Source organism: Rattus norvegicus, chromosome 1, assembly GCF_021556685.1.
Source record: "Rattus norvegicus strain SHRSP/BbbUtx chromosome 1, alternate assembly SHRSP_T2T, whole genome shotgun sequence".
Lineage (NCBI taxonomy): Eukaryota > Metazoa > Chordata > Mammalia > Rodentia > Muridae > Rattus > Rattus norvegicus.
In genome coordinates this window covers 20,556,627-20,700,805 of record NC_141534.1, presented here as the reverse complement: position 1 = coordinate 20,700,805, position 144,179 = coordinate 20,556,627, and the positions used below count along the sequence as shown (strand labels likewise).

The 144,179-nt window shown below is 42.2% G+C and overlaps 1 protein-coding gene, 1 non-coding gene and 1 pseudogene across 9 annotated transcripts; 1 reads left to right on the top strand and 2 right to left on the bottom strand.

Moving 5' to 3' along the window:
• Nucleotides 50,614-51,713, top strand: Hmgb2-ps6 (high mobility group box 2, pseudogene 6; annotated as a pseudogene).
• Tmem200a (transmembrane protein 200A) lies at nt 55,957-136,882 on the bottom strand. Of its 8 annotated transcripts, none has more exons than NM_001443797.1 (4): nt 135,957-136,859; nt 102,277-102,390; nt 98,405-98,473; nt 55,957-59,127 (listed from the first exon to the last, which is right to left on the bottom strand). In NM_001443797.1, exons 3-4 carry the CDS (start codon nt 98,407-98,409, stop codon nt 57,654-57,656), a joined length of 1,479 nt encoding a protein of 492 aa, NP_001430726.1. In that variant the 5' UTR covers nt 98,410-98,473; nt 102,277-102,390; nt 135,957-136,859; the 3' UTR covers nt 55,957-57,653.
• Nucleotides 79,298-79,431, bottom strand: Rnu11-3 (RNA, U11 small nuclear 3). Its single transcript, XR_015655901.1, has one exon. It is a non-coding gene; the product is annotated as a U11 spliceosomal RNA (small nuclear RNA).
• Nucleotides 136,883-144,179: the final 7,297 nt, after the last annotated feature.

Genomic DNA, 144,179 nt, shown 5'->3' with positions numbered 1-144,179 from the left:
AAGAATGAGCATAGAGCTCGAGATGAAAAAGTTATGCATTTAATCACTAGTAATGCCAAGGTTTTATAGACATCAAAAGGCTCTTGAAATATGAATGTGTTGAAGAAACTGATTGGAGAATGCATATTGGTTATTTCAAACACAGTATCAATGAAATTCTAGTCATTAAGAAGGTTTAGGTGGCAATCTCAGCGTGTTTCTAGACCCACCACAGAGAGCCATCATCTGAAGAGAATAGCTTTTGCTGTCTTTGCTGAATATTGGACTGTCTCTCTGTTTCTTAGCTTCCTGTCTGAGGGTATCACTGACTGACAGTGATTGATTGATAACATGGGTAAAGAGACTACGAATCTAGTTAATATCTCATGATAAGTATTATTTCAGCATAGAACAAAAAAATAAGACTCATACAGACTGGGTCTGCTTAGACAAATAAGCAAATTTTGTCTATCACGATGATTAAAGGAACTGGAGGTTGAAAAACATTTCAACATCTTGAAACAGAATTACAAACTCAGTGACTGGTTCTCAGTAGGCGTGGCCTTGATTCACTTCCATAGAGGATATTCTGCAGCCTGTAGAATCCTTCAATAATTAGTTTTATGTGCATGTATGTTTGTGTGTGTATGGGTGGGAGTTCTCATGTGTGCAGCTGCACATGTGTTGTTGCACTTATATTGGAGTGGAGGCCTCAGTGCTCCTCAGGGCCCACCCATTTTATTTTTGAGACTGAGCCACTCTGGAACCTAGAACTCGCCAATCTGGTGTGGCTGGATGGCTAGCAAGCCTGAAGGTCTTCCTGTCTCTGCTTCCGCAGTGTTAGAAAAGAACCAGCCTCACTCCATTTTGTTTCTGGATGCCATTTTGAGTCTGTAGTCAAGCTAAATTTTTGTTTACTATTAATACTTGAGCTTCTGTTTCTCAGAACTAGGCTGTGTCCTACCCAAGTAACCACAGAATGGCTATACTTTAACGTCCCTTTCCCAGACCTATCTATCCTCAGAAATGTTCTAATACCCATTGTTCAATGACCCACGTTCCTTCACTGCATGTTCTCACTTTTGTGACCATGTTTATGTGCAACCCCCCCCCCCCCCACTTATGGGTTTTGCCTATTAAAAAAAGTCTTGAGAAATTGGCTGGGGCTGATCTCATGAACCCCGCTTTAGGGATTACAAGTGTGCTAGTGTTCTTTTTGATTATCTTTGTGTGTGTGTGTGTGTGTGTGTGTGTGTGTGTGTGTGTGTGTGCGTGCATGTGTCTGTGTGTCTGTGTATCACTCCTGTGAGGTAGAGGCTCTTCCCTTGTGTTTTGGTGTGCAGGCTAACTAGGTAAAAATAAATGACAAAGTATAATAATAAAACCAAGATTGCCTGCATATCACAAAGGACCAAATATAATTTGGCCATTATGTAGTTAATGTGATTAACAGGGATAACAAGCAAGATGCTTCAGGGCCCCCGTGGAACATTCGTCCTGAATTATCTGGGCTGACTGTCCACTCTTGTTATGGAAATGGAAAGAGAGCCAACTATCTCCAAGCTACACAACCATGAGCTGCACTGTGCAATCCATCAGAGTAAGAAGGAAAGATAATCACTAAGGATGGTATTGTTCCCAGCTCAGAATACAGTTTCAAATAAGGAAAATAAAAAGGCATCATGGCAGAATGCTCTATCTGTCACTTCATGGGTGTGTAGAGAGTGATGTCTTGCAACCCAGGCAGATAATTTCCTCCTGTGCGATTCCAGCACAATTCCTCTTTGTAATGGGGTGGGGTGAAAGTGGTGTGGAGTTGTTGGAGCAATGACTTTCCCTGCTGCAGCCTGACAGCCTGTACTGCTTGTTTACATGAACAGGGTGGGCTAGTTTCTATTAATGCCTTCCCTTTGGATGTTTATTGTCATTCAGTAACCCTAATTCACAACTTTACTGTGGGGAGGAAAAATGGAATCCTTTGTAAGCAGATAGTTATGAGTACTTTGGCGAGGTAGGGTACATTAATCACATGGCTACTTTATACCTTATTACACATTTTACATGTTTTTAAAAAGGGGATATTCTTTAAAATATCTTTGTTAGAACACAGTTATAGAGGAATCTTTAATGCACATAAAATTAGTTTTACGTTGCATATTTACTTATTACTAGAAAGTTTTTTATAATTAACTGAAATATTAAAACTAAAGATTTGATACAATGTTCTTAGCACATTATAAAATGAATTGTACCCTCTTTCACTTATTTATTGCCTACTTATCTGTTTAATCAGATCAATTCATAGTAATATCACTTCACGTAGACTGTTCCCATGGTTGTGCTTTAGGGGAAGAAACCAGCTGAGTTTCTACATTTAGCTTCTGTTTCAAGGTCATAGCATTGGCAGATAAGACAGAAAATAAGATAGTTAAAATTACAACCAGATCCACAAACTTAGAGGATCATCTTTGCCACTCAGAGACAAACATATCAAATGGGGTTGGAGCAATTTGGCTTCTGGTGTCTGATTCCAGAGGTGAGTGGGGCCTGAGAGTTGTATTTCTGCCAGATAAAATGGGCCAGAGTTTGTTATAAACATAAGTAGGTATTGAAATGTATACACTTTTACATTTAGACAGATGATATTTATATAGAAAGTATACAAATGGGAATTGGAAGGAGACTCTGGCTTTATGAACCACAGACATAGAAGGTTGTGTCTGGTAACAGACCCATACAATAAGAAAAGTTATTTAAGAGGGAAGAAAATGATCCAGATAGAAATCTGCTCTGGAAAAAGCAGTCCTTTAAAGTGGTGTGATAAGGGCAATGTCAGAGAAAGACATTGGTTCGCTTAGGAACGTTCTTCCAAAAATAATAATAATAATAACGGGGAGTGGGGAACTAAAAGTAATGTCAACTTACTGTGTGGCTTAGGCCATATGCGACAGTAAGATGGGAAAGGGTGACTAATGTGGGATAATATCAGGAGACTTAGGTGTTGAGCCTCTGGTGTCCTATGCCTCCCCCTCTTTTCATTTTTAAGACTATAAAAACCTGAAAGCTCTCATTAGTTCCCAGGCTTTGCAAAAATAGGACATTGACAGACTTAACAGAAAAATCAACAATACATTTCAAGATTGATTAAATAATATGAATCTAGTTATTATAGATAAATAACTTCATATATCTATATATTATATATTTATATAAAAATGTATACAGAAATAAAAGACTAAGATAGTTAAAATTATATCCAGATCCACAAACTTAGAGAAGCATCTTTACCACCTAGAGTCAAAGATATAATATACAGTATATATATTATATAATGTAACATATCTGTAAATATAAAATATTGATATTTATTTCTATATATTTAATTAAGGATTAGGGCAGTTTATCCTTATACCTAGATAAGATAAAGGTGTTATAACAAGAGAAAACTGCAGATCAAAATTACTTGTTAACCTTGTTCAAAACCCATAACAAATTGCTTAACAAATTGAGTTAGAAAGCTTTGAAGACAATACAATAGGACAAAGTGGGCTTTCAAGGCCTGAGATATGAGGTTAGTTTAGCACTGTAATCAATCATTGTCAACTTATTGGCAAAATGGAAGAAAACATGCTGTATTGTATTCTCAAAAGCACTTGACAAAATTCAACACCCATTTAAGATAAGTTTCTCTTGTCATCTGGGAACAAAAGGGAATTTTTCTGGTTTAATAGTTACTTTGAAAAACCTACAACTAACATCATACTTCACAGTGAAAAACTCAATGCTTTTTCTGTGATATCGGGATTAAGACTCAATCTTACCAACCATCTTTGATATTATAATCCCAGTGACTTTGTTATGGCAAAGAAGAGAATCCAAGACATGTGAGCCCCAGACCTCATGATCACATTACAGAAAATCTTCATGAATGCATGAAACTGAAACCCAGAAATGAATCCAAGCAATCACGGGACATGTTGTAGAAATTGACTGTAATCATATGTACAAGCAATAAGCAAAACTTGGTATTCTAAAAAATTTTTTGCGACAGATTCTCATGTAGCCCAGATTAGCCATGAGTTCCTTCTGCCTCTACCTCTGAGCTCTCAGATGGCAGGCCTGTGATACCTCACCTAGCATCTAATGATGCTGGGAATTAAACTGTGCTTCCGTGCCTACAAACACCCTTCTGACTGACAGACGGCTTCAGCCCCTACAGTATTCCTTTAATAGCATTCAGCTATAAAATTATTAGAAATAAAACTTAATGAAGCACATCAAATGTGAAATCCAAACAACGAAATGTTGCAGAGAAAATCCTCATCGGATGCAGATTGGCTGAGATACACACAGTGTCTGTGGATTCAATGACTCCATATTTAAGTTGTCAGTTGTCTTCAACTGATGTCTTTAATATAAACATTATATTAATATAAATATAAAAATTTATAACCGGACTTTAAAAATTTTTTGTAGAAACTAGTGAGTGATTTTGAAATTTGCACAGAAAAGCAAAAAGCCTACATTAGCTAAGATAAATTTTTAAATGAGGAACAAAGTTGCAGGGCCCGTGTTATCCGATTTCAAATAATATCAAGTGCTAACATAACTCCGAAGGGAAAATAGTTTTTCAACCAATGATGCCATTACAACTGGATATCCACATGAAAGTAAATTATTCACTATATGCAAAATTACTTTAAATGTAATGCTGAGTTAAACATTAAAAAACAAAGCAAAACAAAAAGCAATTAAACAAAACCCCTGAACTATAAAACCTCCAGAGGAAAACTAGAGAAAATGTTTACAGCCTTGAGCTAGACAGATCTTTCTAAAATGGGACAGACACGTGCACAAAATCACAATGTAAAATAACAAAAGTAATAAATCAGACCTTTACCCAAATGAAAACCACTCCTCTGCTAAAAGCAACATTGAGAAAATATATAGATATTCCACAGACTTTGGGGAGAACACCACAATACCTATTTCTTGATAGGTAAATAAATCTCTCAGGAAAGGACATGCAGTATCACTATTGGTCAGGAAAACTATCACAAGATAGTCCCAAGCCCTCAAAAGAGTGTCTGAAGTCGAGCTTTGCCAGTGATCTCGTGGAGTTAGAAACACCAGATACTTGAAGAAGTACTCAGAGGCATAAATGAACACTTTAAAAAACAAGATTGTAGATGCAATACGTATGCATTCACTGTGTGACCACATACTTCAAGCTATTTACCCCAAAGGAATAAAATATACACGAGCATGAAGATCAATATTTGTGCATGAGCAGTGGTCCAGCAGGGCAAAGGTAGAATCTTGATATATACATGCAATGGAACATGGTGCCACTCAACAAGAAAAGACATCGTAACCAACACCACCACACGTAAATGAACAATATGCACTAAGGCATTATGCCGTGTGATTTACAAAAAGCCAAGCACCAAAAGGTACACATTACATGATTTCATTTGTAGCAAAATTGAGAAAAGACAGATGTAACATGTGGTCATAGAAGTGGAAGGTCTGGCTCTCTGGGGTACATTGGTGAACAGGCCCAGCAAGGTGGCTCAGAGGTTGTAGGGGTCTACCACTAAGCCTGATGATTTCTATCCCCGGAATGGGCATGACAGAAGGATAAAATTGATCCCCACAACTTGTTCACTGACCTGCACCATGGCGTGCATGGACCCACACAAGAATGCAGGCTAAATAAATAAGTAAAAGAATAGTGCGAAAAGGTAGAGTGTGGGAAGTTTCACATCATAGACATCATTAGAGCAACAGGCAGTGGAGAGAGCAGAACTGTGCGTTAGGATCATGGGATTGGGCTCACAATTTGCACGCTGTAAGTGTCAACACTGTATACTTAAAATACATGCATCATATTTGATGGGGTCTTCGTCTCAAATAACTTGATTTTACAAAGTCTGGTCTTGGTAACTGACAAATACTTTAGGATTTGGTTGATTGAGCTGATTGGATCAGAAACAAACTCGCTTTTTAACTCTATGCCACTTAAAAAGTATTTATCTTTTGGGTGCAGGTTATTTATTATTGTTTTTGGTAAAGGTTTTGTCCATGTGAGTAACTATAGTTGTGTTCAACCGGGTTTAGAGAAAGTATAGAGTTGTGTCTGATATCAGCACAACAAATGTAGGCCTAAAATGTTATAACGTAAAGTTTGCTTTGACTGGAATTATGATTGACAACATGTACTTTTTGCTTAAGGTTGCTAAATCATACTAATTAAATTGTTTTTAAAAACATATATTTAGTGTGTGTTTAAGGGCTCTAATGTTACAGGATATTTGATCACACCGTGAACCCTGAGATTATGTTATTTACTGGGAAAACCTGTTTCTAGTTATGGTGAGTCTCAGCCCCCAGCACACACCTTTAATCCGAGACTTTTCTGTTTATGGCAAACAAGATTAAATACAGTCAAACATAGGTTGAGACAGAGTGAACGGCCAGTTAACAGGGAGTGAACATAGAGAGTAAGAGGAAGTCAGGAGGAAGAAGAGAGATACACACAGGAAGTGAGAGGGGGAACACTCAGTTTGAAGAGTTTTTAAGACAGCATGGAGAAGAGCTTCCTCCTGGGGCATCAGCTGAGTGGGTGCTCTCTCTGCCTCTCTGAACCAGCAGGCTTTCACCCCAATCTTTATCGGTAAAATCAAACATTAGAGGTTTTGTTAAAAACAACACTCTAATGTTCTAAATAGTTTATAACGTGTTGCTTGTCATACAATTATCTAATAATGTGGGGCTTAAAATGTATTCCTCACGTTTGAGTCGTCCTGTGCATACATACCAATCCATTTTCCTCTGCTACTGAAATAAATCTCAGAATCTCAGGGTGGTCTAACACGAATGATATGACTTTTCTGGCCACTGGATGTATCAAAAAGTAAACTGAATTGTGTCTGTCCACATATAGATGACATAACTCTTGTGGCACCAACTTTAATATATCTAGGATCTCCAGTCAGAGAAAAGGCAGGAAATAAAAAAGGATGTTACGGTTGGGGACAGGTGCTAGAGTTCCCACAGCTGGGCAACACCCCGAAGTCCACAATCATCTGAGGGCAAAGAGACTGCCACAGTCCCTGTGTGGGGGAAGAAAACCAACGGGCAGAAGGCAGGCAACTTGGCTGCAGGCTGAAGGAGGCTCCTGATATCCTAATAGGGTCAAGCTCGGGCTGAAACCCAAAGCGTACAGACTGCTGTAACACCAACTCATCCCAACTTGAGATCTATAGAACAGTATTTTCTGTGGGAATACTGGAGGGGTTGTCGGCCAGCATGTGGACCTGAAGCAGCTCCAATCTCCATACTGCTCACATTTTCATGACAGGAAACCAAGAAACTGACTCAGGGGGAAAAAAATGTCACCTGCTTAAGCTCACACATTGTCATTTAGAGTTAAGGAATAAACATACCTCTGTCTTCCCATGAAACTGTCCTTCCCACATCTTTGTAGAACCAGAAGGTCATTTTTGTCAGTGCATCAAGAATTGGAAAGACCTTTACAGACAGGTTCACTCTAAAACTCACAGGAGGTTGACTCACTGAGTTCTAATTTATAATACAGAATGAGAAGTCAAATTGACAAGGGAGACGATAGAGCAGTGAAGCTGCATTTTCTCACTGAGTACAAGGAGCACTTAGAAAGCAAATGATGTTTATAATAGCCCTTAGTGGGTATAAACCAGGAACAAAGGGCCAGAATGCCCTTATATGATAAGGCCCTGCCAAAGGCCATTCAGATCGTCTTTGTCACTGTGGATGGGCGGCAATGATTGCTGTAGTATCTCTTAACATAGAGGCCACCAAATTCCTGGAAGAGGACTGCTTAAAATTAAGTGTGATCATAAGAATTTATCCTAGGGCTGAGGATGTAGCTTAGTGACAGAGCACATGCCTTTTCTGGGTAGTGCTTTCAGTGTGACTCTTTTGCTATATATACGTTCACACACCACACACACACACACACACACACACTCACACAGTCACACATACTCATATATTCACCTCTACGCACACATTCACACACCACACACACTCCCAACCGCACACACTCACACACACTCACACACTTCCATATACACACTCACATATTCACTCATACACACACATTCATATGACACACACACACACACCACACTCACGTCTCACATTCACACACGCACACTCACACTGACACCACACAAACTCACACACTCACACAAACTCACACATACATGTACTCATACACTCGCACACACTCACATACACATACACACTCATATATCCACTCATACATACACATTCACATGCCACACACACACACACACACACACCACACAAACTCACACACATACCACACAAACTCACACACTCACACATACACACTCACACACACACACTCATACACATATATTCACACACTCACACATACACACTCACACACACACTCATACACATATATTCACACACTCACACATACACACTCACATACACTCATACACATATATTCACATACTCATACACACACTCACACATTCACACACTCACATCTCACATTAACACATGCATGCACACTCAACACTCATATGCTCATACCACACACATGCACACAAATCCACACTCACACACACAAGCACACTCTTATATTCATACACTCATACACACACTCATGCCCCCACACATTTACATCTCATACACACACACATACACACACACACACACACACACACACACACACATGCACGCACCTCATGTCCTATGACGATCCAGTCCCCACTAAAATCCTATTTTAAAGCTTTTCTTACAAAGGAAGTCCCCTGCTGGTAGTGGTTAAATGACTTTCAGAGAAATGCAATCTGACTGAAAGCAGATTTTATTCCAAGCTGATTGCTGTGTGTGGTTTCTGTGCATGCTCATCAATGTTTCAGACTTCTAGAGAGGACGAGTCTGATCTTGGCTCTTCTGTTAATGATTTAAGGCTAAACCATGACTCTAGGCAGAGGAGCAGAGGGCAAGATGTAGTTTTGAGGAAGATGGGAGCTGTAAGCCAACCATGGCTCTTCCTAGATGAGTGACCGCGTACTGCCCTTGTGTTTCATATTCTTTATTCTATAAACAGAGGATAATTGAAGCACATTTATTACAGTGTGTATATGAGGGTAAAGACTGGTTGTGTATAAAGTTCCAGACAGTGCCCCACTTCCAACACACATTACTTTACTCCTCAGTGGAGGCCTGCAGGTTCCCAGTCTCCTGACTTCTACTCCCCAACACAGCCTTGCTGTCCTTCTATGGCGCTCCCTGGCAGTCATACAGCATGAACTGTTGCGTGAGGCTTGCATTCTCAATGTCACAGATTTCTGAGATTCATTAGCCTTGTAGGTATTTTTTTAAATATAGGTATTTTTTTTTCCGGAGCTGGGGACCGAACCCAGGGCCTTGTGCTTCCTAGGCAAGCACTCTACCACTGAGCTAAATCCCCAACCCCCATTCGTTAGCCTTGTAAAAGCCAACTATTTGGCACAAACGTAACATGCTCATAGCTGGAATATCTAAGTCTTTATTGTTACTGCTTTTGTTTATTTGTTTGGTTTGGTTTGATTGATTTGGGTGTTTGATTTTATTTTTTGAGACAGGGTCTCATTCTGAAGCTTAGACTGGCCCGGAAGTAATTATGCAACACAGTGGTCTCAGCTCTTCTCCTGCCTCAGCCTAGGAAGTGCTGGGATTTCTGGCATAAGCTAACTATGCTTGACTAAACATAAGGGTTCTGGGTTTTATTTTTTAAGCCTCATTTTAATGATATCCATGACCTTGGCTCTAAATATTTTCAGACTTTTCTTTTCTTTTGAGTAAGTGGAAATAAAATGTTCTTCTGTGAGAAGGGCCTTTGTTCGATGAATGATTTCAAGGGGGCGGGGACAAACCTAATGACTCATACCTTTATTTGAAGAACCTGGAGACAGAAGTGGGTGGACCTCTGTGTGTTTTAGGTCAGTCTGGTCTGTGAAGCTCAGGTCAGCCAGGGCTGTCCAGTGAGACCCTGCCTCAAAACAAACAAAGAACACAGTTATTGCAAGGCCTGATTGGTTGTTTTCATGAAGACAGTGTGTAACTCTAGGATTGTGCCAATGACAGGGATACACCGTTTTCGTCCGTCTTCCATTCGAGTCACTGGGAAGCTCTGTTCCTCTCCTCTGAGGAGTGAGGGCTGGGGCCAACTTTGGACCTGAGATTCTTCCTTGCTAGAGGAATCAGCCTGGGCAGCTTTGAGACTCCTGACCTCCTGAACTGTGAAGTGAGTTCTTCCTCTTGGTTCCTAGATGCCCATCACTAAGCTATTCTTCTGGGCCCCCTAAAGGCTCAGGTCTGGCTTGACCATATTCTCCCCTCTTCCCTGCCCCTGTCTCTGTCCCACCTGTGATGAGACAGGCATAAAAATAAATAAGGGCATTTGATATCTGCTCTACGAATTCAGCTGACTTCACCTCCAGGCCCCATTAGTCTTAGCTAAGATATACACATACTCTGCGGGACAGAGAAGGAAGATCCTTAGTCTCAGCTGCACAGCCATGATGATTTAGTGAAGGGAGGTTTGAAAGCCAGGGTGGTGAGCAACAAACAAAGCAGACAGCATTCGAGCCTGTTCTGTGCTCACTAGAAACAGGATCTTGAGGTGTGGATGGATGCCCCTTAAACAGGCTCCCCTTTTAACCACTCACTGAAAAAAATGCTCTTCACAAAGAAAAAAAAAATCCAAAGGGTCACTTTACAAACACATTCTGTTCAACAATAAAACAAGGGGGAGAGTCCCTCGGGAGAGCCAGATGTAAAAACTTTGAACAAGAAACAGATCCAATCTGCATTGAACCATATTTCCTGGGAAAGCCATCTGGTCACGGTCCAGTTTGTACCTCTCTGCTCTGTTCAGAATGCAGCGCACTCTGTTTAGCAGTCTTTACCACAGGCTGTAGGCGTTGGCTTATTTAACGTGGGTTTTTGCTGCCAGCAACAATGGTTCTAAAATAAGCAAGACACTTGTATACCTCACGAATGTCTGCAGCACAGCAAGATATTTGAAGCACAACAGACAGGATGGATAGGGCCGGGCATATCACTGCTGCCTCAAGCTCACAGAGACAGGTGTCACTTCTCTGCAGCTGGTTTCAGACTTGGAATCTAGGGGGTGGTTCGCAATGCACGTTGCAGACATTTCTTGAAATGTAAACTGCATGTACCCTGAGATTTGTTTCAAGATGTCCTTTCAGCTTAGCTGAGAACAGTATTTCCATAATCCTCTGTTGGATTCACACTAAGATGGGCCATGAGAGTTGTTTAAAATCTCTTCTTTCCTCCCTCCCTCTGTTCCTCTCCCTCTGCCTTGTCTCCCTCTCTCCCTCCCTCTTCCCATGTTTCCCCTCCCGCCTCTTCTCCTCCTGTCTCCTGTCCTCTTCCCCTCCTTCCCTCTTTCCCTCTCCCTCCTCTATCCCCCTTTCCTCCCTTCCTTTTTCCATCCTTCCCTCTCCTCCTTTTTCTCCCCTCCCCTCCCTTTCCCCCTCCCTTTCCTCCTACCTTCTTTCCCTCCCTCCTTCTCTCTCTGTCCCACCCCCATTTCCCTCTTTCCCTCCTGCCCTCTTCCTCTTCTACTCTCCTTCCTTTCCTTCTGTCTCCTTCTATCCCTCCCTCCCTCCTTCCATTCCTCTCTTCCTCTTCCCCATCCCTCTCTCTTTCCCATCTTCTTCTCTCCCTACCTCTCCCCCTCCCCTTTCCCTATCTTTTTCTCCTTCTCCCCCTCTATCTCCCAGTCTCCTCCCCCCACCCCCATTCCCTCTGCCTCTGTGTGTATATTGAAGACGTGAATGAGCTCAGGCATGCACATACCATAATGGGTGTGTGGCTACCAGAGGACAGCCATGGGCATCACTCTTCATCTTCTACTTTGCTTGAAAAAAAGTTTTGGGTTCACTGTTCTATGCCAGGCTTCCAGGGAATCTTTGTTCCTTGACTCTCTCTTTTGACTATGGAGCCCAACAGCATACCCAGGATGCTAGAGTGTAATGCACAAGGTGGAGACCATAGAGGGTCCCTAGAACTCACACACATATGCAGGAGAGCCTTTCCTTCGGTCATCAAACGGCTTTCATAAGGAGTTCAGGTGTGTATATTAGTTGCATTTCTGAAAAAGAGAAAAAAGAGTGAAATGTTTTCATAAGCCAAGAATAAAATGAGCGTGAACCATGAAAACAAACACCAGAAAATAGTAAAAAAAAAATCATACAGTCCAGCAACATCTAGATTATAAAAGTAGGGTGGATTCTGAGGCTGGAGTCTGTGGAAAAAGAAAGAGAGTGTTTCTAGACAATTCCAAAGCTTCTACTGCTGGACAAAAACTAAGAACATGGTGCTGGACCTGAGGTGGGATGCAGACTGACACACAGAATGGAATGAGGCTTCCATTCTGAAGACAGGTCTTACTGTCCACTTAGTTTATGATGGGGGGGGCGTAGAAAGAGAGAGACAGGCTCACACACACACAGAGGCAGACACACAGAAAGACAGACAGACAGAGAGACAGATACATAGAGAGTGAGAGTGACTATAATAATCACTGCTCAGGTGGCTGATGCAGGGCTCACAAGAAAGTTTTCAGTGTCAATAGTTGATCCCCACAAAGCGTGAAGTTTTTTAATGCATTTTGAGGGTTTAGAATGGGAAGTGAGTATAAGTTAATTAAAGCACAATTATAATGAATTGGTTGTGCTGGTGAGTCCTGCTGTCGTGGGCGTCATCAGAAACTTTGGGTTTCTTCCTCTGTGCACTTTGCTACCTCAAAGGCAATTATAACATGTCAACAGAGGGGCCATCTTGCCAGGATTGTCACCTCTTACATATGGTTTTCTTTTGAAAGTTAAATATAGCTCAGCTCTCTGGTCTCTATGCCACACATATGTGCCACTTAAAAGCCTCTTGTAGCCGCAGCATTCATTTGAACTTGGACTTCACACACTTGGTCCAATCTCCTAATCCTCAGTGAAATAAATTAAAATCCTCTCTGTGATTTTTTTCTTCAAAGTCAAATTCCTATTAGATTGTTCTGAAGAAAACTACCCTGACTTCCTTCACAAGGAAGCAAGGAAGAGAAGTGTTTCCCTAGACTGAAAGCTGGGGGAGAGGAGGAGGACAAGATGAGTTAAACAGGTACTTGGAGATATTTCCACAGCTTTCCAGAACTCTCCATACTGTATATCTGACAACTGAAGGGTTGATAATGTGACCCAAGACTAGGCTCTTCGGCGTGGGTATCTTATTCTCTCCAAGCTTCTGGTTGCCAAGGCTACCACCTCGCTCTAGCCCTCATCCTAATAACCTACCTAACTGCTTTTATTCATAGCACTTTCATGTATCTGGGCCTTCCAAAGCCTCTGCAAGTTCCCATTCCTTAGCGTTTAACCTGCTAAGCCTCAGAAGCTCAACTGCTCACGTTCTCCATCGAGGCACTTCTCAGCTGTTCCATGTGCTGCTCTGAAAACCTGGGTCTACACCTTCAGAGACCTTCTATTCCTCCTTCACCTCTCCTCCATATCACCAGCCTGTCCCCCATGTGGGTCCCACACTTCTTCTCGTCCTCTATGTGTGCTGTTGCCTCCACTGCAAGAAGCCTCCTTCCATGGTCTCTTCCTAAGATTGTTTTCCCCTAACCACCACCCTGTCCTTCTCAAGTCAGCTGAGACCTGTGGCATGTACCTTATTAGTCCTTGTATTACAGCTATGTGTGTACTTGTGGGTTTCCCCCTCTCAGGATGCTGCTTTTTCAATTCCTTTAAAAAATGCTTTTGGGGGGGAGAATCCATACATATTCCTGAATATTTATGTCCTTATCATGACTAATAAAAAAAAAGTCAGGGTAATGATGATATTAATTGTCATTTTAAAAGCTGTAATGGTTCAAAAGAATCTTCCCTCTCACTGATAATTACCACCATGGTAGACTGCATTCAAAAATAAGTATGATGATTGTGCTAAAGCACAGCGCCTGCTACAGGAAGTGATCACTAAATGTTAGCTCTTCGTAATTACGATAGCTTTCTGTAGCAGAACGGTCCACCACTGGTTACAATACTCACAACTGGTTGGGCCAGTCAATAGCACAGTTTTACCTCAAGGCAAGTTTACAACAGCGTCTTCTCCATAATGATAACCCACAGTAACATTACACGTCACTGTTTCAGTAACAGTTTATAAGCTTAATGTAGGACAGAGGCCGAGAGAAATAGTGCAAGGCAGTAAGCACTGGGTGGTAGGACAGTTAGCAGCCCAACAGGAGGAAGGAATTCAGTGCTATGAATGTGCCCTGGGCATCAGAAAAGATGAATAACAATTAATTCAATGAGGACAGATCCAGTGATGCTCTGCCTCCCAGGGAAGGAAGTGAGGGGTTCGTGGGTGAACTGGAGCTCGTAATGAGATTTATCAGAAATTGGATAGTTCCAAAGGACAAGCAATGGTGTCTAAGTGGCTTTCTTAGTAAACACATTGGCATAGATGTAGGGAAGCCTGCGTTCAGGCCATGGGAAGGCAGGAGGCTGGGCTGCCTGCACAGGGAGTCTCTAGAGCTGGCCTTCAGAAGGAAGTACCAACAAGGTTTCTCTCTCCTGCAGGTTACTTCTTCCTGGGAATCTAAGGTGGTTCTTCCGGGTGTCAAGAGGAGCTTTAGGGCAACTGCTTTTCTTTCTTTCCATTTGCAATGCTGGATGGGCCTCTCAGTCCTCCTAGCTGCTTCCTACATACTCTGCCATGGAGCGGCACCCCAGAGAGCCTCTTCCTGAACCTGAGTAGGACGAAGAAAACTGAGATTAGAAATGACGTGGCTCTGAGGCAGTTTCTAAGTTCTTTTTGTTCCTTTTAATGCAATAATATGGAACAAACCTCACCCCTGGACCCAAAAATTACAATTTTGGGGTATCGTCTATTTTAGCCCTAGCAGCAGGTAACCAAGGATTGACTCAGCTAACCCTGGGCGTTTCTGGACAACGTGGTCTTAATTGTCCCACTGAAGGAGACAGACATGACCCTTTAGTACCTGTTCAATAAATCAGATAAATAGCCATGTCATCATTCGAAGCTGCTTCGCCACAATCACCAATGGGTCACCCCATGCCTACATGAACAAGCTCATGGTTCAAGAAACCCACTGAACACACACAAGAGAGCACAGACCCATGGTTCTAAAGCAGTCGCTCTTACAAGGCGGTTACTGGTGGTGCCAAACGTGTACTTTACGATCCTAAAGTTACCCCCAAACAAGACTTTCCTGAAGTCTTCATTCCTAATTATTAATCAGGCTTAGAAACTGGGGCACTATAAAAATGTAAAGGTGGATACTGCACTGAATTCCCTATGGTTTAGAAACAGCGATGAACATTTCCTTGCGGTGTGGCTTAAGGGGTGTAAAGACAGAGCTCATCCCTAAAGGTCAATGGGACACTATCAGACTTCCAGAAAAGGTTACAGTGTCCTTCAAAATTAGCTTAGTTGTTGTTGTCGTTTGTTTTGTTTTGTTGTGTTTTAAGTTAAAAATTACCTTCTACATGAAATGAGGGAAACCATCCACAGATAGGGTGAAAGTACACGGACTTGGCCTGGATAGGGTTCGGGTAATGAACTTAAGGGTTGTGTTGGCAATTTACCAATAGAGCACTTGGCTAGCATGCATTAAGTCCCATTCAATCCTAACTAGCAAAATTTAAATTAAAGAAATAAATGAAAAAGAACTTGAAGTTCAATTAAACCCATCAACATTGTGGTACATTGAATCTTGTAAAGATAATAATAAAAAAAAAGCTGAACACTTGACTGTGCGTAATGACACGTGTATGTCTGGGCCACACGGGGGTTGGGGGGAGAGAGAGAGAGGGAGAGAGAGAGAGATAGAGAGAGAGAATGAATTCTATATTAAATAATTTTACTCCTAAATTATTGTAGTGTTTGATAAAGCTTGAATGTGTGATAAACTGCTTCTGTCCTTGGTTGTGCTGGGAGAGAAGACAGTTGGGAATATTTTGCCTGATGTCTGTGGGGTTGAGGAGGGCTTCATGGGTGTGTGCCTATGTGTGCGTGTGCATGGGTGAGTATGTGTGTTTCCTGTGAGCTGGCAGCCAAGTGGTAAGAGACACTGTAGTAATGTGTGATGAGGAATGTGGACTCTGACCGGTAGAAGAAGGGATACGGGGACCTGAATGGAGGATGGCTTGGAGATTAGAGAGTGGCAAAGATTGTTTCATGATATAATTGTAGTCAGGCTTTTGGTGAAGCATCACACTGGGGCCCCTTGTCTTGTTGACCTGCCTGGCCTTGTCTTAGCAAGCGTCCTTCTAAGTCTCTTTTGAAAGAATCCCTACCTTTGGTACCCCACCACCCTGCCCTGCCATGAGCAAGAACCCCTGTCCTTAGTGCCTGTTTCTAGTACTTCCAATCCATTGGCCCTCACTTTGCTTCTAGGCTCTAAGTCCTCATTGTCCTCAAAGTATTTAGAATGGAGTTCCACCACCCCCTGCTGTGGTAGTTCCACATCCAGTACAAGAACCTTGAATACAGTGTCTGTTGCTCTAACAAGAGCAGAGACAGGAAGAAGACAGTAGGAGCAGGAAGCAGAGGAGGAGGCCAGGAGACAGATGGGGCCAACTCAGGCAGAGACTCCCACATTGCATCAAAGATTTGGGCCTCTGCTAAAAGAGAACGGGAAGGCATTGAAGTGTTTAAGCTACACGATGGTCTGATCGGATTTGCATCTTTGAGAGATCATTCTGTCTTTTACAAGGAGCAAAACTGTCTTTAAAATTATATAAAGGGACATGAAAGAAAATTGATCTCAGTTAAACACATGCTAAGGAGGCTGAAGATCTGAGCAGAAATTTGGAAATGGAGTCCAGCAGCAGTTAGCCTGTGAGTGCTCCTATAGTCTAAGGTCTTCCTCAATGACCCTACAGCACAAGGTGTGTTGTGACCACCTCAGCCACAGAGGCCACCTGTAATTGTGGGAGGAGAATGGGTAAGGGTATGGGTGGGGTATGCGAAATCATTTCAATAATCTCACCTGAGACCACTGTTTATAGAGCAGCTGTGTCTGTTTACCAAGAAACCTATACCCACAGAACCAACTAACCTGGGCCCATAGGGGCTCACGGAGACTAAACAGACAGCCAAGGAGCATGCATGGGACTGACCTAGGCCTTCTGTCCATATGTTACAGTTGATAAACTTGTCTTCCTGTGGGACTCCTAACAGTGGGAGCAGGGGCTGTCTCTGACTCTGTTGCTTGCTTTTGGGACCCTTTTCCTTCTATTGGATTGCCCCATTTACCTTTGCTAGGAGAGGAGGTTCCATAGCTGGTTGATATCCATGGAAAGCCTGCCCCTTTCTAAAGAGAAAAGGAGGAGTAGATGAAGGGTAGGGTAGGAAGAGGAGAGACAGGGAAGGAGGTACTGGGAGGAGAGGAAGGAAGGGAACCGTATATATATATATATATATATATATATATATATATATATATATATATACATATGTTGTATGTATACGTATATATGTGTGCATGTGTATTGCATATGTATGCATGTATATGTGTGTGTATTTATGTATTTATGTACATATGTGTTGTTTTGATAAATAAATAAAATGTGATCTATATAGACAATGCAGCTTTATTCAGTCACAGGGCTAAATCATGTCTGTTGCATGTAGTTTTAAAAGCATGCTACTGCCTTGCTACCAGCCTCTCCTTGCTCCCTTTTGTTCTGCCTGGCTTAGCTGGATCAGCACTGCTGCACTGATTCGGCTTCTCTTTCCTACCCGCCATCGCCATCGGCGTTACCCAACCACTTCCGGGGTCTTTGAATCTGCTGATAAAGGGCATACACTTGGCTTGTCACTTTATAGATTACCTTTTGTGGCATAATTGCTGGGCACAGATATCTCCCGCCTGGAAATGTGTGCCTTTACCAAATCGCCTTCTCCGTTTCTCCTTCCACCCCAAACTCAGTGGCTGTTCCAATCAGCCCTGCCAAACATCTCTGGCAACCTACTCAGAGGAGCCAGAGGCCCTGGCTGCCCTGAAATCTTACATGATTGCTGTGTGCCTCTCGTTCCAAAGCATGGCAGAAAAAGCCCCTCTCCCCTTTCCCGCATCTCCCTTTCCTCATGTACCTTTCGCCCCGCAAATGGCTCAATTCAAGAACCAATTAAGCAACCAGACCTTAGTATTGGTACCTCCTGTATGCAGGTCCTTTGTAGGAAAGGAGGCAGAACCAAAGATCACTGTGCTAAGCGAAATAAGCCAGACTCAGAAAGTCAAAACTCATATTTTCCTTTCATATTTGTAATCTAGACTTTAAAAAAATGGGAGTAGAAGTGGGGCTATTGGGGAAGAGTAGCAGAATTATAAGACTGTTTAGCTATAAGAAGGAAACACACAGGACAGGTAGGTAAGGATTAGAGAGGGTAATGGGGTTAGTCATGTTATACAATGTATGAAAATATTATAATTAAACCTCTTATTCTGCAAATCAATATATGCCAAAGACACAGGATATTATCTCAAAAAATCTCCTTTTCAACATCACGGAGGGTCATGCAAGCAGAGTAAGGGGGTGAATGCTGGAGTCATGGGGACTTACAGGTTGTGATGATAGAGATGAGGGTGGGGAAAGCGGGGTGAGGGTTACAGTAATGGGGCAGAGTCTTGTCATGGGAATGGGAGTTTTATCATGGGGTAAATGATGTGGTCATGAGAATGAGTTGAGATCAAGGGGGTCAGGGTTGAGGAGTCACAGAATGACAGCAGAGTAACCATACGTGCATCAGATGTAACAGGCTCAGGTCAGGGTGTAAGAGCATCAGCCGAGAGGAGTGAAATGGACCTGCGCCTTAGGTAAGGAAGTCCTGAGTGATCTGTGAGGTCACGAACAAGGACTAGGACCTCAGAGGCGTTAAGTGTGAGCAGCTTTCCCGTGAACCCAAGCAAGGACAGGAAAACAGGGTCCCAAGAGAATCAGTCTGCTTCCTGCTGTGTCGAAAGCCTGGTGTTCCACAGTTAGTGACTTCTCAGCCCAAACCAGTGATGCTCATGATTTCGAAAAGCTTCTGAAGCCATTCCCTACGCACCAAACATTGCTCCTTCTGCTCTTGTCTGAAGAGTCCCCCACCCTCATCTACCCAGCTTCCCCTCTGGCCTCAAACACTCTCTTCTGATGTTTGGAACCTGTCTTGGAAAACAAATATCCCAGCTCGTGACTAAATTTGTCCTTGCAACTTTTGGTTCACCGATTTAACAAAACAAACAAACAAACCCAAAACCATAGTTATTTTATTTTGTGCTACAAGATTGCCATTACCTGTCTGGAGTTTGGGGGTTTGCTTCTAAATTCACGGGCAACTAAGAGGCAGAAAAGACAGGAAGACTCCTATCTTTTAGACAAGCACACAGTCAGATCAGCATCTGAAAGGAACATTTGCCCTGTGATTTGGCTGTGCATTCCTTTGAGATCATTTTCTCCTTCTCATTTGGTCTATGGTATGTTATCTTTCTCCATCACTGTTTAAAAGCAGGACTGAACATTTGACAGGTGGGGATAGACTTGTGCCTGATAACGCTGTTCCAATGAGTAACAGAGCATTTTAAGAAACTGAGAAGGCCTCGTGCTTCTGTATTCCATGACTAACCATGATAGTAAAGACAACAAACAGGACTGGCTGTCCTGTAGGCACAGGCCAATACAGTATTGTCATATCTGAAAGACAAGGCTTTCCAATCTATTACAGACAAGCAAGCAGCAATCAAGACTGAGTGGTCTGCGCATCTTTTGGCAGGGGCACTTAAAAGCCAGGAACCCACAGTGCTGCATTTTTGTCCTCCCACCCATTTGCCGTGGGTGGCAATCAGCCGTGGATATGATGGGGCAATTGACCTTTATAGAAACGAATGAGCATTTCAGGTGAACATGGATTGGAACAGTTCAGCTTTCATTAAGCAGTAGGAACTGTGGCTTGCTATTTGGGTCAGAATAGCTTGATGCCATTAGAGTTTTAATTGGAAACACGCAAGCCTTAATTACCTGTTCGTCATTCTTGTTTGCTGTCAGTGAGAACAGTCCTATTTTTAATTTTCTTAGGCCTAAATTCAGCTCCATACCTACCCCCCCCCATTGCCAATTAAATTGCTTAGACTAAATTTAGGGCATTTGGTATTTGAAAACCATCTTAATCTTGGGAGGAGTGTCACAGATTAGGAGCATAGATAATTATAACATGGACTTCAGAAATCTATTTCCTTCTGTGGCCAGTGGCTGATTCCAAGCATCTGAAATAGATTCTCCTGCTTGCACACTAGGTAGAAGATAAGGTTGATTTGGTACAAAACAGAGCCAATTGGGCACTTACTCTCTAGTTCCCCAGGTAAAAGAATTTGTTCTCAGGAGTCTTATTACAGCTTGAGCTGTCTGCCCACAACCACTCCGGTGAATGTTCAACTTCACTCCAGGTGCTACCTGTTAGGTGAATACCTAACAGGCTGACTCTGAAGGAAGGGCAGAGATGGTCTGTGATGCAGAAGCCTTTCCTCATTCATGTGTTGTCACCTACCCCTGACATCACCTCCCCATATCATACCCGTATCCCCATATCATACCCGTATACTCACGTCTCTCTTTCTCTCTCTCTCTCTCTCTCTCTCTCTCTCTCTCTCTCTCTCTCTCTCTCTCTCTCACACACACACACACACACACACACACACACACAAGTCTTCTCTCATCATCCTCTGAATGTAGACACATCACCTGCCCACTGCCTTCCCCTGCCCAATGGCTGCTTTGTGATATGATGGGTCAAAGAATGTCTTTCTCACCCTATTGTTCCCTGAACTAATACATGTTAAAGTGAAAGTCTCTGGCGGGTGTGTGTGTGTGCGCGCGCGCGCTCCAGATGACTGGATGATGTAGCATCCAGGAAATAGCTATCTGAAGTCATCCCTATATTTAAAACGAGGAAACTAAGTTGGTTTGCATAAGGCCAGTACAGGATAGTAAGTAGCTGAGTCCTTCCTGGCAGTCCAGTTCCAAATCCTGCATCCCTGACCATTTCTTTTTATTGACAAGGTCATTTACAAACTGGAGTGTACAAGGAGCAGCCCATACTTCATAGGAAATAGGACAGAGCCGGTTATCAGCAGTGGGACAGTGAGAGGTCTGGGCATGAATGACTGACAGAATGGGTGGGGGTATGAATTGGTGGTGCTCTGGGGCACCTGGTCCTAAATGCCTTGTGAGGGTGAAGAGAAGGATGCTGTGGAGCCTGCCTGGCTCGACCTTTGAAGTGGCTCTATCCCCGAGGTATCCCTCAACAGAGCTGCTTGTTACCATCCTGTCATGGTCTCCATCTTGCCTTCTGTAGCATCCCACTTAAGTCTGCAAGGGATCATATTCCCTAATTCTGAGGATTAAGCTGTGGGCATCTCTAGGGGCCATTATTCAACCCACAGTAATGAAATCGGCAGTGAAAACTGGACACTGTGCTGTTCGGAATGTGGTGAAATGAGAATTGTCTGTGTCACTAATGAGTAGACACAGTAGAGAGGATGCAGAGCATGTAGGGGATTAAGAGAGAACATATCATCCCCAGTGAGGTAGCTCAGTTACAAAAGAACACACATGGTATGCGCTCACTGATAAGTGGATATCAGGAAAAAAGCTGGGAATACCCATGATATAACTTACGGACCATATGAAGCTCAAGAGGAAGAGAGACCAAAGTATGGATGCTTCAGTCCTACTTAGAAAGAGGAACAAAATAATCACTGGAGGTAGAAGGTGGGAGGGACTTAGGAGGAAGAGAGAAGGGGGAGGAGAATAAAGGAGGGAAGGATCCAGTATGGAAGGAAACAGGGGAGATGTACAGAGGGTCAGGAAATTGAGCAGAGGTGTGTTCAATGGGGGATGGGGAACTAGGAATAGTCAACAGAAAGTCCCAGACACCAGGAAAGCAAGACACTCCCAGGACCCAATGGAGATGACATTAGTTGAAATACCCAACAAACAGGAGGGAGAACCTGTAGAAACCATTTGGAGAGGTTAGGCGTGGCCTCCGGGTTGAGGGATAGGGCCACACACCCTTCTCAAAATTTTAACCCAGAATTATTCTAAATACAGGAATATTTAGGAATATATTCCTAAAGGAAATACAGGGACAAAGAGAGGAGCAGAGGAAGGCCATCCAGAGACTGCCCGACCTGAGGATCCATCCCATATATAGACACCAAACCCCAGACACTATTGCTGATGCCAAGAAGTGCTTGCTGAGAGGAACCTGATATGGATGTCTCCTGAGAGGCTCTGGCAGAGCCTTACTGATACAGATGCAGATGCTTGCAGCCAACCATTGGACTGAGCACAGGGACTGCAATGGAGGAGTTAGAGAAAGGACTGAAGGAGCTGAAGGAGTTTGCAACCCCATAGGAAGAACAACAATATGAACCAACCAGACCTCCCACAGCTCCCAGGGACTAAACCACCAACCAAAGAGTACACGTGGAGGGACCCATGGCTCCAGCTGCATATGTAGCAGAGAATGACATTATCTGGCATCACTGAAAGGGGAAGCCCTTGGTCCAGTGAAAGCTTGATGCCCCAGCTTAGGGGAATGCTAGGACAGTGAGACAAGAGTGGGTGGGTAGGTGTGGGGAGCACCCTCATAGAAGCAGGGGTAAGGGGGTGGGATAGGGGCTTTTCGGAGGGGAAACCATGATGGAGGATAACATTTCCCTATAGCTGGAGTTAAAGGCCCTACATGCGTGCTAGGAATGAAGGAATGAACTCAGATCCCTTGCAAGAACAGTCTGAGATCTTAACCACTGAGCCATCTCTCCAAGCCCTTGTATTTATTTTAGCCAGCTATTTACACACCACACACCCTCTCGTTGCCCTGCATTGCCAGTACAGTCCCCACAGAAGGGAAGTGGGTGTCTAACTTCACTGTTTCCCCACCTTCTTCTCTCTCTGGATTTGGACATTGCTTCCCAAGGAAGCAATGCCATTCTTCTACCGTGCTTGCTGCATATACACAAGCATCCTTACACCGAGGCATAGGAAATAACTTTATTTGTCCCCATTCCTACTTTAAGCCACACAAGTAAGGTCTCTATTTTAACACTGCTCACAGCATCCATATGTATGAGTTTAGACTGAGTTTGGCTAACGACACTAGAAGCTGAAAAGCTTAAACCAGTGTTTTTCCTTCTCTATAGCAGCTAAGTCATGTTTAACTGGACAAGGAATTGGAGATGCTATCAGGGCCCAGAGTCTCCCAATTTCTCCCTGTCCTTGGTGTATTTTCCTGTCCTTCTGGTGTCAGGGGTACCAGTGTAGGGCTCCCAGGGTTATGAGTTATGACTCATACGGAGGGCAGAGGAGCCAAAGACAGAGGGGATCTCAACTTTTGTGCTGCCCTTTCGACGAGCTTCCAAAGCTTCTCTCTATGAAAATGGGTTGTGATTCACTCTGGATATCTTGGCCATGATGCCTGTTCCATTGTGCTCCAGGATGAGTATTCAGGGACCTCCTGCACATGAGCTGATCAAATTCTGAAGAGCCAAAAGATTCCCTCAAGGTGAGTCGTACCTACACCGTAGGCTCATTCAAAGTGAAGTTTGCCCAAGGTTGCCACAGTAGCTAGAAAATGTTGAGGAATATAACCTACTGATCTGGAGAGTATAGAGCTGTGTGTCCTAGTGAGATATCTTTATCAGAATTTCACTTATACCATTCTTGCTTGTTTGTTTGTTTCTTTCAAGAGAAGGACATAGGGGCTTGAGATATGACTCAGCTGTTAGGAGCAGTGACTGTTCAGCCAGAGGATTCCCAGTACCTACAAAGAGGTTAGCTACTGTCTATAACTCCAGTTCAGGGGATCCAATGCCCTCTTCGGGCCTTTATGGATAGGTACCAAAGAGTTCTTACAGAGGACCTGCCTAGCCCCACAATTGCTTTTAACTTCAGATCCAAGGGGATCCAACACCTTCTTCTGACCTCTGTGGGCACTGAATATATACACAGGCATACATTCATACATACAGAGGAAACACTCGCATAAAATAAAAACAAATGAATCACAAAAAAAATAAGACAAGGAGATGTAGCCCAGGCTATTGTCAAACTTGGGATCCCTCAGCCTTAGTCTCTCAAGTATTGTGCTTAAAGGCTTGCTTGTTTTGCATTATAGTGTTAGAAAAACGAGTGGGATTTAAGAACAGACCTATGTTTCAGATTCCCAGATTTGTTCTTGCAGATGATGGAATGAACCTGAGGAGGAGATACACAGTTTACTCAGGATTGCAGTAAGGAATGGCAGAGTAGGTATCCACACCACGAGCCACCCTGGGCCAGTCCCAAGGACTGGTATCAAGCTCGCTGGGTCCTCTGCTCAGGAGCTATGTGTACAGGACTCTGCATAATCTCAGGTCTTCCTTTTCTTTCACACCCAGAAAATAATTTCAGGCAATGGCTGCTGTTTAGATCAACACAGATTCTATTTATATTTTTATAAATGCAAATTTGATTTAAGAAGGAAGCTTTTCTAAGCTAGAAGTGAGGAAATTCCAGTGTTTGCCTGCCTGTCTTAATGACAACTGTAATATACTCTATCATCTGCATATCTCCTTGTTAGAAATATAAATAGGAACATCTTCAAACTAGTGTTTATTTTTAAATATCAAAGATGCTGGTATTTTCAGTGAACCACATGATTAACAACACAGCATTGGTAGTAATATTACCATAGCAACTTCAGATCCAGAATTGACTTTGAGTCCCTTTAATGCTTTGAGAATTTTTAATTTGAATTACTTTCACTATTTTTTAACAAAGTAAAATTAAGAACCTACTTGATATCACACCTCACTTTATGTCAGACGTTAGGCAAAATAATCATAACAGTTCTCGATCTTTTAAGACTAGCTGCAAGCAAGGTCAAAGTACTAATTACGGCTTTGACATATTTTATTAGCTCAATGATTTATAGTAAGGCTGTAGCCATTGTTAAATGAAACACTGAAGATCATGCAAGTCAGTAAGTTGGATCCTGTCCCCAGGCCTGCTAGCATTACTGAGTGACCTTAGGACAGCCAACCCACAGTGTCCGAATCAAGTGCTCTGATGCTAACTGTAGGGGACCACCCTTCAGTTTCATCATCTGTACAATATGGTGAGCAGAGTTATCTGTAAGGGGCTTACAGTGGATGCTTCAAAGACAAGGACTTCCTGAAATTGTCTCGTTGCTCCTGAACACTGAGATCACCCCCCTTAGCTCAGAATGCTGAGCCACTGAGATCTTGACTAGATGGATATCTTATAGGAGTTGACCCTCTCTCTCACAGTGGTGGAGAGGACAAAGGCGTTGTCAAATGACAGAGGGAGGAAGGGAATTCATGACCAGTCAACTAGAGAATCCGAACACTTTCAGCCACTGAAGTGAGTGACTGAGGCTGGCAGTGAACTCTGTGCATTCATGACCAATGAGCTCAGGATGCGTTTGAAGCACTTGTTGTACAGCCGGATGTGAAAGTTGGAAAAACTCAGACAAGAAGCAGAAGTTAGAGCAGGCAGTCAGTTCAGTCAGTGAAGTGGCAGACCCTTTTAAAGAATGGGTTTGAAAAACAGTTGAGGCTTTAAAAACCATGTAGACAATCTTAAAGTGAAAGTGGGGTCTAGAATGAACCCGATTGCCTGCTCATGCCAGCGTCTCCCTCCACACAGATGCCCAGGCTGTAGGAGGGAGAAGTGGGCAGCTTTATAGAAATGGGACACTGAGCCAGAAGGGAAAGGGAGGCAGTGGGAGGAAAGTGGCAGGTGGGAGAGAATGAGAGAGAGAGAGAGAGAGAGAGAGAGAGAGAGAGAGAGAGAGAGAGAGAGAGTGAATAAGAAGAAAAATATGGAATAGCCAGAAGAATACTGAAGGGAACCAATTCCTTCAACCTGCCTGAGCATGGGAACTACCTGGGGGAATTTCCCATTTCTTCCTGTTTGTTTTCTTTTTATCTATCTATCTATCTATCTATCTATCTATCTATCTATCTATCTATCTATCTATCTATTACTTATCATCTATCTATCTACCTATCATCTATCTATCACCTCTATCTATCTATCTATCTATCTATCTATCTATCTATCTATCTATCTATCATCTATCTATCACCTCTATCTATCTATCTATCTATCTATCTATCTATCATCTATCTATCACCTCTATCTATCTATCTATCTATCTATCTATCTATCTATCTATCTATCTATCTATCTATCCATCCATCCATTCAGTTAGTTTATGGTAGTTTCATTTTGTTTGAAAAGAGTCCTTGCTATGTAACCTTGGCTGCCCTTGAACTTTTTCCAATCCCATCCTTGCCTTCTAATGGTGCTTCCTTCTCCCTTCCCTATTCACTCTCCATTTTTTTTCTGAAACATTTTATACAGTGCACAGATTGTGGGTAGCCCATACTTAAAGGTTAATGAATCATAATACATCAAACACCCATAGGGTCACCATACAATTTTAAAATTTGACATTGTCCACTTTTAAAGCTTCCTGGATGCTCTTCTCTTCACTGTGTTTAATATTGTTGATCTTACCCTCAATTTAGAACCAATAGATGAGGTTATTTGTAAAGACAATGTAAGGAGAAAAAATGGTAAGAGCAATAATGGTGTGAATGAAAGGCAGGTGATTTGGTTTTATTGAACAATTTATTTTCATGAAAACCTTTCTAAAGTTTCTATAAAGTTTTAGCCTAATCCAGTGTCTCCCAGCAGCAGAGGCCACTTGGGTGGTCTCTGCCTATAGGCAGTAACTCCTGCAGAGTGGGCCAGAAGGCGTGGCTGTTCTTTCTGAGGTGATTTTATTTTTTTGTCTTGCAATTTTAATAAATGAGTTGTGTGTTCATGCCCAAACTACCAGAGTAAACTCGTCTGTCACTGGGCACATTCTGTAAAATTAGAGTCATTAAGAGTCATTAACGGGGACAATTCTTGCAGTAATCCGCGGCCCTGGAGAAGTCACTTGGTTACTTTATTACCCTGTTACTTTGTTAATGATAAGTTACCAGAATCTCCCATAAAGAAGACATTGCTCTGCTGAATTCAATGGAGCTCTTAAATAGGCCTCTGGGTCTTTTTAGACCTGCAGGTTTTAAGCAGCAAGTCACTAGAAGTAATTCAGAAGGAAGGACATAGGGGTGGGGTGGGGATGGGCAGGCAGCAGGCAGCAGGCAGCAGGCAGCAGGCAGCAGGCAGCAGGCAGCAGGCAGCAGGCAGCAGGCAGCAGGCAGCAGGCAGCAGGCAGCAGGCAGCAGGCAGCAGGCAGCAGGCAGCAGGCAGCAGGCAGCAGGCAGCAGGCAGCAGGCAGCAGGCAGCAGGCAGCAGGCAGCAGGCAGCAGGCAGCAGGCAGCAGGGAACGGGAGAGCTGGTTTGCCTCCTTGAGAACTGGATTGTCCAGTTTCAAATTCTGGACTGTTTTGACCAATGTCAATTCATTCCCATCACCTTCTTCTCCATCTGGCACAGAACTGCTTGTTGAGAGTGGAAGTCAGACAGACATAACTGGTCAGCAAGGCCTCCAGAGCTTTCCAGATTATCTATGATTTCTTCTCAGCTATGATTCCAACTCCACTATTTCAGGACAACTAGCAGAATCTGACCTTGTTCAGAGACACCTCTTCAACTTCCATTTGTTTGACAGAAGAGAGGCAGCTAAGGCATACCCCTCCCCCTCCTAGTTATTCACTCACAAGGCCCAGAAATGAGACAAGACGTTTCAGCCTAAATCTCTGAACCAAGATTTGCTCTGTAACAACTCCTGGCTAACCAAGAGGAGTTGGTAAGTGGTCAATAGGTACCATCCTCAGGCCTACATGATGGAGAACCGACAGACCAAAGTCAAAATGTGTTAAGTTAAGGGACTGTGTCTGACTGGGACAGTGTGGCCATCTGAGCCTTTCTCCACCTCTGCACTAGCCACATTTGGATTAGCTGTGTTGTCGGAAATTGGCCTTCTTATTAGCTGCCAGCTGCAGCCCCTCTGTCTCCTTAACTCAGGACAAGGAAAAATATCTGCATACATAGACTGATTCCCCTTGTGGCAGGTTCATCCTTAACTGAGAGAGTCTCCTTGTGACAGGTTCATCCTTAACTGAGAGAGTCTCCTTGTGGGAGGTTCATCCTTAACTGAAAGTTACAGAGAAGTAGCTGCTATAGAGAGTGTGTTTATAGTGGGTTTTCTCAAATATTCACAAACTATCTGAAAAAAACTCTGCTGAATCCTGAGGGCCAGCTCAAAATTATTGAGCTCCCATCACTTACATTTTAATGAGTACAGTAGAATAATTTTCTCAGTTCTGGGCTCCACACATTGTAGGGGGAGGAGCTGATACTGAAATCTGGTTCAGTATCTGGAACTAATACTGAAAGCTGATACTGAAATCGACTGTTTCTTGATTAGGTCAATAAAGACAGCAGTAGCCGATGGCTGGGCATAGGTAAAGAGATGGGAATTCCAAGACCCAGGAGAAAGAGGAGGGAAAAGAACAGGCCTTTTCAGCCAGGCTTTGGAGAGAGGAACAGGGAACCATGTAAGGTCTGGGGTCAACTAGAACCGGTAGTGTCTTCTGCCACTGGCAGAATTCTAACATAGATGATGAGTTTAGCACCAGAGATTCTTCCCCCAGCAGTTGTGTTATTTGGCTGGTTTTAAAATATTAAGTCTGGTATTTTCCATCCACGGTGACTCAGGTAGGCATGAGAAAGGCCACTGACTTGAGGCAGTCTTTTGAGGTTTGGTGGAGCTAGCCTGAGGGGCTGGAGCAGCAGCTCCCTGGGTGCAGAGAACAAGCTAGCTGTTGGCAGAGCTATGTCAGGAGTGGAACCAGTGGCAGCTTGTTTTTGGAGCCGAGCTGAGAGCATGGCCCCCAAAAAGGTGATAGCATGGCTTTTTAAAACTACATGCTACAACATGTGTCAGACATATATTCTGCCATTCAGCTATAACCTTATCCACATAAGAAATTCATATTTGAAGTCCATGGTCTTCCCTAGTAGTTGGGTCAGAGAACTTTGGGTTTGATAATGTGATAATGTTGTTAAGTGGTCAACATGTCAGTGGTGGTAGAAAGACCAGTTTTCCTGCTCTGATCAATGTTCCCTCCACCCTTTATGGACAGCCCAACCTGCTGGTCCTACCAGTGTCATTCCTTAGGTTGACATTCAAGGAAAGTCATCGTTATTGTGCAATACCTTACCTGGTAGAGGAATCTGATACAACTCAGTACCTCGAATTCAAGTGCAGTGCATGATAGAAGGATGCTAAGTAGAAATTTCAATTTGGAAGAAGGATGAAATGAATTTTGAGTCTCCAATACAGCACACGTTTATTTTCATTTGCCTGTCTTAGCTAGACAGCTCCTTAAGATGCTTCTGTGAATGGATTCTGGTGCTATCAGAGTGCTGGGTAGTAGTGGCTGCAGGGAGTGGATATATGTGGACCTTTGGGGCTTGGAGGGTGGGAAGCACTCCATGGAGAAGTGAAAAACTGGAAGAACAAAAGGACGCTAAGATTTAACAGAGTCAGCCTTAATTTTTATCTTAAGGTTGCTTCTGCCAATAGCAATAGTTTGTGTTTATGATATCTTTACTCTATGTTCACCTTATCTTCTCAGTACATTAGAAGGAAGGTGTCCTTATGGCTGTTGGTGTTGTGTCTCAAATGTCTTATTGAGGTCCTCATTAACATATCAAAGGGGACACTGAACACCAAGTTTTCCCTGCATCCCTCAGTCCCTCCTTGTTACAGGGTCCAGTTGGCATGCCCCCCCACAAACCATAAACTTCTCCAGCACAGGCACTTCCCTCCCCACAGCTCCAGTGGTTCTTATATAATTCAACCATTTTGGCTCTGCTAGTCTCTTGTCCAAGGCTGCCTGTCCTTCCTCCCATCCCCACCCCCACACCGCCAGGTCAGTGGCTCCTCTCCCTTCCCCCCACCCCCCTTGTCACATGTCACACAGCTTGACTCAGTATCATGCTCACTCTGGACTCTCTCAGATGTCTCTGCCTCTGACTATGCCCTCCTTGAATCTACAATAAACTTTCTCCTCCAACATACCTAGGGGCAGCCATGTCCTTTCCTTTTTTATTTATTTATTTTATTTATTTTTTCCATTCAGTTGGGAAGACTGAAGTTGCCAGAGAGACAAAATGTAGTTCTTTTACCTCAGACCCTGGCTTTTATTAAGAGCATTATGGGAGGCAGTTCTACTTCCCAAACACCATGGCCTTGCTCACATACCCAAGGAAAAGCCCTGGGTGAGCAGAAGTGGGACAAAGCTTCCAGCAGACTTTTGTAGAAAGGGCAGTCAGTCTAGTCTGAGAAAATAGATTGTGATTCAGTTCATCATTCAGGCTTCTCCATATCAGCACCCTGTCCCACTGCCATGATTTAGCAGGGTGGTCCTGAGTTGAATCTCTACCACCCCAACCCCTACCAGAAGTCCAGCAGGAGAACTTGGGTCTGAACCCCCAGGGTCTAGACAATCACACAGAGAGCTTAACTGCTAAAAGAGACTGGAGCTTTTAAACAGTTCCTGGCCACCTTGATTTCTTTCTGCATGCTGCCTTTTGCATGCAAATTACTTTTTCTGCCTTCTTTTTCTCCTCCAAGACATCTGCTTGCATTTGAATTCATTCATATAAAAATAAAGGGGAACATGAAGACCATTCAGAAAGATTGTTCTTGTTCTGGGATCCTTCAGAGAAGGCCTGAGTTCTGGGGTCCTGGAGCCCCCTGGGGAGTTTGTCACCAAAGGGAGATGGTTGGGCTGAAAGGGAGGTAGTGCTGAGGGTCTGAAGCAAAGGTGACTCTGTTTAAAACTAAATAAGAAAACAGAGAAGAAGGGAGGGAGGGAAGAACAAAAGGAGAGAAGTCCAGCAAAGAAAGAACACAAGGTACTCTGATTGGACCACGTGATTTTAATGCCCAAGAATTTTATTAAATTAGAATTGTCTCGCATAATTTACTCTGTTGTCTTTGATCGCTGTCCCCCCACCCCCTTTGTTTCTGTTTCCCTGGCTCACTTAGGCAGGAGAATACAGCTTTGAGGGAGGCAGGCAAGATCTAAGAGCCAACTCTCCAACTGTCTCACTGGGCACCCTGCTTACTTTCAGGTCTCTTAAAGGTTAAGTTCTATAATTGACACAGAAAATTTTTGTCAGAACCTAGAATTACGCTTGTAGCTAGTTTTCAAAGTGTGTGATAGCCTTTACGTTCCCCAGAGAGCCAAACTAGAACTTTATGCTGACTACAGCCCAGAAATTCAGAACACAGTGCTCACAGGGGGCCCTTCCTTGTGTGGAGCTGAACAAGGTCATACCTAACACACTGCAAAGACCTTGGGGAGAGGCCTTCTTGTGTTTGCCTCAGCATCTCTTGCTTTTCAGGTTGAAGCACTCACAGGCATCCTGGGGTACAATTTGGGTCCCTAAGTGAGTCACTTAACACTGGTGCAAGTGTGCAGGGGTTCAGGGGGCTGGGTCAGTCAGTTCAGTGAGAAGAATTTCATGCAGCTCAAGGCCACTTCACATACTTTGAAAGCACTCCCCTCTAACAATGGTTAAGTGTCTTTGTGGTAGCTGCCTGTGTTTGCAAAGGAGATATCTACTATACATACAAAACCCAACCAAACCCAAAAAAAAAAAAAAGAAAGAGAGAAAGAGAGAGAGAGAGAGAGAGAGAGAGAGAGAGAGAGAGAGAGAGAAAGGAAGAAAGAAAGAAAGAAAAAACCCCAAACACCTCCAAGTTGAAAGGAAAGCCACCAGCCAAAGAGAGCAGCCCTTTGTTTGCCCCAAGGGGACTCCCTCACATTTCCTGGAAAGAGAAAGAAAACCCTGACAGAACTGAAATGAAGGAAACCTTGATAACAGCCACTGGGAAGAACTCCACTGCTTCCTTCCACAGAATAATTTGGTCTTAAAACATCACATCCTTCCTGTCTATTTTAAAGGCTTCCCTGCGGGCTTGTCTACTCTCTGAACTGCCACCTTCAAGACAAAGCACCCCCTTTGAGAGAATGCAGCTAATTACATTCATGTCTTATTCAGGTGATCCCTTTTATCACCATGACAGCGGACTTTGAAATCAGCTTGAGATTTTACAATGAGGCTCTGGGAATTTTCCTAGATAGGAACCTGAGACCAAGGCAGTGAAGCTAATCTTATCCCAAGGCCAAGTGCTGCCCCTTCCCTCTCTTGATATTAGAAGCATTGAGAAGACAAAGAAAAACAGAATAACTTCACTGGGGCTTTCTGAATGTTGCTGGAAGTAGCAGAGAACTGTCCTGTGCACTGGCCAGCAGCACAGACAGATATGCTTGTGCTTTTCCAATAACTTCCTAAGGTTTGCTTGGTTCAATAACAACAATTTGTCATAAAAATCTTCATTTCTTGTTCGCTCGGAGGTGAGTGTAGTTCTTTATGACTCAATTGCAAATATTCTCTTTTATACAGAGCACACAATAAATAATTCTATATCTCTATCTATCATCTCTCTCTCTGTCTCTCTGTCTCTCTGTCTCTCTCTCTGTCTCTCTCTCTCTCTCTCTCTTCTCTCTCTGTGTGTGTGTGTGTGTGTGTGTGGTATGTGTGTGTGTTACAGAAGGAATACAAGTTAGAGACACTGCAGCAGAGTTCAATAGGTTTCATAAATGGTGGGTTGTAGGTTCAAAGTTTTCAAAACCTACTTTTAGTTAAGAATTCTCAAACACTTTGACCCTCCTTCTTGTCCATTGTCCAAAGGTAGAGAGAAAAAATGGTAAATAAGACAAGGGGATATGGATCTGTTTAGAAGTAGTTCTTTGGAACAATTACAATTACAATCTTTTCGTCAGGATACCAGATACCTGTCAGCAGCGGTGTCATGATCCAGCAGAAACTGCCAGGCCTTTAAGGAATCAGTGCAAGTCGGCAGGAGCAACTCAACCAATTGGAATGCCAGGAGTTCTCTGCCCAAGCCTCTCTTAACAAAGTGAAGACCAGTGATGCCCAGAGACCATCGAAGAGTTGCACAGCTAGCTATGCCAACACTTTGTCACTGTCCATTGTGTCCTATTTATACTCTCTCCAAGCATCACATGTTCTCCCACAGGACTTGCTTCAGGAAAACACCATATGAGCTTGCATCACACGGCACAACCAGTAACTTCTTTTCAGTGGATCAGGTCTAGGCCCAGATAGCAGAACAGGGAGACGGCAGGTAGGGGACAGGCAGTAAACTCGGTTATATCAATAACAGGAAATTCAGCCAAGCTGGGGAGTCCTTGGTACTACATGCACACACAGACACACACACATACACACACACACACACACACACACACACACACACACACACACACATCAGGTGATAGGTTGTTGTGGGTCCGTGTCATTGCAATGCTAGGTCTCCATCACTTTCTTGGGACCAGATAAGGAAGATGTACTCTTTACTAGATCTGCTATACCCATTTAGTTCTTAGGCCTGATTTTTTTTTTTTTTGAAAAGACTGTAATATACCAGCATGCCCTCAAAGTTCTCTCACTTATCTACAATAAACTGGTGAGGTAGCTCACTTTCCACCCTCGGCAATCAGTCTGTGGTAACTGATAAATGGTGCAGAGTCTAGGCATGCTCAGGGGGATACAGTCACCCTTCTTCCTCAAAATAGAATCATAGGTTGCTTCTCAAATGGAGTCTCCTAGAGCCATCTGTGGCCTGGAAAACCAAACGTATAGATAAGTAGGACATACTTTGACCTCAACATGAAACATCCTATTGAGTAATATTTTCACATATCATGAAAATTTCACATTGCTTCTGAATGAAGGGATATGGTAAAAATTTCAAATTTGTGATGTGTGAAATGCAAGCAAGTGCTCTGTTTTAAACATCATGCCCTTGTTGGAAATAGGGAAATGTAGTTTTTATTTCTCTCCTCCCATCTTCTTATAGTGTGTACTTCCTATAGTGTAACCATCCTCTAGGACCCAGAGAGGTGTCTTAGTGGTTATGATTATATACTATTCTCATAGAGGACTCAAGTTTGGGTCCAAGAATCTACATAGTGGCTCATAACTGCCTATAATTTACATAATATCCAAAACTTATGACCCTACAAAGTGACTAATCCGGCATTGGTGACTTCACCTGCTTGTCCCCTAATCACCTCCCGCCCCCAACCACCACTCTCTCTGCTTACTACTAAAGGGCTGTTCTATAATATAATTCCAATTGTTGGCTGGGGGCAGGGGATGTACATAGGCAAATCAAAAGATGCTTACATGGCATGGTTGTTTAAAACCTGCAGAGAAATAGCATTTAATAATTCCATCAGCCAAAATTTAGGCATCACTGCTGGTGCCAAGCTAAATTTTGACTGCCCATTCTCAATAAGCAAACTAAAAGTAGTTCCCCAAATTAGTAGTAGAAAGCAGGGAATAGCGATTTATTCTATTTTGCCATGTGAGAGAAAAGAGGTCCAATGACCCCTTCCCCAACTCCATTCTCAGGATCCTGGGGTGAGATTTAAATTTAAGTAGAGGGCAGAGGATATAACATCTAAACATCTGGTCCAGGTATGATTTCACTTACCCCCGACCCATCATTACCTCAGCCTCATCCAGTAAGATGCTCACAGAAGTTTTTACAGCTGTGTGCAAATCTCTTTCTTGGCTGGTGCTAGTTCTGTTTCCCAGCCTAAGATTCCAGTAGTTGATAGACTGAGACAAGACTGTCTTTTTAGAATATTTTCATTTCTGCTACCTAATGACATCACTGTTGTTGTTTTTGTTGTTGACTTAATTAAATGGCCTAAGTAGTTTAGGATGAAAAGGATTTGAAGAAACATAATTGAATAGAAACAAGGTAACCTAAATGCCTTTAGCTTCTCCAGCCACTATGGTATGAGTCCAGGTGCCCTCCATCATTCTAGAGATTGTCTAGGAACATTTTTTTATACTCACTGAGACACTTATTACTTCCAATGAAGACAGGAAAGTTGAGAGATGTTTTCTCATTTGCAATTCACTCTCGAATTTTATTAATTTTAATGATGTCAATAGCACTTGACTGATATGGTTTAAAGAATGTATGATTTTCACTTAGTATTTATTTCTTCTTCTTGGAGAAGTTATACCTTGATTTCCTCTGGCCATTTCCATGTAAACACAACAGTGGTGCATTTTGCTTAAAGTTTAAAGTTAGGAAAACTTACATAAAACACCAGGAGTTTCTTTAGCAGGGGAAAGTCTGTTGGAATTTAAGGCATGATTTCTTGAAATCAGAGAGGAGTGTTGGCTGAGAACACCTTGTAATCTGAACATCAGAATGTGTGTTGGTTGTCACGCTTAGAACTGATTAAATGCGATTCTAAAATCAGTGATAGGGGAAATTTATGCCTGCACCTTAACATTGTAGGCTGGCTTTCCCGTCTTAACTATCAGAGAGCAGGCCAGTGCTGTCTCACAAAATAAACATTACAGTTGCCAAGGAAACAGAAATCACCTTGGAGATGATTAACGCCACTAAGACTAACCATGAAGGCTGCAATCAATCATGAGCAAACAAAGAGCCGCAAACATTTTTATAAGGCATAAAAGACAAGTTTTTTTTTTTTTCGGGAGACCATTTAGAATCATAACAATGGTTCTTTGTGAATGTGGGACTTGGCTAGTAAATGGTTACATTTCTAACCACTCACTGATCAGTGTTTTGCTAGATCCGTTGTTTGGGTTCCTTTTAGGTATGGTAGAAAAGGTCCTGATAAAGCAAACCTTGGCAGTCTGTAAGCACCGCTGGTCATGATCTGTTATTTTCCCGCTATGGTGAGTCTTTGTAATTGAGACTCTTTTGACTCTGAATTATCATATTTGAAATTTTAAATGTCTGTGGAGTTTAGAAAAATGGTGTTGTCTAAAAGAACTTTGCTATAATGCTAACACTATAATGCTAAAACTGTATTATAACACTATAATGCTAACAAGAAACTTTGTTACTGGGCAAAAAAACAGAATTCAACTTAAAAGATTTCATTGCTGAATTTAGGAAGGATAACTTTTTTTTGTAGCTGTTGTTACATGGCATGCGTTATGAAGTTTAGACTGTTCTGTCCTCGAAGGACAAAAAAATCATTATCAACGAAGAGGCTGTCCCAATAATACACTTATGTCAAATTTTAATTTTAGAGGAGATAAAAACAGAAGTATATATGCTTTTTCATGTAAAGAAAGCTGCATATGAAAATGCTATTCATGTTGAATAATGTTCAATGTTGTTTCAATGTTTTTGCTTTTTAATACTTGTTCATGCCCAGTAGCTTAGCAGATCAAATGACCGCATTCAGGACATAGGGAAGAAGAGGGCATGTTCAGCAGGGGATGCAACCATTTATATGCAAAATGTGAAAATCGATACTAGACAAATGACACAGTTCCTCCAACAATGAAATCAAAGAGGACACAGAAGGAAAAGGAAGACCCGAAGAGATGCAGAGGAGACAGTAACCAGCTGTCAAACGAGACCCTTACTTGGACTTTGATACAGGGAAGTCAACAGAAATAAGAGGAATTGTTACCGGGAGCCAAGCACACTCAGTCTCAGGAATTCTTCTCAGGAATGTTCTGCTCATTGTATGGCCCCTATCTCCAGGAAAATTAAGCCAGTTACAGCCTCCAGCCTTGGGACACCTAGCCAGTTGTCTGTTCTTATCAGTGTATACCTGCGATTTATGGTTTAGGGCTATAAGAAGGGTGGTGGCAGTGATGGATTGTCCTGGGTAACCTTCCTACCTGCTTGTCTTTATAAGCCGCTGTTTTTTGAAATAAACTTTGAGAGCTTGATCAGAACACAGACTTACTTTCCTTCTTTGTGCCTCCTGTTCCCTATTCTTTCGCCCCCTCCCAGGTCCACTCTGAACCCCCGCTGGCCGGGGCAAATTATGAGACAACTGCAAACACACTGAGTAATACTTGATAATAGTAAAGAGTCGATACTAAGTTTGTGGTGAGAAAAGTACCCAAATAAATAAGTAATAGAAGGAGCCTATGAGATGGCTCGTTGAGTAAAAGTATTGCTGACAAGCCTAAGGACCCAAGTTCAATACCTGAGACCAGAGTTAGGTATAAGGAAAGAACTCAAAGTGGTCATCTGATCCCCTCATATATCGTAGCCTGAGTTCTCCGAATAAATAGATGTAATTAAAAGATATTTTTTATGAATAAAAAATAATGAAAGGAGACTTCTCAAAGGATAAATGCTGAGTTTATCTACCAATGAAGACAATGTGTACAGTCACGGTGAAGGAAATTCCTTGGCTTTGTAAAATCAACAGAAGAGACCTTGTCAATTATAAAGGATGACATTGGAAGTAATATTCAATATTTACAATTAAAAAGTTAATTTTTTTTTTCTAAAAGTGAGCTGGACATGAGAGAAATATGTGCTGGTGAAACCCTGGCATTTAGGAGAAATAGATCCTCCAGACTCTTGTGGCTCTAAGTCTCCATTTGCATGAGCAGGCCTGTGTGTGCAAGAGCCCCTTTGATTTTATCTTTTACATGGGGAACAGTACCTGGGGTTTTATTCTGAACTCTCTACACTTAGATATATTGGCCTAGAGGATCCTGGTGCCCTTGGTTCATATGCAAATAACCTAACAGAATCCTGACAGCATATTAGTCACTCTCCAAGAATAAGCCAGAGGTGTCAGGGCTGGACAGGGAGGAGGCTACATTCATTTTCCTCACGATACTATGGCTATTATGGTCCTCTGCTGCCTTGAGGAAACAGAGGGGTTTCCAGAAGCCATTCCACTGACTGCTGGAGGTCAGTGGCTTGGAAAATTATTTTGTGCTCCCCCAACCCCCATTTAAGTTCTCGATTTTATTTTCTAATACATTATATGCCTGTAGACAGAAAACATAAACTTATATCTTTTTAGTCTTTAGTACATTTAGTAAGAATATATAATGTTCCTGGGACTAATAACTTGGAAACTCTTATTGTTTTTGTTGTCGTGTTGGCTTTGAGTGGCACTGCTATGCAAAATATTACAGGAGCACACGAATTTTAGAAAATTTGGATTTTATTGAGCATACACAGCAAAGGGCTTAATTTACTTATTTCCAGCTTGTCTAATGCTAATAACATGTCCACATTGCTATAAGGTTCTAAAGCAAAAACCTTGGCTTCATTATATACGGTCTACATAATACCAGAAGACCAAATTTAAATAAGCCAGCTTTTTATCTGAGACACTTGTGAGTAAAGGCAACATCTCATATGAAGCTTAGAAAGTTCTTTCATAAGAGTGGGGAGGGTGTTTTTGCAGGCAAAAGGCCAAAGAAATCAGAACAGATAATAAAGGCGGATTGGTCATTTTGACATAGGGTTAAAATGGAGAGATTGCCTGAATTGTACTATCCCTGGCCCCTAGAGGACTTAGCTCTCTCTGTTCTCTTATTTCTCAGAAAGCCAAACAACTCAGCTCCAGTTTGCTGGTATGGAACCTGTCATGACTTGTATATGCTTGGCCTAGGGAGTTATACTACTTGAAGGTGTGGCCCTGTTGGAGGAGGTGTGTTACCGTGGGTATGGGCTTTAAGACCCTCAAAGTAGCTGCCTGAAAGCCAGTCTTCTCCTGTTTGCCTTCATATAAAGAGGTAGAACTCTCAGCTCCTCCTGCACCATGCCTGCCTAGATTCTGCCCTGCTCCCACCTTGATGATAATGGACTGAACCTCTGAACCTGTAAGCCAGCTCCAGTGAAATGTTGTCCTTCTAAGAGTTGCCTTGGTTATGGTGTCCATTCAGAGCAGTAAAACCCTAACTAAGATAGAAGTTGGTACCAGGGACTGGAGTATTGCTGTGATAGGCCTGACCATGCTTTTGTTTGGAATAATGTGGATTTGGGGACTTTGGATTTGGAAAGCTATTGAATGTTTTAAGTGGGGCTTAATGTGATATCCTAGTAGGAATATGGAAGACATTGTTGTTGTGAGTGGTTTGAACTGTGTAGACCTGGCCCAAGAGCATGCAGTGGAAAAGAACTTCAGTATGTGGCCCAGAGACTGTTTTTGTAGTATTTTGGTGAAGAATGTGGCTGCTTTTTGCCCTTGCCCAAAGAGTCTGCCTGAAGCTAAGGTGAAGAAACTCAGATTAATTGCATTGACAAAGGAAGTCTCAGAAATGCCCATCATAGACTTTGTTCTCTGGTTCAGTTCCAGGAAGAATGTTTTGAATAAGCATAGCAAGCTTAGAAAGGGAAAATATAAAATACATGATTTTAGTATTAAAGGGGCACCAGGAAGTGAAATGGAGTTGAATCCTGTGTTCAAGGATATTAAATTGAATTAAGGGAGTGGTAACTTTGGGGTAAGATCCCACCTAGCTAAATTTAGGTGCAGGCCTGGTGCTATACACCTTTGATCCCAAGAGACAAAGTAGATCTCTGAGTCCAAGGCCAGCCTGGGACAGAGCAAGTTCTAGGTAAAGAAATGTTTAAATTCAGGCCTGGTGGTACATACCTTTAATCACAGAAGATAGAGCCATGCAGCTCTCTGAGAGCAAGTTCCAGGATAACCAAACTTAGTCAGTGAGGGAGCTAGAAAACCGAAAGCTGGTAAAAGAATAAGGGGCGGGTGTGTGTGTTCCAACTTCAGCAAGCAGCAGCACGTGGCAGTTTTGGCCAAGTGGCTCTGGATTTTAGAGTCCAGAATAGAAGGGACTACTGGGACAATTGGCGCTGGTTAGCTGGAGCTAAGAAATTAGTGGTGATAAAAAAGAGACCAGCATCACTGAGGTGAAATCTTCTGGAAAGTGTTTTCTGAGAGCACAAAGAAGCTGTGTTCCAGAGATAGCCAAGATTGCACCTTGTGCTGTAGCTATACTTGGTAATGTGTGGGAGTCACCCAAATGGTACTGGGTTTGAGGACATGAAGGGGTCACGAAGAGCAGCTGTGGTTTGGCACTGTGAGAGGCCATGGAAGACCACTGGTGAAGGTGCAGCCTCAGTTGCAGTTTGCAGGCCAGGACTGAAGGGGTCATGCAAAGGAGCTGAGACTTGGCACCATGAAAAGAGCCTACGAGAGACAATTGGTGAAACCTAGGTACAGCAGAAGACCCCAGCGTATTGCAGATGCCAGTACCCTGAGAAGATCATCAAGAACAGCAGCCGTGGAGTGGATCAACCTGAGCTTAGATTGCTATAGAGGGCAGAACTGGAGATATGGCCCAAGCCATTTGGAGTAACCTAGAAGATCACGTGTGGATCCCAGACACTGAAACAAGAAGCTGTAACATTGAAGTTGCCTTGGAGACCCCAAGATGTTTGAGATGCCAGAGAAGTGGTCTGTACCCTGTTGGCCCTGCTTCCCCTCAGGGCCCTACTTTCTTCAAACTAGAAAGTAGGTTTCCCATGGACAGCAGCCAAAGAACTGTTTTTAGGAACTGTTGGAAATGGGAGCCCAAGATTCAGACCACTTCTGTTCTCTGCAAACCAGTTCACTTTCCTTGGATTCCACTATCTCTTCTGGGCCCTTGGCTCTTGGCCTCAGTTGCCTTCTAGCTCTCCTGAGCACAGGAGCACAGGCTTACGGTTTCCATTATTGGCATAAACTGAGTTAAGCTTACCTGTTCTTGTATACCAATGGAGTTATTCATTGGTTGATTCAAACACTAATAGTTACAGGCAGAGCAGGTGTAATTAGCTTGTGTCTTGTTACTAGGTAATGTTAACTTAAATGTATAAAACAAAATGTACAGGAGGCTGTTGGTTCAGCCTGAGCTCTGTACCAGGGCTCAATAAACCCAAGCAAAGCACGGTCACCTGGGCTAAGGTTCTGTCTTAGGATTTTACAGTTGTGAACAGACACTATGAGAAGGCAACTTTTATAAGATGATATTTAATTGGGGCTGGCTTACAGGTTCAGAGGTTCAGTCCATTATCATCAAGGAATTTTGGGGGTTACTTAAATATTCTATCATATCATCTGAAATAGTGATATTTTGACTTCTTCTTTTCCAATGTGTATCCTTTGACCTCTTCTTGTTGTCTAATTGCTGTGGCTAGGACTTCAAATACTATATTGATTAGGTAGGGAGAAAGTGGACATTCTAGTCTAGTCCCTGATTTTAGTGGGATTGCTTCAAGTTTCTCTTCATTTAGTTTAATGTTGGCTACTGGTTTGCTGTATATGGCTTTTACTATGTTTAGGTATGGGCCTTGAATTCCTCGTTCCAAGACATTTTTTTAAAAGATTTATTTATTTGAAGTATATGAGTACACTGTAGCTTAGACACACCAGAAGAGGACATCATATCCCATTACAGATGATTGTGAGCCACCATGTGGTTGCAGGGATTTGAACTTAGGACCTCTGGAAGAACAGTCAGCGCTCTTAGCCACTCAGAAATCTCTCAGCACTTTCCAAGACTTTTATCATGAAGGGGTGTTGAATTTTGTCAAATGCTTTCTCAGCATCTAATGAGATGCTCATGTGGGTTTTCTTTGAGCTTGTTAATATAGTGGATTACATTGATGGATTTCTATATATTGAACTATCCCTGCATCCCTAGGATGAAGCCTGCTTGATTATGGTGAATGATTGTTTTGATGTATTCTTAGATTCAGTTTTCGAGAATTTTATTGAGTATTTTTGCATCAAAATTCATGAGGGAAATTGGTCTGTAGTTCTCTTTCTTTGTTGGGTCTTTGTGTGGTTTAGGTAAAAGTGTAATTGTGGCTTCAAAGAATGAATTGGGTAGTGTTCCAATTTTGTGGAATAGTTTGAAAGGGTATTGGTATTAAGTCTTCTTTGAAGGTCTGATAGAATTCTGCACTAAACCCATCTGGTCCTGGGCCTTTATTGGTTGGGAGACTTTTCACAACTACTTCTATTCCTTTAGTGGTTTTGATACTGTTTAGATGGTTTATCTGATCCTGATTTAACTTTGGTACCTGGTATCTGTCTAGAAAATTTTGCATTTCATCCAGAATTTCCAGTGTTGTGGAGTATGGCTTTTGCAGTAGGATCTGATGATTTTATTTAATTTGCTCAGTTTCTGCTGTTATGTCTCCCTTTTCATTTCTAATTTTGTTAATTTGGATATTGTCTTTGTGCCCTCTGGTTAGTCTGGCTGAGGGTTTAATCTATCTTATTGATTTTCTCAAAGAACCAGCTCCTGGTTTTGTTGATTTTTTTTTTTTTGTATAGTTCCTTTTGCTTCTACTTGGTTTATTTCAGTCCTGAGTTTGGTATTTTCTGCTGTGTACTCCTCTTGGGTGTATTTGCTTCCTTTTGTTCTAGAGCTTTCAGGTGTGCTGTCAAGCTGCTGATATATGCTCTCTCAGGTTTTTTGTTTGTTTGTTTGTTTGTTTTTTTGAGGTATGAGTTTTCCTCTTAGCACTGCTTTCATTGTGTCTCATAAGTTTGGGTATGTTGTGCCTTCATTTTCATTAAATTCTAAAAAGTCTTTAATGTCTTTTTGTCTTCCTTGACCAAGTTATCTACGAGTAGAGTGTTGTTCAGTTTCCATGTGTATGTGGGCTTTTTGTTGGTTTTATTGTTATTGAAGACCAGCCTCAGTTCATGGTGATCTGATAGGATGCATGGGATTATTTTGATCTTGAATCTGTTGAGGCCTGTTTTGTGACCTATTATATGGTCAGTTTTGGAGAAGGTATCATGAGGTGCTGAGAAGAAGGTATATTCTTTTCTTTTAGGATGAAATGTTCTATAGTTTTCTGTTAAATCCATTTGGTTCATAACTTCTGTTAGTTTCTCGGTGTCTCTGTTTAGTTTCTGTTTCCATGATTTGCTTATTGCCCAAAGTGGGGTGTTGAAGTCTCCCACTATTACTGTGTGTGGTACAATGTATGCTATCAGCTTTACTAAAGTTTCTTTAATGAGTGTGGGTGTCCATTTTCTATTTTAATTCATTTTTAATTTGTTAAACTTATTTTTAATGTATTAAAATAAAATTAAATTTTAGTGAATTTTATAAAAAGCTACATATTATGTTTCTGTAACTAGTAAGATGATATAAATTATATATACATATTATATACATTGTGTAATATATATGTATATTTAACGTGTGCATTTTATTTATTTTTAATTATTTACTTATTTATATCCCAAATGTTGCTACCCTTGGTCCCTCCTTGTGCAGTTCCTCCCCTCCCTTTTGCCTCTGAGAGGGCAGCCCCATATCCGCCTTGGTATCCCCCACCATGGTGCATCAAGTCTCTGCAGGATAAGCACATCCTCTCTTACTAAGACCAGACCATGTATGCTCTTTGGTTGGTGGCTCGGTATCTGGGAGCATGCAGGTGTACAGGTAGTTGTCACCGTTGGTCTTCCTGTGCAGTTACTATCTCCTTGCTGGTCTTCAATCCTTACCCTAACTCTTCCAATGGGGTCCCCAACCTCCGTCCAATGTTTGTCTGTGGGTATCTGGAACTTTGTCAGGAAGCTGTTGTTTAGAGCTTCCCAACCGAGGACGGCTATGCTAGGCAAGCACAGCATAGCATCATTGATAGTATGAGGGATTGATGCCTGCCCCTGGGCTTGGTCTCAAAATGGGCCAGTCACTGTCCAGCCATTACTTCTGTCTCTGCTCCATCTTGGCTCTTGTATTTCTTTTAGACAGGAACAGTTTTTGGCCAAAGGTTTTGTAAGTGGGTTAGTGTCTGCATACTGCTACTGGAGGTCCTGTTTGGCTACTAGAGGTGGTCTTTTCAGGTTCCATATCCCAACTGTTGGGCATTCCTGTTAAGGTCACCTGCATTGACTCCTGAGAGCCTACCGTATCCCAGACCTCTGGGACTTCTTAGAGAATCCCCCATCCCTGACCCCTGGCAGCTGCTTACATATTTCTATTCATTCTCCTAGTCCTCTGGGCCTCTCTCTTGTCTCTCCCTATGCCTGATCCTGTCCCCCATTCCCCTGTCTCTCCCCTCACCTACCCAGGTCCCAGGTTCCTCCCTCCCTTTGCCTCCATGACTATTTTGTTCTCCCGTCTAAGTGGAATTGGGATTGAAGCATCCTTACTTGGGCTTTCTTGTTTAACTTCTCTGAGTCTGTGAGGTCTATAATAGGTATTCTGAAATGTTGGCCAATATTCACTTATCAGTGAGTATATACCATGCATATCCTTTGGGGTCTTGGTTACTTCACTCAGGATATTTTCTAGTTCTGTCCATTTGCCTGAAAAATTCATGATGTCCTTTTTTTTTTTTTTAAAATAACTGCATAGTATTCCATTGTGTAAATGCACCACATTTTCTGTATCCATTCTTCAGTTGAGGGACATCTGGGTTGTTTCCAGTTTCTGGCTATTAGGAATAGACTGCTATGAACATAGTGGAGCATGTGTCCTTGTTATATGTTGGAGCGTCTTTTGAGTATATGCCCAGGAGTAGTATAGCTGGGTCTTCAGGTAGAACTATTTCCAATTTTCTGAGAAACTATCAGATTATTTCCAGAGAGGATGTACTAGTTTGCAATCCCACCAGCGATAGAGGAATGTTCCTCTTTCTTTACATCCTTGTCAGCATGTGCTGTTGCTTGAGGTTTTGATCTTAGCCTTTCTGATCGGTATAAGCTGGAATCTCAGTGTCAATTTGATTTGCATTTCCTTGGTGACTAAGGATGTTGAACATTTCTTTAAGTGCTTCTCAGCCATCTGAGATTCTTCTGTTTGGAACTCTCAGTTTAGTTCTGTACCCCATTTTTTGATTCAGTTATTTGGTTTTTTGGAGTCGAACTTCTTGAGTTCTTTATATATTTTGGATATTAGTCCTCTGTCGGATGAAGTATTAGTGAAGATCTTTTCCCAATCTGTAGGCTATCATTTTGTCCTATTGACAGTGTCCTTTGCCTTACAGAAGCATTGCAGTTTCACAAGGTCCCATTTATTAATTTTTGACCTTAGTGTCTGAACCATTGGTGTTCTGTTCAGGAAATTGTCTGATGTACCAATGCATCCAAGCCTGTTTCCCACTTTCTCTTCTATTAGATTGTCTGTCTGGTTTTACATCGAGATCTTTGATTTGGACTCAAGTTTTGTGTGGGGTGATAAATATGGATCTGTTTGCATTCTTCTCCAGACAGACATCCAGTTAGACCAGCACCAATTGTTGAAGATGCTCTCCCTGTTCCATTGTATGGCTTCTTTGTGAAAAATCAAGTATCTGTAGGTGTGTGGGTGTATCTCTGGGTCTTTGATTCGATTCCATTGATCCACCATGGTCCATCTATAACAATCCCAGGCAGTTTTTACTATTATTGCTCTGTAGTACAGCTTTAGGTCTCCAGAAGTTCTCTTACTGTTTAGGATTTTCTTTTTCTTTTCTCCTTCCTTCCTTCCTTCCTTCCTTCCTTCCTTCCTTTCTTTCTTTTTTTCTTTCTTTCTTTTTTGGCTATTTCAGGATCCGTGAAGAATTGTGTTGGAACTTTAATGGGGATTGCATTGAGTCTGTAGATTACTTTTGGTAAGATGGCCATTTCACTATGTTAATCCTACGGATCCGTGAGCAAGGGAGATCTTTCCATCTTCTGATTTCTTTCTTGGTTCCTTTCTCCAGGAACTTGAAGTTCTTATCATATAGGTCTTTCACTTGCTTGATTAGACTTACAGCAAGGTATTTTATGCTATTTGTGGCTATTGTAAAGAATACCATTTACCTAACTTCTTTTTCAGACTGTTTATCACTTGCATATATAATATAGTATGTATTATATTGTATGTAAATCACTTACGTATATAATATACACATTTATTAGGAATACATATTATATATGTATATACACATATACATTGTGTAATATGTCTATGTACATATATAATTTTTGGTAAGCCAGAATATTGTAATATAGCCAAGAATAGGGATGCTTTTGTCTCCACTTCTCCTGGGTGCTGGGAAGTGTTCATTACCATATCCAGGTGTACCTTTAACGGTATCTATAAAAACTAAAGAAAAGGGGTTGGGGATTTAGCTCAGTGGTAGAGCGCTTGCCTAGCAAGTGCAAAGCCCTGGGTTTGGTCCCCAGCTCTGAAAAAAAAAAAAGAAAGAAAAAGAAAAAAGAAAAAACTAAAGAAAATCTTGAAAGTAACGCTAAAGTAATATAGCTTATGATATAAAAGGGAACTTGAGACAGAGTTGAAAGAGTCAGCACACTCAATGAAAAGATTGACCCCTGACAATAAATAGTCAGAGTTTAAACAGCAGAGCTGCCAAGAATGAGAAGATCCAGAATACACAGGGGGCCAAATTTACAGGGGATCTTCTAGAGTTCAATGTTAAAGTTTTTATTTCAATCAGACATCTAAGTGGGAAAGACAAGAGTCTTGATAAAGCAGAGAATAGGGTGAGATGTGGGAAAACCTTGTCTAGCTCATCGAAGGCTCTGGATTCTATTCCCAGTACCAAGAAAAGGGTGGACAGAGTTTGAAAGTCCTGGGCATAAGATATTTGTTAAAGCTAACATATTACAGTTACAACTGGTAACTTGAGAAGCAAAACCAAAGGACCGAGCTCTAGACCAGTCCAATGTTAAGTGGTAGTGGAGAAAAGGAAAAAACAAACAAACAAACAAACCCCAAAAAACAAAACAGAAAACGAATAACAGCTACAAAAATAACAAGAACAACAACAAGAGCAACAAGATGGTGTCTTGTAGGTTAGGGAGACCTCAGCAAAGCAAGAACTCTTCCTCTGGGCTAGTGTGTGTGTGTGTGTGTGTGTGTGTGTGTGTGTGTGTGTGTGTGTATGTGTATGTGTGTGTGTGTGTATGTGTGTGTGTGTGTGTGTGCGCGCGCGCGTGTGCACGTACTTTCCTTGGCCCAGCTTTGAGTCATTACTGGTCTACATACCATCTCATCTTCTGTTCTTGTCCAGTTCAGACTTGAAGTTCTGGTCACATATCTAGCCTGAGATGTGTGCTTCTAGACTACGTCTAGATCTTGGCTGCATTTTCTCTGTATGAGATTGTCTTTGAATCATTTCCTTAATTCCCTTAAGTCCTCAAGGGCTACCTCAAGTTGTTCCACCAGAGAGCATTCTTCCTTTTTAATATTCCTTCAGGGTGTCAAGGGTAATGCAGATCTCACGGTCAGTTTGAGTATAATAAACCAAAATCGCATGACTGCGCACAAGGAGCTCAGAGTCTTTTTATAAATTATTTGTTTAGACTAAGTTTAATAAAGTCAGATACTTTTTCCTACTCTATTGACGAGAGTAAGTGTTTGCCTTTGAAATTTCATTTTTCTTACTTTTATGGTATCTGAGGTTCGCTTCAATGTGTAAAAGTTTAATTAAGACCAAATTTTTATTTTAGGTAATTTGCATGAACAGGTAATACTAGAATTCCCGTGAGACTAGATAATGAGGAACTGTGTCCTACCAATCTCAGGGCCTTGGAAAGGGAAGATAACCTGAAGCTCTGTAAACACCAACCAATGAAAGGAAAACCTCTCTTCTTATCTCAGAGAGAGGAGGCCCGAAGATTAAAGTAAAACTATATGGGGCTATATAAGGTAATATAAAATTTCAACAACTCTTGTCCATTCTTTACATAATAAAATTCCTTTTCATTCCAGAAAGATTTTTTATATCTTGTTTTGAAAATGATATTTACAGCTTCTGACATTCGTTCCCTCTTTGGTTACAGACTGGAGTGAACAGGAAGGCCACTGGGTTGGGTTGGTCTCTCCTATAAATCCCTGTAACTGATTCTCACTCTAGTGAAAGACTGTTAGCCCAGCCCTAACAGAGATTTTATAACCGGCCACCCATGCTTTTTGTTTTATTTGTCAGATGGTCTGTGCTAAACTGACTCATAAGTGTGTGGTAATTAAATTTAGCTAGTGTTTCTCACCATAGACTAAGGTTCCATCACTATTCACTGAAACAGTATTATCAGCACTGTGTAAGACCCTGATACACTAGAACCAATTCAGAATTTTTTTTTGTGATTTCTCAGTATATAAATAATTCAGTGACACGGAGGGATTGACAATGACTCTCATTCCGACCATTGAGTCAACTTTTGGTAGGAGAGACCAAAGGTAGCACATATCAAGGATGGAAAAGATTCGCCTATTTTCTTTCAGGTGTCTTCTCTTGCCTTCCTTGTAATTTCATGTGTCACTATTTTATTGTAAAATGACCAATACAGAATTTTATCTCTCTCTCTACTTGCTAGTAAGCAAGCATTGACATTAAACTGGCTTCATAGAAGCAAATCTATAAATAAGAGAAGATTTCTGATGACTCATAGATGAAGCACTAACCATGACGTGTTTGAGACCAGGCAGTATTTTTAGAACTGGACCAGACCATTTTGACTGTTTTTTTAAGCATCTTGTATCATAATTTCTGAGTGTATATCTTTTCCAGTAGAAGTGTACAGTAAGAAAAAGAATGTGGCTTATATTAAATTTGCTTTGTAAGTTGCTAAACATCTTTCTGGGAAACATAAAACAACATGCAGTATTTATATGCCAAAGAGCATATAATTCATAAGAGAATGTGGTCATGTTTTTAAGATGATAATGGACATACTATACAAAAAGGGAAAACTATAGACTATATTGAATATGATCTTGGATTAACTATAACTTAAGCTGAACCTGATCTTAGATTTCAATGTCCTCCATATTTTTTGCTCATATATGTTTTATTCAACATTCTTGATTTTCTCTAACAAACTAAAAATAAAATGCAAGCATATTTTTAAAAGATTCCCTTGACTTGTCAAGAATTGAGAGAAAAGTTAATTTGGCTTTCCAGATTATTAACAGAGTAAATGATATCATAAGGAAACATATTTTAGAATTTGAAAAAGCTTTAGGGAAAATACTCCTAATCACCACAGAAAATATCTAAGTTCATAAAAAGAAGTGATTTTATTATTGTTATAAAATTTTCCAAACAGCATTCAGTTATTGATGGTTTGTTCCTGGACGATTTCAAATGAATGATCAAGTCTTTAGCCCTTAGGAGGACTGACTCAGTGAGCTGGCTAAGAAACACTGATAAAATGTGCTTTTAAACCAACTAAAAATATTTTTTCACACCTCAATAATTAAAAAATTATGATCTTGGTTTTATTCCAAAATAAAGTATAGTTGGAATGCCTTTTTGTCTCACATAGGTTTTCAGTAAGCAAGGAGAACATATGGTGTTCTCTCCTTCTCTCCCATCTCCAGACTGCACAGTCCTTACCCTGCCTCCTTTTACACGTGAGGTTTGTTTAATGTGGATAGAAATGTTTTTTAGTTCTGTAAAACTTTCACATTGAAAGAGTGTCATGGTCTTAGAGAGCTTATGGGCATAACCCTCATGGCAGTGTTAGGGAGCTAATATGTTAAGATACAGAAAATCAAAGGATAATACAAATACTAGAATTTTCAATTGCAAGTTATGTGCTTTCTCTAAGATCAGTCTCTACTGCACCCCTTATTATCTAAGATATGTTACTTTCCTCCCAATATTTTAGATGTTTTTCTCTGTCCTGAGTTCTGCAAAAATCAAATAAACCTTTACTATTAAGAATAAGAAGTCATGGATATAGGTCCTGATATTTCTATAAACTTATATATTCCCCTGAGTGTTGACTCAAGCATCTTATTGCTTCTGAATTTCAGATGCTTTCAGTAGCAAATTATTCTGTATATTGTACTAGAAATGCTATAGCTTTGACTACAGTTAAGTAAAATGGACAAGTGTTCTGCAAACAAGTTTGATGAATTAGTATTTTATACATGCATCATGAACCTAGGGATAAAATATGTACTGGTAATGAGAAAGCCCTAAAAGATTATACATTTCAAAACTATTAAACACAATTAAGGTAAGATTAAAAAAAAAAAAAAGAACCAGCCAATTCTGCAGTAAAACAATTCTGCAGTGGACCAATGAGAAGAGAAAAAAATATTCCAAGCTAAAGATGGTGCAGCAGTTTGCAGCTTTCTGTAAAGCACGTTAGAGGTATAAGAACAATAAGCTCCTGTCTATAGAGACTTCCTACAGTCATCTCTTTATTTTATCACCTTACACAGTGAGTAAATGCTTATAGACAAATGCAAATTAGCTTACCTGGTTTGAAGCATGAGGAGCATCTGCCCTCCTGCCATTTAAAGGTGGGTTGACCTAGTTCTGTCATTTTAAGGGCTGTTCTCGAACACAGCATTATGGACTGAATCATGCTTTGACCTCCAGTTCCTGGGCTGAGACCTCAGTTCCCTCCACCCACTCACCCCCTCCCACCAAAGAATACAGCTGTATTTAGAGAGAGTTCTGTTAGTTAATGACTTGGTTGCATTGGGACGAGGATCTTGGGAGGTGGGCCCTAATGCATCCCTGACTGTTGTTCTTAGAAAAAGAAAATTTGGATGTATACAGTGACACTAAGAATGTACAAGACCTGTGAGGACAACGTGAATTCTCACTAGAAGGCAGCCGTCTGAAAGCCAGGAAGAGATGCTTTAAGAAGAGAAACAGAGAAGCCAGTTCTCGCCGGAGCTTGGGGAAGGAAGTCTCTCTGTGGAGGTCTGAGGGAAGAGCTCGCACCAGGTAGACGCTGCGCCGTCATCATGGGCAAGGGGGACCCCAACAAGCCGCGGGGCAAGATGTCCTCGTATGCCTTCTTCGTGCAGACCTGCCGGGAGGAGCACAAGAATAAGCATCCCGACTCGTCGGTCAACTTCGCCGAGTTCTCGAAGAAATGTTCGGAGAGATGGAAGACCATGTCTGCCAAGGAAAAGTCGAAGTTTGAGGATTTGGCCAAGAGCGACAAAGCTCGTTATGACAGGGAGATGAAGAACTATGTTCCTCCCAAAGGTGATAAGAAAGGAAAGAAAAAAGATCCAAATGCTCCCAAGAGACCACCGTCTGCCTTCTTCCTGTTTTGCTCTGAACATCGCCCAAAGATCAAAAGTGAACACCCCGGCCTGTCTATTGGAGATACTGCAAAGAAACTGGGGGAGATGTGGTCTGAGCAATCTGCCAAAGATAAACAACCGTATGAGCAGAAAGCAGCTAAACTAAAGGAGGAGTATGAAAAGGATATTGCTGCGTACCGTGCCAAGGGCAAAAGTGAAGTAGGAAAGAAGGGTCCTGGTAGGCCAACAGGCTCAAAGAAGAAGAATGAACCAGAAGATGAGGAAGAGGAGGAGGAAGAAGATGATGAAGATGAAGAGGAGGAAGATGAGGATGAAGAATAAGTATCTCTCCTAAAGTGTGGAGTATATGTGCTCAGGCAATTATTTTGCTAAGAATGTGAAATTCAAGTGCAGCTCAACATTAGCTTCAGTATAAAAACTGTACAGATTTTTGTATAGCTGATGAGATTCTTTGTAGAGAAAATACTTTTTAAAAAGAGTTTGTAGCTTTTTCAGGGGCTACAACGTACAGTTAGATTTAAAGCTTTTGATGTTGAATGTTTCTAAATATTTAATGGTTTCTTTAATTTCTTATGATAGCAAAAAAAAAAAAAAACTTCATAGGAATTTGTATTACCAGTAAAAGAATTTTTTTTTAGGATGTTGCATTTTTGTTTTTTTTTTAAATTTGTAATAAAATAATGTATATTAAAAAAAAAAGAAGAGAAACAGAGTGATTGACATGTGGCCTCAGGCTTCTGCCCTCCAAAGCTGTGAGTATACAGGCCTCTTGGTCTCTGATAGAGGTCTATTTTGTTATAGCAGGTCTAGAAACTCATACAGTCTCTTAAGACCATAATAATTGCAGGCCCTCTCGGGAGGTAAAGTTTCTGTCCTGTGCTTCTTGTTGGGAGAGATAGTAGAGAGAGGGAAATCAATGACTTATTTTAGTTTGAATGCAAATAACAAAGAGCTTTAATCTAATGGAAGATTAGAGGCAAGGTTCTTTAATAATTCAATATCACACTTATGTGCTCAGAAACCTTGCTAAGAGGTATGAAATATGGTGTTAGAGTGAGGGGAAGGGAGCGATGGCAGAGTGGCTCACTGTAAGAGTCAGGGTAACCTTACATTTTATACCCAGTCCCTAGAGGATAAGAGACTTATTTCTTACAGCAATTGGATATTGTAGTCAGTTGACATGTAGCTCTGGGCTGGCAAAGTCACTAGCATTTAATGTATTGTAGCAAAGTATTAGTAGGCAGGTAGGTGTTTTTCTTTTTCAAATGTATTTTTTCTTAGCCATCCATGGCATGTTTCTGTGGTGTATATAAATGTTAAATTTGAATTGCTAAAGCAAGTAACTTAGGTTTGTGTTAAGTCAATTTGTATGAAAATTTTCTTTTCGGATAAAATTAGCTTTGTTTCTCCAAACACTTAAAATTTGATATATTTCATATATTTGAGCTTGAAAGCTTTTCAAACTCATGGTTGTACTGGATTATATGATTTGTTATCTCAAAAAAGCAAAACTACATGTCTTAGAGAAGCTCTGCTTCTTTCTAGAAATAATCATAGTTACATTAAAACTATAGTGCTAAATATATAAAAAGAGATTATCAGTATGAAAATAAATTTTGGTCAGATATTCTATTTGAGACCTTGTTCTATAGCAATTTCCTCCAAGATTAAATCATCCATCTTGGAAGGATACTCTTTAGGACATGGGATGCTAGAAAGGTTAGACAACAGAATTCACTAAGGGAAGATGAAATACTTCGTTCTGCAGGGAAGCTCATTAAACCCAGGGAAAAAATGACCTCAAAGGTTGCAGGAAGTCCCTGAAACTGACCAGACATATTGGGCTCCTCTCTGGCCAAGCATACATAAACTGTAAGGTCTACCCAGAGATTCTTGGACCAGCTGAGCTGCCTCAAAGTGAGAGGTCCTCCAAGCTATCTTCAAAAAGCAGAGACCAGCCAAACTGCATAGAAGAAACAAAGACCTGCCGAGCTGCCTGGAAGGGGCTGGTTTGAGAGTTTCTGAGCAGACCTTACATTCTTATTTGATGAAGGGCTACCTGCAATGGACAGCCTCCAACCTGTTGAGCTGCCTGCGGGTTGTTTTGTGAGCTGTCACCCATGCTGAGGCAGGCTGTGGTGATGCAGCTGTCTTTGAACAATTTCTGCTCCTGTGAGTAAGCCCTCACCCATACTCTCAAAAGGAATTGGAGTGAAACTCATTGGTTTACCAAACTGTATTTTTTTTTTTTTACTTCTCCCCAGAAGCAGTGTCATAGAACAGATCTCATTATAGGTGATTTTGAAAGCTGCTGAAGAAACCCCTCTGGTTGGGGATTTATTGTATCTATCTGGCTGCTGTAACAAACTACAATAAATTTGAAAGTCATGATCTTGTTCAACACTAGAAATCCAAACTCCACACCATTTTCATCAGGTTAAACACCAACCGAGTTTCTTCCTCTAGCAACTAAGGGCAGAATCCATTTTTATTTTGTTTTGTTTTGTTTTGTTTGATGAGTAAATAAATGTCTATTTATCTCATATAGGGAAGAGACACAGACCGAAATAAGGACACCACCAAAATCCAGTTTGGTGAACCGATGAGTTTCACTCGGGCTGCTTTGAAGAATACAGGGGAGGGCTACTTACAGGAGCAGAAATGATTCAAAGACACCTGCATCACCACAGCCCACCAGACCATGGGTGATGGCTCACAAAACCGGAAAAGCAGAGCATACTACACAATCCGCAGGCAGCTCCACAGGCTGTCCACTACAGGTAGCTCAGTTGGCCCGAGCCCCTGTCAGGCAGCTCAGCGGGTCTCTGTTCCTTCTAGGGAGTTTGCTAGTCTCTGCCTTTTCAAAACAACAGGGCTAATCTTTCATTTGGAGGTAGCTCAGCTGGTCTGAGAGTCTCTGCACAGACCTTACAGTTTATATTTGCTTGGGGAAGGGAGGAGCCTAATATGTCCGGTCAGTTTCAGAGACTTCCTGCAACCTTTGAGGTCCTTATTTCCTGAGCTTAATGGCCTCCAAAGCTTGCAGTTCTTAGCACATGGCCTCCCTTTCCACCCTCAAAGCGGGAGCCTTAATGGCTTTGCCCACATCACTACCTTCTTTGTGATTTTCTTACAGTTTCTCTCTTACAAGAACCTTTGTTATTTCCCTGAGTGATCCAAGATGATCTCCCCATTGCAAGATCTCTAATCTCATCAATACCGCCTGCCCATTTTGCCAAGTAAGTTAACATTGATCTGTTCTAGGGTTGGGGCACGGACTTGCCTGGGGCATGCTTATTCATCCGAGAGTGGATGATAGACAGGAAGGGAATGAAGGATGGAAATGCTTTCCAATAACACTTCTGTGTGGTGACAACATTTAGATATTAATTCTTACTATGTGTTTGTCACGACACCACTCTGGACTCTCTAGAAAGGTCATCTCACATAAATTACAGAATCCTGGGAACAGGACTAGCATCTGGCCCAGACTGATGAGTTCACATCAGCGTGTCTGACAGACCACTCCCCATTCCCAGTAAGAACATGACCTTGCCAAGGTTATGCTCTCGAAGCCTGGCTGCAACCTGTGGCTACTTAGCTCTACCACAGTGTCCATCTGTCCTTCCTGATTTGATGAGCAAAGTGCTACATACATAAACACAATTTGATCCTCGTCCAAGAGCGCCCGAAACCTTTAAATTAGAAAGAACCTGATAGTTTATGTTCTGACTCACCTTACATCAACTGACATTGTGAGAAGTATCACTGTCAAGGCTATCCATCCAGGGTACCAAAGCTACTGAGGGCATATCCTGTGTTTCTCATCTACTTTAGGCTAAGGCCATTCAGTTAACATTCTACACAGCATGTTATGGCTGAACTGCATCTCCAATACCTTGCAGCTCAGATAACTATATTTGCAGAGAGACTATTTAAAGAAAGAATTGAAGTTAAATGAGGCCTGTGGGGTAGAGCTCTCAGCCAACTTAGCTGGTGTCCTATAAAAAAGAGTCAACAGGGATACGTATATGCAGAGAAAAGGACATATAAGGACATGGTGGTAAGGTCACCATTCACAAGCCTTGGCTGACAGGTCCCAGGAGAAACCAATCCTGAAGAGTCAATGAAATTCAACATGAAAAATGATCTTGAGTTGAGAAAATATGAAAATAGCCCAATAACACAAGTGGACAGAACTTATTCTAACCTAACCTTGTTCTTGGCCTACTAACTTCTGAAATGTCAAGAAAATAAATTTCTATTGTTTCAACTAGACAGTTAAGCTACAGGCATTAGAAACTACCTAGGCTGGAAGCAGCTAAGCATGGTCCACATTCCTGGGGTTTCTCCTAGGGACAGATTACAGCTCTAAATAATTTTCAGCATTCATAAGAGCTTCACACACATAAACTTCACATTCAAAATATGAAGTGAGTAGTCTTCCAGGTTAGAATGATGCCAAATTAATATGGTAGGCAAGCTTTCTCACACTGATAGTGACATATGAGTCTGATTAATTTAAATGTGAAGACTATTTATCACTTAATAAAGTTGATTAGTTTGGTAATGAAGAAATAGTTGGGTACAAACTGCTGCTTTTAGCTCCCAGTTGTTTTATTTAGATCTTCTGAGAGCCACACTGCTCAATCCTCTACATATTTCTGGACCACTTTGTGGGAGGAGACTTGTAAGTTGTGTGTCATTCCAGGTATGTTGAGAACTGGAGTGCTGTTAAATTTTCTGTGCTGTACGTGGGGGTTGATTGTTTTCCTTGGAAGTCAAAGAAAACCATCTCAAGATAACGAAGTATGGAAATGACCTACTAAGAAGAGTGGCTGGGTGTCTCTTTAAACCCACAAAAGCAATACTAAAAAGCCAGGGCACCATGGTATTAAATGCCATCAGTAGAGTAGGGTATGGCAGAAAGTTGGCAAATCAGTATTTTAAACAGAAATGTATATTTTATTTTAAAAAATGATAGCAAAGGTATGAAGAACACACATTTCTATGAGTAACAGACATTTACTAAATGTTTTTTATAGTAAAATATTGAGCTCAGTCTATTATAACACACGGGCTTAAGCTTCTAGGAGGCAGGGTGCCTCTCCAGAAGGAAGATGTCTGTGTAAACACAGGTTTGGGATTCGGGGATGCTTTCTCTTACCAGTGTGTCTTTTCTGCTCTTTCTAGTGACCGCAATAGGAATGTTCACAATTATTTAGGCTTTGGGAAAAAACCAGCAAAATTTCCTGAGTATTCCATTAGACTTTTGTAAATAAAGATTTTATTTTATGTGTATAAGTTCCTATAATGCACCATCTGCATGCCTGGTGCTCAGAGGCCAGATAGAGTGTTAGAGCCTCTGAAACTGGAGTTACAGTCACATGGTGTGAGCCACCATGTGGGTGCTAGAACAAAATCAGGGTTCACTCCAAGAGCACAAATGCTCTTCACTGTGGGGACACTCTTCTAGGACCCCATTAAATGGTTCTTAAAACCATGCTACCTTCACGGAAATGAGAGAGATGTCTAATGGAAACATTCACTTTAGTATTTAATATCTTCGACAACTTAATTTTTTTGAGAACCACAACCCTCAAAACTTGTCCAAGCAGGAGAGAGTCTTTGGAGTTAGCAGAAGGCTTTCCAGCACGGGGTAAATCACAAGGCAGCTTGTCAGGTGCTAAACTCTCTTTCACCACCAAGCTGGTGGTTTGTGGAAATATGAAGAAGTGCTGAGGTTAGCTGATTATTTTCCAGGTAATAACAATAAAAATTTTTGGAAGAAAATAAGGACATGGGGTGAGTGAATTCTGGACAACTGCAGGTAGCTAGATGTAAGATGTAAATAACACTATCTTTTCTCCTTAGGCGGTGTTCTCTCTGCTCGTGTCAGGACAGAAATCCTACAAACTACGTTGGCCCACTAATTTTTCACACCACGTTGCAGAGAAAATGTTTGGCTCTGAGGCTCTAAAGTTACAACTAGTAGCTTTTGCTATTTATCTCTAAAACATGGACTTCTCCACCAGGTTTTTTTTTTTTCATTAAAATATCACCCTAGCAGAACTGATGTGTAATATACATATATATGTACTGCCCATAAAGAGTTCAGAGTATGAGTCATGACAGATAGAACAGCAATGAGTTCTCCTGTTAAGTAATGTGAGCAATCCTGTATAAAACGATTGAGAAAATCGCATCTTAAGACTGCACTCACCGTCGTTTATAAATATGTCTATTGAGTATTGGACCTGAATTTAACGTTCCTTGCCCACTTTGGTACTCTGCGCTTTCTGTACTGGCCACTGGTCACTCTATGAAGATGATAATCGGTGATAGAATTTGAAAGTAAAGCCAAGTTCTTAATATGAATGCAGGTATTTTGCATCTACGTTAACAAAAGAAACCATGCTCTCAGAGAGTGAGAAAACAAAAAAATCTCACGTGATAATCTACAGTTTTGTAGGGAAAAAGAACCCACACATACAGCCATCTTCATTACAGAATTAACCAGCTATTTCTAACACACCGAAATTTGATTTTGAAAGGCTTCCGACCAATGCTTTAAAAGGGAGGAGCACACTGGCTAAAGTAGCATATACCTCCACGGAACACGGTCTATTTTTTTAAACACTAAAACCTTGTCTCTGAAGTTCCTCGCTTCAAGTTGTTACTCAAAAACTCATCATGTTCAAAACTCAAGTTGTTATGGGATCTTGAGATCATAAGGAGTTTCTCTTTATTCGTAAAGTCTTTTTTGATTGCTGTTTGAGGAACGAGCAGTCGATCCATTGGGTCCTCTTTGTTCTCTAGTCTCATATAGCCTTTGCTGTTACTCCGATCCAATCGGGGCCAACTCGGGTGCTTCCTTTGTTCTGCCTGCACCGTGAGTGTGGAAGGACCTCGGTCTAAGTCTAGGGATTTGGAATGAGAAGAGAGCAAATGTAAGGATGTGTTGGATCCAAACTGTCTTCTCGCAGCCCCAGGAGACAAGAGCTGTCCAGTCCCGGGTACAGAGGACTTGTACTGACTCGATAGGGACTCTCCAACGGAATTGTTCCTTGGGAGTAATGTGCTGGCGGGCTCGCCAGAGCTTGGCAGTGGGACCACAAGGGAATCCATTGAAAGATTCCTGGACCTACTTTTGAGGTTGTCTGCGACCTCGGTGATGCTGTCTATACTGGGCTCATCAATGACACAGTTGTTAAGCTTGATCACAGGGAGCGTAAAAGCACTGATGGATGACGACACGATCGATTTGGTGTCACACTTCTTGGAGCTGCTGGTCTTGTCATCGGTGGTCTTGGCTGGAGGTGGATAAAGGCCAAAGACAGAGACTGCACTGTCAGAAAGCAATGGGGGCATGAGGTGCCTCGGGCTCTTACTTTCAGTCAACATCAGCTCATCCTCCTCCACAGAGCTGTCCACACGAAAGCTGTTCCGCATCCCTGAGAAGGAGGCCAGGGTGGTGGCAGCCAGCCTGGATGCGCAGGGGCTTCCGTTCTGCTTCACCTCGGCATCTCCCAGCAAACCTGCGTACAGGCCGTTCGCTTGCTTCTGCTCCTTGAGTCTCAGCGTGTGGATGTCGATGACTGTGGAATAGATATCCCTCATGTGGATGATTTTGGTTTCTTTGTCGCGGTTCTCATGAAGAATGGCATTGGCACAGATGAAAATAAAGATGCCGATACCCATGGTGAACGGGCCAAGCATCTTCATTTTATCGGAGTGTAGATGCTGCTCGAAGAATCGCACCACCACACCGCCCTGGTTCCGAACCACCTGAGTCTCATTGGTGGACAGAGTGGTCTCTGCGTCGATGAAATGCTCCTTCTGGGGCCAATATCCAAGGACTGCCATGGCGATTCCTACGATGGACACCAGTACTCCCAGAATGAGGAAAAATCCAGATGGAGAATAAAGTCGGATTTTCCCACGGACCACCACGACGTCAGCTCGCGGGCGCCGTCTGACAGGTTTCTGGTCCTGGGTAGCAGGCAGCGGGCTGAGGTTGATGTGTTGCTGGGACCTGGCAGAGTCCTGCCGCTTCAGGGCCGCCAGGCCGGTGATGACCCCACCAGTGGCTATCATAGCTTCCTCTTGGGCTCTGAAAAGAAAGGAAACAGATGGTCCACAGGTGAGCCCAAGGAGACTGAGCAATTCAGTCTGAGGACTGCCTCACACAGGGGTTTGGCTGCTATTGTTCCACGTAAGCAGAAGAATAACTTTAAACTCTTACTGTTTGGGAAGAGGTTATGTTCATTGACTAATGTGAATTTCTGGAGTGTTCTCTCTCTCTCTCTCTCTCTCTCTCTCTCTCTCTCTCTCTCTCTCTCTCTCGTCTCTGTCTCTCAGTATTAATGAAATGCGATTTTTGGTTAAATAATCTTGACACCTAGATATTAAGCTGTCCCTTGGTCACAAGCACCCACCCCACTCACTCCCTAGACATACAATTTTCATCATTGTTAATGTTATTTTAAAGAAATGGGGACTTGGGTAGGGAGAAAGGTGGTCAGTTGGTAGTGTCTCCCTCACAAGTGTGAAGAGCTAAGTTCAATATTCCTTTAGATCTGTGTGTGTGGTGGGCACTGGGAAGGCAGAGACAGGAGGATGGATTTGTTGGGCTCCCAGAACTCCCAGCCTAGTGGAACCTACCAGTTCCAGGCTAGCGATAGACAAAAGCAAGGTGGATGGGATCCTGAAGAACAAGGATGGCATCCTAAGAAACAACACTAGATTTTGACCTCTGGCCACACATACACACATACACATACACATACACAAACACACACACATACACACACACACCACACACATAGACAGACACACACAGAGACACACACACACACACACCACACACATAGACAGACACAGAGACACACACATACACACCACACACATAGACAGACACACACAGAGACACACACACACCATACATAGACACACACACACACACACACACACACACACACACACACACACACACACACACACAAAACACAGAATACTAAACAGGCCAAAGAAACTCTGCAGACTTACCAAAAGAATGTATTCCAGCGTCCATGGTGAAAGTTACCTTAGGTTCCCGGGTAGGAACAATTCTTGTCACATTAAGTTGCTCTCTAAGTTTTCCTCCTTACTTGTCTGGTTCTCTGGACACCACCGGCTGCTTCCCTTTTTAATTCTTCCTGCTTCTACATGACCTCCCTATTTTCAATTTTGGCTCTTCTTCCTTCAGCTCAAAGTAAATTGTTGGTCCCTAGCGTCCCTTCCTTGGATGCTTGTCTTGACTCTCCCTTGGCATCCATATCTATTCCCACATCTTCCACAGTGGCCTTTTTGGCTGATGAGTCCTCAGGCTGCATTTGATCACACCCTGAGTTTCACACACTGCCTCACAGGGAGCCCACACACAACAGCACACAGCTGGCAAAGTTGGTCCCCATCTCCAGGCACTACTGTTCTCAGGGTCACACCTGGCTTTTTAGTAGAGCCAGTCCCTCAGGCTTGGGCCTATGTAGTGATCCACCTGCCACCACCCCACGCTCCCACTGCCCGAGGTCTACACTCCCTTTCGACAATGTTCTAAATCATAGAAATGTCATGACACATGGGGTCTCAGTTCCACCTATTACAGCCCTATTCTTCCCAGATATGTGCAGCACTTAGGAACTACTGCTGAGTGACCTTCCAACTTCTCTCCAGCATTTGGGGTCCTCTTTCTGTACCAACCAGTATACATGGAGATGTCAGATGATTCTGTGACATACCTCTGAAGGAGCATAATAGCAGATAAAACAGACCTCAATGCCTGCAGATTAATCTGGAATTTCGGATCCTATGGCTTTAATCTCTCTGATCCCTTTAAGGTGCCCAAAATTTCCCATTTCTCATTTATAGCCTATGCCATGCTGTTTCTGAGAGCATTAGAAATGTTTCAGCTAGGTGGGTGGTGGTGCACACTTTTACACTTGATCTTAGCCAAAAGGCCGAGAAGCGATGGTGGTGGTGCACACTTTTGACCTGATTGCTCAGGAGACAGAGGTAGGCAAAACTCTGTGTTCATGGCCAAACTGGTCTATAGAATGAGTTCCAGGACAGATCGGACTAGACACAGAGACCCTGTCTTGAAAAATAACAGCATAATAATGTTTCAGCTGCACTGTCCAGTTCTCCTAACTCTTGTCAGCACCTGCCTTCTCATGCTGACTTCTGGCTAATCATCAAAGTTCTTGTTCCACATAGTTTATAAAGTCCTTCTCTAACTGACTCAGCTCTCACATTCACAGAAGCCTCATTCTTCAGAACATTTGAACAAACTTTCTAGGGCACTGGACACACACACACACACACACACACACACACATACACACACACACACACACACACAGAGAGAGAGAGAGAGAGAGAGAGAGAGAGAGAGAGAGAGAGAGAGAGAGTCATGCCTCATGGTCAAATTTTAATCAACACTTTCCTTATTCACCGTAGTACCTTGCACACTGAAATGATGACTAAAGAGTGAGCCTTTCCCCAGGATTCACTAACTGGTTTATGACTACTACACCAATTTTCATGTTAAACACGTAAGCAAAAAAAAAAAAAAAAAAGTACATGGAAGCCAAAAGTAACACTGTAAGTTGGGAACATTTCTGCCTCATTTTATAATGAACAACACTCAAATGGTCAACTTTAGTTGGTAGAGAAACAACGGATATTTTAAGATTCTCTAGGGTCTTTGAGAAGTTTCTGAAAGGTTGCCAATTCCATCCTGGGGGTGGGGGGAGGGAGAGAGATAGATCTCCTTTTGAATTCCTGCTTATGACTTCTGAATTGATCTTAAAATAACAGGGTTGAGGACTGTGTGGACCATTTTAGTGAGCTGGCAAGGAGACCCTTCTTGCTATGGAATTCTAGACTAGCGTAAAGGTAGCTTAATATTGAGAGACTAATCACGAGAGTCATCAAAGTATATTACTCAGCTTAGAACCTGTCTCAAACCTTGGGTAAAATGAAGCGTAGTTCCAAATGTTCGAAGGAAACAGTTTACCCCGCAGGTGTCTAGCCTAGCTCTTCCCATAGGGTAAGCTAAGGAAAGAGACAGAAATCTTTTGGAATAGGTGGATTTGAGAATGAAACAGAAACAAGGGCCTGCGGTTTTCCTTTGATTTTAAAGCAACCATAGTGAGCCACGTTTCAAACAGATGTCGGGGCCTTTACGACGTGTTAAAGTATTTTTTTTTTTTTTTTTTACTTCCTGAGGTTGGCTGGGAAATGGCACTGGAAGAGAGAAAAGTATTTAAGAAAGAGATATGACCACAGAAAACTGTGGGGGAGGAGGAAGAACTGGGCTTCCATGTGAGCAAGCAAGTTAAGCATGCTAGGCTCGGAGGTAGAGAGAGGAGCCATTGCATAGAAAGCCAAGTTCAGAGAGAAGAGAGGGAGGGAGAGAGAGAGACAGAGACAGAGACAGACAGAGAGGGACAGAGACAGAGAGACAGAGACTTGTTGATTGTGGTAGGGATTTTATGAAAACCAAAGTCAATCCAAAGTCAACCTGCCAAGCCCTAGAACCAGCAAAGCAAGGTTTGGTGACAGTTTTCCCCCTTAACTTGATTCAAAGCAATCCCACACTGTCCGACTCTGTATCACCACTCCGAGATCCAAACTAGAGCCCAAGGGAAAAGCAAAAAAGTAAATTCAGTCACTGCTTCCTGGAGCTTGAAACCTAATGGAAGAGCTAATAGCCCAAGCAGGAACCAGCTGGAGGTCATTCCAGAAGTTTCAATCAGGAAGAGCCTTGCTCCGGGGTGCATACAAGAGACAGCATTTTTTTTTCACATTTATCATAGCGAGAAATCAGGTTAACATCACTTCAGAAGAGGTGGAGAGGAAGCCAGCAGAACAGGAGCATGGCCTTTACTTTCTCCACCTTCCTAGTGCCGTGCTTAAGATTTAGCGACTCAGAGATTTAGCCCATTATCATCTTGGTGGGAAACAGAGCAGCAGGAAGGCAGACATAGTGCAAGGTAAGTAGCCCAGTTCAGATCTGCAAGCAGCAGGAAGAGAAAAGCCACTTGACCTGACTTGGGTTTCTGAAATCCCACTTTATCTCCATCAAGGCCACACCCACTCCAACAAAGCCACACCTCCTAATCTCAAATAGTGCCACTCAGTAATGACTGAGCATTCAAATATTTCAGCCAATGGGAGCTATTCCTATTCAAAGCAGCTGCCAAAGACTACGCCGGTACCATCTTGCTTTTCCCCCACATGGCTTTAACAGACACAGCCCTTTACCTTGAACGTCTCAGCTCTAGAAATGTAAGCAACTCATTCTCTCTATAAATTATCCAGACTCGTTACTGGAATAATACCAAAGAGGCTTAGACAGAAGGGCACGAATTCCAGCTAAGAGTGGTCGATCCATCCTGATGATTTAATGTCCTCCCTAAGGTTCTCCTTCCTTGGGATGAATATTTGATTAATATATGATTTTGACAGTCAAACGAATCTTCAGTTAAGTAGTTCATAGACGGAGAATTCAGATGAGAAAAACTGATTGAGATTCATTGTGAAAACTGGGAATTAAAAGTCTATGTTCTCTCAATTCGTGGAGTTGCTGTCACTAACTCCTTATTAGAAAAGGACAGAGGGCATGAAGAAATCAGAACTAGTCTCCTATGTCACCATAGCTTCCCCATCCTGGCTTTTAGTATGCTTACCATGTAGACATTGCCTGCGCAGTTCCTCTAACAGACTCCTGAACTGTGTCCCTCAGTGCTAAAGGAGTTTGTGTTTTCAAGATCGGAGACTCTTTTTATGAGTGGTAGGGAGTCCTGTCTTGTCATTCCTCGACAAAGCCCTTCTCCATACCTTACCATTTCATTTCTCAGAGAAATCCTGATTGACCTTTTTTACTCATGGCTTGGGAGAGTAAAATTCACCAGCCAAAATGATGCTCTAAAAATGCCATAGGTTAGGGAATTTCACAAGAGGCTTAATAGGCAACTGTAGCGTGGCACATTTTGGTGCTAATGCGGATGGTGAATTCACTCTAGGAAAGATGGCTTATTTCAGTAGATAGGTGACTGTGGAGCCCTCGATGGCCTTGGCAGGATGGATGCACCTGTGGGGCTTGTGGATTTGAGTCTTCTCCAAGCTTCGTGACGGTAACTGAAGATATTTGAATTCAAAGGACCATTGCTCTCTGGCCTTTCTTCCAGACCTTCGGGACTGTCACCAATACGTTCTGGATTTCCCAGGCCTAATACCAGTGAAAATGATCCTGATTGTCACAAGCGTCTCTCTTTCCAATGTTGCTCCACAAACCATGGTAGCCATGCTGCTCAGGGGAGCCTCAGTAAGTGTTCTGTGGTGAGGGGTGGAAAGCAGTCTGTGGTCATAAGTAGTTCAACTCTGAAGGGGGGACATCTCTGCTGACAACCTGCATGCTGGGAAATTAGTGACTTCGGTAGCAATGGCTTTGTTTTAACAGTTGAAGTCACCTTCCTGTCAGGAGACATAGCAAGTGGAGAGTGTGACCGTTATTGTTGAGAACATCCAGATTTGAAGAGCTGGGATGTGTGGTGGGAACATATTTCTACTTTGGGGAAGACAGGCTTCTAATGCCTTCTGTTCCTGAAGAATATGTCTCCCACTGGGTCCCGGCAGGGTGTTTTCTGAGCTCATTATGGATCTGCTACGAGGCCTTCTGGAGATTTCTGTGTTCCAGGGCATCATGGCGTTTAGTCCTTGGAGAGTATTTGTTCCAGGCCATTGTTCCACAGCTCAGGCCTGCATGGTCGTTTGTCAGGCTAGTGGGTTTGTAGAAACATTGCTGACACACAACCTGTATAGATTTTTCCAGCACATTCTCTCTATGCTGCATTGTCTGTGAGCCCAAGGTGTGCCTGGTCACAATGGGTTACATTTTACATCTAGTGACTTGAGAGTCGGTCTGGCAATTCATTAAAGACTGCTCTGTTCGTGGTTCACTGTTTCATTTGACTATAGAGCGTTACCCTATATCGAGTAATAAGACCAGCAGAGGTCTCCAGAATATGAAAACCTGTTGGTGCAGAATTAACATTTTGCAGATTTTCATATTATATCATCGTTAAGTCTAGTGTCCTCCAGCTCCTTTGTCCTCATCCCTGTCTGTTTTCACCCTAGTATTCCAGTGGCAGCATGGCGGTGCCTACAGAACTGTCCAACTGCATCTACCATGTCAACACGCTGGGCTTTCCCACCTTATCATTCCTCACATTATAGATTTAATATAATTCTCTAAATCTGAAGAAACAGAGTTAAAAAGAGAAGCGAGCTCTCATACAAACTCATCTCTTCCTTGCAACAAGTGGGTTCATATTTCTTGAGGCAGATGACCCCAGGCTTCTTGACTCCTTACAGACCACCAATAATCACACTTGAACAATTAACCAAACTATATATTGATTTACTTATAGTGTATGTGTACATGCGTGCATGGCTGCATGCATACATAGGTGCATGCATGCGTGTGTGTGTGTGTGTGTGTGCATGTGTGTGCACATAATATTACAGTGTGTATGTACATATCAGAAGGTGACTTGCAGGAGTAAGTTCTAGCATGTAGGTGCTGAGGATGCTCGTGGCTATCAAGTGATACAGGAAGGACACGAGCCACTCAGTCTCTTCCTCCAACATCCACATGCAAACCCACTAACACACGTGGAAAGAGGCCTTCCATTCTGTTCTCTTATGTTTTCTACTTAGTTTGACTGAACTGCTAGGTACCCCTAGGAACTTTCTCTTTTGATCTGATAATGATATAAATTTAAAAATAAAAATAAAAAACCTCAAAGTTTTAAATGTCTCTACTGGGAAGAAAGTCCTAAAACTGTTGTAGCTTGAACAGAAAATATTTCCATCTGTCACATTTGTGAATACCACATGGGGTTTTATGTAATGCTTTGTTTGGTCCTGAAGGCATAGATTAATTTTTACTTCCCTTGGGCAGATAATCTTGCAATCTGACAGTTTTTAAGCCCTAAACAAGGATAAAAATCCAAATATATGAATAGAACAGTGTCAATTATATCGAAATAATAGGCATACTTCAAGTGAGAAGATGAGAAAGCCTTATGGTAAGGGCTGCAGGGAAGGATGAATCAGATTCTGTGCACATAGAAAGCTCTTGCTGATGTGTCAATCCTCCGTTAACTGCCGCCACACCCTAAAAGCCTTCCCTGATTTCTTCAGAGGCTGGGGAAGAGCACTCTACAATGTTGCCATCTTAGAACACTTCAGTTTAAACATTTAATTTGACTCCTTTCCCAGACTTCTATCTCTCCATGGGGGGCTGCACTGTACTAACTTTGTGCTCCTGTTGTTACCCGTATTTCATTCATGTGAGTCACTGGATCAGTTCCCTCCTCTCTCCGAGGCCCTCTGCTAGCATGGGAAACCACAAGAAAGAAAGGCAAGAAATAAAACGCTGCACCACCAGGCTCATTAAAAAGAATATTTGGTTTGATAAACGTCTAAAGTCTCTCAATTCTGGAAGTCTGGTCGGTCGTGACTGAGTCTAATGTGTGTTCATGCTTGCAGAAGCACATGTGAGGTATAAATTCATGTGAGGTCTGCTCGGGATGGTAGATCAATCAGGAAAGAACCACAATAGGAAGAAACAGATGTCCAGCGGCATGAGAATTCTGAACACTGGTGTGGATTAGCGCTCTGAAAGCATATTCCAGAACGTGCTCGGCCTGTAAAAAAGGCCGGGAAAGGGAGTGAAGAATAACAACAAGGCTTTTAAAATGTTAGACAAGAGCAGAAGATATGCACAAAGATTAGGTGGCTTCTTTGCGGTTGCCCATGGAACATAACACAGAAATCTCAACGGAGGCAGAATGAGCTTCTGCCTGGGAACAGAAGAATGAACCAGGCTCAGGGGAAAGCAAGACCAAGATAAGAGATCAGAAAATACAAGGGCTTGAATAAGAGCAGGAGTCCATCTGTCTCCCTGGTAAGAAAAGGAGCAAATTAGATTGTGTTTCAGTGGTATGGTCTGATATCTGTAGTGAATGCCAGTCTCTTGTAAGGTGGTGAAGCCGTGGAGATGGCCCATTATTGTCCGAGCTGCATAGTGAGATGGGAGTACATTTTGTAAGGCTCACCTTGATTATATTGATGCCTGTTGCTAAAAACATTGTGACTAGTTTATGAGCACTAGGAAGGGAGAAATGAATGACCCATAGGTAACCATAACCTGGTCTATGCTACTTTGTAAATTCTGGTTATCACCAGAATAATCCATGCATACAATATTTCCAGGCAACCTCTCTCTTTTGAATGCATTTACAACCTCAGTGCCAGGGCATGCATTTCTGTGGAGCGTGTCAGGAATAGCTAGACCAGGAGCTCCCCAGTAGAATAGCACAAGGCTTTGCTCTATACAGCCTTCTGCTTCCCTGTGTTCCAGCCTTTGGTAGTTCCATTTACAATATTTGCAAGTGTATATAAACTAGAAAGAACAACTAAGTTTTGGAAGCTACACTCTAAGGCCAAAGAATTGACAGGAAATAGTCTCTATTTGGATCTTTGATGATGTTTTTGTTGTTGCTGTTGTTTGTTTTGTTGTTGTTTTTGTCTTGTCACTTTGACAAAATACCCAAGAAAAGGTAGGATCAAGAAGGTTTATTTTGACTCAGAGTCAAGGGCAAAGTCCGTCCTGGTGGCAGGAGAGGAGACAGCTGTTCCCAACACAGCCGTTGCCCAGAAGCAGAGGCCAGTGAATGCTGCTCTCAGCTGGCTCTCTCCTCTTTATTCAGTTCTTGGATCCAGCCCATGAAACAGCACTACACACCATTTGGATAGGTCCTTCTACCTCAGCTAACTGTCTCAGAAACATGGCCAGAGTTTAGCCTCCTAGGTGATTCTGGAATAGATCTTGATACTCTGACAATACTAATCATCATGGAGGAAATGAGTCCCAGAGTGGCTCTGACAATCAAGGATTAGAATAAAAAGGGAAAGAGGGAGTGGTCTGTTGAGGCTATGTCTAGATTCTGAAGGGAATCTAGATGAGCGCAAGGGACTGATGCATATCCACAGCCACACCACCAGTCTTATGCAATCTCTAGAGCTTCTCTCAGGCTGTAATTTGAGAAGCATAGTGATTTGCTCCGCAGTCATAGTTATGAGAAAACAACATCCTTTAAAACCTGAAATCCAAAATCAGGGTAAGGAAAAAAATAGGGGAAAATATTTTCACACGAAAGTAAATCTGGAAGGCTGGTCCCCAGTGCATGAAAGTATAAGCTTTGCATGACCCTAGTCAAATTATCTAAACTCTTGGTAATTTTTCAAAAAGTTGTTTAAAATTGGACATAGCAAGCACACATTAGATCCTAGCACTTGGTTGGCAGAGGCTGATAGATCTCTAAGTTCAACACCAGCTGGGTCTACAGAGCAAGTGTCAAATGAATGCAGTGGGACAGATGGACTGGCTGAAAGGTGGACATGATACTGAGGGGTGAGCTGGGGAAGCTTCATGGCCTTTGGAGAATGACAGAGAGCCCACGAGTCTAATGACAGAAAGCCGAGGAGGCCAACTGGCCTCCTTCAAGGGTGGCTTCCTCTTACATGCTTACAACAAATACTCTTAGGCTCAGACACACTCCCTAGTATCATCTTCTTCATGGAAGAAACCAACCCACTGGAAACTGAACCCCTGGCCTCCTGCACTGCAGGTCAGTGCTCTACCACTGAGCCACACCCAGTTCTTCTTTATTTCTAAGACAGGGTATAAGTTGCCTAGTACAGCCTTGAACTGTTACAGCAGGCCTCAATCTCATGATCCTCCTGTCTCAGCCTCCCTAGTATCTGGGATTATAGACCTGTATCTATAGTAAGGGTCAAGCATGCCAGAAATGTCTCTAAGGCATCCTGTGTTTCTTTACTACCACAAATGCAGGCATCGTTCACGTGGGTAGAATTGTTTCTGTGCACCTCTACTTAAACCTTGTTTGCTTAGTGATTTTTAGCCCTTTTAATGTTTCCTCTGGTCTTAGATCTTGGCCTCAACCCTGGACGGTACTTGTTCTTAAATTAGCAGACATACCTAATTCTGCAAGGGGAGACAAGGTTGATTAATCTTACTGATATTGTTCAGGTTTCAGCGTTCCCTTTCTTCCTTATGTAACTGTAATTCTCAAATGGAAAGAAATAAAAGCCATCCATGTCCCTTGCGAATATGTTGATGACACAGTTGTACACTGGAAAATGTGTTCACCTAATTGGCAGTCCCACCTGAAACATAAGCACCATTAACACAGTGGTGCTGCCTTCCAAATCACGTCAACATATTACCTACACATTCTATATAGTTCTCAGCACAGGATCTTACCCTTCCTATCTGTTTTCATATCTCAAGCACTAGGATATGAGTCTTTTTCTCATTAGTCCACATCTCTCCTTTTAATATATAATAGGCTACCACTCAGGAATAGCATGACTGATTTGACCACTCTTCTGCTGCTCGGTCCTTTCTTTATCCTAGATTGTCATTACTACAGAACCACTGCGGATGTCCTCACATGTGCTTTTGTATATACATGTTTAAGTCTTTCTTATGTGTATTTATTTTATGTGATTATGTGTCAGCGTGGGGTGCACACATGCCACAGGGCACATTAGAAGGTGACATCAGTGGACAATTTGCAATAGTCAGTTCTTGCCTTGCACCTTGTGCGTTCCAGCAATGGACCTTAAAATACTTTCAGATAGTTATTGTTGCCATGGATTACCAAAGGTCCACAACTTTCTCTGCTTCCTAGGCTTTCTTCTCGACCTGGCTCTTGGCTGGCTGCTCTTCTCTCAAAGGCCTTCCTACCTCCTTCCACTCCCTCTTTTTATTTCTCCAGGGGCAACTCTAAGTCCATCAATTGTGTCCTTCCTTCCTTCCCTCTCTCCCTCCTTCTCTCCCTCCCTCCCTTTTACTCTGTGCTGTGTCTATGTGTGTACTTGCTAATGGTCACGCCCATCCCCCCCCCCCCCCCCGTCCCTCTCCACCTTACTCTTTTGACAGGGTTTCTTACTGAACCTGGATCTTGCTGGAGAGTTAAACTCCTGTAATCCTCCTGTCTCTGTATTTAGGCACTAGGATTTCAAGTGTCCCTGCCAAGCCAGACTTTTTATTTGCTTGTTTCGTTTCCCAAATGTGAGCACTCAGGATCTAAACTCAGGTACTCAGTGCTCTTGCCACAAATCCTTTGCCCACAGTGTCATCTCCCCAACCCTAGAAACTCTTCCCCAAACAAGTACCAACTGACACCTCTTTAGAAAATGAGGCAGTGAGTTTGGCATCATTGTACGGGTGAGCCAGGACACTTCTGGTCAACCCCCCTCCCTTCCCACCCCGTTTCCCTTTCTGGGGGATGCATTAAGTGGGATGCTTGGAAATTGCAGCCATAGGTTTGAAACTGGGAAAGGGAGGCAAAAACATCGAGCATTTCTAGAACAGCTAAGAAAACAACTAAAAAATTTTAAAACATTAAGGAAGTTGAGTGAAGTGACTTAGTTCAAAATTAACATATAAAGTCAGTAGACTTCTGCATATAAACGCCTTGACCATAGACTGACAGTAAAGAGAACACTCTACTACAGAAGACAGGACCTGAAAGGCAAGAGAAAAGAAAGGTTTCTGTTTCAAAACTATGATATAAAATGTTTTCTTTTAGATGAAATGTTACAGCAACATACTAAAGTCTCATCTCCCTACATTTATGTATAGATTTGGTATGGGTCAATAAAAATTAGTAATCCAATCAATAAAGCCCATTTGACACATAAAGAGTAAGAACAGGTAAACACTTTTGGCAAAGAAAAATAAGCATAGACTTTTTTTTTAAAAAATCAGATATATGTTATGATACTGGAAATTGTGTCAATTGTGTCAGACAAAAAGAAATTTAATAGAGCAGAATACTGAATCTTAATCCTGACCCATGCACGTGGGGTTTGCTATATAGGACAAGTACATAAAATTACCATGTAATTCCAAACCAACAGAAGTATAGTTGATTTCTTAAAAACAAAAGTTATACTCTATTTTGAGTCTTTAAAAATTTTAGATGTATTTTAGTTGTTATATGTATGGATGTTTTGCTTACATGTATTCATGTGTACCTTGTATGTGCATACCTGGTGCCCTTAGAGATCAGGAGAAGAAATTAGATATCCTTGGACTGGGGTTGCAGATGATTTGTGCCACTATGTAGGTTCTTAGAATTGAACCAGAGTCCTCTTCAAGAGAAGCCAGTGCTCTAACCACTAATCTGCTGTGGTTTGCCCTGGAGTTATCTGTATTTTGATGCTAATTCCACTGCCCCAAGGACAGCTGCCTGGTCACTTACTCAGGACTCAGGTGACTTCACCAGAACCTTCTCCGCATTGAATTTGTAAAATACAGGTGAGGGGCAGGTACAGGATAGAAGGAGGCCTGTCACTGGAGGAGAAGGAAGGTGGGAGGGAGAGAAGTTTGAGGGAAGAGGAGGAGACTGGAACAGAAGAGGGAGAAGAGACAGGAGGGAGAGGGAGAGAAGCCATGACAGGTGATGTTAAGATTCTGCTCTGTGTATTTACAGGTTGTTATTAATGTTCTTAAGGGATGGATGGTACCGGGCTTTGTATGTTTAGGTGGGCAATTATATCTTACAATTGGATCTGAGGTTATTGTGTTGTGTATTCTTTTATGTGACGGTTTGAGTGTAGAAAAATGTGCAGTTGCAGGAGACACTGGGCCGCCGTCGAGTTGGGATGGGTTTCCTCCAAGATATCTAGTAGATATCTTGGGGCACTGCGGTGTGGACCTAGTGAGGTAAAAGACAACCTTACTTTTTTTATTTTTTATTTTTACAACAACACTAATCCATTTTCCTAACCCATCTATTTTGAATCTTAGACAAAAAAAAGAGAGAAAGAAAGAAAGAAAGAAGGAAAGAAAGAAAGGGAAAACATCAGGCCATAACATCATCAAAGGCAACCCTGGAGAAGTGTGCATCTGTAATCTTAGAGTGAAGTTCTTCCCGATGTCTGCACACAGCCTCCAATAAACAAAAGTAGACTGAAATCTTTTACAGATAACTAAAACTTCCTGTATGGTAGAGGCTATCATTTTAAAATGTACAGATAACATTTATTAGACAGGTCACCAGTAGAGAGCCAGATTCCTCAATGCACACAGAGTTGCATAAATCCATTTAAAAGTCCATGAGGACACCTTTCCTCTTTCCCCTGAAGGAGTTAGAGCAATCAGGAACACCAGGAAAGCAAAGAACAGGAAGACAGTGTCTTCACTACACTGCTAGGCTTTTAATTACCATGACAACGCCTTGGTTCACTGGGGCCTTTGTAACTGCAGTGTTATAGAGGAGGTGACTGACACACAGCAGAAGTTCTCCTCATGGTTACAGAATGTGGGAAGTCCAATATGGAAGCACAGGCAGACTGAGTAGCTAACAAGGACCTACCACTGTCTAGTTCATAAACTATCCCATTAGACGTTCACACGGCAGAATGTGTGCGTCCTCAGGGTCTCTTTTATATGATGCTGTGGTTTGAGTATGTCCCCTCACAGCTCTGACATTGGGAACTTGCTCCCCAAGGGCCAATGTTAATGGTGAGCATCTGAGGAGTTGATTGGGTTAGATGTGGTCTTATGGGTTGATTCCATGAAGAACAACAGTCTTAGTCACTGTTCTATTGCTATGAAGCGACACTGTGACCATAGCAACTCTTACCAAAGAAAGAATTTAACTAGGGCTTGCAGATGGTCTTAGGTGACCCCTATTCAACAGTCCTCCCCACAATGGGGTCCTAATCCACAGGTTGAGAAATGCTGGTCTAGAGGCTTTGGGAAAAGGAAGGAAAACCTGCCCCCTTTGATTAACTCGGAGGTGCTCCATGACTTACTCAATGTCACAGAGACATGTAATGGAAGAGTGAGGTTCCAAATCCAGATCCATTTTCTTAAAAGGTGTGCTGCAATTTCTTTTTCATTGTATAGTACATTAGCAGGGACAGGGTTGGGAAACGACACAAAGTTGAAAGCAAACATTGAAAAACCACAAATGAGTGGGCCAACACAAAAGAGGGGCTTACGGCTATGAGTGTAGAATTCAGTAAGGAGAAGTCGGGTATTTAAGGAGAGAAGTAAGCATCACTTAAAGAAAGCAGCTCTAAATGTCTCTGCATTGCTCCGCTCAGTGCCATGCCCTCAGAGTTGCAACAGCTGCTGAAGAGGACAGGATAAGTTCAGCTTCTGACCCTTATTTCATGTCTATAAAATTATCAGATCGGCGTGTGATAGATTATAAAACATCTTCCAAAAGCAAATGCACAGATGATCAGTGTGAGGCTGGAGGATGATACCATAGAGAACCATGTGGTGGTGACTCCATGGACCTCTTATGCATCTTGGCATGTTGAGGCACAGGGGGCACAGTTTCTAAGAGCTGATCTCCTTACGGCTTTACTTTGGACATCTGTCTCTAAAGCTGAGGATATTGAAGCTCCTATTGCCTAAAGCCCAGTTATGTTCACACCCAAACAACATAGAGATTGTAATTTAAGAAAAAAATATCTTATTTATTTAGTGTCCCCATACCAGGGCAAATACATAGAGGAGAACTTGCAAGAAATCCTTTTGCTTTTTCTACCATGTGGCCCTGGAGATTGAAGTCCCAGAGCCAGGCCTGGCAACAAGTGCCTTACCAAGACTTTATTATCAATATTTTTATTATTCGCTCTCATATGACAAGTCCAGCATAAGAATACACAGTGTCACTTGTTAGAACTGCTTACAGAAAAGTTTTCTTTTTTTCTAATTTAGTAATACACTCCCTTTGATTATTTCAATACAATAATTTGTCAACTAAGGCACATCCAGATAAAGGAATATTACATAAGCAATTTTTTTAAAAGTAGGAAGTTAGAAGACAGGAAGAAGTGTCCAAGAAATACATTGATTGCATAGTGAAGACTGTGGTGAGCTTTCTTGTTTATTTGAAGTTTTCAGACACACAAACATGCACACATACATCTGAAAGAACACAAACTAGAATGTGCCCAGGTGTTTAAGTCCTAACATTGATTCAGCCACACAAATGTCCCTATGTAACTACTGACAACCAGGGGTATTGTTATGGAAAAAATATCCAGATAAGTCCATTGGAAATGTGTTCTTTTTAAAAGCTAATGAAATATGATTTTAATCTTGATGATTTCTTTTTTAAAGTCCCAAATAGATCACTTGGAACATAACCTTTCTAGTTTATGTGTAGCTTTCCCCTCAGAGTCAAATTACTCTGTTGTTAGATAAAAATCAATTTAAGAGCTACAGCCTAAATGTAAAATGAGTTTTCAGCTTGAACCAAGCAGCCAAATGACATAGTTCCTTGTATAAATTAGATACTTTACGACTTAAGCAACTCTTCTTCAGCAATTTCCAAAAAAGCAAACTGACTACTTAGAAACCAGGAGTGTAAAAAACACAGTCATGTGCATGTTTCCAAATAGCTGGCTGAATGAATGCAGATGCCTTTGCTTCAAAGGAGACAATTCTTCACTATTTTGTCCAAGCACAGACCTTAAAGATGTGACCCCCTTGGCTTCCTTTCTGTCTCTCCTTCTAGAGTAAGGTGATTCTACTCTCAGGAATTCTCTTTCCTCAAGAACCAGCACAACATTCACTCAGATGCAAAACAATGGCCTTACCACACCACATGGAGAAACTCAGGTCATTCTAACCATCCAAAATACTGAAAACTGAAAATGCACTGAGATTTCACATCACAGCTGCCAGAGATTAAAAAGACAAGCATTGGCAAGGATGTGAAGGGAAGGGAAGCTTTGTACTCTGTTGGCAAAAATATAAATTGCTATAGCCACCGATGATGTCATATAGAAAGTCTGGAATGAGAAGGAGAAGGAGAAATAGGAGGAAGAGGAAGAGGAGGAGGAGGAGGAGGGAGACGAGGAGAAGGGAGGAGGAAGAGGAGGAAGAGGGAGAGGAGGAGGAAGAGGAGGCGGATGAGGAGGAGGAGAAAGAGGAAGAGAAGGAAGAGCAGGAAGAGGAAGAGGATGAGGAGGAGGAAGAGAAGGAGGAGTAGGAAGAGGAGGAGGAGGAAGAAGAGGAGGAGGAGGAGAAAAAAGCAGCAGCAGCAACAGCAACAGCAACAGCAGCACATGATCCAGCTGTAACTCTTGAAAATGCATGCAAAGAAAATGAAGTTGGCAGGTCATCACACCCACGTTCCTTGCACCATCATCCACAATAATCAAGGTATGGAATCCATTTAAATACCTCCTAAAGTACCAGTGAAGAATGAAGAAAATTCAACACACACACACACACACACACACACACACACACACACACACACACACACACCCCAGTCCAGAAGGCAAGACCTTCATTCATGAACAAATGGGTGAGCCTGAGGAACTTTATGTTGGGTGAAAGGACATAGAAAGAAGAAACTGCATAATCTCACATATATCTAGGCTAAAAGAATTGAATTTATTGCAGAAAGTAGAATGGTGGTGGAGAAATGGGAGATGAGAGTCAAAGAGGATAGTTTTCAATATGGGGATGGCACAACCTACCGGCATACCCGAAATATAGTATACGTGTACCTGATACATGCAGAATGTCTAAAGTCATGCATATAGTATATACATGTTATATATTATATAGGATTCTGCAGCTCCTGGCTTCATGATGAGCAGTAGGAGAAGATTACCATGCTGTGGGAGACAAGTGTCATCGCAACACAACAAACCATGCACTTCCTTTATCTACAAGAAGATCGTATACACTCTGAAATGATAAGGGTATAGCATAATGAACTGGCAACATACTCAGTCATTGCTATCAAGCTTTGTTCACAGTGCACACGTGCATGCCCTTTTGTACTACTGCAGTGTTTTCGCCTTCTTTACACCGACATTGCCACAAACGTACAAGTGTTCTGTTGCACCATGACTTGACGTGGCACTAAAATGCCACCACTAACAGGAGATTTCACTCCTCTGTAACAGTAGGAAAGCACTGTCACATGTGCAGTCCTATTGTGGGGCTAAAATGTCATCACTTGGCACATGGCTATACACACAATTTCAATTAGAAAACCAAAAAGCTAAGCAAAACCGGGACCTGAGAAAAATTAACAGGAAACCTTGAGACAGAAGAGGAAGGGATCAGAGAAAAGTGGAAATAAATAACACTTCCCAAAATATGAGTCAAGATGAAGGCATTGAGAGAGCCTGGGAGCTCCCTCTCCCTAAAGGAAAGAAAATAATGAATTTAAAATTTGAAAAAAAGCTAATAAGATAGGCTCAATAGTTAAGGGGACTTCTTGCCATGTCCCCGTGTGTGTGTGTGTGTGTGTGTGTGTGTGTGTGTGTGTGTGTGTGTGTGTGTATGTTATGTGTGTGTGGGAAAATTCTTGTGGGGAAATGTAACCAATCAATTATTAGTCAGTCAGCGGTCTTGTTTTGGCTATGTCTATTCTAGCCCATGGGTCATTCATTTGATTATAGTCTCCTAGAAATCAGGCAGAGAGGGTTGGCTTGCTGTAGGCAGTAAGCTCATGGAAGAGACTCCACCTTTCTTGGAAAACACTTCTAAGAATAAAGAAGTGGTTTCTCACCATCCCTTTCCTGCTGCCATGGTGACTAAGAACACTACACCGCCAAACGCCACCCATCCCTGGTTCTTGTGTTAGGACAGCACAGAGAGGCTACTGGCCAAACCAAAATGGTCATGGATAAGTGAGAACATTTGGGCTATTTAAGATCACTGAGAGTTGGGGGTTCTTTGTTACTGCAATTCTGATACAAGTGAGGATAGTATTATTTTAGTATCATTTATAAAGAAATGAAACAGAAAATTTAAAACGTTGGTAAAATAGGGAGGTAGGGCTACAGTCCGAATATTCGTCCCCAAAATGTTTGTTAAAACTTAACCGTCAATGTGATCACTTTAAGAATGGGACTTTTGGGACATGACTGTCAGCAGGGCACCATGCTCTTCGGTAGGATTGGTATTCTAACAAAAGACATATCATATAGCACTTGTCCCTTCTGTCTTTTGTTCTCTGACGTGTGAGTACCTTGACAATTCAGAACAGCCTTGCCAGGCACAAAACTCCCATCACCTTCATCTTGATCCTGGCTAGCCTCTGGAATGTGAGAAATACAGTCCCATTGTTTATAAGTTACTTAGTTTGTGTATTTTGTTATAGCAGCAAGATTTGACGAAGACAAGTGGTGTCACTGGGATTAATGTTTGATCCTGCGGCTTAAAGAAATAAAGGAAATTCAGTTCATGAACCCACAAAGATTGCCTTCTGTGGCTTACTCTATACTTTCCACACTGGTGTGTAATAAAAATCACCTGATTAGAGATTGTCCTCATTTAAAGAGTCTAAACCCATTGTGGCTCAATATATGACCAAAAGTAGAGCATGAGCCTGAATCCTGCCCATGCCTGTGATTTCTCACACCACCATTAACACTTAATTGACTAGAGGTTCTAGTCCTAACTCTCAGAAGTTGTGACTTTCTGGGGAGATAACTGGCCTATGGCTTCAGGAATTGATTTGTAAAGTGTGGATCTTGGCCCTCTCTTCCTCACAGGTTTCTCAGAGTTGTGCTGATCATAAAGGATCTGCAATAAGCCATTCGTAGAATCAGTAACTTCAGCTAGGGTGGTGGGTGTGGAGGTGTGGATTATAATAAATTTATATTCACCCTTTTCTTAGGAAAGAACCTCTTTCCTTTGGTTATCTGGGATAGATGGAAAGGTTTCTAAATATGATATTTGCAATGGAATTCATTGTTCTAGGCTCCTTAAACAGTACTAAACAATAATTTAATTTTCTCTTCATGACTCAGAGCTGTTTTGCTCTGTTTTGATCTGTATATCAGCTATGACATGGATGTCTGCTGTACCCTAAGAAGTGGGTGAAAAGCCAAGATTCCAGAATGAGTTTGTATCTGGAAAGAGGAACTGGTAGCTTAGAAATAGAGAATGGGTTAAGCATGAGTGAGACTCTGGGTTCAGTCTTCAGCCCCAGCACATGTGCACTCATCTACACACACACACATACACATACACACACACACACACACACACACACATACAGACACAGACACACAGACAATGAGAGAGACAGAGAAAAACAAACAGAAAGACACACACACACACACACACACACACACACACACACACACACACACACACACACACCCCAGTAGGCAGGGCTGCACCAAGGTGGTCTATTTATCCATGCAAATAAATGTCACAGGTGTCAAGAGAAAGAGAGACTGAGTTCATCAGATCAACAGTACCCCTGGTGCTGGCTGCAGCTGCCTTTCACTGGTAAGTTCTCACTTGGGGGTGCTGATACACTGTGCTCTGGACATGTAATAACCAAATAATGATGCTACCATTGTTAGTATTAATTGCTGGATCTAGATTTTCCTTAAAATCTATCATAATTCCAATAGCTAAGACCGGAAGATCTGCCTAAATGAGTGCACTTATTCTCTGGCTGGGACCCTGGTCTGTGTAAGCAGAGAAAAGGATCCGAACAGTCGAGTTCCATTCACCTCTCTCTGTTTCTCACTGTAGATGGAATTTAACCACCTACTTCAAGCTCTTGCTGCCTTCACTCCTTGCCATGATAGACTGATATATCCTTGAACTGTGAGTCAGAGCAAACCTTTGCTCCTTAAGTTGCTTCTGTCAGAATATTTTAATCACTGAAACAGGTAAAGAAACTACTACAATCCCATGTGGCAACTTAGAGCAAGCAAGGTAGAGTTGACAGCTTTGGAAATATTTCTATTTGAGAAGGGGAGAGAGGGAGGGAGAATGTGTATGTGGTACACTCTAATTCCAGCACTCAGGAAACAGAGGCAAGCAGATCTCTGTGTTTGAGAGTAGCCTCGTTCACAGAGTAAGTCTCAGGTCAGCCAAGGCTACACTGAGAAACCCTGTCTTGAAAAACCAAACAGAAGAGGAGAAGTAAGAAGAGGGGGAGGGAGAGGAAGAGGAAGAGGAAGAGGAGGGGGGCAGGAAGAAAAGAATGGAGGAGGAGGAGGAGGAGGAGGAGGAGGAGGAGGAGGAGGAGGAGGAGGAGGAGGAGGAGGAGGAGAATTCTGTATGGGATGGAGAGGCAACAGGATGGACTCTTTTTTTTTTTTTTTTTTTTTTTTTTTTTTTTGCAGGCGCCGGGACCAATGATCACCAGCTGCCCAAGTATCAAAAAATTATGCTTCCGAAATCTCTTGATGTCGATTCCGCACGCAGAGCAATCGAGTTGCCCTGCGTGTGCCACTCACGACAGAAGCCCTTTTTTCAGGATGGACTCTTAAAAGGAAAATTCCTAAGCGCCTCCAGTAATCCAGGCATGAGGGATGAGTCAGGTAGGTAGTCATGAGGGAAAGAGAATGGAAAGAACACAGAGCTATTTAGAAGACAAAATAAGACCTTGACATTAAATACAAGTGCTCAGATAGGGGAAGTGGTCAAGATAATGCCAAGGCTTTAGTAACTGGATGGGTAAGGGCCTGGTAATTGAAATATGAACAAAAATAAGCAACTGGAGAAACTTAGTTGTGAGAGCTATTGGTCTTCATATTATTGGAGATTTTCTGTTAATTGACTATATGCATAGACACTTGGAGCAAACTATTTAAAGATAAACATGTAATGTACTGGTAAGAAAATGTGTTCCTTGATTGAGAACCAAAATAAAGATGATTTTCTCCATAAAATACAGTCTTTACAGATTGATTCTATACACTGGACTGATGAATATGACTTGGGAAATAATGCATGTTGCCTTATGGCACCCTTTGTTTTGTAACTTGAAGGAGCACTGTGGTGATAATTGGTATGGAATCCTTGCTGGCTTAGATTTTTCTGACAGGATCTCACTATGTAGCTGGCCTGGCTTGCTAGTCTCAAACTTGTGGTCATTTACTTGTAGCTTCACTTGAACTGGGATTGGATGCGTTGCCTAACATGTAATAATTGTTACTCTATTAAGACAATATCAGTAACAAAAAGACTGTTTCTAGCTGGGTATGGTAGCATATTCCTTTGATCTCAGGAGAGGCAGGAGGAGGTTCTCTATGAACTATGAATTCAAGGCCAGACTGGCCAAGCTGTAGGCCAATCAAGAGAACACAATGAGACCCTGTCTCAAGCAAAGAAAAGCAAAGCAAAGCAACAATGAAAAAGACTGCTTCCAAAACAAAAGTCTTAGGTAAATATCACCGTGATCATGAATAACATTAAAAATGCAAAAGGAAGAAAAGAGCTTATATGCAAAAGGAGAAGAATTATTCTGACCAGGCTTGTTGATTCATACTTGTTATCCTAGCCCTGGGGTGTCTGGACATGAAGATCTCAATTTGGAAGCTAGCCTGGGCTAGATGACAAGATCTTGTGTCAAAAACAAAACAAAACAAAACAAAACAAAACAAAACAAAACAAAACAAAAAAACCAAAAACCAAAAAACCAAAATTCTCACCCCTCAGTGTTACCAATTCTTTTAAGTTTAGTTTTCAAGTGACTCGCCCCTGTGACAATGAGGAAGGTTCAATAATGATTCCTATTTCCATATATATACACACACAGCGTACTGGCCCACCGTATCTAGATCAAAATACTCCTAAATATGGGCACAACCTCAGAAATCCTCCGGGATTTATGTTATGGGTAGCAGAAAAACAAGAAAGGGATTTGTGACACCTAGATAAAGGAAAGGTTAGTCATGAGCAGAGAAGAGGTGGGAAATTTTCTCATAAAGTGTAAAAATTAAGACTATGGGCCCCCATAGTCTTTCAAAACTTAAGAGCTGTCTTGTTACAGAGACTCTGGCTCTCCCCACCCAAAACCTCTCTACTGATACACAGTCTTATTTCACCCTAGAGAACATTCTCCACCAACGAATGATGTTCATGAAGAAAGAATCTATCTGCTGGCAGGTCAAGCACACAAGGCGGAGGAGAACTTGTCAGATGGTTCATCCCTTCAGGTTAAACTAGATCTTTTTGTCTTGACAAGGCACAAAGAAAAGTGGCCATGTTCCCTCCACTCATCTCAACACCTCCAGCCTTCGCACTTCATTACAGCCTTAGCCTTAGCAGCAGAACAGTCTTGTCCCTTCAGGGCAGAGCTCTCCTCTTTCTACCCTCCGCCCTGGTGCCTAACTCCCTGGCTCTGTTCCTCCCACCCATCTAGTGCTAACTTGCTGACACTTGGCTCCTTTGAAATATATTTGGAATGTGTAGAGCAGATGAGCTCTCAGTTCTATCAGATTGTCTACGAAATAATAGTCTTTCCTTATGACTTCAATTAATGACTGAATTTACTAATCTCTGAATCTTTTATAGCTCATGTGTAGTGGTTTCTTTAGAAGTTCAGTACATAGGCTGGGGAGATGCTTCATTGGTAAAGTAGAAGCCTGAGAAGCCTAGTTTGGATGCCAGCACCCATGTAAAGGCCAGGTACCAAAGCATCTGCCTGTAACATCAGTACTGAGGAATGTGAGGCACAGGGGTTTGTAGCTCATTGGCCTTCTACTCCAGCCAGTTTGTGAACCTGAGATTCAGTGGGTGGACCTGGAGAGCCATTGAGAAGACATTCACTATGTCTACAGTTGGTACACACACACACACACACACACACACACACACACACACCTGCACACACAGATATTTACACTCACCTCCAGGAAAAAAAATATATATCAAAACTATATAAAATAAAATAAAAATAGTGAGAGATAATGATTTATATAGGACTGTGAGAGAGGATGGTGAAAAGAACAAATGAGCTACATGAAGCAGTGAAATAGTCTACGGATGGACACAAAAGGAGACTCGGGAACAAGCGATGAGAATGGTTCTTGATCTCAACATCAGGCTTATGCATGTTCACATGCATGTGCACACACAGATGTGACTCTGTATGTGCAAATACACATACACACACACACATGCACACACACACACAGCCTTGGTTAGGAGCAGTCATGACATTAATCAGGGATGCCAAAACAAGGGATGCCAAAACAAGCCTATTTGTGTTGGGGAGGACAATAAGAAGACATGGTGCTAGGGAAATTTAGGTGCGACCTTGCTGAATTTGAGATGCTAATTAGATGTCAACTCAAAAAAGTCATGTGGACACTGGATGCAAAGCACGAAGCCCAGAGGGCACCACTTGGCTTCTGTAGTCTAAAGGCTCTCACTCAGGCTTCTTGATAGTTATACACATATATTTTTTTTTAACACAATTGAGACAAAGGGGTAACCAATACTAAATGAGTAACTTAAAGACAATTCCAGGGCCAAGATTCGGACAAGAATATACATTCCAGATCACAAGTATATATTTCATGTATAAAGTAGGGAGGCCCATGATAACAAGAAGAAAAACGAGAAGAGGAAGAGGAGAAAGACAAGGAGACAAGGGCTTGCAGGATAGCTTAGCAGGTAAATGTGCTTGCTATACAAGTCCAGTAACTGGAGCTTGAGTCTCTGACCTGATGTGAATGTGGAAGGAGAACCCTGGCTTCACAAGATGGTCCATTATTTCTGAAATGTACACTGTGCTATATGCACTGTCTCCCACACATGCAATAATAAAAGGAAAAGGAAAGGGAGGAAGGAAGCATTTACATGACTTCAATGTAAATGCAATGTAAATTCAAAGCGGTAGGAACTTTTACAGGGACAGGCTCTTTTTAGCCAAGGTCATAGAGAGTGTCCTGGTAAATTAATTATTCACAGAACAACCTGAGGACACAGCACCCCACTGGTGAAGGTTTGGCCAGCGTGAATCTGAGATTAACCTGACATCAGAAATGCTCACCCCAAGATACATTCTATAAAGAAGTCATTTGAGTTTGAGAGGTCAAGGTGGACAAAATGTTTCAGACATTGAAGTGACAGTGAAGGGACAGTGAAGTGACCATTAAATGGCCCTAGGCTGGATATTTTCATTACAAATGACTTTTTAGTGGGACAACCAGTAAAACTCAAGTCGAATCGAGGATTACATGATACCAAAGCCCCAATGTGAGTGTTTTAAATCTGACGGTTATATTTTAGTTCAGTAGAAAATTTCTCTGCAGGAAACCTTTCTCTACAAGGGCAAGCTGCTTTCAAGTTTCAAGAGAAAGCTCTTGTTTAGGAAAACATCTTTTCACCATATTTGCAAAGTGTGTGGAAGTATGACTTAAAAATACCAGTTTAGATAAATGCCAAGAATTACACCCATCTATTCATCCCTATGTGGCAACTACTGATTCTGAACAAACTCCCAGTGTCAGATGCCATCTTGATTCTCTATAACCCCAGCACTGGAAATGCAGACAGAATATCTCTGAAACAGCTTGGCCTATCTGAATCAGCAGGCTCCAGTATTAGTGAGAAATCCAGTCTTAAAGGATAACATGGGGGTGAGGGTGGGATAGCTTGGCGGTAGAGTCCTTGCTTGTTCTGCATGAGGACCTGTGTTCAGTCACTAGTACATAGAAATGAAATTCATCTTACAAAGAGCAAAGTATTCCTAGGGCTGGAGAAATGGCTCAGCAGTTAAGAATGCTTGACGCTCTTCCGGAAGATGCCAGTTTGGTTCTCAGCACCCAGTTTGGGTAGCTGGCAATCACTTCTAACTCCAGCTCCATAATTTCTTCTTCTGGTTGCTATGAGTGCCAACACACACACACACACACACACACACACACACACACACACACACAAACACAAACACAGGCACACAAACGTGCACACATGCATGCACAGATACACATGCACACATGCACATACACAGGTATATATGCACACACAATAAACGAACAATTAAGATAGTGTTTAAAAGCACCTGATATGACCTCCACCTTCCACACATATGTGTACATCATACACACATATGAACCTCTGTATACTTGTGCACATATGCATGTATACACACGAACACACACACATATATATGCATATACCACATGCAAATGTATGCATATATGCACACACATAAAATGGAAAAGTTAATGGCATATTGTTCCCCAGATTTTCAAAATCTGTTGGAGCTTCTGATGGCCTTTTAGCACAGTCTTCCTGCAAAGTTTCACATCTGTAAGGTGAGAACAAAGCAGTGAAGCCTGTACCGAGCCTCCTGCCCCTCTCTCCCCATCCCTCTCTCTATTGTCTGGATTCCCACTCTCATGGAGATCACCGAGACTCTGAAGACAAAAACACAGAAGTGTCCTCCCAGGAGATAAGATGAAGTTCAACCTCACAACTTCACCAGAACATAATTAGTTTTGTTTTAAAATACATGATTTTCAAGCTAGCATTTTAAGAAAATGCAATGTGCAAATTCTGCTATTACAGTTATTGTCTACACTGCAACCAGTGGAAGAGAATCTCTAACAATTAAAAATGAATTCTATACATTCCTGGTCTTTGGAAGTTACAACCAACTTTTAGAACATGAGGTGCTGTTTTCTCTTCAAGACTGAATTATTCCTATAGCTGTTATGGAGAGGAAAGAGAGAGGGAAAGGAGGAGGGAGGAGGGGAACTTACCATAAAGAAAACGGTCTCATAGATCACACACATTCTCTGAAATTAATTCTGGCTTCTTAAATGCTAGACCACCGGCTTAGTTTTTTTTTAAGTCAAGCCACCTGCTAGTCAAGAGCTATAAAAATACTTTGTATTAAAGGAATGACAGGGGGGAAAAAAATCCAATCTGTCTGAAGAACTTGTTCATTAAGTCTTTGAACTTCAGCCAACTCTGCCATGGAGAAGAGGGAAATATATTACTAAAGAGAACTGAGAGAAGACAGCACCCCTATACTGGACCCCCCAGAAGCCAGTCTGATCCCAGGTAAGCCTTTGCAAAGTTGGGCAGGGCCGAGTTCTCTAATCTATTCTGAAATCACATTGTGAAAACATGTCTGCCTTCATAAGAACAAAAACCAAACATTGAACATTCTCATGTGCCAAGGGAGCCTGCTAGTTCAGAGAGTGAAATGCAAACAACCACTTAAACCTAAGTACTAAAATTCAAAAATAAACTTTGAGGGTGTCAGTTTATGGCTTATGGGGAGCAGATGTCAAGACAGAATTAGAAATGGAGGATTATTATTATGGAGGGAAACACCAGTGGTCAGCTGGCCAACTAGAAAAGTCAGCCCGAGGGACAACTGTCAGGCCACACCATGCACTGTCACTATCTGGAAGCATTTCAGGGACAATGTGGCCCATGAGAACATGCTGGTGGATCACATGATGTGGTACCTACAGGCTGACGACCAGCAGGTCCCATAGAATGTTTTGAGTTGGGTCTCCAGCAAAAGAGTTAACACAGAGATGAGCTAACAACTTAGTTCTACAAAAGCAAACAGGGCTGAGGGTGGGAAACCAGGAGCAGTAAGGCCAGATGCAGCCTCTTAAATCTGTTTCAGAGAATAGATTTCCAGGCTGCTGAGTTGAGCTCCCCACATGTGACCCTTCCTGTGCCCTATCTGTTTCTCACATGTTACTTGTCATCTTGCTTGGGAGACAAATTAGTTTTCTACTTGGTTGATCTCCCTTTAGATTGGGGACAACTTGAAGGCCACATCCTACTGTTCATCTGTGAATGTATTGTGGCACCTGTCTGTGATTTAAGTGCAGGAGGTTTATGGCTCTGACAATCAAGTGTCTTTGCATGAGCACAGATGTGAAGGGACTTGAGTAAGGGGTGCTAAAGTACTAAGATAATTACTCCCAAGAGAGTTTATTGAGACAACAAACTCTTTGAATCACGCTGGTTATCATCTTAATTCCCTCTTTTAAACTTGCACAATGTAGACGAAATACAGCCCCCAACCATCAACCATCTTGCTGTAGCAAGATCCTTGTCCAAAGCACAAGCTGTTTACTAGCCCTACTGGCCAGCAAGTGTGACGTTTCACAATCTAGCTTCTTGACTACAATGTGAACCATAGTTCTGGATGGACGGAGTCAGAGGGTTGGACTTCTTCCTCCTGGTGTTGCTTCTACTGCTATGTTTCAGAAACTACTACAAACAGATTTAGGTGTTTTCAGATCCAAAGTCAAGTAGCCCCCCACCCCCATGAGATCATCCACACTGATTTATACGGAACTTTGAGACTTGTAGACCACAATAATTCTAAAGGCCATCCCACTATGCAATGAAGTTTTCACTCTCTCTGTAAGATAAAAGGGAAGGGGGGGAGACAGATGCTTTATCAAAATCAAGGATGCTGTGCTCAAGACTGAGTACCAGGCTCCAAACTCTTTATGGCTTATTTTAACACTTAATAGAGAGCCAAATATGAAAAATAGCCTTTCATGAGCTAAGACACAGGGATAGTCATGGCGAAGTATTCTTTCTAAGATTTTAATCTTAAGGGTAAGAAGAAAGATCGTTAGTTGAGCTAAATACTCGCTGAAAAAGAGGAGTTTGTATGTTTAAGCAAAAATTTAGGTTTAAGCAATAAAGCCGGAAAAGTAAAATCAAATGAATGCAAAGTTTTGTTCGTAATTAAAGACATTATACACAGTTGTAGAGATTACAACTTTGAGCCTGGAAAAGGAACAAGACAGAGACTAAGGTAGAATTGGTGACATAGAAAGGATAATCTCAAGTTTAAGGCCTCAAATTAAAAGTAAAACTTAGGGCTAGCTTAGCAGTAGACTGCTTGCCCAGAGTGTTCATGGTTCGGGATTTAATCTCCAGTTCAGAAATAAATAAATAAATAAATAAATAAATAAATAAATAAATAAATAACAGTGACGACATATAGTGATAAAAGTATTCTCTTATTCAGCATATCTAAATAAAAATGGTATATAAAACCTACAATCCATTAGTCTATCTAAACATCTCTCAGAATTCTTAAGTACTTAAACCTACAGGAACTTTTTAAAGATTATATGTATAAGAGATGCTTGAATGATCTTTTCAACCCTAAGGAATCCTAACGGCTGAGTTCGCTGGTCAGTGAGCTTGCACTGTTTGTTGTTTCAATGACCTATGGGTAATAAATGACTTTCCAAGGCTGCATTTAGCACATACACTGGAAACCCATGTGAGACCAGCAAATGCTTCTCGACGTGTGTGTTACACTGCACACACAAGCAAGGATCAGGACTGAAAGCAGAGAGGAGATACACACAAAGGCTTCAAAATCATGGCGAGGGTCTGGTTTTCAGTGGATTAGTGATCAACATAGACTTCAATACAGTTTACATTCCTTCTGTATATTTATAGTACAATCTGTGTATTTTTTTTTAAAAAATCAAATCTAAACAAGACAGACAGCCTTGGCTATGCTATGCCATGGAAAGGTGCCAAAGGGAAATGTTAGACACAGAAGATTTGAAAGCATGTGGTTCTGATGGAGCCTGTCCTGGGACTATTAATGGCCTCCTCCAGTATAAACTTACTTTGAAAAAATGACCATGTTTTCCTAGAAGTTACTGAATGAGCAAAGATAAAGAAGAGTTCATGTTGGTTTAATGTAAATAATGTTTCTGGAGGCTCTAAGCAAATGTTTTGCTCTAAGCAAAACCAGCCTAGAACAATGCTTATTGTGAATGGAATGCATGGAGAAGCCACCACCCAGTGAGGGGTAAATGGTGCATAAGGGCATCTGTCATCTGGGCTGAGCATGGTAGTGAGCTAGGGCACCTAGGGACAACATTGGACCCAGGTCACGGTGGAGGCTACAACAGAAAGCACACACTGGCTCCCAACTGTGTATTATGGCAGGAGTCCATGACGTCCCACTGTTTTCTTCTGCAGCCCAAGTAGCCCAGGTTCATCTGGAGAGCTAAGTGACTAAGACCAAACACGTGAATACGTGGGATTTCCCATCCTCTCTTCGAATACTTCTTGTAAAAATGAACTCAAGGAGAGGGCAAAGCAGAGCTGTTTTAGGAGACATAAGAAGAGCAGTCCCTGCACACTTCTGAAGTAATGATCCAATAAAATCCCACACATACATCGCTGCCTTTCTGCTTTAAAATACATGCTCTCAAGGATGATATTTTATCCCAATTCTGTAGTTTTAAACAGATATCTTGCTTCCTTGGGTGATACTGTGATTATATAAATCATTATTTCCAATTATAGAATGTCAAGGTCCACCAATGAGCCTTGGGCTCTCCTGAAAGCTTAGCTGGTGTGCACAGAAGCAGAGAGAAGGAATTAGCTACGCTGTTCATAGTCTGCAGTAGGTTAAATTGCCGATACTTCATATGGAAAGTGGTCAGACAGCAGATATTTCACATGGATAGATCTAATAGGTCAAAAATCATCATCTATGGGTTAGAAACACAGCAAATAATCACAGCACTCTCACTGAACAGTGAACTCAACAATTAAGACTCAGTAAGGTTGGAAAGAGCACCCACCCATGGATGTCTTATAATGATGATCTTTAAAAAGTTCCCATGTAGGTTTATCTAAAGAAGGTTTACCTGTCCGTTTCATTCTCAACTGAGGCTCCACTTCCAGCACGATCCTGAAGTCTCTCCCTCCGATGCACGGTGGTTCAACTTTTGCTCCGTGAAAGTTGTTGTTTCTTTCACCTTAATGCTTTCGTAATTTGAATTGGACTAGGTACCTATATTTTTAATTGCCTATGTAGCTGAGTATGGCCTGAAACCCAGAGTGATCCTCCTGTCTCAGTCTCTTGCTAAGAATACATGCATAAGCTACCAACCATATCCAACTGATTATTATGATTTGCTTTGTGTTCTGTGGTATCTGTGTGGAGATGGGTGATGGGAAAACCATACAAATACACAGGGCAGAGACCTGGGGTTGGAACTTTATATAGAGTTTAGGCTCCAAGAGATTAGCCATATAGCCAGCTAGGAACCAGATCAGTGGAAGAGGGCTTGCTTAGTATGTGTGAGACCTTGGGTTCAATCCCCAACCTGATATAAAGGAGAAGGCTAATCTTGCCAAGAGGTAGCAAGAAAGCTTTGGTCATTGTCTCAGTACCATGACAAAGAAGCTGATCTTTGTGAGGAGTTTGAAGATCTTGTGCAGAGAAAAGCCACATTAAATGTTCTATAAGTCTAAATGTCATAGGAAAGTAAAATAAAAATATGTCTCCTTATCTAATGAAATCTGTAGAAACACAGGGCACCCACAAATACCTGTAGAAACTGATGTAACTCAGGGTTTACAGAAGACAAGATCTGCCAAAGAGGAGCTCCTGGTTAGTAAGAAAAAGAAGCATCATCACTAAATAGTCACTATGACAGTCAGAAGAATCCCCAAATAGTAGGACTCACAACCCAAGGACTGAGGAAAAACCAGTAGGAAGGTAACTTTGAAAACAAATGATGAATTAACAAAGAAGTTCAAGAAGAACTGCTGTGTGAGGGAGGCTGCCCCTCACTATTAATGATAGTCTGCTGTACTTGCAGACAGGAGCCTAGCACAACCATCATCGGAAAGGTTTCACCCAGCAATGGATGGAAACAGATACAGAGACCAAACATTAGGAAGAGCTTAGGGAATCCTGCTGAAGAGAGAGAGGAAGGACTGTAAGAATCAGAGAGGTCAAGGATACCACAAGGAAACCCAAAGGATCAACTAACCTGGGTTTATAGGGGCCCACATAGACAAACCACCAACCAGAGAGCATGTGTGGGACTGACCTATGACCTCTCCAGGAATGTAACAGTTGTGCAGTTTGGTTTTCTTCTAAGACTCTTAACATTGGGAGCAGGGGCTGTCTCTGACTCAAATGCCTGGCTTTGATATCCTTTCCTCTAACTGGGGTGCCTCATCTACTCTCAATAGGAGATGTACCTAATTTTATTACAACTTGATATGCCAAGGATGATATGATACACGTGGACGGCCTCCCCTTTTCTGAAGAGTAAGGGAGGAGGAATGGGTAGGGGTAGGGTGGGGAGGGTAGGTGAGGGAAAAATGATTGGGGGGAGTCATCAGTCAGGGTGTAAAGCAAGTAAATGCATTGATGATGATGATGATGATGAAGAGGAAGAAGAGGAGGAGGAGGAAGGAGGAGGAGGAGGAAGAAGAAGAAGAGGAGGAGGAAGAAGAGGAGGAGGAAGAAGAAGAGAAGGAGGAGGAGGAGGAAGAGGAAGAGGAGGAGGAAGAAAGAAGAAGAAGAAGAAGAAGAAGAAGAAGAAGAAGAAGAAGAAGAAGAAGAAGAAGAAGAAGAAGAAGAAGAAGAAGAAGAAGAAAACATACGATGGGATGCTTGCAAAAAGAAGGGGGCTATTGAAAGAGACCTTGCAGAAGGAAATGAGAGCAGTAGACTGTAATGTGTGTGGCTTGGTGGAACTTCAGAGTCTTCACTGCTGGAGATAAGTGTGACTGGAAGATATTTCTGAGTGACATATGAAGAGCCAAGCATTGGCAATGAGAAAGGGCATGTTGCATAGGGCTAAAGGACCCAAATGACCTCTCTAGATAGCCTCCTTCTAGAAGAAACTATTGACAAATTTGGAGAGAGTGAATTCAGAGGAATTGTGCCTGGAACTTCCACAGCTGGTGAAAAAGAATCAATCAAGTCGGTAAGGTAAACTATGTCCCAAGTACAGATAAGAAAGAGAGGGAAGAGGAAATGGGAGGGGACTGAGGAAGATGACAGAGAGAAAGGGGAAAGAATAGAAGAACTATTCTTTCACACCATATAGTGAAGCCAAAAGCACAAGGAGAATAGGCAGGAATAGGAAAGCTAAAGACCAGGGGACACGTTTATTGTTGTTGTTGTTGTTGTTGTTGTTGGTGGTGGTGGTGGTGGTGGTGGGCTTTGTTTGTGATTCAAGCAGGGTTTCTCTGGCCTTTACTCTAAGATCCACCTGCCTCTGCCTCCCAAGTGAATGTGTATGCAACCACTGCCCAGCAAACAAGTTTGAGAATAGACTTCTTAAAATAAACAAAGACAGAAGTAAAGGGAGCAAGGTCTCCATGAAAGGGTAGGAAATACTAAATAATTAAGTATAGCCTACTCATTTGAGGGTTGGGGGCAAGGGAAATGGCATTTGCCTCACACCTCCTCAATAAGACAACTACAAAAGAATATAAGGCACTAAGAAGGAAACTGAGTCAGGAAAGAAAAGAGAGAGCTATATGAAGCAAGAAGAAGCTGACATGATAACAAGTCACTAGCAATAGAAATGGTTTATTAAAGTAGGAGATGTGATTGATGGTGAAGTTCTAAAGAAAATGAAAGAGGGCAGGAACATGCTAGGCAATAATAATGAAAGAAAAGAGTGGGATAAATGGAATTAAATTTCTTTTTTTTTATTAACTTGAGTATTTCTTATATATATTTCGAGTGTTATTCCCTTTCCCGGTTTCCGGGCAAACATACCCCTTCCCCTCCCCTTCCTTATGGGTGTTCCCCTCCCAACCCTCCCCCCATTGCCGCCCTCCCCCCAACAGTCTAGTTCACTGGGGGTTCAGTCTTAGCAGGACCCAGGGCTTCCCCTTCCACTGGTGCTCTTACTAGGATATTCATTGCTACCTATGAGGTCAGAGTCCAGGGTCAGTCCATGTATAGTCTTTAGGTAGTGGCTTAGTCCCTGGAAGCTCTGGTTGCTTGGCATTGTTGTACATAGGGGGTTTCGAGCCCCTTCAAGCTCTTCCAGTTCTTTCTCTGATTCCTTCAACGGGGGTCCTATTCTCAATTCAGTGGTTTGCTGCTGGCATACGCCTCTGTGTTTGCTGTGGAATTAAATTTCTATAAGATCCTTTTGTATTATTTAAATAAAATATTAGTTAATGGCACCATCAAATGCTCTTACTGTTAGGATGCTTAGTTTATGATATATGTTTAAAGATAACCACTCAAATAGAAACACAATAATGTTTTAAGTTATATCATAATGAAAATATGTAATTTTCAAAGCATTAGAAGGAAAAGCTTAAAAACCAAGAAGTTGCCAAAGTGGTGTCAGCATACAAAAGGGCCAGTAAAAAGAAAAAAGAAAAGAAAAATGATGGTAGAAACAAATCAATGTATCAGTAATCCTTACTAGCCAAAGAGGTTGCATTTAGTCAGAGTTTCCAAAAGCACAAACTTAAAACATGATTAATATAAAACGAGAAATGGGAAAAAATCTAAAGTTTTGTATTAGCTTTATACAAAATAAACTTAAGGAATGAAGACATTATTAAGGTTGAAAGGGTAATTATAAAACAGCGACAATTTAACACTGTAGTATAACACAGGGAAAAAAAACCTGTGTTCAACCAATACAAGAGGCTCACAATGCAGAAAGCAGCAACGAGCTGTAGAACAAAGTTTGATCCTTTCTCCCGGGAGTGTAAGTTCCATATTTGCAATAATTAGTAAGTGTGGCGTAATCACCACTCTACTTGGAGATGGAAACGACAGGAAGTTTCTATGTGCGTGTGAGAAGACATGGTCTATTGCACTACAATTTTGGTGCAGAGAATTTAAAGTTATTAGTGTTCTCGTTGTGTTTCTGTTGTGATAAAGCACTCAGGCTGAAATTATCCTAGGGAAGAAGAGGGTTTGTTTGGCTTACACTTCCAGGCCAAGGACGGTCACTGAAGAAGGTCAGGATAGGAACTTAAGCAGGGACTGAAGTAGAAACTGGATGCTGCTTGCTGGCTCACTCAGGCTCACTCTTGACTTTTTTATACAACTCATGACCACTTGCCTATAGACATGGCTGCCTATGGTGGGCTGTGCTCGCCTACATCAATGCAAACTAAGACGATCCCCCAATGGTGACGCCCATGGACCAACTTCAACTGAGACTCCCCTTGTAGGTAACTATTAGCTGTAAGTCAAGTTGACAGTTGACACTATCCAAGATAATCAGGTTGAGTGATGTAATTGCCTAATCCCATTCAGCAGTCTAGTCACCCAGGGATGCAGGAGTCTGTCTCATTAATTTACAAGAAATAACATTTTGTGAAAAAGCAAGACAGGAGAATATGGAATAGAAATATATTCATGTAAATTTTAAATTATGCAGAACAATTCTCATAATAACATTATCTGCAGACATATCAAGAAAAACGTACCAGTTATGTCTGAGGAGGGAAGGTGAATCACAGTGTGAGAGGAAGGACCTAGAATAGTATGTTTTTATTTAAAGAAGATATGAAAATATTAAATCTGAGTGCTTCCAAATCGACTTATTTTTGTCCAACTGGAAGTTTCCACTATCCAAGTAGATGTTAATAGATTGGAAAACATATAGAAATCCCACTCTTGTTAAATGTTACAAAAGGAACTGTGTCTCATCAGACTACAATAATCCTGAATTTGTAAATATTACATGCATATATACGACTTTATATAGCTAGTTTTGTGTATTTAATAACAGGAAAGATATACAACCACTGGAGGATATAGCTCAGTGGAAAAACACTTAACCGGCCTCCAGGAAGTCCTGTGTTCATTCTCTGTTAGTGCTAAGTAATTAATCCAAGGAAAAATGAAGCTGTGCTCACTGTATGAAGAGCTGGCATCTAGAGAGGACCACTGACTTCCAGTCTATCTATGTCTCTAGATTAGTTGATGCAATTTTTAAAGAACGGATATTATTTTCATAAGTTTTTTCACTTGACTCTATCTCATCAATTTGGAATATTCTTAGCTTGAGAACTTGGTTGGAATCCAAAATAAGCATAAGATTCTTAAAGCTCTACTAAAATATCAGCAAACAAAAGTCTATACATTGCTGCCATAGGGGTTTTTGAAATCATCTTATTTCTTGAACCATTACCAACATTTCAGAAACTCCACTACCTGCAGGGTACAACTCAACTCATATCCATAAAAGTAGGGAGTATCAATTTAATAAATGAAGAGTCAGAAAGAAAATGTTTAAGTTTTAGTTGATACTTCTAAGCAAGGGGGGTGTAGGGAGGGATGGAAAAAGGGAGGGAGGGAGGTAGGGAGGGAGGGAGAGAGGGAGGGAGAGAGAGAGAGAGAGAGAGAGAGAGAGAGAGAGAGAGAGAGAGAGAGAGAGAGAGGTTCACAACTAACCTTTCTTTAAAATGATTTCAACATCAAACGTGCTTTCTCATTATCTTCGTATTTACTCAAGACTTAAAGCTGGCAATGTGAGTGCTGAGCCTTAGCCATTAACGTCTTCCTGACAAGGTGGATGTCTGTCTCTGTCCTCTTTCGAACCACTGTCATGCCATGATTGTCTTAAGGAAGCCAAGTGCTACTGTCTCAGTGCTTCAAACTGTCATTAAATGTAATATCTGCCTTTGATTAGATCAGGGTTCCATCCTGCTCTTGTTACCTTCCTGGGTGCAATCAAGAGAGGGAGATGGGCAGAACCTATCCTACCCTCTTCACCTCTGCAATCTAACCAGCCAACCAAAAGCAATTGCTATCAGTAGAAATTTCATTTTTTTTTACATTTCATTTATTTTTTTTTAAAAAAACAAACACATTCTAATAGTAGGCTTAATAAGAATTTTTAAAAACGACTTGAGTACGGAATATTCTCAAGCAGGACATGGCATAGTTTTAGCGCCTCTTACATTCAAATCGATCGTTTGTATTATCTTTCTCTCTGAAGAAACCATAGTGAGATCTGTTCTTCCTGAGCCTTTGCAGATCTGCTATTAATGTTTCAGATTGTATAACGGAACAGGCTGTCCGCGGCAGGCGATTAGAACTGCTTTTCCACAGCCTTCGAAATTACAGACTGATTTTGACATGCTTTAGCTGGCTGACATTTCAACTAAGGGTTCTATTCACTAGGGAAAGGTGGAAGCTTCTCAAATGACCCTTTTCTGGGCAACTCAACCTAGCTGCAATATTCGGAACAAGTCCAGCCAGCTTGGCTCTATAGTTTAATCTGTATTTCTTTTATTGTACATGAAAGGAGAGTTTCTGCATCCTATATGCAGGAAGAAAGATAGTGAATATACCATATATACATATACACTATATATAATACATATATGTGTGTATGATATAGATCATATATGTCAAATAAAAGTGATATATGATATGTAGCATATATGTGTGTGAATATATATATTATATATAACACACATACACATACTCAAGTATCTACTACTTTCAAAGTGTTTAGAGATATGAATGTTACACAGAGTAGACCAGAATTCTGGCCTCGGCCGGCTCTGTGGTCTTGGGCAAATCATTCAAGCTTTTCTCCTCAATTCCCACAGCTGGGAAACAAAGGCAGTGCGTCACATGACCTCTGAAAGTTTATCCTCATTGCAGTTTAGTATGCTATGGTTCAGTGCAGGGCCTGGGAGAAGGCAGGTGCAGCCTAGGCACCACCCCTTCTTCCCCTTCTACAGTAACCTCTGTTCCTAAATCCCAGAAGCCAATCTTCATGTCAGAGCTTTGCATGCACCTTTGCACATCTTAACAAACACAAGCCGGCTGCCAAAAAAGTAAATTAGCAAGGGCACTGTCAGCCAGGCATGAAGACCAGAGGAGAATCCTTGGCCAAAAAACATCCTCCCACATAGGAAAGGGCTGGTAATTGGAAGGTAGAGGAGGAATCCCCCCCCCCACCTCCTGGAGCAGCCTGTGTGGAGGCGGGTGCCCCTGCCATTACCCAAGCCTCTGCCAGAGCAGAAGTAAAGAGGAGAAAGCTCCTCATCCTTGATGTGCGGAGCATATCCAAGGCTGCCTTCCAGTTCCCGGCAGGCAGGATCCTGCTGGCAGAAGTTAGTTAGTGTTGCCTTCTGTGGGAGCAGAAGGGGATTTCAATATGACAGTTGTGAAACTCCCAGCTCTGATCAGTCCTTGAGCAAGGTTCCTATGGTCTCCAGCTTTCGGCGTCAGTGGCAGGATACCGGTTAGGGGTGGCAGAATCTGAATCTTTTAGGCTGTTAAAAGACTTCAGAGAAGTGAACGAACATCCGTTTTAAACCTTAATGGTGGTTAGCAGAACACAGATTCAAGTACAGTTAATTGAATCACTAATTATAAATGGTGCTCTGCATGGCTGCTATTTTACACCAATAGCAAAGCAGTGTATAAACACTGGGGATTGAAACCCGCCTGCTATTCTAATCTAATGAAGATCTATGTGCAGTACTAGCCTGTCAGATCAACACAGGGAGAAAAGTCCTCACTCAGAAGGACAGATGGGAATCTCATAGATAATTGGTGCATGGAGATGTTAGTGGAGAGGGGGGTAAGGGGGAGGAGAGAGGGGGAGGAAGAGGGGGGAGGAAGAGAGGAGGAAGGGGAGGGGGAGAGGGAGGGGAGAGGGAGAAAGAGAGAGGGATAGAGAAAGAGAGAGGGAGAGGGAGAGGAGGAGGGGGAGGGAGGGAGGGAAGGAGGAAGGAAGGGAGGGGGACAGAGAGAGAGAGAGAGAGAGAGAGAGAGAGAGAGAGAGAGAGAGAGAGAGAGAGTGTGTTTCAAATAGCCCAGGATGGCTTCCACATGTGAGGCAAAGGTGACCTTCTTGAACTTTCCCCACCAGAGTGCTGGGATTACAGGTGCGTGGATGTTGTGGATGGAGCACTAGACTTCATGCACGCCAGACAAGACAAGCTTGTTAGGCAAGCTCTAAGCAAGTGAGGACAACCCAGGGCTCTCAAGTATAATTTTAAAAATGTATTCGCACATTTGGACAAAGTGAAACACATTCCCCTGGTCCGAAACCCACATAGCTCTTGGAAGAAGTCATAAAAAAAATTAAATAAATAAAAAAGCTAGAGTTTCATCTAGAGATGTTCTAGTCATTTCAGGTTGTTTTCCTTTTTGTTTTGTTTTGTTTTGTTTTTGTTTTTGTTTTTTGTTTTTAAAGCTGGCAACTGTTTCCCCGCTTTACGTGACAAGTCTGAAAAATAACCCACCTGAGGAAAGAACTGTTGTTCTTTGAGAGCATCAAGGCCATTGTTCTGAGCAGCAGCCCTGTCTAAACACTGTGTGTGTTTAGAAAATGACAAAGAACGGCCTTCTGAGGCCATGTGATGCGAGGCAGTGCCATCTGCCGAACCTGATCCCTGGGTCCTTCCATCCAGGTGCACTGGCACTGGAGGCCCAAAGACTGGTATGAAACCCCCCCCCCCTGCCCAGCACACACTGCTTCTCTACTTACTGGTCATTTCTAACTACAAACCACGGCATCCACTGTTGGAAAACTATTTACTCTCAATTCCACTGACACTAGGTACACACCTTTCAAAATAGCACTCCATCGCTGGAATTGATTCCCCCCCTTTGGATGTTTCTCTCTTCAAGTTTTTTTTTTAAACCAAGATACAATAAAAGAGAATAAGAGGACTTATTAGGTAACCCTTACCTTGACTGCCCTTCACTTCTTACTATATCTGATCTCACTGGATCTTAGCCCCACACATCTGTCTATAAATCTGTGGATTCCCCGGTTGTCTCCAAGACAAATGTTTGCCTTGCCATTGCAAGGTGTACTTCTGCTGACTAGTTCCATCTGCTTGTTCTAATCTTCTTTCCTTCCTACTTCTTGGTCATATAGCCTAGTTCCGTCCTACAGAATCCAAGCTTCATTCAACTGTAATTAGTTATGCAACACCAGCTGTGGGGACCAAACTGAATGGGGTGTCCATAACCCAGAGCTTAGTTAGACAAGCCCAGTCAAGAAAGATGAGTTCTGTCCGGGGGAGTGTTAGAAAACACTTGTTGATGGGTTGGCATCGTGAGGGGGTCTGACGCACCCTGGAATGATGAGATTAGCGCGATGTGGGTGGGTGTTGCTTCTAGGATGAGGAGATGGTGGCGCTCTGCCTCAAAGATGGGCAGATGTGAGCCAATGTAGGGAAGAAGAATGAGTAGGACGGGATGAGTGATATAAGGGAGGGGATGGAGCATGCTGAGATTTTGAGTCATTAAGGCATGCTGGGATATTAATAACCGTGCGACCAAAAGGTGAGCAGGACACAGGTAAGGAAGGAAGGCTGCATTCAGCATCACTAGAAACCATTGGGAGATACTGAAAAAATACCTCAAGGCAGCCAAGATGAAAGATGGGTAGAATGGGTTCCAAGAGACAAAAGACAGGCTAATCAGCTACTGTGATAACGTTGGCCATGGCATGGACAACATAAAGCCGTGGCAGCTGAGATGATTAAGGGTTGGCTATTTTGTGTAAAAATCACAGATAATGTGTTCAGAACTACAGGGATTCTTTATTTTAAAAATATAAAGGAAGACCGTGAGGGTGGGGTTAAGAAATGGCTCTTGGGTAAGTTATTAAAGCATAAGTTTAGATAATAATTGTGTCCACCACTTAAGATGCAGGCCAGACAGTCTTCTAAGTGAGTCACATACATACATTACCTCATATTTGTAACTTGTTTTGCCTGATTTAATCTTCACAACAGTCCAGGCAGATCAGTATCCACTTGTCTGATAAGGAAAACGAAGCAAAAGAGTGGCTGAGTTGTGGGGTTATCACGAGTGGCAAAGAAGCATCCCACACCATCCCCAGCCAGAAAGAACCCTGAAGAAGACGGTGGTTTATTTATGTGCATTGGGCATATGAAGTTCTGAAGAGCTCTCTAACAGACAAGAAATAATTCTGGCAGTAACACGAACATCTAAGCTGGGGATGTATATCAGAGGACGCTGTGGTTCTAGGTGGCTGCTGTAACCCCTGAGTGGAAAGTAGCTTAAACTAATAATCTCAGCCTTGAAGGCTAACATCTCAGGCATTTGGACTCAGATTACCTTCGACTTTAAGAGGATGCAGGGTATAACCGTTCACTAATGGGACAAGGGGGTGAGAGAATCTGATCGGAGAAGATGGTAGCAGTCATGGCTTCAGGGTGGACACCTGAGCTTATGATTAATACCTGGCTCTGAAGAAAACAAGAATGCATAGAATGAACCAGTATAATTTCCATAGCCAATTCATTCCTGAAGTACTCATCCTTTCCCTGTGTGTGTGTGTGTGTGTGTGTGTGTGTGTTGTGCCTGAATGCATTTTTATGCACATGAGGATGCATGCATGGTTGTATACATGTAGAGGCCAAAAATCAAATTTGGGATTTGTTGCTCAGGAGGTGCTCATCTTGTTCTGGTGAGACAGAGTCCCTCGTTGGCCTGGAGATCCCTATTAAGCAAAGGTGGACAGCCCAGGAGCTCCAGGGATCTGCCTGTCTCTGGATTACAAGTGGACACCACCATGCCTGGCTCGCTCTTTCTTCCTTTCTTCCTCTTCCACTTGTCCTTCAATTTGGGTTCTAAGAATCAAATACAGGTCTTCTGCTTGCAGTGAGAGCACTTTAGCAGCTCAGTTACCTCCCTGTCCCAACATGTCAGTCTCACCATGTAACCCCGGCTAGCCTTGAATTCAATAGTTATGGCCCACTATGCCTGGCTTTCTCTTTCCATATTCTTTGCATTTGTGCTATTCAGGAGCAGTGGCTGTGACTCCAGAAAGACCCAATGCTACTCTGATGTCTGGCCGTTCGGTAGGAAGGGGAACTAGGCAAACCCAGATTTTCACATCACGAAGCAGTGACTGCCGGCAGCAAGCAGTGATCTTAGCCTTGTGATACAGAGAACAGGTCCCTACAACAAAGACTTACTGGGTACAAACCATCAATAGTGTGGTGGCTCAGAGAGACCTTTAATGAGGGTAAGCTGACAGAGAACAAAAAAGGAGGGAATAAAACGTCACCTAGGGAGATCAGAACAGGCTCACAAACAATAGAGCAGACTCTACAGGAAGCAATTTGCCAGGCTAATGGGTGGATATCTGGTTTTAAGGGACATCTGCTCCTATTAAGGACAGTATTTTTTATAGTCCAAATCTATTATCGGTGTTTATTAAACATAAATACCACTGTACGCAAAACAAATCCCTCTTTGCTACAGAAGAGAAATCTTTGTGAAAAGGACAGAGCTTGCCCCTCTAGGAATATCAAGAACAGCAGTGCTGGCCAAGCCTTTACACCTACTTTGTTAGACTCCAGCCCTTCTAGGAGGTGCGAGTGCATGGGTTGTGCTTTGTAAATTCAGAAATCTCCCTTGAGATTATGTGGCATTTGGTTTTTCAGACCACATGGTGTGACTCTGAATCCATGTCACTCTATCACTTCTGCTCTGTGCATAACAGCATCCTACACCATGCCAGTCACAGAATTATGTATCTATCTGTGTATGTATCTGTGTATCTGTGTATGTATCTATATCTATGTGTCTATGTATGTATCTATATCTATGTATCTGTGTATGTATCTATGTGTCTATGTATGTATCTATATCTATGTATCTGTGTATGTATCTATGTATCTGTGTATGTATCTATATTTATCTATGTATGTATCTGTGTATCTGTGTATGTATCTATATCTATGTATCTGTGTATGTATCTATATATCTGTGTATGTATCTATATTTATCTATGTATGTATCTATGTATCTGTGTATGTATCTATATCTATGTATCTATGCATGTACCTATGTGTCTATGTATCTATATCTATGTATCTGTGTATGTATTTATGTATCTGTCTATGTATCTATATCTATGTATCTATGTATATCTATCTATATCTGAAACAGGAGAAGGCAATGACCCTTTGGTCAAAGTGTGACACATTTAAATTTTGTGTAAGTAGAGTTATAACTTACAGAAGGCTTGGCTGAAACTCAGCAGCTGGGAGGGGAGGATGAGATTGGATGTGTGCAGGATCCAAACAACACAGAGAAACAAACACATATGACGAATACTTCTGTCAGGCCTTGGGGTTTATATCGAGGGACGTTCCCATTGCAGCCAGCCTCAGGATGGCCCATTTCACTTTCTATGCCTTTGTGGAAGCTCATAAGGAAAGCACTGATGGTAGTCTTCACTGCACCAGAACACCCCAGAAACAGAGACACACATCTAACCGTTCTTACATTTCATCGGCACATAGGCAAAAAGAACGTCTGTTAATTTTATACAATTTTACTTATATAACATATTTGTATAATAGTTTTATAATTTTATTACAATTCTTGGTATCAAGACAGCAGTTACAGATGGCTCAATCTTCTTAAATATGTCTTTGTGAATGTGTTGTTTTTGTGCATATATGTGTTCATGTATATTAAAGCCACAGGATAACCTTGGGTGTTTGGGTGTCATTCCTTAGGTTCGTTCTATCTATCTATCTATCTATCTATCTATCTATCTATCTATCTATCTATCTATCTATCTATCTATCATCTACCATCTATCATCTACCATCTATCATCTACCTATGGGGATATATATACTATATATATATATATTATATATATTCCATCTCTCTATCATTTAATTTTGTGGTAGTGTTCATTATTGGTCTATAGTATGAGTGTGGTTGGCTGGCTGAGATCCCTGGATCTCCTGTCTCTGCCTCCCCAGCACTGGAGTCAAAAACATGCAGAAAGTTCAGCTTTCTAAAAATCATGGGCCCTGGGAATGTCAGGTCATCATGTATGAGGTAACACTTTGAAACGGGTGGCCCTAAGTCACCAGCATCTTCTTAACTTTACCTAAGAACTATACAAAGTTCTAGGATGATATAATTCTGAACATTCATTTTGTGAAACGAGCTCATAAAATTGTAAACCAAGCCCTCCACTTAACCTAAGTCACCTGGAAATGTCACCAAAGCATATTGACATTTCTGAAAAATAATCTCAAGTTCCAAGAGCTGCTCAGAACTCTGAGAAAGTTGTTAACTGAACGAATCTCTCAGATTCAACTGCTGGTGTGTTTAAAAAGCTAGGCACTGAATTTCTGCATTTAAAAGTAATAATTTCTAAAAAATTATAAAGTGTTCTATTCACTTTTATTTTAATCTCTTAGCCATTTTTGGGGGGAGGGATGGTATATCCTGAATTCACCTTAACTTTATAAAACTTTTGAGTTTACAACACCTTGTACTCTTAAATTGTTTCTTATAATGTGGTGGTGATACAGTCATGGGTTGAGGGAAGGGGCTACAGTGTCCATGGAGCAAAAGCTCGGGAGGGGGGGGTATACATACACATTACATGGGAAGCAACCTCATGTTTACAGAATACTTACAGGAAGTGTTACTTCATGTAGTACACTGAAAATGGCATGGAGTCACATAAGTCCATAGCAAAGCACGAAGACTGTACATTGCCCAGTGTCAGCCATCTTCTTTTACTGAGAAAGACAACCTGAGTTCTAAAATAATACTTACTATACACAGCTCAAAGTGGCTATTAGCATATAGTATAACTGGCTTGCTGAACGACAGCGTGTGTCCTCTCCTCTGTATTTCTCGGAAGTGCTGTGGGCAGCTTCTTCTCCTTACCTAATGGAGCAAGCAGTGTGAAGTATCTCGTCATTAATCCCTACCCTTGTCTTCACAGCATTCACCAGGACATGACCAAAATCCACACAGGGGACTCTGGTAAGGTGTTACAGAAGAACATGCCCTGGGCTAAAGTCTGCCTCCATCATCTGCATCTGCCCCATGGACACCTTGCTGTGTGACTGAGTATGAATTCTAAATCTTTCTTTCCTTTTATAAAATTGGGGGGCCTCTATTACAAGAGCTTCAGGGTTCCAGTGAACTAGACTGGTGGGGGGAGGGCGGCAATGGGGGGAGGGTTGGGAGGGGAACACCCATAAGGAAGGGGAGGGGGGAGGGGGATGTTTGCCCGGAAACCGGGAAAGGGAATAACACTCGAAATGTATATAATACTCAAGTTAATAAAAAAAAAATATAGAAAAAAAAGTAAAAAAAAAAAGAAGATTCAACCCTACAAATGTATATTTTTGCAAATATATATTAAATATTGTATACTTTATATATGAAAAAAAAAGAGCTTCAGGGTTATTGAATCCAGTGGAACCAAAGTAATTTAAAGACAGTAGCACCGGGGTTACTATGGGACAGGCTGTATCCTCGTGTTCCACTTATTTTGTATTTTATGTATCTTTTTATCTTTTATTTATGAAAGAATTATTCCAGAAATAGTAAGAAAAACTTCTCTGAGTCTGTTTACTTTCTTCCTTAGTTAGTTACAGCTGGTGCTTAAATTACTGCTATGTAGTGGTGTAGCAGACATCACAAATCACATGGTATTGTAAGCTCGCACTTTACATTGGCTTATGTGATTCCCATGAATTGCAGGAATCACACATTTCTATAAGAGAATCTTAAAGCTGTCCGTTTTCAGTCTTTCTAATTTGAGTGCTTGTTTACAACTGAATGATTCAAGAGTTGTTTAACTCATAGGGTTACAAACATATTATAAATGTAGTTTACAGTCAGTATCTTTAGTTACAAGATTAAGAAAGCATGATCATCAAACTATACCCCTCATCAAAATAATCATTTTGTCAGAAAAAGAAAAAAGGAACATATGACATAAGCTATGTATGAATAAAAACACACATGAGCAGTAGAACACATAGCGATCAGTAGAAATAAAGTGAATAAGCAACAAAACTGTCATATAATGAAGACAGGCCTCATGGTCTTGAACTAAAGACAGGAATAACATCATACTATGGGATTCATTCTGAGCCTATCAATTTAGAAAACATTTATGCAGTCATTGCCCTGGATTTGTAGTTAAAGCCTATTACCTTTTCAGTTGATTTTTTCTCCTAAGGAGGGAGATTTTGGGTCCCATGTTTGAAAACAAATAATAGATGTCCCTGTTCTGGAAATAATACCAACTACTTTCCCATCTGCCAGTTTCTTGTACTTAGTACTTTAGTACTAAGTAGTTATTATACTGCTGTGACCAAAATGAATTACAAAATGACTTAGGTCAGGAGTAATTTTGGCTTACAGTTTCAGAGGTTCAAGAATATTCTCACTTGCCCCCAGGAATTCGGACAGGACATCAAAGACATTATGATGTCAACAGAGGCATATGACAGAAGACAGTTGTCTACTTCATGGCTAACCAGAAAGTGAAGGACAAGACAGGAAGTGACCATGGACTCTCAAGTATGCATCCTCAAGTGACCTAATTCTTCTAGGAAAGCTTCACCTCCTTGCTTCTATAGCCTTCTAAAATAGCGCCACTGACTGCAGAGGAAAAATTTTAAATGTAAGCTGACAGCGTGCACTTCATATTCAACCTGTAGCATGTATCAGACCTACTGCATGGCCAAAGCCCTCAACTATTTCACTCGGGGTTTTGTTGATATTCTGTTTTTCATTTGGGGGATATTTTATTTTTGTTTTGATTTGTTTTAGATTATTGAACTGGGTCCAAAGGATTATAATGCTCAGTGGATCTCCACTAGTACACAATTCATCAAAAAGCAGTGAATTCTAACATGTTATCTCCCTCTTTGTAAGTAGTAAGCGCCACTCTCTGCTCAGCTCTCATATATAATCTGAAATTTTTCACCTAGGAAAGGAAAACTATAAGAATCAGAAATTTACCTGTACATTTTCAATTCCCTAAGACATTCCTGTGTTCTTTCCTACCTCCACAAAAGCCAACAGAATTCCAAAATCTTCCCAAGGGGAACCCCTCACTTCCAGAACCTGACAGAGATCTAAACTGCTCTAGACAGGGAGCTGAAACTTAAGTGTTCCCAATTACAGCTCCCATAGAGTTCCATGATTGACTCAGCTTGCAGGAAACACACACCTGGATGGAAACTGTGTCACACACATTTTTGGTCTAGAAATTTTCTGAAGATTGGAGTCCTGAGGGCTCATCTAATATCTGCAGATGCTTGAGAAGTCATGTGGCCAAGTACAATGATCAAACTGAAAAGACAGATGCTGGGTTTGGGGACTTTGTCTATTCTGCTCCAAAAGAATTATATGGCTTTTTATAAAGGCTTATAATGTTCTTATACTTTTCCCCATAAACCCAGAGAGCTGGCAGGCAGCTCGCTACTCTTTCTTAGTGTCTTGATCCACCTTCTTGTTGTAAGAAAGGCGTGTCGTCACACAGTGGTAAGAGTTGGAAGGAATTTTAGAGGTCAGCTCCCTTGGAACTGTTAACAGAGGAAATGGCCATTTTCTCTCTCCTCTCTCCAAAAGTGCTAATGGACATTGGCCAATGAGCAAATTCCCCTACCGCCAAAAAGCTTCAGAGTTAGCAAAGTTCTCTAGGACTGGGTGGCTGGGGACAGGACTGGAGACCTAGAGGACCTGGCTTGCAGAAGCTACTGGTGAAGAACAGGGACTACGGCCTTTGAGCAAATTAAAAATACAACAAAATGAAACCCATTTATTATTAAAAGAAATTTTGATTCTTGAAGAGTTTTCAAATTCACATCTATTATCTAATTTTATGTGGCTCATAAGGATTTTTCTTTTTGTTTAGAATGAAAAAAATGTAATGCTAATATCACACGCACCCTTAAACACACATGAATATTCATTCTTCAAGACCTCTGGTTCTTATCTACAGTGAGTATGGTATTTGGAAGGCATAAGATAAACAATGGGGTAACTTTTCATTCCTTCAAGGAAAACAGAAGGTGAACTGATTGAAGGACTCCTTGATGTTTACTACTGATCTAGAGAGCTCCTAATTCTCACTGTTATGTCTGACAATAAAATAGATGTCTTTAGCAACTGTACCATTAGCTTATAAAAGGTACTCCTTCAGGGCAATTGTCTCTTACTAGGACTGCAGAATCTTGAACCTAGGCAGGTTTTAGTCTCCTTCAAGACAACCTAAGCAACCCCTTTTATCAAAGAGGACATCAAAGCAGGCAGGTGTTGCCTAATGGCTTTCCTGGTGGCCCCATCCTCTCTCTCGGTTGACAGCAATGACACTAGTCCCTGAGATAGTCTGGTTGAGAAATCATTTATCTTTCACACAGAGGGCTGTGTCTCCCTCTGAATTCAAGGTCCACAAATCTTTTTCAATACCATAGATAGCTTTTTTTCTGTCTTGAAAGAAATGTCGGTTGTCTTCTAACTTAATACATGCCACAGAAGAAATAAAGAACAAAAATCTAGACACTTCAAGTGCAAAAATAATTGTCTTCAGAATAACAACACGGTTTCAGAAAAATGGGATTTTTCTATCTCAACAAGGGATAATGTCTCAACTGCCTATTTTGCATTTCAAAGCATAGCAAAAAAGCCCACTGGCAGATTCAAAAACCTCTCCTGGAAATCCTTCCAGCTCACTTATAATGGTGTGATGTGAGAAACGACACAGCATTCTGTGTTGGTCAGGGCTGAGACTCTTAGAACAGGTTTATAAAAGGGAAAGTGCAATGAGGGATCCCAGATTACAAGGTCAAAAACTTCCTTGTATTTCAGACAGTTTGAGTTAGAATAGCAAGGAAAATTGTTTTTTCCTTTAGACTGTGAGCTTTTCCATAAGGGTCTTGTCCTTGGGGCTGTAGATAGAGGAGGCGGACTAGAGATGCAGTGCTCAATCATGTTGGCATCCTTTGGGCACAGAGACCTGCCAAGGTGACTTACAGTGTCCATTCTATAGCACAGGTTACCAGGCTTGACTTCAGGTTAACAGTGTTCCTTGCAAGGAACTCCACTCCGAATGGCAAATCCAGACAACTTTTTCATTTACCCAATTTATGAAAGAAGCCTCTTGTAAATTACCAACAATAAACTCCACTTAGAATTCAAATGAACTCTGACACATCAGCAACAGAATAAACCTTATAAAGAGAGCAGTAAGATCATTAAGAGCCAGGGAACCAGGTGTCAGATTGTGTCTTCTATACAGAAGAGGAAAGCTGCCTCCATGAAATTGCAACAATATGGCTGCCTAAAACAGACCTGAACACTGACACCAGTTGACATTCCAGTGTGGGTGGGAGGGATCTCACAAGGCTCCACCCCTAGATGAAGAACCACAGGTGATTAATGATTGCTCATGAGAGGGAGAGTCAGTCCTCCTCAGGGGTGACCCCTAAACTAGTCCCAGTGGTCCAAACCCCAGATGGTCAGCCCTAAAAGCATACATAGGAGCAACACTGAATGACCTCAGCAGGTTACATTTGTCTATTATATAAATACAGTTGTATGTATGTATACATGCAGCAATAGGAATTAAGAGAAAAGAGAGAAATGGTTAAGATTTTCAAAAATGGTTATAAAAAGCCACCATCTGGTTATTTCGGAGTCTCTGGGGGCCCTGTCACTCAGCTCTGGATCACGGTGTGCAATAAATAACCCCTGACACCTTTGCTTCCAACACAGAGGCTACAGTGTCTCTCAGGCTGACCTACTGAGAGTGTTTATTATGTGGTCTTGTGAGTCTTCCACATGCACAGGCAGGAAGCATGATGTTAAAAAAGTGAGCCTCTCTCTAGAGGTGCCCTGGCTGTGCTTTCACACTGTCTTCCACACATATATCCAATATCCCTGAGTTGTCTTCTTGAGTTCTTACAAGTAGACAAGATGGCGTGGTAGAGATAAAAAGGCTTTCAGAAAACAGTAATGCAACACTTTGAAGCTTTTGAAAAGAAACAAGCAAACAACAAGAAAAACTATGTTAGATATTCCATCAGGAAACGGTGAAGAACAGTTCCGTGTTAACGCCAAACTCACAGAAATACAGGCTGACCCTCACGTCAAAGGTTATACTTGATTTTACAGAGAGCACACACATTTATCCCTGCATCTAGGAAGCATGCTGCTCCTGCCCGAATAAAAAAATTATGATGCAAATTTTAATTGTCACAAGAATTAATGTTTCTTTTTATTAACTAAAACAGCAGGTGGGATAATATTACCTAATCTTTAGAGAAGCTTACTTTAAAAACTCCCACAATGTTAAAAAAAAATCTTTCTAACGTGGCAAATGCTTATAATCTACTAAAAATAGTATTCACAAAGGATAAATTTCTTATAAAAGCTGATCCAAGCCAATTTATATGTAGAAAAAGTGCTTAAGCATTTCTTCTTTACTCACATTATTTGAGTAAATCATTCCCATGGATCTCTTTTTGAGACTTATTTTTTAAAATTACAGAAAAAAATAACCTCCTCTATTTGCAGTGTAGATGGTACTCAGCACTTCCTGATTCACTTCACTCTGGTCTGTGATAACCACCACTAAAAATACAAAAAAATAGAAATACAGAAGAAAGAAGCCTACGACCGCAAGTATGGCAGATCACAGTTTATTGAGCTGTATTTTCAAAGGGACTTAGGAAGGAGAGTCGGGCCCTCAGCTGTGTTGGAGCTCAGATAGCCAGATCCTCTGCTGTCACGAGGCAAGACTCTTGCAAAATCCCACAAGTCAAAAAGAGAGCTGGGCTATCCATTGTGGCTGGCTCTCCTAAGGGGCTGGCTGTCTACTGTTACCAGCCCTCCTCTTGCTAATATCCTTGGGCTTACTTCCCACAGACCTCCTCTCTTATCCAGGTGGGCTGGTACTGCTGACTTCTGACCAATCACAAATCGCTCAACCTTCTGTGGTCTTCCTCTGTACTCTTAGTGTTCTTGATTGACAGGACCTGCATCTTGAAATGACATGGCCTTCTCTGTAGCTACAGGTACCTAATGAATCCTGCTAATGAAATATAATCTGACAAATTCAATATCCCCTGAGGCAGTGTCTGGGGGCCACAAGGGTCATGTGCACAACTATGTGCCACACCTAGCTTTGAGGAGCACAATATTTCCTCTAGTGACTTGCCTCCTGATCTAGTCACTAGGTGGGCAGGGTAGAGGTCTAGGGAAATCTGGTCATAAAGGTATGACTTAATGATGCTACCAAAGCTCTTTCTAGGGCCAGCTATCTTACCATTTCCCTAAGAAGACAGAGAAGTTCCTGAAGGTTTGGGGTGGGGACCATCACTTGTTCCAAAACTCAATCACTCATTTCAATTTGAGAAGAGTGGAGGTGGTTTCTACTTAGTAACACTAGTGGCTCCTGATATCATTAAAGGAAAAGGATTCATAAATTAGAGCCAGAAGGAACCCTTTGTTTACATGACCCTTTATAACTCTACCTTGACAGTCCTTCCAAAGTCATTTGCTTCTTTGGTGATCATGCTCAAAATTCCTTGGTGACTTTCAGATTATCCCTGGCAATGGACTCTCTTAGTTCAAATGAGGTAAGGCAAGAGTGGACTCTGTATTTTTAAAAATTATCTTTGAAGGAGTGCCTTAGTGCAACCAGGTAGCAGTCAATTCTGAAAGAGGAAAGACAAGAGATGGCCTCCCATTCTGACACAATCAGAGATTGGCTAAGTAGCCTCACTATATTGAGCTGCAATTAGCCATTCCTCAAATTCTATTACCATCAGAGTCTAGAGTTCAGTGATGAAACACAAAGGAGCCTTCCTGGTCCTTCTACTTCAAAACTTTAAAATGATATTTTTTTACCATAAACTTTATTTGTGCATCTCAACAGAAAGCAAGGAAAGATTGGTTTCCACTTTCCAGGTATAATATCAAGTCCTTGTGATTGTCTGGCACAAAGCAGGGCAATTCAAGGACTGTCCCTGGATGTTGACACAGAAGATAGTTCTCATATCCTCGTGACCACTGTGTTTGGAGAAAGTTAGTCATCTCTTGACAGCAGCCCAAGGCTGACTGATGGCTATCTAAACCTATCTGTAGCAGTGGGGATACATTTCTAAAAGAAAACCAGCTTCTACAGACACACAAGTCCTCTCTCTTCTGGGAAAGAGCTCTGTTCCTTGCTTCAAGATTCATCTTCAGGGGTAGTTAACATACAAGGACTGTGTTCCCAGGGAAAGCAGTAATTTGGAGAGGTTGGGGTCAAACGAAAGAGGGATTGGCCATGCAGCATGCATGTCTATTGATACTTAAAGTACTTCTGATGTGAGTCTTTCCATAACTGGTGGGCACTTGTGCAGGACAGTCAAGACCACTGGTCAGCTTCACTTCCAAGTACCCAAGTAAGACAAGAAAAGTACTAATAGTTCCATTGAAGACTAATATAGCAATAGGAGACCTAGAACAGTTAATTTCCACAGGCTCAAGGTGCAAGAGAGGCTTTGACACACTTACTTTTTCTCCCCCTCCCTCCTTACCTGCCTCCCTCACCTCTCTGTGTACTCTCTCACAAGAAAGTTTGTGTTTTGACCACAGGTTGTCATTGACTGACTTCCTTGACAGCTTTCCTTCTTTTTGAGGCAGTCTCTCACTGAACCTGGAGCTCATAGAATCAGCTAGGTGGGTCAGCCAGTAAGCTTCAGGGATCCAACCTCCCGGAGCCCAGGGAGCAAACACAAAGAGCCAAGTTCAGTGTATATAGGGATCCAAATTCAGTCCCCATGTTTGCAGCAGCAGACCTCACGGATGGAGCTATCTCCCCAGCTTCACGTCATGCTTTTAAATCAGAACTTCCGAGTGCACTAGGAACAGAATAAGTAAGCCCTATTAGGTGCTTTGATAACTTCATTGTATAAATTAGGTTAATTTATGAATCTCAATGTTTTAATGCTATAAATTTTTGAAAAAAATGAAAAGACTATCTTTGATTATTAGAGCAAATGTAAAATAAATGCAGTTAATCACCTCTAATTGGCAGTGCTCACACGTGGCTGATGTTCAATTTAAGCGTGTTAGTTCTATGTGCTTATACTGGCTGTACACTAGGTCTATGTTCTTCCTCACTGTGCCTTTTTCTGCAGTGAGAACATGGATGTCATGCTCCCTTAGGGTCCACCATCCATACAGTAGACAAAGCCAAGCTCCCAAATGGAGATGCTAAGCCCAAACTTCAATGACAGGTTCTTTCTCCATTTCAATGAGCTCAAATGCATTCATAATATGTTTTCTGCTAGCTACGCAGTATATGCTTTCTCATTGAAACCATATACTCTTTGGAGTGTCCCAGAAAAATCAATATTCTACTTAGAAAAGCTTAAGATACTATTGGGTTAAAAAAGACCCCACATGTTATGAAAACAATGCGGGAGCTACTAGTAAGTATTCAAATGCTTTAGAAAGTACAGTCCACCACATTGGAAAGAAGTGAGAGAGTTGACAGTAGGAGTGAATCAATCATCAGCACAAGTGTGAAATTGACCTTCAGATGTGCTATTTTGTCATTGTGGCCTAGTCTGCTCAGTGTCATAACTATCACCTGAACCAAACCGAAACAAACAAAAACCCAAAAAATTTTTTCAGTAATTTCCACTCACATTTTATTCAAACCATTGAAGGTTATACTATGACTTATAGTAGTAGATTTAATTGGAGATGGAAATGGACCCTCATCATTACAAAAGACCACATATAAACAAAGTTTTATTGCAGCTGTCATGGCTCGTTTCCTGATGACATTGCACCCAGCTTTTCTTTTACTTATGCACCCTAAGATGTACTCCAAAGCATACTCTCAGGCTTAGCCTTATTCTGTGGCTTTATTGATAACTACTGATTAACTATATCTATTCTACATTTGCTCTAGTAGTCTAATACAGTCCTTTCATTTTTCCAAGATTTATAGCATTAGAATACTAATTAACCTAAAATCAGTAGCCTACTGATGACTCAATTTTATGTCTCCATGATGAACTTCTCATCTGTGCTCCAGACTCATCTGTCCAAACATCTATCTCCTCCTCCTCAGTGCTGTTTCATTGGCATCTTTAATATAGTACATCCCAAAATGAACCCATGTATGGAATTAAGAAGCTCCATCTTCCTCATCTTTGGCATGTATCATCTTCATGTATATCTACGTGTACCAAGCATGGAGTCTCCTGGACTGTGTTGTTCCTTGCTGGCAATGCCTCCAAAGCCCATTCCTTCTACCCACTTCTCTCCAATGCCACTGCCGACACCCACCCATGGGAGGAGCTGCACCCACCCTGTGCATTCTTTTCCTTCTGTTCCTTCCAGAATGTGTGTAGGAATTACTTTCTCATTTCCTTGACAATACTTAACCAAAGCAACTTCTGGGAGAGCTTTAGCTCACAGTTTGAAGACAGTGGATAAAGGCAGGGAAGCCATAGCAGCAGGTTGGTACTGGATGCTGCTAATACTGTATTTGCAATCAGGAAGCAGAGAACAATTAATTTCTTTTTATTTATTTTTATTAATTATATTACTTATTTATATTTCAAATGTTATCCCCCTTCCTGGTACCCCCCCACAAGCCCTCCTATCCCATCTCCCCTTCCCTTCGCCTCTAAGAGGGTTCTCCCCCACCTATACACCCACTCCCACCTCAACTCTCTAACTTCCCCTTTCTCTGGGGCATCTAGTTTCCACAGGACCAAGCTCATCCCCTTCCACCGAGCCCAGTCCTCTGCTACATATGTACTGGAGACCAGGACCTGGCCCATGTATGTTCTTTGGTTGGTGGCTTAGTTCCTGGGAGCTCCTTCTTAAAACAAAACAAAACAAAACAAAACAAAACAAAACAAAACAAAATCCCACTTTATTGAATTTCATGAATTTCACATCATGCACCCCAACTCCACTCATCTCCCCATCCCTTCCTATCTATCCTCTGCCCTTGCAACCTCCTCTCAAAAAGAAAAGAAAAGAAGACACACACACACACACACACACACACACACACACACACACAAACTTGTTGTAGAAGCTGTAGTGTGTCATAGCTTTTTGTCCACACATGTTGCAAATGCTCATTGCAATGACTCATTGACCAATGTTTCAGGGTCCCTGACTTCTGCTACACTGTCTATACTGGTTCCTCAGGGAGATATCCTCTCAGATATCTTCTTGCTGTCCTGTGTCATGGAAATCCTACAGCACTGCATCTAGAGAACCAACCCTTTCATGAGCTCCAGAAGATCATTAGGGTGAGCCAACTCAATGTCCTAGATCTGAGCCTGAGAGTTAGCTGAGTCTCAGCATAGCAGAGCTAACCCTGGTGGCTGGGGTGTGGGTGAGTTGGCTTGAGGTGAGGGCATGAGCTTGGGAGAGCTGGCCTGTGCCTCATTTGCAGTGGGATGGTGGTGTAGGTAAGGGAGAGCTTCTCCCACCTCCGCCCTTCTCCATCTGTAGCTGATGGGTCATGAGAGAGGGATGCTGGCCCTGCCCTTCACTGGCTCATGCACTTGGGAGAGCAGGCTCTGAACCTCAGCTGGGCAACACAGTAGCGCTGACCCTGGTGGTGAAGGATGGAGTGGATGAGCTGGCCTTGAGGGCATGAGAGCAGGAGAGTTGATCCTGTTTTTTGCCAACTGCAGCACTAAGTGAGCTAGCCAGGGCAGCATTGGAGAGCTAACCCTGGTAGTGTGGGTATAGGTGAATTTCTCCTTTTATAAAGTCCAGGAACTCTGCTCACAGAATGGTGTGATCTGCATTTAGGGTAAGTTGTCCTATCTCAGAAACTCTCTCACAGATAGTCCTGGAGGTTTGTTTGCAAGGGGATTTTTCTTGGTTGATTGGTTGGTTGGTTGGTTGGTTGGTTGGTTGGTTGATTGGTTGGTTGGTTGGTTGATTGGCTGGTTGGTTGGTTGGCTGGCTGGTTGGTTGGTTGGTTGATTGGTTGGTTGGTTGGTTGGTTGGTTGATTGGTTGGTTGGTTGGTTGGTTGATTGGTTGGGTGATTGGTTGGTTGGTTGGTTGGTTGGTTAGTTGGTTGGTTTTCATGACAGCATTTTTCTTTGTAGCCCTGGCTGTCCTGGAGCAAGGTGATTTTTTTTGATACTCTCAAGCCATTAATCAAGATTCAACATTACATGCACTTTTCATCAAGGCATGACATTTCTGCTTATAAAAGCCTTGTGCTGGTCTTAGGACCACGTATCAGATGTCACCACTGCCCTCACAGGACTCCAGATGGGACCTTCCTTGTCTTCTTTACATGTCCCTCTTCTGTTCATTCTGACCCAGGGCTTTGCTCATAAAACACCACCCTTCTTTCTCAGCCTTCCTGTACAGATCGCCACTCTAACCACCCTGGCTCTGAACTTCGCTAGACAAGGTCCCCAGTTTCTCATAGCAGGAATCATACTTAGCGCATCATTATCGATGGTTGTGTTTCTTGCTCTTACTACTGGGCTCTGTGTTCCCTGCACACCAGATTTATCAAGTATCTCTCACGGTCATGTCTGAAACTCAGGAGCTCTGTATGAGTCTCCGTTGTCAGATGAATACCGATCTAAGGTGAGTTTTCTGGGCCTTCCCTAGGGTTTCAGTCTCTCAGTTCTGAAGGGTCATTAACTTCAGTCCAAACGTCACAGTATTTTCCTCTCTTAATTCATGCTTGTCACCCACTTTGCTGAAAGACTATGATTAGGAGGAGAGAGGCCTGGTAGCATGTTTCTGCACTTAGCTTGGGATATAACCTTTGGAAAAGTCAACGGCAGCCCCTGACTTTAGCTTTTATATGCTGCACAGCTCTCCGACTCTCAGCCTGTGAAGGTACTCTTAACAACCCAGAACAAAACTTGGCTCACACAAAAAAGTCTTCAATTCAACTTCTCTGAGCTCTCCCTGTTTCACAATCTTTATCATTCTGTCTTACCCTGACATTTTGTCTAAGAACCTTGGGTTAGAGATCAAATCATCTGGCAGGACAGACAAAAAGCTACAGGCAGACAAGGACTTCTCACACTGTTTGGATCCTTCTGAAGTACCAGCTCTGAGGATGAAGCACAGAGGAGTTTCTGCTCTAGGTGAAGATTCCAACTTCGCTCCTCAGGATAAAGCCTGTGGTTCCCGTCTGGCCACCGTGGCCCCTGTGAGCTCCCACATTACTCTGCTGCAACAGCCTCCTGGGACTGCAACATTCTGAGCCAACTTCCCATCACACTATGTCCTTGAGGCCTCTGAACTCCCTGCCTCACTGTTAGGTCTGGAATATTCCTCCACAACATATCCTAATGTTTTTTTCCTCTGTCCATTCAGGTCTCTGTTGTGTGTCAAACCTCAGAATGGTCTCCAGACTCTATACCCATTCCAGTGCTTTCTGTCCCTAGACTCTACCTTATCTCACTTCTCTAATTATATGAAATTATATATGTGCTGTTTCTTCCAGTTAGATTAGAACGGCCAACTTTGTTTCCTATAGCATTTCCAGGGCTGAGGAGAATAGATGGGTAAGTCTTCAGAATAAGCAGGTAAAGGAATGAGTGAGTGGTCCTCTGAGAGAAATGGACAACCAAGCAGTGTTGAAACCTGGATTCAAAGTTACAAGTGTGCTTTGAGTGCTTCAAGGATGTGCTAGCTTCCTGTCCCTAAACACAGGAAGTCAAGGGAACAGACTGAAGCAAGAAGCTGAAGTGCTAGGCTTGCAGGCTTGTGGGTGGCATGAGCCTCTGGGCTTGCCGAGCATGCCAGCTGCTGACTCTCCTATCAGATGAGCAGATCAGCCTCTGGCAGCTGGAGCAGGTGAGCTGGAGATCCCCAGGGTGTTACCTGTAGAACTGAGGATCTGCAGGACTCAGGTGGTGTCGTGCGTCACATGGGGATGGTTGCCATGCATGACCCTTTACACCTGACTTCTGTGAGATTCTGCTTAATTCATTTAACTGAATTTCAAATTGAAGCAGCTGTGAATGAAGTCACATGTTCTCCTTACTGTGCCTCCCTTTTAAACTTACACTCAAGGAGTGCTAGGTGGAGTCTTAACACAGTCTCGGCTGATGGCACTATAAACCCTGAGTTCCTTTGATACAAGCTTAATCTTCTAGCACAAAGCACAGTGGGAGATACTTGGCAGTCTCTCAATAAGTAGCGGGCACTACATAAGTCTATTTTAAAAACAGATCTTCTGAAAGACAGTGAACTAAATATTCATTAGCAAATATCACTGATTATGCTGTACCATCATTTCATATTTGGGCTTGCAGGTGTGAGAAGAGACATTTAAATGAAAGCTCAATTCTAGGATTGGGACACTTAGAAAATAAATAATTTCCACATGTCAAGTGGCAGGACCACATGATGGCAATGAAACCATTTTTTATGTTTTATTTTTATTTAGTTGTCTTTTTTGAAACAGGTTTTCTGTGTGCAGGCAAGGCTGTTCCAAAGCTCATTGTGTAGAACAGGCTGGGCCTGAATTCCCAGAGATTCACTTGTTTCTCCCTCTCTAGTGTTGGAATTAAAGACATATACCACTACACTGGCCCCTAAAACCTCTTAATAAGTGTAGAATTCCCCAGGATCCCTAGTCATATAGAGAGGAAGAAAGGTATGTGGAAAGGTGATTGTATCAGTGTGTTAGGTTTTTATTTTAAATATTTTAATTTTTAACATTTCAATTATGCTTTTGTGTTACTATTGAATTCAGAGTACAATGGATATAAAATTTTCAAAGGAGTGAAACACTGTATCTTAAATGTGATTTTATATGCCATTATGACTTTTTTCAATATAAAACATTTACAGAATGGTTATAACAAGCAGACATTATGCTAAGCAAGGTTAAAAAATATGTTTCCCATTATTAGAAGCTTTGTGGTAGACTTCAATACTGTGTACATTCTCCTGAAACTTTACTTGCATACATATTAAATATGTATATCTATTCACTTATGCTAATCAACACATTCTGTTCTTATTTAACTTAGAAGGTGAACACTGCATATGTAATGTCTGCAGCCAGCCAGTGACACATGGCTCATCTTAAGCATAACTAACGATTATTAAAAAAAATCTCCTAAATGGGTGTTGCTTTTGTTCCTATCCTGATATTCATGATCACAATGAGGTATCATTTTGTACTCCTCTTCCCTTCAATTCCTGTTTCTAATTGCTCCACCGTCTAGACCCGAAGCACAACCTTACACTGGTTTCCCCGTGCTCCTTTCTAAAAGCCACCCTACTCCCTTCTTAGATGCAAGAGGCCAGCCCTTTCTTGTCTCACAGTTCTTAGCTCAGGTGCTCCAGCAGTCTGCCCTGGCTGCCAGTCTATGACTTTAGATCCTTCCTCTACCTGAAATTGCTCTGCTTATTTATGACCACTGCTTTCTCCGTGTCTATAGAGTTCAGTCACTGCTTTGTTTTGCTCTCTTACCCATCTCCAGTTGCCAGCATACACTATTTATTGACTCGCTTATTAATTGATGAACTTCCTGTTGAGTTCAAATTTACCGTTCTATGTATGCTATCAGAACCCTTTGCGTCTCATCATTAAGAGAATAATAAATATGTAGGACAGGCTTTTCTACATCAACACTCCATAAAAAGAATCTCAAGCTAGGAGATGGGTTACTTGGTAAAGAACTTGCTATCCAAGGAAGGTATGAGATCCATTCCCAGAACCCACATAAAACAAAACAAAACAAAACAAAACAAAACAAAACAAAACACCCAAAACTTGGCACAGTGGTGCTTGCTTATAATGTCATTGCTAGAGAGGTGGATGCAGGTAGATCCTCTTCCTGACTGGCCATGAAGCCTAGCTATACCAGTAGATTCAGTGAGAGACCTTGTCTCAAAATAGAAGATGGATAATGACTGAGGAAGACACCTAACATTGATTTCTGGCTTCCACAGGTATGTTATAGACCATGTGAACGTATGGACACATAAAAGCACAGTGATAGGATTCGCATTGGACAAAATGGCAGGTGCTGAATTATTTTTAGATAATTGTTTCTCCCAAGTCAACAAATGATTTTGTCTAAAGTTGATTGACAGTTATGATATTTTCCTTTGTAAGAAAATCAAAATAATTTTTATTTCAGTTGCAGATTATTTTTATGGAGAAATAGTAGCTGTTGACAAGATGAAGTTGGCATTTAAAACCCACCCCGTAGTGATGGGTACAGAAAGTTTAATAGTTACTATGTATAATCTCAGTGCATCAAGAGAATAAAAATGTCTGTAAAGATGTGAGAATATTACGTATCACACCTTCTTATGATAGAAACCAAAGTTCATGTCTGAAAGCTCAATACTACACTGTTTAGTTTTTCTTTAGAATCCTATAGAATCAGTGTTGGAGGAATGGCACACCCACCCACAAAGGCAACTGCTGCAGAGGAAGCTAATTGAGGACTGCCTGAGAGACCGAGGATTGCTGATGCAGACAATGCCAGCCAACCAGGAACTGCTGTTTGAAAGAGATGCTTTCTTGGGACTAATGGGGAACAGGTGGAAGGTATTAAAGGAGCTTGCAGCTGTGTTCTCACCTATCCAGAGTCAGTGCCATTGACTCTGCACCACCTTACCTCCAACTCCCAAGGGCAAGTAGGGTCATGCAGCAGGAGGTCCAGGGCACAAGCAGCATCTGGCGCCCAATGAGGGTCTACAGGCTACATTATCCTCTTTTTGCGGCTGCTTGTGAACCATCTTTTCTGGAGGCTTTTTTTCCCCCTTTGGCCTGTCGTAAGGACTGTGCTCAAGGGTTGACCTGATCTGCACAGGCACGCTGCTGTAGTGCTCCCTTCAGTTGCTTGTTTGTAAGTTGGCCCCTTAGTGTTTTATGTTGTGGGTCCTGAGAATGTGAGCATGGGGACCTCATTTCTGTCTTCTTTGTCTTTTATGTTTGTCAGTTCATCCCAGTGATGGACATATTTTTTGGTTTTGGTTCCAGGGTGAGAGCTCTCTGTTCTTCTTTGTCTGTCTGGCAACCAACATAGTTTCACTTTCAGTTTCAGTTCAAGGGTGAGTGTGTGGTTGTTTTTTCTCTTTGTCTTTGTCTGCTAGTCTCTACAAGCTACTCACTTTCACTTTCAGTTTGGATTCATCCCCTCACACAGGGGCTTGTACCTGGGATCAGCTCCCGCCTTTTCCATCCTGGGAAGAACATGCAGGCATATGGCTTTGCCTTTGAGCTACACTCAAGGGAGTTCCCTGCTTAGTAAGAAACTTTCAACACTTCCTCTGTCATATCTGTCTGTTCATTGTTTGTTTCCTTTGTGCTCATCATCATGGGTTCCCTCCCCTCTACCATCAGGGAATCCCAGATGAGGGCACTGAAAACCCTTCTGTTACTTGTGGTATCAAGGTTAAAACTCACAACCTGGACCAATTTTGGGAGGAGGTCACTATTCTGGATCCCTGGATATTACCAGAGAACATGTGGGACCCTGACCTCTGGATGCATGTTCTCTTCCTTGCCCGAAAACTCAAGGTATAGTCTGGGATCACATCTCCCTTGTTCTTTGTCCCCATCCTCCTTGCAATCATGGCCAGTCTTAAGAATTCTTCCCCAGAGGAAGTGATGGCCGCTCATAACAAATACTGCCAGGATCAGGCTAATACCTTTCCATTACTGACCCTGGCACACTTCCTCTGGGCAAACAGGACAATCTCAGCAATGAAGATGTGGGAGCCTTTGCTCTAGCCTCCAGCCATCAGGCTCTAAACCATTCTCTAGCCCTGCTGTCCCAGGTCTTTCACTCACAAGCCCTTCTGCTCCTGCCCCATTGGAGGTACCCCCAGCTTAGCCCTGGCGTAATTTAAGGGGACTTTGCTTTTTGGCGGTCAGTCTTGCAGTGGTCACTCTTGTGATCCCTGTCCCTTGTGCTAGACCGCCTCTTCCCCAGGGGCATATCATGAGGCTTTTCCTGTCAATCTTGGCCCTGATGCTGTGAGTAGGCCTTGGATTCTTACTCCTTTGGCAGATTTGGCACTAATCAGAAAATCTGCCAACAATTCTGGCCCAGATTCCCCTCACTTTGAACAAGTACTGAAGCAATGGGCCGTGTCCCTTTAGACCTATTACAATTGGTATAATCTTAAGGTGGTACTCGATCCCTCTGTGGTTCTTAATTGGAGGTCTGCAAATCATGACTTAGGTGAGAATCAGGATAGGATTAACCTGGAATATAACCTTAACATTGCCTTTGATATGCTAACTGGCCACAGGGCAACATTAACCCTGTCACTCAGGCCAGTATCAGACTGCATGCTTACTTTAACCTGGTGGTTAATCTTGCCTATAAGGTCCTTAAGGCCTGCAACTCCTCATGATCCCTCTTCTTACTTTCATAATTTTGTCTAGCAGTCTGGGAGTCCTTCATGAACTTCATCTCCCATGTAACTGAGGCTGTGGAGAGGCAGGTTGATGCTAGCCTAACCAGTGACATGCTCATTAACAGCTTGGATGGCAATGCTATGACCGCCGTAAGGAATGATAATATCCATAAATGGTTTGTTGCCACTCATGATTTGGGCCCTAGTGCCTCCATTGACACATTGGTCCTCCTGAAGAGCCCCCTGATTGAACCCATTGGGACTGCAGCAAACCTGGTCTTCTCAGACAGAACTGTCCTTCAGATAGGCCCAAGACCAGATATCCTTGGTGTAACAAAGGTTTCCACTGGAATAAAGATGTTGTTTTCAAAAGCAGGATGACAATTTAAACTCCAAAAGAGGCACCCCTCAAAACCCCTGCTCGGTCAGGAAGTCTTTTGTAACTGCCTATTTCCTCATTCCCCAATGATGACAGTACATTTAGATGGTATACTCATTAAAGAGTTGGTTGACAACAGGGGCAGATATCACTATAATCACAAAAAAATGAATCATTGAGGTTCCCCCATTGGAGAGTCTGGTCTGGTCTCTCCATTATGGGAGTTGGAGGCCAAAAGGCCACCAAAATGACGACCTGATCTATCCATTGGCAGGACTTGGATGGTGATTGGGATCTTTTACATCTGTTGTGGCTGATGTTTCCCCACAGTCTTTAGGGTACAGATATTCTGGAAGAAATGGGTTCCATCCTTACTATGGACAATGGCACTTTTTTTGATGACATAATGCAACATGACCAACTGGAGTGCACAGGTCACAAAGACAAATATTACTTCCCAATTCTAATGGCCACTGCCCACCCAGCACCAATTGGCATCAAGGTACCTGACCCTATACCTTTGGCCTGGCTGTCTGAAGTTGATATCTGGGTGGACCAGTGGCCCATTTTGGAACCTAAGTTTTCTATTCTCAAGGAACTGGTCTTGGAAAAATTAGCTTTGGAACCTTTGACCAGCAGATATAACATTCCCATTTTTGTCATTAAGAAGTCAGGGAAATACAGTCTTCTACAGGATATCAGAGCCATTAATGAACACATGATAAAAATGAGGACCACTCAAGCAGGACTGCCTCATCCTAGTGCTATCCTGCCCAAGTACCATGCAATGGATGATCCTAGGTACTAAGAATTGCTTTTTCCAGAACCCTTTGACTCCTCAGGATAGATGCCATTTTGCCCTCACAGTATGGGAGCCTAATACGAATAAACCAGCTGAAAGATATTAGTAGACAGTCCTGCCTCAGGGCATGAAAAATAGCCTGACCATTTGTCAGTTATATGTTACAGAAGCCATACAGGAAGTCCCCAGGAACGTCCTTGTAGGCCATTACATATGTTTGTACACCCTAGCCTGCCAGATCTTGAAAGAGAGTCCCTCTCAATCACTGGTTAACTTAGAAAAGCTCAACTTGAAGGTTGCTCCCAAAAAGATTTAAAGAGTTCCCTTATATGCCTTCCTGGGCTTTTCTATTTCTGACAAGATTAAACCCCGGGCTTTCTCCATCATGGCAAAAGTCCTACTCCCTCATGACTACAACAATTCTGCGGAACTGTTAACTGGCTCAAACCTTTCCTGTCTATTCCAGACTAGGAGATGAGGCACCTCTTTCCTCTCTTGGAGGGGCCTAACAGCCCCTCCACCAGGGTTAAACTAAAATCTGAGGGTAATACAGAAAGTTATAGTCCTCCTTTCTATATCAACTCTTGAATGGCATGATCTAGGGAAACCCTTTCTGGCCATAATTCTGTGGTCACTTGAAGGGATCCTAGGAGTGTTGTGGTAGAATAGGCCCCTCATGTGGTTGCACCAAGCCAACTCTTATTTAGTAAAGGTTACCTCAAAGTTTGAGATTGCCTTCTGCCTTGCCCTTAAGGTGAAAGGCTTAGCAAGGAGAACTTATAACAGGGAACCAGACAAAATAATTCTACCATTTTTCCTATGATATTCTCAACCATTACGAACAGATTCCATCAGCTTTCATGGAATGGTGGCAGGGATCACAGGCTTGTGATAATCGGAGTATCTTATTGCTTTGTCCCAGCTGCCAATTACAGTTAAACACCATAGAATATCTAGCTCTAGTCCCATTCCCAGGGCAACTATGGCCCTTTCTGATGCTAATAAAGCCAGGTGTGGGGTTCTTATCCAAAGTGGGGGAGGGGAGGACACAACTCGCATTCTCCCTAACTCGAATTCTGACTCAGTGCAACTGGGTGAATTATTTGGCCTCCTGAAAATTTGTGAGTGTTGCCAACAGGAGCCAATCAATATTTTCTCAGACAGCCAATATGCAGTACAGGCTGTCTGTACCCTGTCCTTCTCCTATACTAAAGAACAAAACAGCCCAAAACATGTCTGCATGGGATTCATCCAAAAGGCTCTTGAGAATGGGGCACATCCCTGGTTCATCTCACACATAAGATCCTAAACTGCCTGGCATACTAGCAGAAGGAAATGAGAGAACTGATGCCCTGATTATGACTGTAGGCACAGGGTTGCCAGAAAAAGCCAGAATGTCACACTAGCAACTTCACCTTTCCACTTGGAACTTACAGAAGCTCTTGCCTAAATTGCCTATGTAAACATCACAATGTAAACATCTTGCAAGATCCTGTAAAATGTGCACACCTCTTGCACCATCAGGGTCCTTTGGCAGATCAGGAATTAACCCTAAAGGTCTACTCCCCAGTGCAATTTGGCAAATGGCTGTCACCCATTCCAGCCTTTGGTAATCTTAGATACGTACATTTGTGGTAGATACTTGCTCAGCCTTTGCAGTGACCATGGCAGGTGAAAAGGCCTCTCAAGCTATTAAGGTCATGAAATCAGCAATGCTGAGAACGAGAGTCCCTTGTGCACTTAAGACTGACAATGGGCCTGCATACTCATCTCAGCAGTTCAGCACCTTCTTCCCCTCATGGAGGATCAGTCACTCCTTTGGGATACCCTATAATCCTCAAGGCCAAGCAAACATAGAAAGAGCGGTTGCTCCTTGAAGGAAGCCCTTGCTCAGGTCACCTTCCTAGAATCCTAAAGAGATCCACACCTAAGACTGGTAGAAGTCCTACTTCATGTGAACTTTTTCTCCTTCAATGAATGTTTACAAACATTGGACGTTTTTGCTGAGGGACACTCCCCTTCCATTGGTTAGTTGGAGAGACCCAATAACCTCTCAGTGGCAACCACCTGCTCCACTTCTGACATGAGAGCAAAGTTATGTTTGTGTTTTCTCCCAGGATGCAACTGCACCAATAGGGGTGCCCTGGAGAGATGTTTGCTCAGGCACAGACCAGGGGACAATGAAGGAACCTGGAAAGGACCAGGACTAGGAAACATAATGTACATACTGTGTTTATTAATTTTTCTTCAGTCTGGAAGGACTGATGAGCTCTGGGCTTTGGTGCTCCTGCCCCACTTTCTTTTGCCTGTGGCAGTTAACTCCCCAGCCTACCCTGTTCTTTTCTCTTCCATTTTGTGTTTGGACTGGCCCTTCATGGACTTAGTCAATACTACATGACAATTAAAAGGCACTTGGGCCACAGAGGACATTCTCTGCTTTACCAGCAATGTCTCATCTATTGACCCTTGTAGCTAACAACAAAATATGACCATGGGGGACTTTAATGGTAATCTAACCTATGGTAGCATGTTAAGCATGGAACTTTATGTTCCCCGTACTGATTACAAATCCCTTAAGTATCCCCCAAGCATATCACATCTACCCCTGCCTTGCTGTCCAAGGGTCCCTCAAGTGCGCACTTTTATGGGACTTCTTTTCCCTTGGGAGCACTGCCAGCCTGCACTACGTGTAAGATTCCCTGGAGACCACCCAATAGTGTCATCTAACCTCACACTTGGTATGTGGAGGTTTACCTCACATGATTTGTCCAATATTACTCCCTATGATAACAGGGATCCCATTCAATTCCTACATGAGTCCACTCTGAGCAATTGGGATTTATGTGGACCCTCTAATTGCTTTGATTTAGACCCACTTACTGTCCTAAAAGGTGGTCAACTCTTTAATGGAACTTTTATTTCCATATAAACCAGTTGATGAAAATGTGAACCCAGCAACCCCGTAAATGTGACTGTTGGCAGGTAGGTTGGCTGGAAAGCCACCCCAGTCTGTGTATGATCACCCTTTTCTTTCTGGTCACCAATACTTACATTGTAACATTAAGATAGCCTTAACTGCTTTAATGAAAAATGTCTGCTGGATGGGATATTCAACAACAGCTATCCTGATGAGAGAACCAGCTACCATTTGGATGCCTGTGGTAAATAACGCTCACTTTCATGCCATCACTATGATGACCCAGATTCACGTACAACCCCTACACTGGGTAAAGAGGGATTTTGGTATTATGGCTGCCATCATTGCAGGCATTGCTGGGGTGTCAACAGCTGTGGTTGCCTTGACCCAGATAGCCACTACAATGAAGACTGTCAATGTTGTAATCTCTAAATCAGAAATGCTGCAGGTACAGGAGGTACTAAATCAACATCTTTGTCAAGTCATCCACATTTTACAACAACAGATTGACTTACTGGCAGAAGAGTTGGCCCTTGTTAGGGATATGTCTCTATGGGTAGGCAACCCCAGGTTTCACTCAATCTGCCTAACCCAGTACATAACGCCACTGAGCGTGATAACAGTTGGCTCAATATCTTGAAGGTACCTGGACAGACAAATTCCTTAACTATTCTGTGCTGTTAAGGGAGAACATAGCCAACCTCAATGTCACCAGGGTATCTGCGCTCTCCCTAGATGCCGGATTCTTGGGAAAAGTGTGGAACAATATTAAGAGGCTGTTTGACCCCCTGTGGATAGCCATTTATGCTATAATGGGAGGAATTGTCATACTAATATTTTGTTTAAGTGTCTTACACAGCATATCTCCGGAGTGTTCCATGAATAAGGCGACACTCCAGGTGCTGATGGCTCTTGAAAATCCTGATTGTGGCCCCCAACTAAGGAAGTCATCAAAGCCTGGATGGCAGAGATCTTGAGACCACCATATAGGCTGTTCCTCATTTCCCCCTAGTGTAACATGACTCCAGAGTAATGTTTCTTTGAGAGCTGGTAGTCAATGACAGGTAAGATCCTGGAAGACAGGGCAACCTAAGACAGGCACAGTCTAGTATACAGGAAATTCTCTGAGCTAGGGTCAACAATGTCAAGGCAATGGCGCCCTGCTCCCACTAGGCTGTCAAAAATCTAAAAGCAAAAGGGTGGAGATGTAGGAGGAATGTGGTGACCTTCTTTGCATAAATGCCCAGGGTATGCAGCTGCAAAGGCAACCCCTGCAGGAGGACTTAATTAAGGACTGACTGAGAGACTAAGGATTGCTGATGTAGACAATGACAGCCAAATGGGAACTCCTGTTTAGAAGAGACGCTTTCTTGAGACCAATGGAGCACAGGTGGAAGGTATTAAAGGAGCTTGCAGCAGCGTTCAGATGGACTTGATGCTATGTTCTCACCTGCTCCTGGAGTCTGTGCCGCTGATTCCTCACCCCCTCACCTCCAACCCCCAAGGGCAAGTGGGGTTGGACAGTGAGTGGTCCAGGGCATGGGCAGCAAATCAGTACCTCCAAAACTCAGATTCACTGTTTGTTTTTTCTGGGTGGGGGGAAATCAGCAAATAGAAATAGGCAGTCATCAAGGAAATCTTGGGTGTTTCTAACACTCTGCTTGCCCCAGCCATTTACAGGGGATTCAGGCAAGAATAAAAAACTTGGGCCTGCCCATTCTTGGTTACAGATTTGTGAAACTGTGTGTGGTCATGATCACAATGCAAAGTTGCCTGATTAGCTTTAATCGTGTCAACTTGACACAGCCTGGAGTTATCTGAGAGCTTCAATTGATGAATTATCTAGAGTCAGACTGGTCTGTGGGCATGTCTTTGGGAGTTTACTTTGATTGGAAATTGAGGTGTAAGGGCAAAGCTCACTGTAGCCATCAACAATGAGTCAACCTCACTGTGGGCACCATCATTCCTTAGGCAGGTGGTCCTGGGCTATATAAGAAAACCAGCTAAGCACAAGCCCAGGCAAACCAGTTAGCAAGCAACATCTATCATGGTTTCTGATGTGCTTTTTCAGCTGTAAATTCATTGGTCAGAGGTAATGCTGGGTAGAATAGGAAACAGGTTTGGTTCCAAGTTCCTGCTTGCATTCCTACCCTGATGTCCTGTCCCTCAGTGATGGATTCTATGTAGTCTAGAAGCTGAAATAGACCCTTTCCTCCTTTAAGCTGCCTTTAGTCAGGGTGTTTTATTACAGCAACAGAGAGGAAAGTAGCACACAATGCATGGTCCGAACAGCCCATTGCCCTGGACACACCATCAAATCTACAGAGTGTGGGTCCTGGGAAGTGGCTCTCACACTCCATTCCCTTATCACTAAGAAAGTGACATTATTCACTTTCAAAAGTCCATGCCTCCTCCCTAGTTTTCTCTCAGTAGTGGGTTCCTATCTTCTTGATCGGGAACACTTGCAACATTTTATGGGCAATGAGTATCTCTTACTATAGTATTTTATTAATCTATATTCTAGAAGAGAGTATTTGGTAATCATTTTTGTTAAAAACAACAAACAAGTGGCTTGATAAAAGGCTCAGTGGTTATGAGTAATTGTTGCTCTTTCAGAGGACTCAGGTTCAGTGTATGGTACCCACATGGTAACTCCAGTTCCAGGGGATCCAATCCCATGCCCTCTTCTGTCCTCCTCAGGCACTGCATACATGTGGTACATAAACATACAAGCAACAAGCAGGCAAATATATATATATGTACATATATATATATACATATATATGTGTGTGTATGTGCATGCACATGCATGTGTATGCATATATGTATAAAACTCAAAGAAATCACTGTAGAGAGAACATGAGGAAAAGCTTTGTCATTAATTACATCTTCACATTCTGTGATAATCAGCTAAGTATTAAATATGAAGTGTCTTACACATTTATAGCCTTTATGAAAATTTGAAACTATCCCACTGCATTTTTTACTTAAAAATAATCTGCTAAAATATCTTTTAGATTTATTAATTTTGTGACTGTGTGTCTGCATGTTTGTTTGTGTGCCAAGAAGGTGGCTTAGTGAATAGAAGTACTTGTGCTTAAGTTTGAGGATACACACACACACACACACACACACACACACATCCAATGGAATGCAAATTAATGTATAAAATTTCTTTAAAACAAAAGAAATAGCCAAGTCTGATGACACACACCTTCAATTCCAGAACTTGAGGGCAGAGGCAGGTAGACATCTCGTCTATGTAGTGAGTTCCAGGCCAGCCAGGGCTATACAGTTTAGACCCTGTCTCAAAAAGAAAAAACATTCTCCTGTTTGCACAAAGGTTTCATCAAAGTACTATTTATAAAACTGAATGTTTGGAAATAGCCTTGAGGTCCAAGTGTAAGGGTATTAAACTATGACATACCGTGTAACCCAATATTACACAGACATTATTAAAGTTGCCTAGAATTTGGAAAGTATTTAACACATAAGGTTAAGCAAACAGAACAGGTTGTAATATTAAGTATGGAAAAAAAGAGAAACTCATTAAAAATGAGGAGAAGAAAATGCCAAATGTTATGGGTGCCTTTGGGTCATCAGATTATAAAATCTCTCCCAAGATTTTTAATTCTTAATGTATTTTCCAACGTTTTAATTGAGAGTATGGTTTGCTTTGCAATTAGAAGCAAAAACAATTCTTCAGAAGTACTGTGTAATCATTGAATTATAAATGTGTGCACATGTATGTGTTTTCTGGGCCCATCTGACTCCCATTACCAAGAAAGGCAAAAATGTGTTTCTCTGACACAAACATCTGCACAGATAGAATACTGAGGACTTTTTAATTCACTCCACATCTCAGCCTAAAGATGCTGATTTTTGAAAGAGAAAATATTTTCTTCTCAACACCTCTGGAATTAGTTCACTCTTCAAAAAAAACATAAAGCTTGTATTATCTTGGTTTTATAAAAATTTCAATATTCGTCTCACTCCCAGCTTTAGTTCAATGTGCTGCAATTGTTTGTTTACATGTGGCTCTCTCACTAAGTTGTGAGACTCAATCCCTTGCCTCAAGGAGCTCTTCCCCAAATAATGACAAAATATTCCCAGAATCTGATTGAGTGATTGTTAGTGTGTGTGTGTGTGTGTGTGTGTGTGTGTGTGTGTGTGTGAATTGTCCTCAATTGTCTTCCACCTATGTTTTGAAGCAGGGTCTCTCACAAACCCAAAACTGGTCAACTGGGTCCCACTGGCTGGCAACAGCAATCCTTGAGGACCCTTCTGTCCTTGGGCTGAGACTGTAGGAACAGTCTCTGAGACATGCCGTTTTACATGAATGTTGGGGATACAAGCTAAAGTCCCCAGACTTGTGAATCACACTGCACTGACTGAGCTAACTCTCCAAGCACCAACCGCTGATTCTCTATCAACTACAGTGTTCCCTTCTCTAGCCCCACGGCTGTCTAGATACGCTTTATGATGATGCAGAGGCATGGCTTTACCCCATCGCATCCCCAGTCCCCTGTCGCTGACTACCAGCCCAAATCCTATTAGTAATGCCCAGCTCTCTCGTATGAGACACCACCATTCCCCTGTGTACATTCTCCTTCCGTTTAATGAGCAATGAATAATTTGTTGAACCCCAGGGAAGTTCCTGGTGATTTGGGGCTGGAGGGCACCGAATGTGCTCCCTCGTTCCTCTCCTGCTGATCTTTTCTCTTCTCTGCCCATACTCATTGCATTTCCCTTCCGCTGAAGCCTCTGGAGGGTGACCTGCATTTCTGATGTCCCATTCTTTCCTGTCACCACACCTTTTATGCTCTGCCGTTGCGGCTGCCTTTCATAACACTAACTAGCTGTGTGCTCTCCATTACTCTGAAACATTCCTTGAGCCTTACTTTCTGAAACAGACTACGAGACTTTTACAAATAAGAGTAATACATCTCATTACTCTTCTTACACACCTTACACACAGGTACACACAGAGACACACACACACACACACAGAGAGAGAGAGAGAGAGAGAGAGAGAGAGAGAGAGAGAGAGAGAAATAGCACACACATCTAGCTATTTATCTCTAGATACTTTTCTTTTGCGTTTGCTACAGAATGGCACTATATCATTCATATTCATAGAATAGCACTTCAAGTAGGACCTTAGGATGATACTATATAACCAGAAAGTTCCGTATTTCTTCTACACTTAGCTTCTCTTTGGTGGCCGTTGGCAGAGGTTTCCTTCCCCGTAACTAAAAGCAGTCGCTAAAGTTAACCTTTCAAATGTCCGACTTGCCGGGTGTATTCACTCTGCCTGGTGATAGGAACTCTCCAGAGGGAAGGGCCCTATTAGGTAATTGCACTTTGACAAAGCCAAGCATAAGCTCGCCGTACAACTCTTTCCATGGTCTACTCTGAACTCATACTCACGAGCCTTAAAAGTCAGCTCACTGTCTTCTTTCATAACCAGAGACCTGTAGCGCTCCCTCCTTCTCACTCAGACTTGCAGGTGACCTTGCCCTGCTAGGACCAGGGTGACTCCCTAAAAATCCAGGATGAGTTCCAGATTCTGACAGATCTAGGAGTCAGTGCCAGCTCCTGCATAGTCTTGTCTGACCCCAGGAGTTCTGGCGAACAGTATTAACCTCTCTGGACCGCCTCCCTTAGCTCAACAGGGGATGTATACTATACTAATCTTCCAGGACTGTAATGAAGATGTAGGGAGATCTTATATACGTCTAAGGTGCATGGAAAATACACTGCGGACATGAGCTCCTCTTAGTACATAGTGCCTGCCTACTAATAGAATCCCCTCTCCCTCTGGGGACAAGCCCATTCCATATTCTATTGATTTACCTCAGGAAGATGCATCAAGTGGAGCCATATGGTCAAGTCCCTGTTTTCAGATCAACAATCAAACTGTAGCTGTTCTATTGATCCGCCCACCTGTTCATCTTTCCTGTCTGGCCTCCAGCCCTGACTCTCGCTCTTCTGCCAAGTTCCATACCAAGAATCTGTGCATGTGCACCCTTTGCTGGAGCCTCACCTTGGCACCTTGTCTGACGAGTCTGCGAGCATGCATGTTTGACAGCTGTGTATGAATAATCTCTGCCATGTTGCCCTCTGAATGACACTGATGCCTGGCACTCAGGTTGCATGTTAGAAGGTCTACTGAGCCTGCCATCCAGTTTGGCCTGATACAATATATTCTGACATTGGCCTTGATAAGTAATATTGCACCTTGCTTTCTTCACAGGCTATGGTGATTGGGTTGAGAGTTGGAATCCCAGCTTTACCACTTACTGTTCACAAAATCTTAACTTATTTATCTCCTCCAACTTTTGTTTTTTTTCTCACGTTAGAAAGCTCTTGAGAAGTTTGAGCACTTATAATGACTTACAGCCTGCTCATGGGACCTGTCAGAGCATGAGTTGACCAATAGACCTCAGTTTAGAGGCTAGGGAGATGGCTTCATTAGGAAAGCACTTGCTGTGCATTTATAAGGACTAGAGTTTGGAACTCCAGCACCCCTGTACAAAGCTGGATTGTAGCAGCATGGAGCTCTAAGTCTAGCATTGGGGTCAGAAGAGGGAGCAGAAACAGGCAGATTCTTGAAACTCCCAGGCTAGTAAATCTAGGCAATTTGCAAAACCCAGATACAGAGAGACACTCTGTCTAAAGTATTAAGCTGGAGAAGGTAACCGAGGAAGAAAGCCCAAGACCCACCACTGGCTTCCACACACTTATACCACACACACACACACACACACACACACACACACACACACACACACACATGCACACACGCACATTGACACACCTCTAGGGTGCTTGATGACCACAGGCTCTATTTTTATGCAAGTCAGTTGGAGTTAACCTCTCCCTGACCATGTACCACCTCCCTTCCATGTGTGAGCCTTCCAGATTCATTCAATTCCATAAACATATCTAGGAGTGTGTACTGGCTAGCTTTGTGTGTCAACTTGACACAAGCTGGAGTTCTCACAGAAAAGGAGCCTCAGTTGTGGAAATGCCTTCATGAGACCCAGCTGTAAGGCATTTTTCTCAACTAGTGGTCAAGGTGGGGGGACCCAGACCATTGCGGGTGATGCTGTCCCTGGGCTGGTGGTCTTGGGTTCTATAAGAAAACAAGCTGAGCAAGCCAGGAGAAGCAAGCCAGTAAGAAACATCCCTCCATGGCCTCTGCATCAGCTCCTGCTTCCTGACCTGCTTGAGTTCCAGTCCTGACTTCCTTTGGTGATGAGCAGCAATGTGGAAGTGTAAGCTGAATAAACCCTTTCCTCCCCAACTTGCTTCTTGGCCATAATGTTTGTGCAGGAATAGAAGCCCTGACTAAGACAGAGTACAAATATGCTTTATTCCTGACACACAAACTCAGACTTCTGCAGCTCCACTCACCCCCAAATTCTAATTTAGAACCCGAGTCTACTGCTTGTCCCGGCCCATTTCCAGGAACCATCCTAATGTTGTGTAAATAGTGGCTCTCACTTCTCTGTCCAAACTTCACTGGCTCTACCATTTCCAAAATCAGTTTCTTCTAATCTCAGTACGTCTGGATGGATTTCTGAAAATGAAATCCGTCTGTTGGAAACAAGGCATGCAGATATTTGTCTAAAGTGCATGGCTTCAAGTATACAAATGATAGGTTCCCCATTCAGTAATACTCTGGAAATCTCATTCCTTTTAATAAAGTCTAGACAGGAAAACTTTTTACCACTGGGCTTCCCCTTAGTAGAAGGTTCTGCCTTCTAGAATTCCCATGGCTTTGGGCACCAGATTTGCCTAAATGCAAAGTACACATCTCTGTGTAGGCGAAAGCCATGATACACAGTAACAAGTGCATTGTTCTTACTTGTAGCACCATTGACTTACTTGTACCATTTCTTGGTGATCTTCCTAGACCTGTCTGTCCATCCTGAGCCAACCTCCTCCCCATCAGACTGCTACCAAAAACCTCACAAGGAAAAGTTGGGCACAGATCCTATCCCAGGCTGCCACAGAGCACTACCACACATAGGAACTGATGCTGTGGCCGTTAAAGCCCAGCAACCACAGAATCTTTCACCCAAAAAAAAAAAAAAAAAAAAAAAAAAAGTATAAATGGGACCTGGAAAGAATAGGATCTCTTTTTCTTATGGATCCTATTGACAGCGATCATTCCCTTCACATAGAAGGACCTCAGGATAAATCTGATCCAGAGAGAAATGGAGCTGAGAAAGCAGGAGAGAAAAAGAGAAAAAGTTGCTTCCTCCAGCAACTGAAGTAGATCAACCTAAGGGTGGAGCTAAAGACCTTCCAGTCACGTCAGCCAGCAAGTCCTTCATTGCCTGATCCGGTTGCAAGTACACATAATTAAGTGCATCCTTGACCAACGGACAAGGACCCTAAGGGAAATGAAGGCAGAGGGATGGGGCATCCTCTGCACACGTGACGTTCAGAACAGGGGTAGCTGTGGTACTGTAGGAAGGTATTTAAGCTCCCTCACTTTCTATTCTGCTACGCTCCTGGCTTTTCTTCGTACTTTCCCCTCTGGTTACAAAGTTCCCAAAGAATAACTTGCTCCTATATTTCCTACCAACGGTGCCTTGGCCCAAAGATCCTCTCCTCTCTGTAGTTTGTGGCCATTCTTTTTTTTTTTTTAAAGGGCCGGGGCATTCCAGGTTTTTAGAGTAGTCTTGTCAAGGACTCAGTGATATGTAAATTCCCACTCCTGAAAGAGAAAGGGTGTTAAGTTGAAGAGAAAGCCTGAAACAGGAGCCAACAGACTCCACCCAATGGTCCGAATCCAAGCCATCTCAGAGGTTCTCAACTGCGTATTTATACCTTTTTGTCTTCTAGAATGTATACAGTTTTCACTAAAAAAATTCAACCCTCCACTAAAATCAGACATCAAGCTTCCTTCTTTGTCCTCTCCTTTCCTCTCCTGTCCTCCCCTCCCCTCCCCCTTTCTCCACTCTCCTCCCCCTTTCTCAACTCTCCTCCCCTCCTCTCCCCTCACCCCTTCTCCCCTCGCCTTTCCTCCTCTCCTGTCCTGTCTTCCCATGCAGGGTTTCCAAGGCATGCTTAGCCTCTTTTCTATCTCCATCAGTGCTGTAGCGAGGCAATGGAGTAGACTCTGCTAAGGAGTTTTGTAGCACCAGCCTGGCTTTCAGCACCTTTCCGCTCTAATTACCTCTGGAGATTGTGAGGAAAATCAATCGCTATTATTTGTGAAAACCCATGGAAAAATCACCAGGCACCGAGTGAAAGTTGGTATTTGTTATTTGATTTTCCTGTCAAGTGGGATCACCTAGACGGACCACATGCCCCAGGCTAGATTGTTTTCCTTTCTAGCTCTCAGGTGTTATCCTTTCTCCACAGCCAGCAATCTTACATCCTGCCTCCCTCCAGCCCTAATGCTCCCAAGCCACACACAGCCTACATTCAGATTTTTTCCTTCTCCTTAATGTCACCAGAACTCCTGACATAGCATTTTAAGAGACCATAAAGGTCTTCCATCCAAAGTTGCTCTTCAGACGAGGACATCAGGCACCAGAAAGGTCAACTGACTTTATCCAAGGCTACATAATCCATAGCTAAGTCAAGGTGACAACCCTCGAAGCAGTGCCCAGTTGGGATCTGCTGTTACTGGTGTCGAGTCTGCACCTGTTTCCTGGTGTTCACAGACACTCCACAGACTTCACAGTCTGGTCTGTGTTTACCAGACTCCTCCTCACCAGTCTAGCTCCTACAGGATGTCCACTATCTCGGGACATCTCAGCGAGTGTTCATCATCATGTTCTGAGTGTTTTGGCATGTATCAGACACTAGCAGACGAAGCCCACCATCAGTGCAGAGACAAACAGATATACTTGATAAAACTACGCTCTCATAGTCCTGGAAAACTTGAAGAATTCATCTCCTCTCAGATTCGTTTTTCTGCCCCTTACACAAGTTCTTTTTCTAAATATTCTCCGCTTCATAACCACTGTCCGTGCTGTCTCCTATTTAGAGAGAGAAACACTTCATAAACTTTATTTTTAAACTGCCTCATCTTTTAAATTCTACATTCTGTTTGATAAACAAGGTAAGGACATTTGGCTGCCTGTGAATACATCTTTAAATCCCATTTTCTTAGGAAATGTAACAGGTGACATGTGCTTGTCCTTGTTCTTATTTCCATAGGTAACACATGGATTTCTTTATGCATTCTTTATTGGGTCCTGGTGAGAATGAGGTTAACGCTTCAGTTCAGGTTTGCTGCTCCAGGTGTCAGAAGTTCTCTTTATATCCAAGAAGCGACTGTCAAAGTCTGGAAACTATAAAAGTCCAAATGTAGCAATCCAGCTCTTGGCACATTCAAAAGCATCTCTGAAAATTCTACTGCCTTAAAATGACAAGGGCAACCATCCTCACAGTGACAGTCCTGAGGGTTCAACTCTTCTTGATTCCAAATGTCATATGGACACTTTGTTTTTACCTAGACCAGCCTAGGAAGCAACAGGTTAAGTCACTCTGTGCCAATCCCCTGGAACTAACATCCAGAACCTTCCTACACAGCAGCTCTCTCCTTCCTTAAGGCTTTCCCAGCCTGGATACAAAGATAATTATAGCCCTGGTTACAAAGTATCTCATAATTATGAGGTATCTAGTAGAAATGTTAAAGAAAAGTTATTAACACCTCAGCATATTTTTTTTAAATTCAAAATTTAAATGCAACATTAAATTGCACAAAGCATTAAGGGTCAGTTTCCACTTCACAGAAGCACTGTTTTCCTTTTAGAAGAGCCAAGAAAGGCAGAAAACTACCAGCAGATGCTTCGGCATGGGGAAACAGCAGCATAGAAATAAAGTGAGTCTTTAAAAGTTTCAAGATGCAGCCTATAGCCAAAGTAAGATGTCCTGGTACCAAGAGTCAAATAAGAAACCAAAGGCCATTTCATGTTTTTATCATGCAGGGAATGGGATCTGGATAAAGGAAAGAGCATTTGCACCCACTGGTACCATCTATACATAAAACGCTCTCAAACTTGGTTTGACCTCAAAAAGGAAACAGTTAATGTGACTTACATTTATGGATTCCTGAAATGATTTCTGCCATCCACCATTGAAGGTTTTCAGAAGAAAAGACCAGGTAAGCCAGGTTACTTAGTTTTGAAAACCACCAGACTGAACCCTTTAACTCAATTATATCTGCATTTCAGTTAACAAATAGGGAACGATTCTAGTTCCTTCTAATATCTACATATGTGCTTTCTCTTCTGACGTTATCGATGCCTAGGGTGAACAATGAATTGTTTCGATTACACACACACACACACACACACACACACACACACACACGCACACACGCACACAAACATACACATGCACACACACACAGTTCAAAATAATAAGAAGCAGCAAACGTGGAATGCCGAAGTCTTCATAACACACAGTGTTGGCGTGAACAGTCAGTTATTGCGAAACAATTAATAAGCAAATCTTACGAGTCCTTTCACTTAAGGCAGAGTGTAGGGAGGAGAGTCATGCTGAAACCTACAGATAATTATCCCCCTACTTCGTTTTGCTTATGTAGGGAGGTTCACACCGAAATGCTGTTCTAGGAACCCCTGTTCACACTTCGGTCTACCATAAATTGACACTGTCGACCCTCACAAAGATTGCTGACTCTGGAACCTAGACAAAGGAGGGTGTAGCTCCAAGATGCGAAGCCAGGCGCTCACCGAAGCCGAGAAGCCGAAGCCGACTGCTCACTGGCTGCCCTGCACCACCTCTCCTGTACTCTGGAGACCAAGAAGTCTGGAACTGATGGAGGACTTGGTTCATTTCCCCCAAACTTTAGGAGTCAGTGTTTCCCCTAACTCTGCGAGCTCAAGCGGAGGGGAGGAGAGGGGGTTGCAGAAACCCGGGGTACGGCTGCAGGGCTCGCCCACCCACCTCTGCACCCACCCCGCAGCGCCCCGGTGGTCCCCTCACCTGTCCTGAGCGCCGGGTCTCGGGGTTCCGGTGGCCTCTCGGGGCTCTTCGCTCTCCTAGCTGTCGCGAAGGCGTACGTCTCCGGGGACCAGCGGGAGAGGCGGCGGGGTCGGGGGCGTCAGGAGGAATCTGGGCAGCCGCCGGCAGCCGCGGTCTCACTCCCCATCCCCGTGGGGCTCCGGCTGAGGACGCGGTGGGGTCACCGCGGGAGGATGAGTCAGGCCGGGGTGCAGGCGCTCTGACTCGCACATCTGGGGGACGCGGCCGCCGCCATCGGACGCGCGGAACCCCAGCACCCCTGTGCTTCTAGGGTACCGGTGAGACTCGGTGAGCGAGGCCAGGACAAGGGATCGCAGCTAAGGCGTCTCCGCCGCCGCCAAGGAAGACAAAAGGAACACGGGGCTCGAGGGAAAGTTTTGGGCTTGGTTCCTGACGAATTCTAGCCCCCGAAGCCGCCAAGAGGAGGATCGGGAGCGAGGGCGGGACGGGCTTCCCGGAGCGTCGCCGCCAGCCGGGGACCCAGACGGTGCTAATCTCACCGCCGCCCACGACCCGTGGGAACTCCGCCGGCCCCGCCGCCTAGCTTTGCGGAGAGCTGCGGGCAGGACCCGCCCTTCCCCCCGGACCCCAACCCAGCTGCCCGGCGCCCTGGCTGCAAAGTTGTACTTCTAGCGCCGGGATGGCGCGCATACAAAACCCATTTCGGGAACAAAGTACCGCTTCCAGGCGCTCTGCTTCGTCTGAAGGCCAGCGGGCGGAAGCGGACACACCCACTCGCTTCTCATCACGGCTGGACCCGGGTTCCAGAACGGGAGATCCCTGCCCCTCCTGTCCTAATAAGAACTGGGGGTCCCCGGCGGACTCTGTTTTCTGGAAGCAGGAGACATAGGCCCCTCGGTTCCACGCCCCTCGGCTGCTTTCTTATCAGATGCAGCCTGGGTGGGTCGGGGTCCCCCTGGCGGCTGCACGGATGCTGTGCTAACAGAGTCAGACCTGAACCCCCAAGAGATACTGCACGCCCTGAGCCCTGAGCCCTGAGAGGGTTAAGCTGCTTTAGGGTCCTGGGAAGTTAGCTCCGGTAGAGCAGACGGGTTGGGGAGGGTTCTGGGCATTGGGTTGTGGGTGACGGGGCTAATTGCATCCTAAGACTTCTAATGATCAGTCTGAGACTCAGCTCCAGCTATCAAATTCAATGAAGGCTTCAAGTTACCAAAAATATCAGTGAGTCAAAACCGTGTCCTGTCCATACAAGGAAATAATAGTTACCTGCAATTCTGCTAGAAACCAAGTGCGGACTCTGGCTGAAGATCAAGTCAGTAAATAAAGTTTCGTATGCAAATTACTGCATTGGAGCATACAGTGCCCAGCAACCCTAGCTGAGCTATGGTTTTATAAATCCGCGAGTTCCTTGGAATGTTTTTTTGTTTGTTTTTAACTCATAGGCAAGAGACAAATATTCTGTTGTGGTATGTATCTAGCTCAATGTGTCAGCTACTGGATTCTATACAAAGGAAAAAAAAATCTAGACTCAAAGAATTTAAGGCAGCTTGTAGAGGCCAGAGAGGTCATTAAGATGACACTGTGGCCACAAGGAAAGGCTGTAAAAAATGGGCGTTCGAGGTTTAAAAAAAACAAAACAAAACAAAACAAACAAACAAACAAAACCTTGCTTCAATATGGAGGTTAAATACTTTTTGTGAAATTCCATGACCAAATGCCTTAAGAAAAATTAAAGGAGATGAAATGCGGGTAGGAGAAATGAGTCACCTTGTAAACCATCTGCGCTTTTCTTTTTCTTTCACCTCATGTGGTTAGTTCTCTTGGCCCAACGCCATTTCCTCAGTTCTCTTAGGTTTTCTAACACATTTGTCAAGGAACCCTATTAAGCCCGTGATCCTACTAAGGTTTTACTCATTGTAAAAGAATGCCCTGAATCTTTCTTTCTCTTCAAAGCTCCCAAGAGTAGACACTTCCCAGTAAGCCTTCCTCACTTGTCAAGGGATGAGTAACGGGTTCCTCCTCTCCAGCACTTTTAATGTAGTACACTATCAAAATGTATAAGGAAACATGTATAGTGGCAATTCAGACATTCTAGGCATCAAATGGCCAGGCAGTCCTTCTTAAAGAGAGGCTGATGAGGAACGACTGTGGAAAAAGATCTAGACTCATTCTTATCACCATTGATTATAATTACCAATCTGAAATTGTATTCAGAAGATGAAGGAGGATGGTGGGTATTTTTGTTTTTAAAATAATAACTAGTAGTCAGAAAAAAATCAGTAGTAAACAGCCTTGTAAATCGAGGGTTGTCTGCCATTCTGTAGTCTAAGCAACTCCCAAGAACCTATTCACCAGAACCCCTCTGGCTCTTAGTGCCCCAGGCAAGCTCAGGTAAATTATTTAATCTTTGCTAATGGCCAATATTTTCCATCTGCAAAGAGCCCAGTGAGTGTCTCATGTCAGTAATGGATTTTGAAATTAGCAGCTTCATATCCACTTTGATATAATGAATGGGAATCAACTATTCCCTATGTTTTGGGGGAAAAGCTACCCATGTTTCACACATAATTATTTTGTGAGTGTGTTGTTTTGAGATGTGTAAAGTTTCCATTAGAACAAGTCCATTCTAAAGGATTACATGAGTACAGAGTAAAGAGAAAGCACTCTTCTCTCTAATTGAAGCCTGATTTTTGAGTATAAATTCTCTTGCTTCTTAAGCAGAAAAAATACCTAATGTCATTAAAAGTTAAAATAATATATATGAGATTCTTCTGGTTTGCTATATATATTCAGGACATTTAATTGAGCACATATCCACTCACCACACTTGCTTAACGCTATGGGAATAAAAGATATAAAGAAGTAATGAGAAAATATTTCCATGAAGGTCAACATTTCACTCAGTATGGCATAAATATGATATAAATAGAATATAACTAGGATATAAATACAAATATTCAAAGCCTGATGAGTGATGAGGAATTTTAATGGGTTAAGCGAACATACATTGGAACGAGAAAGTATGATAATTGGGATTTTAAAATTAAAAATAATTTATGGATGTTGTGAGCCTGAGTCATTTGTGTACAGGTGTTCATGGAAGCAGGAAGAGGAGGCCAGGTTGCAGAAGCTAGAATTGCATATAGTTATAAGATGCCCAACAGAAGTACTGGAAACTGAACTTGAGTCTCCTGGAAAAGCGCCAAGTGCTCTTAACAATCTCCCCAGCCCTTCATGGATATTTTTAAGCAGTTCAGGTATAAGGATATGATAGAAACTGTTAGACAGTTTGGGTGACATTAACCCACTTCTGTCACAAATACAGACTATACTGTCCTCAGACCTCAGAAGAAAGACCCTAGCATGAACATGAAAGCAGAAATGAAGAGGAGATTCCCTGCTAATCTTTGGCCTGAATTACTTTGACTATGCTGTGAAATGGATAATCTGAAAGCCCCCGTGCTACATCTCTGGCAGCCCTGTTACACTTCAAAGCAGGGGCTAAGAAAAAGTCAAATGAGAAAATGCCCTTTCTGACTTTATCCTTGAAATACAGATGTAAACAGAAGAAATGCAAGGGAAGTGGGGGGCAGGGGAGGGGGCATATGGATCTTAACAGACTATACTCACTTGATTCCAAACAGCATTTCCTCAGGTTGTTTCACCATGCCACACTATCACTCTTTAGAGGATTTGGTGGAGGAGGTGGTGGCGGCGGCAGCAGCAACAGCAGCAGCAGATGTAAACAAGCATGCAATCAAGGGTGCTACTCTCCTCAGGTAGATGCAACACCAAGCTCGTAGTTAGGCACATTGTAAGTTCAGCATTAGTTCTGTGATAGAAACAAGCTGATCAGATTTTTATGTCTGAGGGACACAAGATTTCTAAGGGGACACATTTTCCTTTATTAGGTCCCAGTTCTGTTCTCTAGACAGATATGTACTTGTGAACTGGACAACTGCCACATGGTCAGCAACAACACACATAGTTGTACACACACACACGCACACACACACACACACACACACACACACACACACACACTCATAATGTGTGTTGTGATTAGATTCTGTTCTCATAAAATAGAGAACTGACACAAAAGTGGGTAACACAGCAGCAATGATGAGCCACTTGTTCTGCTGTCCTTGGTCCTGAACCAGGCCTTGATGGTTGGTGCCTGGCTGCTTAGTGTGATCTATCTATCCTTGACATCATTGGATAGAGAATAGCTGAGATCTTATGATGCCTAGCACAACCCTCTCGAACCACATTTTGCAAGGCAGTAATTCTCAGTAGTTTTAGTTTGGTGTGCCCTTTGTAATTTGGAAGTTCTGCATTAGGACACAGTTCATCCATCTTGTGTCAAACAACTAGGTTGCGATCCCAACTTGTACTGACTATCCTGAGTATTTTTAGCCTCATCCATAAAGTTCTAATAGTCATTGTAAGTTTTTGTCACCCGACTTTGATAATTTATAGCAGTTTTAGATCTCTCAGTCTTCCGTGTACCAGACGTTCAACAAATCTCTTGGTCACATGTGAGCACCATCTCCTGGATGGAAGTAGGACAAGCTTACAGTAAGATACACAGGCAAGGTGAAAATTTACTGTGAAAACAATTCAGGCTTCAATTTCTACTCAGTCAAATACAGCCATTTCCAATTAGTTTATACAACTAAACTTTAAGTCCTATCCGATTTTTATTCCACTGGGGTTTTTTTCCACATGTACTTATGATTTAGAATAAGAAAGATGAGATCATTGGTGATAATTACATTAGATCTGTTTTATTAAATAAAATGATGATAAAGATGACTTGGTGGTTTGAATTCACAAAGGCTTATACATATCTGGCTGTCTTAATTCTGCAGCTAACAGAAATCGGTACACACATACTGCTGACTTTGTAAATGAGCAACCAGTTACACTAATTAGGCCACAATGTTGGTAAAATAGAGTGCCAGTTTAAGTCACACCATTAAAAATCTCTAGGAATACCCCTTTACACATCTCTCTGGAAACATGAGGAAATATTGACACACCCATTTTCAGAACAAACTTTAAACTCAATGATATGCTCCATTACAATATAGCCATTTCATGCCCTTTGTTATTGGAAGTCACTCATCACTGTATAACCAGTAGTCTGGGGACAATTATTTTTGGGATGAAAACTAGAGTTAATGTGAACTTGAGTAAGCCAGATATTATTTTGGGCACTATTTGAACTTTAAGGCTACTGGCAAATACTTGTAGAATATCTATGTGAGCTCTGTCTTGTCCCTTCAAGTGATTTTTTTTTTTTATGAATCAAGCAAATTCCCAATTCAACATCACATAACAATGCTGGGCCCTGGCTGGAACCCAAGTCTCCTTCTTCAGTGTTCAGAGATTATTCGACACTCAGAGTGTCAATTTCTTTAAAGCCCAGATAGTAAAAAAAAATGTGAATATACAAAAGGCTAAGCATTCCTCCAGTCTAACCTCTCCTCCAAAGGAAACACGCTTATAAAGGAATGTAGAGTTTCGGTTCTACGTTATTCATCCATTAATCGGAGAGCATTTATATGAAATATCTGGATTTTTCCTGCCAACGAGGGCGCTGAGGGTACCTGGGAGAGAATGGGGGACAAGAGACGCGACGAAGGACACCAAGACAAGAGTCTGATCAAGGCAACAATTTTATTTTTCCCAAGGCTGAGTTTATGCCATAACAGGGGTAACAGAGGGAGGGGGAAGTATAAAACATTTATGTAGGCCAAGGACACAGTATTTGTGTGGTCAGGGAATTGGCTGATGTTGACAGGATGTCAGAAAGGTCACAGGTTTGTCATGTCTATTGGTCAGCAGGATGGTGATTTTTCAGAAAGGTTACAGGTCATCACATTGGGTATCTTGACATCAGATGTATTTCTCAGCAAGGTCAGAACTTTATCATATCATTATTCATCCTGACCAACAGATTCGTATTAGTCTTTGCAGCTGGCTGGGGATTTTCCATGAACCCAGTCATACTTAATTCTAACCATAATAATAACATCAATAATGGAGGGCTTCAAGGGCATCGCTCCCAACATTTCCCCATGTATGTTGTACGAGTTGGATCTCTCCATAAACAAGTCATTACATTGTGAAGTCTGACTCAAGAAGTACACATAATGGTGATATAAGGTAAGGGGCACTGGAATCTTCGGTGTCTATTTTATTGGATTAATAATTAATAAAAAACACTTCTGGTGTGTGAATGATTTAGCTTCTAGAGAGGCTTAATGAAGGAATAAAAACATCCACTGTAGATGTAGCACTGTCTCAGGGGCTTGTGACCTAAACTGAATAAAAAGGAAGGAAGATGTTTGCTAAGTGCCAGCATTCCCATCTCTTCTCTCAGCTTTCTGACTATGAATGTAACAAGTCAGGTAACCAGTGGCCTCATTCTCCTGCCACTGTGGCTTCCTGAGATAGCCTTAAACCATGATCCAAATTAGGCTCCCCTAAAGTTACTTCTGGCCTGGTATTGGGTCACAATGGCAAAAGAAAGGGCTAACACTGAGGAATTCCAGTTCCAAAGACATAAAGATACAAGACTGACTTTGAATATAAGGAGGTATAAAAAAGTGTGCAGGCAACCCGGAGGAAAAACCAGTGGGGGCATGTTCAAAGGGCTGATGGCAATGGCTGAAGAGGGAGAATTCAAGCCAGGAGTGATTGTACAAAAGGGAGAGTAGGAAGGCAGGTGGGAACTTGCCCACAGAGAGCCTTGTCTTCCAGGCTGAGGAGTGGGAGGGTTTATGGAGGAATCAGGAACCATCACAATGAACTTCCATAGCAATGGAGAGGAAGGATGGAAGGGCAAAGAACTCAGAAGCAGAAGAAATCTTGCATTCTTCTAAAGGAAGATGACAACTCAACTTAGGGATTTGAAGACAGGAATAGAGAGAGAAGGTACAGATGAGGAAAAGTAAGTATTCACTAAGTAGGGAAAATGGGCTGGAATCCATGTTTTACATTAATATCTTGAATTATTATTAATTTTTACTATTCCTTAACCAATGCTACATAATGTCAGAAGAATCATTCCAAACCATGAAGCTTTCTGTACAGGAGTTTCGCAGGCAGTGTGTGTGTTACAATTGTTATCTTTGTGTTAAAATGGATCATGTGTAATTGGTGGTATAAAACTTGTAATTGAAGGTTTCCAAGCTCGACGTTCTTTACTCGTCCAAGTCTCAGTGCTGGCCACCTTCCAAGATGCTCATCACTGCCTTTGAAAAACTTGATACCTTTCCATTGTCGGGTTTATGTGTGTATGATGCTGTCACATCCAACTGACTTTGAGGAGTTGCCTTCCATTGTTTTCTATTGGGAGGTAATCACCAGGTCTATTTCGGCCATAGCTAAAAGTTACATGTAGGATTTATCTTTTGCCTGAAGTCATGATCTCATCTAGTAAAATCTCTTTGGTGAAGAAAAGTTAAGGAAAGACGTGTCATGGAGCTTTTGGGTTGTTTTGGTTTGTGTTTGTGTTTCTTTTGAGACAGGGTTTCTCTGTGTAGCTCTGGCTATCCTGGAACTTTCTCTATAGACCAGGTTGACCTTGGACTCACAGAGATCTGCCTGCCTCTGCCTCCCAAGTGCTGGGATTAAAGGCACACACCACCATCACCCATCTAGGAGTGCTGGAAGTGTCATATTTTAATTGTATTTTAAAAAGTGTGTGTGTGTGTGTGTGTGTGTGTGTGTGTGTGTGTGTGTTAACAAAGATGAAAGTGGGATGCAGAGAGTTGCTATTTAAACTAAGCAAAATGTACTTTTCCATGATAGGCTACTTCAACCAAATCCTGAGTTTGTACAATCCAGTATTTTCAAACCCACTAAATGACTATATGGTTGCTCAAGTAACTGCTATCTATCTATGTTTACTTAGAGATGACCTTAGGAAATTTTCCAAGATTTTTATACTTAATTTATATAAAGAAGATTTTGTATAACTTTTTTAAAAAGCCTAACGAGTAATATGGATTAATCCAAAAGTCTACTTCCTGTGGCCTAGCTTTCATAGTACCAAAAAGTAATATGCAATCTACCAAGAGAGGGAAGCAAGCAATAGGTTTATTTGATTTTAATGAGCTATAACGATGGCCAGAATAGAAAGATAGTCCTAAAGGTACAATAGTGGCACTCCTGTCTTGGCAGTAACCAACAGCTTTCCAATTGGACTTAAGG